Below are 121,928 nucleotides of genomic sequence, written 5' to 3'. Positions count from 1 at the left end.
TCCTCATCTTTCCCGTGGTTGTCCTCTGCAGCTCTCTGCCTGAACTTCCTGTTTCCCCAGCACAGAGGTACTGCCTTTCTCCCTCTCCTGTGTTTCTTCCCCAGAAATCCTAAAATCTGTCTCCCTGCCCACCCACTAGCAGCAGGAGACTTTATGTCCCAATCAGCACCAACAGGGGGCAGGGACCCTCAGTGCAGACATACAGGAACAGGTTCCTATGTGATTTCAGGAGCTGACACCAATAGCATTAGACCCAATCCACAACATAAGACGCCAGTTTGTGTTGAGGTTTGGGTTTTGGCTCTGTATTGTAATGCCCAATACTGCCCCCCTCCCCAAGGCTTGGTTGCCCCCAGGAATGGGAGAATCCCCACATAGACCAAAAGACCCTATATAACCTTGGCCCCTAAGTTATCCCTGAAATAAAGATGCCCACAGCCTAGCACTGGGCAGAAGAGAGATAGGAGGAGTTTTTGGTTCCCAGGTTTGGGATCAGAGGAGGACCACAAGGGAGAGAGAAGGTGGAGAGTGGAGAGACACCATGGGGCTGTGAGCTGTGGTGACGTGGTGACGTGGCCATGGGACTGGCCAACTGGAGTGAAGAGCAGTCCAGATGGAACATGGCAAGTTATAATTCGGGGTTATTGATGGGTAAGTAGATACCAATAACAGAGGGTAGATATCTGCCTAGCTCTAGTGCATAAAGCTTATTATTAAATACAAAGGTTGTGTGTCTTTTATCTGGGAAGTAAATGATCAAAGACAGGGTAGGAACCCCTCAACTGAGATTAAATATTTTTAACAAGTTTGTGTTAGTGATTTTGTTTTTTTGTTTTTAACACCAGCGTCCAGAAAACTAATACATCCTTGGCTTTATCAATGCAACATCATCTCCAGAACAGAAAACAAATAGAAAACAAAAAGCAGAGATAGCAATCGACCTTGGCCGCAGAGCTCTTGCCTAGAATACGCAGGGCCCTGGATCCAGTGCTCAGTACTGCAACATCAACAAAATTATGGAGGTTCTGTGAGGTACGTTACAGGAAAAACTGGAAATGAGAGGCTAGGATGGTTAAAATTGGAAAGTCAGATACCCTTGGGTAATTACCGGTTATGATCCATCCTTTTCCTTCGTTGAGTGATTTGTGACACCATCCTCACGGCTATCAATCAGCATTCAGTCCGGGCTAGCTACCAGATGATCGTTTCGCCTGAACCCATTCTGAGGCAGGCACAAGCACCAGCCTGTTCTACACATGGAACAGGAGGCTGTGCCTGCATCTGCACTCACATAAGTCAGCGACAGAACAGACCCTCTAGACCTCGGCCTGCTACCCCCCAGTCTTGGCCTACAATGCTCTGCCCACCCAGTTTTCTCTTTTACTGAGATTTCAGTAGTAAGATTGTTCATTGTGTTGAAGCACTCTACAAATCCCGCAAGACCAGGATGGGAATTGGGCCCGGTACCTCTAGGATACAGCATCCCTGTTCCTAGGCCAAAGCCAATCTGGCCTATGATGCTAGCTAGTTCTGGCCACCTCGGGGCCACTGGAGTGATTTGTCAGTCTCTGGGCTGTTACTGAGCCTTGTCCTGAGAGGAAGAGAAGCAGACACTGGCTCTCAGCCCCTGCCTTACCCACATAGGGAGGTGGGGCATGGGATGCAGATGAAAGTCCCAGAGGCGGGAGTGCGGCATTCATAATGAGACCTCTGGTGTGGTTCCCGGTGCTCTGGGCTAGTGGTCTGTCCCGCTCTCTTCCAATGATAGAGGGGACACAGGCTTCATTGTTATTTCTATTCCTTCCCCAGAAGCTGTCAATGGTCCAAACACGGGTCCAGGTAAAATTCTCAGGGCAGGAAGCAATGGAAAATGTCTGGCTGTAACTCTGACAGGAAAGCCTGGTTTTAGAATTTAGAAAGGTGCATGTAGCTCGCACCTTTTCTCCAAGGAGGACAGAGAGAAGCGCCAGGGAAGCCAAGAGGCAGAGCCTGCATCTCCACTAGCAACATGGAGGCTTCCAGCCCCGCCCCGCCCCGCCCCGCCCCGCCCCGCCCCGCCCCGCCCCGCGTTCACCCACCCTCCCAGACTTCTGTGCTTGGGTTTCCCAGAGGAAGAATGTTGATTTCTTTCACGTGTGTGTGGAATGGATGCCTTCTGTCCCTTTCAACGACTTCGTAACCAATTCTGCAGAACTCCCCGAAGTCTTTTCCTTTCTATAACTTCCCCCACTGTCAGCAGTAGCAGAATTCTCACTGAAGGTATTCTGAAAAGTCACAGAAGACGATGTGGTGGATGCTGGCACTTGCAGTGCTTGGAAGGTGGAAACAGAGGCATGGACAGCGAGATTTAGCCTCAAATAAAAGCCACCCAAGAGTTCTAAATGCCCTTGCCTGCAGGGGGTAACTGAGCTTCTCTTGATACATTTTGTAATACTCTTGCCAACATTCATAAACATATCTGGGATTGAAATTAACCTTACCAAACCAAATGTCACCATATTATCATTAGACATATGAGGAGGCAAATGTGTAATGAAATTTTCAAAAATGTCCTTTATGCAGTGAGCTCAGGAATTGTGTGTGTGTGTGTGTGTGTGTGTACTCGTGTGTGGGAGTATGTTTCATGCATGCATGTGTGTGTGTGTGGTTACGTGTGCATGTACATGCGTGTCCATGGACATGTGGAGCACAGAAGATGAAATCAACTCTCTTCCTCTGTCACTCAGTCTTTATTTACTGAGACTCTATCTGAAACTCAGCCTGTTACTCTATCCAGCCAACTTGCCCTGAAGTAATCCCCGCCTCCATCTCCTGAGGGCCGGGATTACAGTCGGCCACCATGCCTGGACCCAGTTCCCATCTTCACACTTATGTGACAAGCACTGTATCCCCTGAACCATCCACAGCACAACCTTCCCCATCTTAGGACTTGGTTTTTATTCATTCCTTCCTTCAACAAAGTTATCCTGTGCACCATCTAACAGCCAAATTCTAGCACCATGAAAATGGACAAGTCCTACACTCAGCTGCTCAGCTTCTTGAAGAAACCAGCAATAGCAAGTCACGCGCAATGCGATTTAACAGGTACTACAGCCTGCGCAGGTATATACAGAAACCTGAAATTGGAAAGAGATTCGGTTGGTGGCTGGTGGCTTCAGAGCATATAATTAAAATAAGGATACAATAGACACTCTTACTGTATTCAGGGTATTGAAAGGACCGTGGAATTCCACACCGTGGCTCAGTGCTTGGTTGGAGACTGAGCTAGAGCTGGTTTGTAGTATTGTGTGCGTGTTAAGTTGTTCATTGCTGTGACAGAATGCCTGACAGCAATCACAAGGAGGACAGACTTATTTTAGTCCATGGTTTCAGAGGTCCATCATGGTTGGATCTGTTTATTCTGGTGAGAAGAATCATCATGGAGGTAGGAGCAGGTAGTGAAGACTATTCTCTCTGTTGGGGACAGGGATGGGGAAGGGCAGGGAGAGAGTGGGCAAGAAAGCACAGGGATAACTTTCAGAGGCAGGGAGCTGCAACTTCTCCCAGCTACGCCTCACTTCCTGAAGTTTCCAGCACCTCCCCCCAAAAGTAAGCATTAACACACACACCCACAGGAGATGTTTCCCGTTCATAATACCACATACACCAGTCTCACCCAGGCAACAAAGATCCTGCATAGTATTTTATCGGCTTAGTTCCTCCTAACCCCACTTAACGGTGAAGTGTCTCTTGAAAATCATTTCAGTATTATATTATTTATTATTATTATTATTAATTATTTTAGGCTATTGGGTATGTAGTAACTGAACACAGGAAAGATGCAGACAGCACACTTCCTAATCACTAATGAGGGATTCCTGCCATCAAGCCCAGCAGAAAACTGTCCTCCAAGCAAAACAGCTGCCATTATCATCAGATCAGCCGGGCCTGCTTGAAGAGCCATCGCAGCTGGGACTACTGACATTCACCTTGCATTCACCTTGTGGAAGGAGGGAGTGGGAGAGGCTCATTGGACGTCACCTGTGTGTCTGGCTACTGCTCTCAGCCCTTGGAGTAGCTACAACGGTCATGAGGGGTGTGGACGGGTGGGAAGCTGGTGAGGTGCCAGGGGTTGGGAGAGACAGATAGGAGAAGCTCTATCTGTGCAGCTGAGGCGGTTGTCATCCCTGCTTGGCACAGACCTAATGTGGCTGCCTTAATGTCACCTGTGCTGTAAATCGGCCCAATGAACTCATTGATCCCCAGGGTGAACTTTGGCAGAATCTATCTTTGCTTTGTCATTGGGCCTGGGGTAGACACTGTTTATGTAAGACCCCAAAAACTGAGGGTTCCCCAGCACCCCACACCCCGGAAGGCGACACCCAAATCACTCACGAGAAACGGTCTCGATGCAATAGCATGAGGATTTCTTTATTCCAGAATTCTGGGTTCCATAGCCGTGCACCACGCAGGGTCAGAGGACTATGGACCCCGAGTGCCGAATGCGACAGCTTTTATAAGTTTAAGACAAAGCCCGAGAATCACAAACCAATCATTTCTCAGCATGGAGAGCCCGTGAAATGCAAGCCAACTGATTTGTACCACTCCATAGTTTTTAGGCCAATCAGTTTAAATTATCGGAGCCCGCGCTCAGTGGACCAATTAGTTTTCTATAATGTCTACAGCTGCGTGAACTCCTGCTTAGGGGTAATGGCGTAAGTTTACAGAAGCAAGATAAGCTTAGCCCATTTCCAGTTACCCTATGGGGCCAGGGTCACCTATTCAAGGCCTTTCTGCTAGGTTTAAACAAAGGGTGGGCTCTGGAATGTGACCTTTTACCTAGTTTCTAACAAAGAGAGATAGCATTTTAAACTCCTGATTTCTTGGGGTCATTAGAGTTAGGCTGTATTATTTTCTATCCTTTCATTTATACCTCTCAAAGGAAGGAATTCTCACCCAGATGGGGAACTGGAGGGCTCCCTCCCTGCATCCCAGCCTATGGAGGGCAGCAAGCTTCAGAGACAATTTCCTGCTCTATAAAATAGAATTTTGTGTCTGCCTCACTCACTTGAAAACAGCGGTGCACAACTCCTAGGCAGGGCCACTTGACAACAAACTTCTGTGGATGGACAACTTCATATCAAGCAGAGTAGTGAATGGATTGTGTATCTGAATTCACAATTTAGTAGCACGGAGAAGGTAGCCGGAGAAACCGGCACCTGGCACGCTAGTCCTGGGAACTAAAGTCAGTGGGGAAAAAGTCAGTGGAAGCACACAGTCCGGAACCAAAGGCCACGGGCACTGGCTGTGCCGATCAGCATGGCTGGCTGCAGTGGTGGGGGAACCAACGTCGACGTGTATACAAATCGCAAGTACACATTGCACAGATCGGAAAGACATTTTCCAAAGGGCAGCCACTGAGCCAGGTCTGAGCTAGGATTATAGGGCTCTGATTTCAGTATGTTTTCACACTTTCCTGAACATTCTAAAGCGAGTGGTAGGACTGTGGTAATTATGGAGAAGAGAGAGAGCTGCCAATGAAAAATGAGTGCCTGTGACTAGCCGCAGCCTGTGCTCCGCCGTCAGCTGACGCTCTGCCTCTGACAAGAGGCAGATTCCCTGAGCTTAGAGACCTTGCCAGAGAAAAAAAGCAATTAACCAGAAGGAATCCACCCCAGGCTTGGCCGGCCCTGCTGGAGCGGAGGTGGGGCTGGGAGGGTGGGGAGGGCTCAGGGGTAGGTCTATCGAAGCCACAGAGAGGACAGTGGTATTTTTCAGGTGCATTCCCAGACTGGGCTATCTGCAGCCACAGATCCCAGAGCCCCCTGCTGAAGATGAACTGCTTGCTGGGTCTGGCTTGAATGCCCAGCTAAATGCCACCTCATGTCCGAGGCTGTGTGCCAGCACTGCCATGAAGGGTGATGGGCAGGTCAAGTGCCGTGCCCCCCTGGTCCATCTCGGTGCAGTTTGGAACATCTAGAGAACATGACTCTTGGCTCCAACCCAGCAGCTAGGCCAGGAGCCCAGGTTTCTATGTGAATGCGTTTTGGCCTAGAGTTTCCTCCTGCTGTGCTGTCTAGCACTCCTCACTTGGACCAGTGACATCTGCCTGGTTGGGATGGAAGCATGTTGGGCCGCAGAAGCTCTGCCTCCCCAGCTCTAGTCAGAAGATGCATTCCAGGCAACCTGGCCAAGAACCAGTGGACACCATAGAACAAGGAGACGCACCCATACTAACACACTCAGCTCCAGTCAAAAGACACCGGATCCAACGTCGGACCCTCTGCTTAAGAGGTCAGGCTGGCCCATGGCAGGAGCCTGCAGGAAGCTTCCCTCCAGTGGGGTGGGAGAGCAGAAACGACATGCAAGGGCCCTCACGGCTGCTGGCAGAGAGCACTGATTGTGAATCACCTTTGCTATTTAGGGCTAAAGAGGCCTAGCAATAGATTAAACCAGGGCAGCCTCCTCTAGGGCTGTGGGGGCTTCGTGAGTAAATCCCAGGAACTCAGTAGCAAGCAGAGGTCTTATTTCCAGATGGTCGGGGATAGGGCAGGGACGTTGCCAGCTGGCTGAACAAACCCAGGACCCTCTCTCTGCTCTACTGGTGCCAGCTGGTTCTTGGGCCAGCTATGCAAGCTGTGCCCAGGCACACGTCATTCCAGGTCCCTGGAGACATGCCCAGGCTGCTGATCTTTCCCATCACAGCCAAGGCCCAGCCTTGGGTCTTTTCTCAGAGGCACAGATGACCCCAGCCTCTTTCTCTCTTCTCCAGTCTTAATGACTGATATCACTTCTCAGATCACACACTGCGCCTCACACAAGGCCCCAGATGGATGCTGGTTGCAGAATGGCTCAGACAGGGGAAGAGGCTGCCATGTCCAAGGGGCTGTACTTTAGGCCCAGAGAGCTGACGTACTGGGCGTCTCTGTGGGGGACCAGATACAATGTCTAATGAATGATGGGCACAGAGCTGCCGGATACAGATCCGGATGATAGGCAGTTGGGAATTGCCACTTTGAAGCGGACTGTGTGTCACCAGCAGGAGATAGTGCACCGGAGTTAGAGCCAGGGTCCTAGGCTGGGGTCCTCCACTGTGGCACTTCTCCAGGGTAAGGTTCATGACTGGCACTTCAGTGTGCTTATCACATGCCAGCCTTGGACTGCTCCCTTCATAGGCCTGCCCAGCTTATACATGGTACAATTGGTGAGCGTGTGTCTCTTGGGTTTCCAATAGGATCGTTATATTCACGGGTGTAATTATTGGCATTAATGATCAAATTGGATCTTGGCGAGCTGGCAGATGATGGTCTTCCCCTTGTATAGACAGGGCATGGAACCACTCATTCGCTTACATTCAAGGTATCCAGTCCAAAAGTGCGGCCGGATCAATCATAGCAGCCGTTCCTTTCATAGCTACAACCAGAGTGGTCAGAGAAGAAGGCGGTGCCCTTTTCCTGGGGAACTCAAGGGGCTCCTGTCCAGGCATGCTCAGACACATGACTTTGCCTGTCCCAGGTGAACTCTGTTCTGGACCCTGTTCTCCTTGTGGACCCTACCAGGATGATATTGAACCTTCTATATTTGTTACCTGGTGAAGGTGTTCCTTGACCCTTATCTTCTCAGAGGAAAGAATTCTGCCAAGAGACGGTATAAGCAGAAGTTTATTTAGCAAAGCAAAGGGTAGTATACTCCAGAGAGATTGGAGGAGGTGACCACGGGTATTTGGCAGAAATTTCTATGAATATTTATGAGATGGGTTGCAAGGTGACCCCCTTTTCCCTTTCCAAATGGATTGGAGCAGATCTATCTTTTAAGTCCACGATCCTCTTAAAAAGCCCCTGAGGTAGGAGCTAAAACCATAATACTAATCATAGTATAATTTGCTTGTAGTTTTGAGAATGCAGGCCCTTGGTTGGTATGCAAGCCATTATGAAAATGCCCTGGTGATTAGTTTCTGATACCACAGGAAGAACCTGACCGAAGCTTCTAGGATGTGTAACCACCAACAGAGCATGGGACCCCCAGAGACAGTCTTCCTGGTGTCTACCTCCCTGCCTAAGTGGAAGCAGATGGTGAAACTCAGCTGTAGCTTCTCTCTTGCCTGTCCCTGGAGGCCCTTCTCGCACTGAAGGTCTCTCCTAGTTTTTGATGTCTGTGGTTGCTTGTCATTTCTTGAATGTTTATGTCTTATCCTCTGCATTATATTTGGCTACCATCATTCTCCAAAACTGTTAGCTAGTTGTTCCTACTTACGCTCCTTGATGCTGCCTTCTGCTTTTGTGATATGAGTGTACACTTTACAATTTTCACAGTGCATTTCAGTACAGGTCTGTGTGTGTGTGTGTGTGTCCCTGTTTCTCCGTCCATCTCTTTGTCTCCTCTGAGTTGCTTTTACTCTGGTTGGTCTTTTAGGGAGATGAATGAAAAGGGACTAGCAAGTCCCTGGGGACTCCCAGTCTGTCACTTCACAATTGACTGAGCCACATGTGGTCTTTGTCCTATCTGTCCACCTCCCAAATTTATATTAACCATTTTGGTTAAGCTGATTGATGAATACATTTAATTATGCTTGCCCTAGTATTTTGCTGTACTTTTAGTATCTGTACTTTAGTACTTTTAGTCCCCTCCTCCTGGCTTTTTCTTTTCTTTCTTTTCTCTCAGAGATAAGTTTGCTATGCATTTTTTTTGTGGCTTTTATTTTCATTTTCATTAAATAATTTATTTTATTTCATTTTATTTAAACAATTTCTTAAAATAAATCCTAACACTGAATTATCAGGTCAAAAGTGGGTTGGCATGTTCAGTGCTGTACTGGGGCTGGCGATTCCTTAATGATGTCATCAGCGGGAACAAATGACCATGGCTGCTGGCTTTGGAGTCTTGTCTCCATAGTTGTTTTAATTCCTTGTTGCTGACTGCTGAGAGGCAGGTCATCCTTTCACATGGGATGTGAGAGACAGAGATGGGAGGAACACCGGGAAATCTCCCAGACATAGAAAAGACCCTTAAAAGCCCTTTGTGCAAAGGCAAAACCATCTGTGTTAGCTGGGGTCCTCAGCTGAGACGCTGACTTCCTGAGGTTATATGGAAAGCTTTATGTCCTTCTTAAGGACGTTAGCCAGGAGAGGGGCGGTGGCTTTCATACAGTCTTAGAAAGAGTAAGTGGTCTGTCTGATAGGCCATCCTGCCTCCGACTAGAGAAGAGGGGTAACAATAGTAAGACTGTGGTCGGAGACTGCCTCGATTTGAAATCTCACTCCACCCCCCACCCCCACCCCATTCCTTTTCTCAGTGTGAGTCCAGTCCAGGGAAAGTCATTAATCCTCTGAGCTGTCAATCTAGCAGGGATGGACGCAAGAGTTTCAGAGTTCTCTTCCTCACTAAAGGGGTCACACAGGCCAAGCACTTTAATAGCACCTGGCACATATCGTGTGTTTAGTGAAACGATGCCCACTGTTAGAAATGACTAAGGCATGCTGCTTCGAGTGGAGTCGAGCTACCTGCCACTTTAGGTGACCACAAAGCGGGTGACAACTGTTGGGAAGGCTCTTGGGCACACGCTCTCGGATCTTGGGTTGTGGGTGGTGAGGGGGAAGTGGATCCCTGAGCTGGGAAGAGATTGGGTTTGGCAAGCTGAGCGGCTGGGAATTGCATCGGCCCTCTGGGCAGGTGGCACGTGGTGAGCCTCGCAGACCTCAGTCAGCCAGCAGGAGTGACAGCTGTGCTCGCTGAGATGGAAATGCACTTCTGTGTAAGCAGGCTGCTTGCAGAGTGTTCCTGGCAGCTTTCCCGGGTGTGCAGAAAGATAGGGTGGGACACCCAAGTGTGGCCTCATTGGGGAGTGCAGGGGATGGCAGATCATCCTCTCCACCCATCCACTCGCAGAGTGACACTGGCCGCCTGCTGCTCCTTGCTTCACTGAAGTACAGGAGGAGGAAAAAGAAAAGCGTTGGCCACAGGCCAGGGCTGGTGTGTGGGGGAGGTGGGTTAAGTGAGGAAATGAATGATGGGGTATTGGTATTGATATCACTTCTTTACTCCAGTTTGCATTTACTTACATGCTTTACCATGCTGGTTACATTTTAAGTGTCAGTGTATGAGGGACTGCCTAGATCAAAGTGGCCTGTGAGCATGCCTATGGGGGCCCGATTTGATTGCCAATGTTAATTATTTAGACACAGCCCACTGTGGGCTGTACAGTTCCCTAGGCAGGGAGTCCTAGACTGTAGAGAAAAAGAGGCTGAGCACAACTGAGCAAACGTGTCTTTGTTCTTTCTCTGCTCTTACCTGTGGAAGGGACTGTTTGCTTCAAGTTCCTGCCTCGCTTTCCCCTCAGTGACAGACTGGACCCTAGAACTAGGAGCTAGAACAAGTCCACTCTTCACTAAGCTGCTTTTGGTTAGGAAGCTTTAGCACAGCACCAGAAACAAAACTAGAACAGCTGTTCTAACTGATTTCTTTGCCCCCTTTGAAGATTGTTTCCTCTGGTTTTTGTTTGGTTTGGTTTTTTGTTTTGTTTTGAAAGAGGCCATCGCCTGGAACTCAGTCTTTCAGCCTCAAGCTCTTGTGTCCTGGAGTTGTGGGCATACTTCAGTATACTTGGTTTATGGGCTGTTTTTGTTAGGACAATAAGGCCTGTGTTAAAGATAAGGATGTCTTTGTTTCAGAGAGATGCTGAAAATTGTGTTTGTGTTTGTTTGTGTGCTTGTGTATGTATGTGTTGTGTATGTATGCATGTATGTGTGTGTGTGTGTGTGTGTGTGTGTGTGTGAGAGAGAGAGAGAGAGAGAGAGAGAGAGAGAGAGAGAGAGAAGAGAGATTTACTCAAATCTGAGATTCTACAAGTCAGGATTAAGCACAGTCTGGGAGAGTAATTTGTGGCTAGCTTCTCCAGAAGTAGACCTTGAAATAGGGATTTAACTCCTGAAGGCTCCCAGTGCTGCATAAATCAGACAGAGTTGCTTAGTGCTTACCATCTTTAGTTCCTGATGAGTTCAAGGCCGGCATGGGACTCACGGACTCCAGTCTCAAAATACCATGTAAGTAACTCCATTACTCAGGATATGTCAGAGCCTTACACAGGGGATGAGGAGGAAGGAATTCTCCTGAGGGCGACTGGAGGTTAACCATGCTGAAGGCACAGAGCTCGCCTCTGCAGACCAGCTCTCTTTAGTCCTGAAGAAAACATCCAAGGGCTTGTGATTCTCCTGCTGTACTCCAGCTTACTACCTGTACTGGCTAGTTTTATGTGAACTTGATACAAGTTAGAGTCATCAGAATTTAGGGAGCCTGAATTAAGGAAACACCTCCATAAGATATCAGGTATCTCCTTAATCTATGGGGAAGGGCCCAGCCCATTGTGGATGGTGCCACCCCTGGGCTGGTGGTTCTGGGTTCTATAAGAAAGCAGGCTGAGCAAGCCTTGTAAAGCAAGTCAGTAAGCCGCGCTCCTCCATGGCCTCTGCATCAGCTCCTGCCTCCAGGTGCCTGCCCTGTGTGAGTTCCTGTCCTGGCTTCCCTCAGTAATGAACTATGATGTGGAAGTGTAAGGCAAATAAGCCCTTTCCTTCCCAAGCTGCTTTGGTCATGGTGTTTCATTTAGCAACAGAAGCCTTAACTAGGTTGCTACCTGCGCAGACAGTGGCTTCTGCTCCAGGAGAGCGTAGAGAGACAGCCGCAGGTGATGGTGGCAGGGCGTCAGTGAGCCATGGCAGGATAGTCACATGCCACCAAAGCATCTGGGCTTTTGGAGGGTTGGGTGTGGCATGGGCCCCAGTGAGGCCTTCTGCAGCCTGATGGCTGTCAGGTGCCAGCTGTGGTGGTTCTTGTTAGGAAAAGTATGTGAAGGGAAGTATTTGCAAGAGGAAGAGAGTGTCTTTTGGCTGGGACTGTGGGCCATCTGCTGTCCCTGAGGGGGTTGGGGGAGCGGGGAGTGGGGAGGTGGGGGTGAGCTGCTCCCCTCACTGCAGCTGGGAAGCAGAGGAAAGCCGGAGCTAGTGGGCCTCCCACCCACCTTTTTCCCAGGCTAGGTCCCAGTCAGTTTGCTGCTGCCCAGGATTCAGGAGTAAGGAGAATTCCTCTAGTGGTCCTCAGGAGAATTCCTCCTCCTCCTCATCTCTAGAAAAACCCTCACAGACACCCCTAGAGCTATGCTTCTTTAATCCAGGTGATTCTTAATCAAGTTGATAATGCAGATTAATCATTACTCTAGCCAAGTGTTTGCAGGACAAGCTAGGCTCCTCAGGCCGTCTATGTCAACTCTTGTTTGCATACCTAGTAGATGTCTTTCGAACTCGAGCGTAACTATAGATTTTGAAGGTATGGGTGTGATACTTGAATCTGCCTCAACCATCCCAGGTAGGTTCTCCACAAAAGGCCTTAATCCTCTCTGCAAACCAGGGGCCAGGAAGAGCTGGACCTCTGAGTGAGTCCCCAGCTGACTTTGAATTTTCTTAAGAGATACCATAAGATTTCCCAAAGTTTAGATGTGTGCAAAAGTTAACCGTAGGCTCCCCCATCCCACCCTGGGAATCGAGTTTTTGTTTGTTTGATTGATTTTTTTTCTCTCTCTCAACTAGTGGCAAATCATCTGGACTGTTTACCTTGGTTCCAGCTCTTTGGAGACACATTGTTTAGGAGCTTTAGGCTGAGGCCCAATTTGGACCCAGTTAAAAACTTATGGCTAAGTAAATATAGGTTCTCTCAATGCATAAATGCGCCGGGTGGTGGTGGTACTCGTCTGTAATCCCAGTGCTCTGGGAGGCAGAGGCAGGCGGATTTCTGAGTTGGAGGCCAGCTTGGTCTAAAGAAGGAGTTCCAGGACAGCCAGGACTATAAAGAGAAACCCTGTCTCAAAAAAACCAAATCAAAAAAAAAAAAAAAAAACCCAAAACAACAACAACAACAACAACAAAAACCCCACCAAAAAACCCAAACAATGCATAAATGCATGTCTAACTTAAACTTTTTTTTTAAGGTTTATTTTATTTTATGTGCATGGGTATTTTAACTGCTTGTATGTCTATACTCTACGGACATACAGTGCCCTTGGAGGCCAGAAGAAGGCGTTGGATCCCCTGGAACTGGAGTTATAGATGGTTGTGAATCACCGCGTAGATGCTAGAAACTGAACCTGGGACCTTTGCAAGATCAACAAGTGCTTTAGCGGCTGACCCACCTGCCATCTTGGAGACATGTCACAACATCAAAAAGCTGAGGGTCACTCTTGAGAACCTCACAAGCAAGTCACACATAAACACACACACACACACACACACACACACACACACACACACACACACAGACGCATGCACGCACGCAAACTGCCCCCACCAAGCCCCCAAACTCCCAAAACACAGGACCACCAAAAAAACGAAATCCTAACACACACACAGGAAGAAAAAATCCAAAATATATCAAAACAAAGAACCCTCAATGTTTTAAATCTGTAATTTCTGGTTGGCTGGCTCCAGATGATGACAGCTTTCCTCTCACAGACAACTGGCCTGAAGGTCCCGCAGCACTGCTCTGGCCGCCGCGGTTCCAGGAATACAGCACAGCAGATTGCTCAGTAGGGCTTGAAAGTGACAAGTGGACAGAGTGACAAGTGACAAGTGCAGCTCTGTGCCCTGGCCCGAGTCATCTGTGACTCTTGGCTGAGGGTGGAGAAATCCTGGCCCTGCAGTTCCCAAAGGAAATGGGACCCAGTGTTTCCCCAGACACTGATTTGTAGCCTTTCACATTCAGAGGGATGTTTGCTCTGTGATAGTCACTGTTGTTTGTCTCTAAGGAAAGAGTTGTTAAGCACTAAACCACTAGCGCTGATCACAGGACTCTGAGCAGAGGAATAATGTAATAGACCACACCCTTCCGATTCTCCCTGCAAGGATTCTCCCTGCAAGGACCTTTCAGAGGATGCCGTGGTGTTCACAGGAGAGAGGAAAGGGCCAAAGAAGGGCTCACACCAAAATAAACACGTGTGAAAACAACCAAAAGATAGCCTGTTCATTTGCATGCAAATTAAAATAATAATTCACCTTGAAGAGCAGCAGGTTGAGAACAAGGCTATTTTTAGAGGATTGCTGCCCTCTAGTGGAACATGTGCAAAGAGGCATGCACTGGCAGCCTCTTGGCGCGCCAGACACTGTGGACAATAAAAACAAGTCCACGGATACATGTATCAGTCTACTGTCTGTCTGTCCGTCCGTCTGTCTGTCTGTCTGTCTGCCACCTATCTGTCCTCTGTCTATCTACCTATCTGTCTACATATCTATTATCTATCTGTCTGTCTATCATCTACATATCTATCTTTTCTATTGTGTGTATGTGTGTGTAAGATACACGGCAGGGTGTGCGCGCAGGGAAATGCAGGCATGTCCCACGTGCCCGGTAACTCTCTGTTTTCACCATGGCTTCATGGCTTGTGCAAAAGCACTTTGGAGTGTTTGGTCATTTCACCAGGTTGTTCACAATTGAGACAGGTGGGGGCAGGGAGCATTTGGAGCTGGGCTTGTTCCAGCCCTTATCCTCCCGGGGGCTTTCGGAAGAGTCAGGGACTGAGGGACTTTGGGAAGCTCTGTCCCTGTGCCGCGGCCCACTGACTCTGTTGGAGAGGGTGAGAGCGGATGGGAATGTTGACAGTAACATAATAGAAAATGAGCTGCTCCACCGCAGAGCCGGAGCTACCCATGGAGTCACATACTGGCAGTCCCAGTGCTGAGACGTTGAGGAGGAGGGATTGTGAGTTCAGGGCTAGCCTGGGCAAGTTACACATGGTGATACACACCTGCAGTCCCAGCACTGAGATGTAGAGGAGGAGGGATTGTGAGTCCAGGGCTAGCCTGGGCAAGTTACACATGGTGATACACACCTGCAGTCCCAGCACTGAGATGTAGAGGAGGAGGGGTTGTGTGAGTCCAGGGCTAGCCTGGGCAAGTTACACATGGTGTTATGAAAGAATAGAAAATACAACCTAACTCCAGCCTTCTAAGGAGCCCCAAACACTTCATATTCCAGAGCCCGCTCTTTGTGCTCTTTGTTAGAAACTAGGTAAAAGGTCACATTCCAGAGCCCACCCTTTGTTCAGAGCTAGACAAAAAGGCCTTGAATAGGTGATCCTGGCCCCACAAGGTAACTGGAAAAGAGCTAAGCTTATCTTGCTTCTGTAAACTGCTTATGCCATTACCTCTATCCAGGAGTTCACGCAGCTATGGACTCCAATAGGAAACTAATTGGTCCACTAAGCGCGGGCTCTGATAATTTAAACTGATTGGCCTAAAAACTATGGAGTGGTACAAATCGATTGGCTCGCACCTCGTGGGCTCTCGATGCTAAAGAATGATTGGTTTGTGATTCTCGGGCTTTGTTGTAAACTTATAAAAGCTGTCGCAATTCAGCACTCGGGGTCCACAGTCCTCTACCCCTGCGTGGTGTACAGCTGTGGAACCCAGAATTCTGGAATAAAGAAATCCTCATGCTATTGCATCCAGACTGTTTCTCGCGAGTGATTTGGGTGTCGCTTTCCAAGGCGTGGGGTGCTGGGGTGCCCTTGGTTTTTGGGGGTTTTACAGTTACACACCTGAAGTCCCAGCACTGAGTCATAGAGGAGGAGGGAGTGTGAGTCCAGGGCTAGCCTGAGCAAGTTACACATGGTGATACACACCTGCAGTCCCAGCACTGAGAAGTAGTGGAGGAGGGATTGTGAGTTCAAGGCTAGCCTGGGCAAGTCTTTGATTACAAACAAACAATAAAAACAATCGCATTGAGAACTTTTTCAGTTAGAGTGCTCCTTTAGTGCGCTTCTCCAAGATACCAGATGTCTGCTGCTTCCCTCTCTGGTGAGCACTACAAACAAACAATGAGTGACTCTCCGAGTGCGGTGACAAAACCCTCATATTCACTCTCAGCAGTAGCTTCCTGTGGTGGTCTATGGTTTAATGTGAAGCGTCCGACTAGGGCTGGGTCTTTGAAGGCTAGGCTGGCCTGTGGCTCCTGCCCAGCTCCCTCTTTCCTGGTCTGGTAGCCACGACAGACTGGAACTACAACCCAATATGGGAATGCTGTTCTCCAGAAAGTCGCCCCCATTCATCTTGTCCCGTGCTAAGAGAAGCTGCGGACACAACGGCATATACATTCAACACCACATGTCCAAGTTAAGATTTACTGGTGGGAGACTTGAAATAAATCCTACATCAGAGGTCACTAGATCAAAGCCGTGACTTCCTAAGGCCTGGGGCCTTAGCTTCTCATCTGCCAAAGCACTCAGGACAGGGGCTGCTTGTGGGATCTCAAACAAGCAAACAAACAACCCAACAAAACAAAACAAGGACAGAACAAACAGCAGAAGCCAGGAAGCCCAGGTTTAATTTGTCTTTAGGAAACCAAGCTTAGAGTGAGTTGGCGCAGAGCTTTATGAGTGTGTCCTGGGAAGCGAAAGCAAGGCTATTCCTCATGTTTATGTCTCAATTGTGACTACAGACACCACGAAACTGTTCGTGCTTGTCTTTTAGTTCTCTTTTTACTATCGGTTACACGAATACACGTGTGTCTGCGTGGACGTGTTGTATGTGAGTGCAGGTACCTGTGGGCCAGCACAGAGTGTGGGAACACTTGAGGTTGGAGTTATAATTGGTTGTGGCCCAGCAGCTCTGGTAGCTTAGGTTGACCTCAGGTTCTGTATAGAGCAGTGTGTGCTCCTAACTATGGAGGGGTCTCTCCAGCCCCTCCCGTAGATAGGCTTTCCTTAGCCAGCATTCTGCTACTCATTGGTTTTTCTGACTGATTGATTAGTTAATCAATCAATCAATCAATCGATTGATTAATTTAGGGTCTCTTGTATTGCAGTGTGGCTTCCATTTTGCTATGTAGAAGATGACCTTGGACCTCTGAGCCACTCCCTCTGGAGTAGCACAGTGACAGATGTGTGCCCCCATTCCCAGTGTATGTGATGTTTGAGATCAAACCCAGAGCCCAGTGCATGTTGGGTAAGTGCTCTCCAACCTGATCTAAAGCCCAGCCTCTCACATTTCCAGTCTTTTTTTGTAACAATAACACAAGTACCTGGGGGTGGGTGGGTGTCCGTCTGGAATGGTGGGTGTGCTTTGTAGGCTCCCCGCTCTGTACCTGGATCTGAGACTGTCTGCTTTTGCTCATAATCACTGGAGGTTGGGTAGGAAGGGCCTACCAACCCTTGGAGATAGGGGTGGCTGTGCAGGCATCCCTGTCAGTCCCTGAGGCCCACTGAGCTGACTTAGGCGCAGGCCGCTTTGATGTTACCCTTCTGCCTGTTCCCCTCTGTGAGGACTGAGGAGAGCCCAGCTGTCAGCATGTCATCTGTCCTGTCCCAGAGGGCCTCGGGTGCCAGTCCTTACTGTGGCTTCCTCCTCAGCTCCATCGTCCCCTCAGGAAGTTGGGTGGTTTCAGAGGATGAAGGCTTATCTTCTGTGACCGGCTGTGGCCAGCGTTCTGTAGTTACAAGGAGTTCTTGTGGACACCTGCTTTTTCTCAGGATGCTCAGTGGAGCCATTGGGTGGATTTGCAGGCATGGCTGTGGGGAGCCCTCACCTCTGCTCTCAGAGAACAGTGTAAGTACCCATCCCACAGTCACACGGCTCCGTTATAGGCCTCTGTCGCCTCACACTGCATAGGCATGGGATTGACAGGGCCACTTCAGACTCTCACCAGACCTTTCTCTCCTTCCTCTGCCTTCCCTCTGCCTCTTGAGCAACGGGACCACCTTACATGTCACTTTTAAAGTTACCTAGTTCTCATGTTGTCCCATCTCTCCTTTCTCTCATCCACCTATATCTTGAGCAATCCCAGTTTCTTTCCTTGGTGAGCCTGACTTTTTCACATAGTATCTCTGGGGTAGCTATTTTATCCTTTTAGGAGGCCCAAGATGGCCAAAGATAAGTTTATTCTTTAGATCATTAATGTGTTTTGAATGAGAATGTTCCCCCACCCATCAGTGCATATAGTGAATGCTTGATTCTCATTTTGTGGAAATGTTTGGGAAGGATTGGGAGAGGCAGCCATGTCAGTGGTGCTGGGCTTTTAGGTTTGGAAAGCACATGACATTAACAGTTAGCCTTCTCTGCCTTGTGTTTGTCGTTCGTTCGAGGTGTAAGCTCTCAGCAACTGCTCCAGGCTTTGCCTACCTCCCTGATGCCAAGCTCCCGGCTGTGATGGTCATGGACTCTAATCTTAGGGAGCTGTGTGAGTCCCCAAATTAAATGCTTTCTTCTATAAGTTACCCTGGTCATGACTTTTTGTCACAGCAATGAAAAGCAACAGCAAGACAATCGACCTCTGAGGTGGTTGAGATGTGGAGATGGTGAAATCCCCATTCCTTCTCATGTTTCCCTAAGTTCAACCATCCATTTGGGCGGGGACTGGACACATTCCAGTGAGGCTGTGGTGGATGAGTCAGCAACCTAGAATCTCTTCTTTTGTGCACTAAAGAATAGTCCCACAGGGGAAGTTTAGGGTTTGAGGAAATAAATACAAGATGATTACATAGGTTCAAACAGACTTGAGGCCCCTGGGTGATCTGTTAGCTTCAAAGTATAGGATTAGGCATGACCATGGTCACATCCTGAGGGATCTGTGGTCTCCTGTCCCTGCCTACTCCTGTGTTATCCAACATATCTTTATTGTAATGGCATTTATGAGGATCTGTTTGCAAAGAGGAAAGGGTTATTTTGGTCATGGTTTCAGATGACCTTAGGATAAGCATTCTACGGCCACCAGAGGAAGAACTTAGGCTCAAGAGAAAAGCTTGAAGCTTCCATCATTACAGGGGGTACACCAGGCAGGCAGAGGAGACACGGTAACCACGTGGCTGAGGCTGATGCAACTGTGGGCTGTGTTCCTTGGGGCATCGGGTGATTAGGATGACCACTGATTGACCTTTGTTTCATTATAATGGCATCTCCATATCATTAGCCTGACAGGATTGTCTGTCCACTCATTGGATGACACACATAAGGGAAGGTAAAAGGAATAAAATCTATTCCAGAAAAAGCCAGTGTTGCTAGGACCGTGCGTGTGGCTTCAAACGAAACCTCTCCTCCTCTCGATTCATGGTACCAGCCACTTAATTCCCAAGATGCCTTACTTCTGGGTCAGATATTTTTTGTTTATTTATTTAAATTAATTAGCTGCTTCCTTCCCTGTTAGCTTTCTAATTTGGACAATAAAATAATGCTTGGTGGAATTTAAGTAATAGTGACTACCTTCTGTGCCTCTCCCGTCGTCCTTGACTCTAGAGAACACCAGAACAGTGAGAAACAGCCACTCACTTCTCCTGTCCTCATCAGGCAGAGGCAGAATGTCTATGAATCCTGTTCTTTGCATCCTCCTATGCCCTGATACCCCGGGTGATACCCCGGGTGATACCCTGGGTGATACCCTGGGTGATACCCCGGGTGATACCCCAAGGGCTCTCTTCTATATCCCGTGTGATTTCACCCAGGCATGGGCTTACCTCACAGTCATGTCTCCTATACCCTAAGCATCAGAAGCAATCAGCTGAGGATAAATATTGGAATGACTTCATATGATTGTATCCGCCTCAACTGCAGGGCCCTTCATATTCAAGTTGGATTTTCAGGAGGACTCTTAAGAGAAAGAGAGCTAGAACTGACCTGAAAACTTCCTCCCTGTCCATTAGCCTTCACTGTGTTATGTAGGCTTCTCAAGGGAGAAAAGATGTTTGTGGTCTTCCCTAGTAGTATCCCCGACATGCGAAATGTTCCCACTGGTGCAACAGGGAGTGAAGGTTATGGGGTAAGCAACGGCCTTCTAATTGGATATGGGGCCCACTGCACGGGAGGGAATTCACACCCGGTACTGTAAACCTGGTCAGAAGTCCATGGCTTGGGGGATGACAGGCTCTAGAGGAGACCTATTGTTGTTGTACTGCATTGACACGTTGACAAACTGCCTTCTAAGTATTTACAGACTAACGCTGTTGTCAACCCTGACCAGGGAAGCTTTGGCTGAAGTGGGCAGCAGTTAGAGCAGAGGAGCCTCAACCCTTCAAAGTGCTGCGATTGGCTGTCCAAGCTCAGTCAGCTCTGAGTGAGGCACCTATATCAATCCCACCAGGGAGGAGGGAACATCACACAGGAGGGCATGGGAAGAAGGGAAGATCTGGAGGAGGCTGCAAAGATTAAACCTAGACTGCCTGATCAGTGAACACACCTGCCTAGTAGACGACTGTCTTTTGTGTCCATGAAGCCTATCAAAATAGGCTTCAGTGATAAGAAATATTTCTCCAGAAGAAGACCTGGAACCTTCCTCACAGTGCCTGGTAAGACACCAGGAGGACTGGAGCATGAGCATCCGAACAGCTCTACAGGTGTAACATACCTATACCACAGGACCAGAGACCCGAGGGCTCAGAAACTACCTTTGTGTTAGCTGTAAAAGAGGGATGCTTGAAAGGTAACCATTTGCAGCCACTGAGTTCCCCTCCTTGCCCCAGAATTATGAAAGGGCTGTAGATGTGTTTTACCCAGAGATTGTGAAGAGTCGTCGGCAGCTATATGGCTGCTCCCCCAGCAGGCTCCCCCAGGAGACTGGGTAGTCAGCCGCACTGAGGTTGAGCTGGCTTAAGTTCCCCATTCATTGAGATCTTAGCATCCTGACTTAGAAGCTACCACCTCCTTCTAGGCTCCACAGATAAGGAAGATGGTCCCCAGTACAGCATAGCTCACATCTGTCACCATTAGACACTCTGAATAGTGAAGCTATGGTAAAGCTGGGGTGAATGTTTATGATTTATGATTTATGATACTCTAGGGAACTATGGGAATAAAAAATACCTTGCTGAACTGGGATGAGGCTCCGCTGGTTAGCATGCTGTACTGGCTGGTTTTGTGTGTCAACTTGACACAAGCTGGAGTTATCACAGAGAAAGGAGCTTCAATTGGGGAAGTGCCTCCATGAGATCCAACTGTGGGGCATTTTCTCAATTAGTGATCAAGGGGAAGGGCCCCTTGTGGGTGGTGCCATCTCTGGGCTGGTATTCTTGGGTTCTATAAGAGAGCAGGCTGAGCAAGCTAGGGGGGGGTTGGGGGGCAGGGAGGGGGAAGAAAACCAGTAAGGAACATCTCTCCATGGCCTCTGCATCAGCTCCTGTTTCCTGACCTGCTTGAGTTCCAGTCCTGACTTCCTTTGGTGATCAACAGCAATGTGGAAAGTGTAAACTGAATAAATCCTTTCCTCCCCAACTTGCTTTGTGGTCATGATGTTTGTGCAGGAATAGAAACCCTGACTAAGACACATGCCTCGAATTCAATACCTAGCAGGACATGAACCCAGATATGATGTATGCCTTTAAGTATGAAGAAGTGGGGGCAGGCTGGCCAGAAGCTCATGGTGATCTTTGGTCACACAGAGAGCTTGGGGCGGGTCTGGTTTATAGGAGAACCCTTCTAAAACCATAAAATAATAAGAAGAAAATAAGTTGCCAAACTTCTTTGGAATTAAATCTTAAGGGGATTTATAAAATTTCTGGGCATCTTGACTGACTGCTGGAATAGTACACACCTGAGGGAAGCTTCTGCTCCGGACACACAGTGACTGGCACTACTGTCATTGTCACCAGGCCCATCTACATCCCACTGTTCTTGTTACCTAAGGGACCCAGCTCTTCCTTTACTGCCCAGTAAGTGCTTACTGGCTGTTTACTAGGTTCCTGGGACCATGGGATCTGAACACAAAGACAAGATCATTTTCTTCCATTTGACTCACAGGGCGCTAGAGGGAGCCAAATATGTAAGTGTCTGTGGAAGGGGGTGACAGAAAGGCGGGGGGGGGGGGGGAAGGGCCGGGGAGAGTGTCAGAAGGAACAGGCAAATCTCAGGGTGTCACTTCTTCCTGAACCCCGGGGGGCGGGGGAGTGGTGGTGGGGCTGCCTTGGGGACCCCATTCCAAGGATGAGGAAGGTCCTGTGTGAACAGAAAGCAGGTTTTAGTGCAGCACTAAATAGGGTCACCCCAGAAATGACCTTTTGTCTGGTTGTCTGGTTCACATCCATGCTCAGTGGCACACAACACACACTCACGAGAAAAAGATAACAAAAACAACCCTGTAAGTTTATCAACGATTCCTCAGCAAACAACACACGTCACCAAAGCCTGAGCTCCCCCCATGCCCCCCATTAGAAACGATTGAGCCTTGTGGTTATTAGAAATAGTCTCTTCTTTATTTCCACATTTGTATAAAAAGTTTTGATGTATTTGGGTTGGTAAAAAGAAAGGCCATGGTAATATAAAGAGAATTATAGGAAGTTTTTTAAAAAGATGTTTTTGGTGTCAGTTGCGGTATTATTGCTTCTTGGCTTATTTATCCAGGCGGTCGAAACTCTGGGTCTGGAACTCCTGGAAGTCCTCTGGTATGGTGTCTGCAACAAGAATGGTGGTGGTAGTTAGTGAGGATCCTTCCACAGTGGAATCATGGCCGCCGCATGCCACACAGGCCTCCTGTAGGGGGCGCTGTCAGCTCGCCCAAGACTCCCACAGGCTTGCAGCCATTTTCTACTTGAGATTGCTTTGTTGTAAATTGTTGGCTCAAAGCCCAGCAGGGCTTATTCCTAGGCCTAGGGAAAATTAGCAGGCAGAGTGCCTTTTCAGTCTGTGATTATGTTCGAGCCTGATGAAACAGAAAGGCTGCCTGTAGATTAAACTGACGGAATTTCTCCCGAACCCCTAACTCTAAGCCATGCAGTTAAATCCTATGGCTTTCAATTTTCAGATTTGGGAAACAGGAAAGCCTGGCTCTGCCTTTCTCTTATGTTTTTCGGGGGAACATCAGGTTTTAATAAGCACATGGTGTGAGCTTCAGGCTTTGGGGGTGGGGTGGGGGGAATGTGTGTTACAGAAATAAGACACTGTCCTCTCTTGGCCACTCCCTGCCCTGTTGAGAGGCACTGATCATGAAGGTTACCATTGCAGCGGTACTTGAGGTTGGACCAGATGATGTTTTCTTGAGAGAAGCAGAACACACCGAGTCGGCCTCCACGCATGGTAGTGTCTATGGTGACCCCAGAGTCAGCCACCAACTCGGAGCCTTCATAAAACCGTACCCTGCAGAGAACACAGGTGTCTATGGTGAGGACGTGGACTGACGTACCCACCGCTGACTTACGCACTTACCTCTTTCTTTGGACATGTTTTCCACTGACTCTAGCTGGTCCCTCCCCGGGGAGATTAGAAGTTCCCCAGGACAGGAACCGAGTGTCCACAGCTCCCTAACTTGATTTTTAACAGCCCCAGCATGGTGTCAGGTGCATAGATCCTGGATAGGTACTTGCCGGTGAATTAAAACAAAACAGCCTGCCATCACGGACACACAGTTTTGTGGCTTCACTGTCTTGTGAGTTATCTTCCCTGCATACTGTTCCCAGAGCCTCTGCCCACTCTTCCTTAGGGCGAGCTGATTCCATGGTGGACTCTCTGAGCCTGGATATGCAGCTTTAGGCAGCCGTGGGGCAATTTCAGCTGTCACAGTAGCACTGAGGGACAGAAGCCCCTGGAGGCCTCACAGTATCCTGGAGTGAATTAGCAAAGCCTTGTCCCGCACCCTGCGCCTTGGGGACTGTCCTCTAGACACGGGGAAGGTGAGCTGCACAACCCTGTTTTCACCTGAGCATCATTTTCTTCTGCATTGATTTTAACTTAAACTCAGTTCCCCAGGGTAAACCAGGAAGTGCCTGAGCTCGCTGTTCTGTTAGAAAATTAAGAATCGGTTCATGGATCGTCAACACCATGGTGATACTTAATTCTCAGACACACTACTCTGTATTTAAATGCCACCTTCATGTGAGTCTAGGAATGGTTCCAAGGGGCTGTTTCCCTTGTCTTCTGGTGTAGCTGTGCCCAGGAATTTCCTATTTGGGTGTATAGTAATTAGTTCTCTATCTCTCTGCAGTTTTAGGGTTCAGATGGACTTTTCTAAAATTATATACATAGACAGGTCATATTTTCTGTGATTTCATTTTGGGACAGAAAAGGCACAATGAGCTCAGTCAGGTAAGAACATGGCCACACCTGGTCTCCCTGTGGGGTGAACAGAGGCAGATGACACAAGACCACGGTGAAGAGAACATGAATTAGCTCTCACCACCTTATTTTCACCAATCGGTCTACCTGGTACCTTCCTGCCCTGGCTAGAAAACAGCAACCCACATACTCCGGAACACACCACATGCATGCTGGAAGTCTGGGGCTCACACTGTGCACACAGGATGGACAATTCTCGCTGTGCACACAGGATGGACAGCTCATACTGTACATACAGGATGGACAATTCTCACTGTGTACACAGGATGGATAGCTTACACTGTACACACAGGATGGACAGTTCTCGCTGTGCACACAGGATGGACAGCTCACACTGTGCACACAGGATGGACAGCTCACACTGTACACACAGGATGGACAGTTCTTGCTGTGCACACAGGATGGACAGCCCACACTGTGCACACAGGATGGACAGCCCACACTGTGCACACAGGATGGACAGCTCACACTGTGCACACAGGATGGACAGCTCACACTGTGACACAGGATGGACAATTCTTGCTTTGCACACAGGATGGACAGTTCTTGCTGTGCACACAGAATGGACAGTTCTCGCTGTGCACACAGGATGGACAGTTCATACTGTGCACACAGGATGGACAGTTCATACTGTGCACACAGAATGGACAGTTCTCACTGTGCACACAGGATGGACAGCTCACACTGTGCATACAGGATGGACAGCTCACACTGTGCACACAGGATGGACAGTTCATACTGTGCACACAGGATGGACAGTTCTTGCTGTGCACACAGGATGGACAGTTCACACTGTGCACACAGGATGGACAGTTCTCGCTGTGCACACAGGATGGACAGCTCACAGTGTGCACACAGGATGGACAGCTCACAGTGTGCACACAGGATAGACAGTTCTTACTGTGCACAGTGCGTGCCAGGCACTATGGTGAACACCAGTGAGACCCAAACCACAGAGGCTGCCCTTTTGGAACTTATGACCCAGTAGCAAGGTCAGACTGCAAGAGGCTCTGTGCTCAGTGTGGACTGTGCATGAGGCAGAGGGTTCCATGGGGCCTGGGGGAGTCTCGGGAATGTCTGGGTACCACCTCAGGGGCATCTCTTCTCTGCTGTCCCCTCATCAGCTCCTCTCTCACACTCCCCTAAGAGCACACCCAAGACCTGGCTTCCCCGTGAAGAACCTCAGCCCTGCAGCTTGGCCCTACTGTCTAGGGACCAGTTAAGCCCAATGTCTGTGCCCCACCTTCCTGGGAGTCCCGCCCTGAGGATCATCAGAGGTTGGGACTGCTCAGGGAAGTGGAGATTCTGGTTTGTAGAGTGTACTGAGTGCTTCCCTCAGCAGGGAGCCCTTGGCAGAAGGGCCTCGGCTTACCTGATGTAGCCCACCTGGGGCCTATGCTGCAGGAACCAGCGGTAGGAGACCTTGTCCTTCCAGCCCACATTCCTGGAGTCCTTCCACAGCAGTCGGACCTGGTCGCTGGTGTCCCCTGTGTGCCACAGGGAGTTTCGGAGATGCTCCCCTGGGCCAGTTTTAGACTTCACAGCCTGGACAAAGATGTGGGCAAAATGTAAGGCCAGGACATGAAGATCCTTTCTGCTTCAGGTGTCTGAGGTAAACATGGAGGTCATGCGTACTGCAATGCTACGTAGTGTTATGCTGGAAAAAGCATAAACCTTCAGTGTCATTTCTACAGAGCTGGGTTCAGCCCTGTGGAATTTAGCAGTGGATGGGACTATGCTAACTACACTACCTTTTTACTGTTACAAGTCTGTCGCTCTGCCTATTTAACCAGAGGGCTCCCAACAGATGTCTGGCTGCGGAAGTGTGCTTTCTGTCCTAGCAGGAGTGACAGAAGTAGCCTGTTGTTCCTGTATAGTCCACCCCTTTGATTGAACACATTGGCTAGCTTTTAACACGGTCTGCCTCAGGTATGCCTTAAACCTTCTCTGCCTCTTTGACTCTACTCAGCCCGACATTTACAGCATGAGTCACACAGGTTGAAAGGTACGGGATCAACAGAAGGCAGGCAAGGTTGTCGCTCTAGGCTCCCCTAGCCAAGCATCACCGTGATTGTATTCATTTATCAGATTAACATAGTGACTTTTAGGAAAACTCTAAACTTAAAGGAAGGCGAAGGGTCCAGAGGAAAAGGAGGCGTGGGATTCAAACCACCATTACCTTGAGCTGAATACCAGGTTCTGCTACTGCGCGGAATGGTGTAGCCTGCCAGTATGTCTGCTCTGTCTGCTTCCACATGACCACATAGAAGCTGGAGCTGTCTTGGTAACCAAAAATAAAGCCGGCATAGTCATCATCTGTCTGGGTATTTACGTGGAAGGTCCCTTCAAAGTCAACTCCGTTAAATGCCGTGTACCCTGTGGAGACGAGATGCAATTAGGAAAAGCTACACTAACAGCTGGCGGGGTTCTACACACACGATCAGAGACCCAGGACGTACCAACTGCCAGGCCAGGGTCACTGTTCATGGTCTGTACAATCTCCATGCCCTGTGGAGAGAGGGGAGAGAGGTCAGGACTTGAGGGGGCTGAGAGAACCTGGGGTAGTCCATTACCTCAGGCACCGAGGTGACTGTACACAGTCCAGTCCAGAACAAGCATTGTTCTGTTTGATATTGACTTAAAGGAGGTACGTGTATGGCAAGAAGTTTCCAAGAAAGCTCAGTGTTGTGAGGAAATACTTTTGCCAGTGCTGTCACGTAAGCTGACTTAATAAACCCCAAACCAAGCAAGAGAGGACATACGTTCTGATGGACACTGGGATGGCTAGTTTGTTTTGTCAGCTTAATGCAATGTACACCACCTGGGAAGAGACACCTGATGACGGACTGTCTGGATTAGGTTGTCCCGTGGGCACACCCGTGGGGCAATTGCCTTGATTAGTTGGTGTGGGAGGACTCTGCCCACGGTGGGTGGCACCATTCCCTGGGTTTGGTCTAGGACTCTATGAGAGGAGAAAGTGTGCAGAGTCCTAGGCATGCGCAGACGCCTTTCTCTCAGCTCGTGGCTGTGATGCAGTGTGACCAGCTACTTCAAGTTTCTGCCTTGACGTCTCCCAAACAGTGGAACTGTGAGCATGAATGAACCCTTCCTCCTCTAAGTCTCTCTGGTCAGAACATTTTGTCACCGCAACAGCAGTGAAAGAAATGAGGGTTGCTGTGATGTGCTTGTGACTCCAGAAATTTTACTAGCCGCAGTGTCTTCCTCAGTGGCACACTTCGGGGCAGCTACGGGGGCAGTCTATTGGAACGATGAGGAGCGTGACTCATGGGTCACATTGTCAGGGCTCTCATTCCAGCCATCTCAGCCACCTTCCTGAAGTGTCACCATGAGCAACCACAGAGGTTTTGGGGAAAGTCAATTTCAACATCCATGAAAAGTATAGTCAAGACCATGGGGTGGAGCATTTGCCAAGAGAGTAGAGCCATGTGGGAGCCGATGTCCTCCACCTGGGGCCCACCATGCCCAGGATGTCCGAGGCAGAGGGGCTGAGCTGAATTGCTGCCAACAGGTAATGCGTACCTGGTTCAGGACCACCCAGTTGGGGTCGATCTGGGCATCCCCTTCAGGGTCCAGGACCACAGTCTGGTAGGCCCTGAAGTCAGTCAGGGTGATCTCCGCGTTCTCAGGGCACACATCAATGCGATCGATGACCTGGTCCTGGTCGAAGTCAGCTTCACAGATATCTCCTACTCCATCATCTAAGGGTAAAGGGAGGAGGTTGGGATGCAGGGATGTAGGGATGCAGGGATGCTGAGACTCACTCCTCAGTAGAGAAGGGGACTGGGCAGGAGCAGAAAAGGCCAGGCTCCTGCCTTCAGGCTTGGATTTTCACAGGAGTTAGGAGAGGAACACTGGGTTTGTTGAGTTATCTGGGTCACATTCTGGAGCCCTTGTGACAGCCAATCAGGCCACCCAGAAACCACCTGGGTTTTCTTGCAACACCAGTCTACAAGGTTGCTCCTTGTAGTGGTTCAGCCTAACGCTGCTTATATTCTAATGCTAATTTGGGTCCCCTGAGACGGGTTACACCGGAGAGAGTCCATGGGACACTGAGTGACCTTCCCCTCGCTTAGTTGTGATTGGTAAATAAAGATGCCAATAGCCAATAGTTGGGCAGAAGAGACACAGGTGGGGATGAGGTTTCGAGGGCTTGGGAAGAGAGGACCATGAGGGGAGGAGGAGGAGGAAGAGGAAGAAGAAGAGAAGGAAGAAGAGGAGGAAGAGGAAGGAGCTGCAATCAACTAAAAGAACACGCAGGAGGAGAAAGGACAGCGGCCATGGGATAAGAGAGGGAAGAACATGGTCTTGATGCTGCCCAATCAGAGCTAAGAGCAGCCCAGATGAAACAGTGAGTGATAACTCGGGGTTATCGAGAGGAAAGTGGATTTGGGTTATCATTAGGAAAGTCGATTCTAACAGCATGGACAGTAGGCAGCTGCCCAGCTCTTGTGCTGCTTACGGCGTATTGTAATTATCAAGTCTGTGGTGTGTCTTTCTTCCGGGAACTCAATAACCCAAGGTGGGGGAGAAGCCCTGGGCTGGGATTTTAAATAATTTTTTATGCTACAGTCCCCCACTCTTGCCTAGAAAGTTCTTACACACAGTTAGGTTCACCACCGGGTAGATCTTAAGCCTGAGACAAATGTCTAATGTGCCTAAAACCAGAATTATGGTCACCAGAATATTGCTAAGATTATTGTCCCCTACAGGTAGCTACAGGTAGATTCTGCCGGGCCAAGATGACACCTGACACACTGCATTTGCTTTGCTGTGATGAGCCCTCTCTACCCACCCACGTCAGTTTGTATCTGACTGGGTGTGCACAGCGCTTTACCAGCCCTGTTCCCATGGGCGTGTGAGTTTTTGTGTTTCTCCAAGGCTCCCTTCCCCATTCCCAGTGGCAGGGGCAAGGGAGACCAGAGCTGTGCTGAGGGCCTTTGGGGACCCAGCTCTAGGATGTGACTGGGTCATATTCTATGTGATCTCATCCCAGGCCAGTTCAGGAAGCAGCCCAGTTGTGGGCTGTTGTCTACAGACATTTACTGTCTATGCAAACTGGATTTGAAGTAGAAGCTGGTGGGGAGCAGGGAAACCGAGGATCTCCTAGGGATGTATGCGTCCCTTCACATGGCTACGGGAAGTGGACGGCTGCGTGTGTCCCAGGCAGCCCTGGGCCGAGCATGCTCACTGTTGCTGTCTTCCTGGGCTGGATTGGGGACGAGTCTGCAGTTGTCCGGGCCAGGGGGCACCAGGTCTGGGATGCCATCATTATCATCATCGTCGTCACATTCGTCACCAATCCCGTCCTTGTCAGTGTCCAGCTGGGCACTGTTAATGACGGTGGGGCAGTTGTCTGTGCTGTCCTGGTGGCCATCCCCGTCACTGCAGAGCAAAGATTAGTTTAGTAGGAGACTGAAGCCTCTGCTCCCCGGGGGGAGTCTGGGTGGACTGTTGGCAGGCTGGGCGTCAGCAGACCGTATCAGACCTTTCTCTGATAAAGCAGCTTCAGAAACAGCCCCCTCACTTCCTCTGTGTCCTGAAAGGAGCCAGTCACCCCCAGTTTGGGAGATAAGAGTCTATTTCTATAATCTCTGACCCCGGGTGGCTGTCATCTCTAAGGACTGCTAGATGATACCTCGCTCCAGGGAGGTGTGAATGTGTAAGGCAAGAGGTGTGGAGACATGGGTGGGTCCTGGCTCAGGCACGATGCTGGACCAGAGAGGTGCACATTCCTTGTCTATAAGACAGTGATACAGACAAGGCCCACCTCAAAGGGCAGCCTGGAGGCTGATTCAACTTTAATGCCTGTAAAAAGCATCTTCTTCTAAGCACCTGCTTCTAGTAGTTAGATCCCTGGATGTTCCTGTTACAGCATTTTTCACGATTCCCATCTCATGACCCCGTGAGCACTCGGACCTGAAGACGGCCACTCCAGAAGTGAGTATGGTGGTTGTACCCCAGAGCTGACCCGAGGCCTCTCAGGAAACTTACTCTTTGTCTACTGACTTTCTCCTTTGCAGCATGAAGGGCCAACCTTGGGGTACAACCGCTCTGTCTCTCAGAGGACCATCTGAGTCTTCTGGGATATTCCATGGCTACTAGGGATCGAGTGGATTATCCTCTCAGTCTGCCTCACTCAAGACCTTTCCTGGCCTAGAAGCTGTGTATACCCTCTGGGGGGACACAGAAGGAAGCCCTCCTTTTCATACAGAGAGAGTGAGTGCAACACGGACACTGGAATACCGTGGAAGCCTATTTTCTGCGCTTCTCCTAGCACAGGAGTGAGCTTGTTAGATCAGCACCATTGCAGAGAGAGCCCTGCCCCCTCTATGGAGAAACAAGCAGTTCTTAGCCCACTCCTGGTGAGCTCAAGTTCATGGGAATTAAAACGTGGCAGAATGAGTCATTTGTTTTAGGCAAATATCTAGAGGCTGGCAGAATAGGCTATTTTAGACATTTCTATAGATGGTAATCGGAGTACACGCTGACCGGCCACTGGGACCAATTCATGATGCACACCACACGTCACTAGGGTTGTCAGAGCGCCAGTCCCACCTTACGCTCTGGGAGATAGACGAGCAATGTCAGACTGCATCACTGACCGTCTCTGCTGTCCTGTGGTACCACAGCCACCATCTCCCACCCAAGGGAAGGCCCTGTGCTGGGGCTTGCTCTATGTTATTGTGAGTTTCTGCCTAACCTATGAGGTGTGGTGACCGTCTCTACTGTCCTGATGAAGCAATGAGCTTCGAAGAGATGGAGGAAGTGTTTGGTTCCCTTGCCTGGGATGCACATGGCAGTAAGGACAGAGCACAGAGAAGGAGGGACCCGGCAGGAACCTCCCTGAGCCTCGCAGGGTGAACTGACTCGGCTGCGGTTACCGGAAGAAGAACTGTGCGCTGTCCTGCTCTGCTGCTGGGGATCCGTACCCTTTCAGACCTGCCCTCACCACCTTCTCCATGGAGCACCCAAGGAGGGATGGGGAAGATTGGAGCTAGGAAGCACGAGAGTGCAGACGCCTGGAGCTGAGGGCGCTGGTGCCGAGTGTGCACACCACACCGGCCGGCCAGCGCCACTCTCCATCCTGTTCTGTTTCCTTCCTGATGGTGCTGGCGGTTGCACTCCTGACCTAGCATGTCCTTGGTATAGGCTTTATTGTCGAGCTGGGTCCCCAGCCCTCCCTGGGCGTCATGGAGAACTCCATGATGGGCTAGGAAGATCATTGGAATGCCCTCACATAGAATAATTCCTCTCGAGACAGAAAAAGTACCAAGGACAATGAAAGACCAGTGATCCCCCAGTAGGGATCTGTTAGGGTGTGATGCTCTCCTGATATGATAGTAAAAGGGCTGACATCTAATGAGTGCATAAACCACAAAAGGCAAAAGGCACATTTCCTGGGCTAACTCGATTTCATAACAACCCATTATCTATCTATCTATCTATCTATCTATCTATCTATCTATCTATCTATCTATCATCTATCTATCTATTTATCATCTATCTATCTATCTATCTATCTATCTATCTATCTATCTATGGCCACTCCCATTTTACAGGTAAGGAAATTGAGGTACATAGAGATTAGGCTATGAATGACATCTGGCTGTCTCATTCCAAAGCCCTCCTGAAAGGCTCCATGATCTGACTTCTCTTCTGGAAAATGGAGTACGTGCTGGGTGGAGCTGACAATACGCCTCCTTATGTAGCACTTTCAGGAAGGTACAGCGGCCTGGAGCAAAGGTGGACTGACTGTCTCCCTGGAACCTGACCCATTCACAGATCCTGGAGCACACTGCCTGCAAAAAGCTCTGCCAATTCCCACTGTCCCCAGACTCCCACCTGTTTCTATGTGGCCAGGAGGCATGCCATACCTGTCTTGGTTGGTGTCACAGGAGTCCCCAACCAGGTCATTATCCACATCCGACTGCAAAGAGAGCAGAGCGTGTTATTTGCTACTGGGCCTGCATGTCTGCACTGTTCCCAAGAAGGCAAGCCCGGCATAGTGTCCCTGGGTTTGAGGAACTGTTTCTTTGAAACCAGGCTGGCATAAAACTGCAAAAGGACAACACCATATTGGTGTAGGCACAGTGCTGAATTTTCAAAAAAATCCCTTTAAAATATCAAGCGCCGTGGAGGGGCTGCCCACACACCAGCTGGGCTGATTAGGAAGGGTTCTGGGTGGCACACTGGTGGGCAGAGACTGGGTGGCCTGGCGGGGTCGGAAGGGAGCCAGCCATAGGCATGGGTCACAGCACATTGAAGCTATGTTGTTTCTGTACTCTGGAGTTCAGACTGGACGGGGAGTGAGGCAGAGCAGACCATGGGGACTCTCATCTGTTTCAGGGCTTCAGAAACAGACTGTTCACCACGCCCAGGGATCTAAGCAGCAGGTGTATGGGAAGGGAGACGACATACCATTGACTGAACTCAATCTGCAAGGTCCATACATAGACCGAGGAACTAAGGTGTCATGTGACCAGGCTCATGCAGCAGTAACTTGTTTGGACATCATAAGCTCATACTCCAGATGCATACCGTCAATGTTGTGTGCACGAGGGTATTTCCCAAGGGTCTCGGGAGCCCCCATCTTGACTCATCCTTGGTGTGGTTGTCAATAACTATCTCGACTGGATCAGTTTATTCCCATCATCCTAAGGCCTAATGCATGTTATTTCTCCATGTGAGCCTTGATACAGTAGCGAGGAACTGGCCAGTAGCAGGGCTGGGTTTCTCTAGATGTGACCCTTCGTGAATCTTTATGTCAGGGGGTTGAGTCTGCAGTGTGACACCTGTCTTACTAACCTGGTTAGGATTACTGACATCAGGACAGCTGTCACAAGCATCTCCAACACCATCACCATCCCGATCCTGCTGGTCACGGTTGGGAACTCTGGGACAGTTGTCCAACATGTTTTTTATTCCTGCAAGAAAAGAATGCTACCTTGGGTCAGGAGAATGCCATAGGACAAGGTGGAGAACAGAGATTTGTAGCTGCTGAGAGGTCAGGTTGTGGTGTCTTATTCCAACTGCCCCATTGCTACATCACCATCTCTAGTAGTACCTGGAGGTGACCTCAAAATAGGGATTTTGGGAGACTCATACATAAACAAGTCTCTAAAGCAGCTATCCAATGAACTCGGTTGTCTAAGATGTTCAGGGTTGTGACGGCATCCAAAGAAGGCCATGATAATTGGGTGGGCTGACCCACAGGACCTTGTGGGTGTCTGAATTTTAATGGAGACACAAGACCTTTGGGCATTGGGGTTCAGGAGTTGGGCTTGGGGCTATTGAATTCCTGTTTTCCAATGTCATGTTCAATGACATTTGAAGTTAATAACAGTGAAAAGAGTAATATTGTGGAAACAGACAAATGCTACAAGTTACGATATTTAATTGAACTGGTTTATCAGCATACAACTGGAATGGGGTTGTTATTTTAGCTCACCCAAGGTAAGTCAGTGCTTTAGGGGAGGTGTGTATAATATGGAGGCATGAACGTGTGTGTTTGAGGGGATAGCATTTTTAAAATGGGGGTTCTGGCAGTGTGGTATGTTTTCAGAAACTCAGATTCTCAGCTGTCGTTTTAGGATAGTTGCCATACGCTATGGACACCATCTTGAATAAAATGTCCTTCCCCAAGCTCCACAAGACTTTCAGAGCTGCTCCTAGCAGGGACCTCCCAGAAAGTCCCTGTGGTAGAGACCCAGGGATGGGCAGTACAGCCACCGTGACATCCCCACCCTTCCCACAGCAGGCAGGGGCTGGCCACATCTTCTTGTTCTGCTTTTAGTAGTATACTGGCTAGTTTTGTGTGTCAACTTGACACAGGCTGGAGTTATCACAGAGAAAGGAGCTTCAGTTGGGGAAGTGCCTCCATGAGATCCAGCTGTGGGGCATTTTCTCAATTAGTGATCAAGGGGGGAGGGCCCCTTGTGGGTGGTACTACCTTTGGGCTGGTGCTCTTGGGTTCTATAAGAGAGCAGGCTGAGCAAGCCAGGGGAAGCAAGCCAGTAAGAAACATCCCTCCATGGCCTCTGCATCAGCGCCTGCTTCCAACCCTGCTTGAGTTCCAGTCCTGACTTCCTTTAGTGATGAACTGCAACGTGGAAGTGTAAGCTCAATAAACCTTTCCCTCCCCAACTTGCTTCTTGGTCATGATGTTTGTGCAGGAATAGAAACCCTGACTAAGACAAGTAGGAACCAGGGTATAGTGTTTGACCCTACTGGAAACTCAGTTCTCTATTCCCATGTGGAGGGGTGTGGGGTGTGGGAGGAGCCAGGAAGGTGGATGCCCTACAGACACAGCTCTGACGAGACACTAGTAGAGAGCACTCTCACAGAGTTCCTGCTAGTGCTAGAAAGTACAAGAAACACCTAGGGTTACTGGACCCCCAGACATAGGTCAGAGTGGAGGGAGGTCCTGAACCAGCGTGTCTATTCCTACTCAGGGGGAGGTCAGAAGACAAAGGGATTCCAAATAAAAGACCGAGCAAAACAAGCCTACCGTCTCCATCCATGTCGTCATCGCAGGCATCTCCTCTCCCATCCCCGTCAGTATCCTTCTGGTCATTGTTCAGGACGATCCGGCAGTTGTCACAGGCGTCCCCAAAGATATCTTTATCACTGTTCCTTTGGTCTACATTGGGAGTCAGGACACAGTTGTCCTAATGGCGAGAAGGTGGGAGACTTCCTCAGACTTACTGATACCTGTCTCACTGCTGCGGTCGGCCAAGTCTGCCTGTTTTATATTTTAAACACCCATGACAGGCCTGTTTAGGACAGGACATGACATAGGACATAGGACATAGGACATAGCTGCAGTAGGCATGGAGACTGAGGTTTGGAATGATTAGCGTCAGTAAATGGCTTCGAAGGCTTCGCTTCCACCATCCCGGTGTGTTTCAGTGTGCATGCTGCCCCGACAAAGCTGGTACCTGCTCATTCAGGATCCCATCTCCATCTGCATCCTCATCACACGCATCTCCAATGCCATCTCTATCCGCATCTTCCTGGCCAGAGTTTGGCACATACTTGCAGTTATCCTGATGGGGAAACAGCTCAGAGTCACACTCAATCCATCTGTCACCTGTCAACAAGTATTTCTGACCTCAAGGCGGAGTTAGGCTGCCTGGCTTGGTTAGTGGCTATTTGGTTTGCTCCATTTGAGAGGCAGCCACTTTAAATTTTTTACCTAAAACAAGAACGACCTTCCCAAAGCCGTTCAGGACATGGCTTTGCAGGCCCACGGGGCATTTCTTCCCGCAGCGTCCCTTCCTTACCTTCTTGCAGTTCCTGGAAGAGCATGGCAGTTCTTCGTCGGGGTAACTGTCAATGTCCACATCCTTTCCACAGACATAGCCATCACCAGCCCAGCCAACACCACACTGTGAAGGGAGAGCCCGTTACAGCTCTGACGAAGACACTACCCAAGGAGGCAGAGACAGACTCTGTCTCTGGTCCCCTGTGAGAGTCCCCAGGGGAAGTCCAGGAGCCTCACATCCTGCGTAGATGGGATTTAACAATTCAGTTGTGCTAAGCATGGAGGACCATGTCTGCAATGTCAGGAGACCTAGGAGGTACAGGCGGGAGGATTAAAATCTGTTCAAGGTCACCCTTAGCTACATAGTGAGTTAAAAGCAAGCCTGGGCAATATGAGGCTCTGTTCTGCCTCAGAACAAAACAAGGGCTGGAAAGATGCCCCAGTCTTTATAAGGCACTTGCTGCACAAACATGAGGACCTGATTGGAGTCCCCAGCACCACGGAAAAGACAAGCAGTTCACGTCCATAATTCCAGTGCTGTAGAGGTGGCGACCAGAGCCTCCAGAGAGAGCCTGGACCAGAGAGCCAGAGAGCCAGAGAGCTCCATGTTCAGTAACTACTCTGCAAACCCTCCACACCCCAAAACAAACTAACAAACAAAGCAAGACAAACCGGACACAATACATCGTTACATGGGAATGGATTAATGATTCTAAAGTCCAAAGGCTCAAAGGGAGAAGGGGAGATAACATCCCCTCTGGGTCCTTTCCCAGGGCTCAGACCAGCACTGGATGTACCTTGACAGCTCGATGGGTCTTCTACTGGCATGTCAGGCTTCTAACAGCATTGTTATGGCTGACAATGTTGCCTCAAATCATTTCAGTGTGTTGGCCCTGAGTGAGCACTAGTAGTACTAGCTAGTAATAGCTCATGGGATATTGGGTTCATAGGTTTATTTATCAGTTTAATGTGTATAGATGTGTGCCCAAGAGTACGTGCACCATGTATGTACATGAGTCCTTAGAGGATGAAGAAGGCATTGGGTCTCATGGAACTGTAGCTAAAGGGACCTGGGATCCACACAAGGGTGTTGAAATTTTAACTCATGTCTTCTGCAAGAGCAGCAAGTACCCTTAACTGCTGAGCCTTCTTTCAGGCTCCAAAGATATTATGGGGGTCATTTTCCACCGAAAGAGGGGAACTTTAAGGTGCGTTATCTCTATTCAAACCCTTTTCATTGAACAGAGGTGGCTCCCACTGGTGGTGTCGGTACCGACCTGTGTACCTTCTCCCACTTTGATATGTCCCCTTGAGCATCCGTTGCTCAGAAGACCAACAGTAGGCATCACTGACAGCAGGTCAGGCGGGAAGTAACAATTCTATTTCAGTTTTACAAAAACGTTTATAGCATTGCATGAAAGGACAGAAGGTTGAAAGTGTGTGTGTGTGTGTGTGTGTGTGTGTGTGTGTGTGTGAGGTTGGTGGCTGGTACCTTTACCTGAGTCATTTCTCTGGTCTATCTGCCAATGGTTTTTCTAAAGTGGATTTTCCCAGCCCTTTTCTTCAGTCCTTAAAAAGACACTGCAAGGTCATCGTTGTCCCTTTTATGCAAGAGTCACTTGAGCTCAGCCTGGGTCAGCACCTTGCCCATGCTCTCAGAACTGGGAGCATTAGCCTCCTCTGTCCTCTTCAGACTTTTACCCCTTGCATTTGGCTAATGTGCTCTTCTGTTCTCCCTTGCATAAAGCCCATATCCAAAGGTGCCCGTCAGCCAGGATATATGATTCACCAAGGAAAGAGGAAACCCTTCCTAAAAGCTGTTGGGTGTGAGGTGGGGCTTGAGCGCCACCTCAGGTGCAAGGAGTGAGAGTTGGGGACTAGGGGTGGGGAGGTGGGAACATGGTTGTGGAGGTTGGGAGGGAAGGATAGAACAAGGAAGAGAGGGGATGGAGACCACGCAGAAAGCCAGGGAGGCGCCAACTGCAGGGGAGGAAAATCAGACTTGATTTTCCACTAGAGCTGAAAGGAGAGAAGAGGGAGGAAGATGAGGAGACTCAGAACCAGCAGCACAGTACAAAACTCTGAGAACATCCTGGTGCTCCCTACCTGCCCCCTCCTCTGCTCTCCCTGTTCAGCCTGAGACATCCCTACTACTCCTCTACCCCAGGCCACAGGCTCCTCCCCAAAGCCCTGTCCCACTCAGGGGCTGCTACAGCTCTCCCTCCCCTCGCAAGGCCTGGAAGGTTCAGCTGCGGGTCCGATTTGCTACTCATTTTAATGAGGAAAAAAAATTCCTTTAGGAACAAGTACATTTTTAATGAGCCATTTTCTGGCAGATTAAATTATTTTAGTAGTCACACCGAGTTTATTAATCCTTTACCATCTGTCGTTGTGCCTTATTACAAATTCAAAAACATATTAAGAGCCCCATCACCCACCGTCCCGGAGGAGCCATGGATTTGTTCACAGAAAATGAGAATTTAAGCACAGATATACACTTGCTTTTCAATGACTTAAAAAAAGTATATCTATGTAATAACATGCCCAGTCATCAGGATTGGGGTGGGGGGGAAGCCTGGTTCTTTTTCTTCCTCTGACATACCACATTCCTTCCTCTGAGCCTTGGAGGACTGCGTGGAGGACTGCCTTTATTACACTATTTGTTTATTTATTTATTTGTTTGTTTATTTAAGTTTTCAGTCTCATTTTCCCATTTGATAAAGATGACGGGGGGGGGGGGGGGAGGGGAAGTTTCCAGGCAGAAAGATAAAGAAGTGTAAGTTTGAGGTGGAATGTGAAAGAAATTATTTTTGAAACTTGAAATTATTTCAATTATTAATTTGAAATTATTATTGAAAGAAAGCAGGGTCTCCCTGTGTAGCTCCGGCCAGCCTGGAGCTAACTCTTTAAATGGAACAGGCTGACCTTAAACTCACAGGATGGGATTACAGGTGCTGACCACCACACCTTGCCCAGAAGAGGGGAGATTGTTTTACACTGCTCAGAGGGACTCCCCGGGTCATGGGGGCATAGGCTGAGGCTCTGCTCCTGTGCACCTGGAGCCCATAACAAAAGGAAGCAAGCACCTGCAGCCAGCTGAGATGTAAGTCCTAAGACCCCCAGGACCGGGATTCTGGGGTTCGGGAATGGGTTGTGCGTGCGTGGGGAGATGGGCTCAGCTAGGAGCCCAGGCACCGGGTATGGGAATGGGTCGGAAGGCTGACCACTCGCTGAGCTGTGCCTACGTCAGGGTCAAACTTAAAAGTTGCAACCAAGTCAGGCACAGAACACACTATAATCGGCTCAGCTGGGTTTCTGAGCTCCGATCTGAGGCCCAGCAGACCTGTCCTCCCCTTTCTCATCTCTTGGCTGAGGAGTAATTAGCCACTTTGGCACCTGAATGGTGGATCCCTTATGGGGCACCGGCTCTCTAAAAATAGCAGCAGCAGAGAGGTGGGAGAGCTTCCGGATCTCTCCTCTGGTCCTGTGCCCTGCTTCTATACATCGATCGTTATTCATAACTGTCCTCACCTTTCAGATGCCCAGTGTTAATCGGACCTGAGTGTCGAGGTGGTCTACACTCTGGAGCTAGAAGAAACTGGGGAGGGGTGTGCTTCGAAAGCAGGAGGGAAAGGCATCAAGCAAACCAGGCTTACCACACATGTCACATCCCCTTGCCGCTCCTCAATGCACTGCGCATGCACACTGCACGGGTTCTGCTCCGGGTTCCGGCAGCTCCTTTCAGCCTTGCATCCCCTCGTCTGGTCACCCGTGTAGCCCGGTTTGCAAGGCCCACAGCGGTAAGATCCCTACCGAGACAACGATGAGATTGATTATAAGGCGGAATCGAGCAAAGATCATTGGCCTTCGCTCGGTGGTACCGGAACTGAGCATAATGACCTTTGCTCGCCGAGTCTCGGCCTCCTGGGCATGCTGGCGAACCTACCACCAGTCTGCCGGAAGGAAGGTGCAATTGCCTACACAGCCATCAGAGAACCAGGACTGAAGGCGGAGAAGGCTAGATCGTAAGCCGGCAGTGCTCTGACTCACCGGCTCTACCCTGGAGGGAAGGGGGAAAGACCGAAGGTTCCAGGGAGGTCCTGGGAGGCGGAATGCCAGTTTACACTGGGGATAGGGAAATGGCTTGATTAAAAAGTTAATTTAAAAATGACAGTTCCTTCCGTTTTTATACACACAGAGACGTGTTGATGGCTTGCACTGACACGTCCTGATGAGGTTTGTTACCTGGGAAAAGGCAAAGAGGCTGTTGGCTCCACAGAGTACTTCACGGGCCGGGGTGGGGAGGGGAGTGGGGGGGGAGGGGGAAGGGGTAGAGGGTGCGGGAGTGGGGAGTGGGGAGCAGAGACCTCTAATTTTTTTCAGTTAAAATATATCACTGCAGATAGTTTTTAGATTTGTTTTAAATAGTCATTTATTTCTTTCACGTGTATGAATATTCTGCCTGCATCTTTGTATGTGCGCCATATGCATGCCTGGTGCCTCCAGAGACCAGAAGAGGGTGTCAGATTCTCTGAAGCTGGAGTCAGGAGCCCCATGTGGATGTGGGAAACAGAACCCTGGTCCTCTGCAGGAGCAGCAAGGGCTCTTAACCTCGGAGCCATTATCAGCATCTCAAAGTGTTTGTACTCGTTAATTCAGCTTTATGGAGATTCAATTAGCAAATAAGATGATCTATATTATAAATTATATATAATCATACAAATATATATTTAATATATTTAATAATATATATCATATATTATTGGTGGGCATATATATATGGCGGGCATGGGTGCCACGAAGTGTGTGTGTGGAGGTCAGAGGACAGCTTGTGCGAGTCAGTTCTCTCTTTTCACCAGGACGGTCCCAGGAATTGAACACACTTAAGCTATTCAGTGTGATGGTATGATATGTGTCCGCATTGTGAAGGAATTACCACAGCTAATTTACACAGCACGGCTATCACCTCACTGTAATGGCATTCTTTTGTTTGTTTTTCGATCAACTGTCACTTTATAGTCCAGACTCTACCACTGCGTGCCTAGGTAACTCAAACTAGTCTTGAGCTTACGGTGCCTTGCTGCCTCAGCCCCCTGGGTGCTGGTGACATGGGTGTGAGCTTCATGCTTTTTGGCTCATATTTAACACAGCACTATAAAATGCGTCACACGCTCATGCCCGTACCTCAGAATGTATTCATCCACAAAGCTTCACTGACGGAATCATTTCCACTGAATGTCATAACTCACAATAGGATGATTTTAGTAACTTTGGATCTGTCCACTGGCAAGGCCAAGTATTGTTCACAGATACGTTTAAAATAATCTCTCAGCTTCAAGTCATTCTTTTTCACAGTTTCTGCGTTTTCTCTTGCCTACTCCTGCAGCCTGGGGTTCTCTGGAGTTCTAGCTACTGTCCACTTCTCTGGGCGTGGCTTCTGCTATAACTGCTGTGCTTCCCAAGTCCATTTGGGCAGATGAGCTCTGACCTGGGAAAAGGCTAAAAGTGTAAGTACCATCATGTTCCAATGCAGTAATAGCATCACGGCGGTGTCTCCGGCGCTGCAGCAAGACTGGAAACCTAAGGAGCTGCGTGGCCTCCGTGTAATTATACTGCATCCCCGTGCAGCTTTTTAATCCATAGACTGTCACCACATACTACTGCCTGCTCAGAGGGTTCCTCTGGGAATGAAAGGTATGCTGATAGCTATAAAGGACGTTCACTTGCAGGGAGATGAATTAGGAATTAAACCACTTTCCCAGAGAATTGCGGTGAGTTAGAAACAAGTCTTTTTGTAAAAGTTACAATGATTGAGATGGATCAGAACTTCTTTTGTTGATATTCAGCTCCATTCCATCTCTCATGGAAGTCAACAGACATGTCCAGAAATAAAGCCTACACTAGAATATTTACGTTACAGAATTCCCTAAGCGCTAAGCATTCAAATTTAATGCAAATGAGTTTGACAAATTCTCTTTTTTTTTAAAAAAAATTAAAAACTACTGTTTGAATGACTTGAAGCTGAGAGTTGATTCCTACTGTTGTCAGCAGGAAACTACAGAGTCTGATTATAACCTGATAGGCTCTTCCTGTTGAGGACAATGTTGATCTCCACTGTCAATTTGACTGGATTTGGAATCCCCTAAGAGAGCCAGCTCTTGGTGCACCACACTGTGAGGTATTTCCAGAAAGGTTTAACTAAGGAAGGAACACCCAGTGTGAGCCTCAGTGGCCCCACCTAAGAGGCAGCAAGAGGAGAGAGCTGCAGGAGGACCGGCATCTGTCTGCCTCCTGCCTGTGGGTGCATAGCGACCAGCCGCACCATACTCACGGCCCCTCCTTCCCGGCCTCGTGGCCTGTGAGCCAAAGGGAGCTTCTCCTTCCTTCAATTGGTTTTGACCAGTAACTTTTTCACAATGATGGGATGGCTACATAATTATTAAAAGAACCTGGCTTTCTAATATAAAAATTAATTATAAAATGACTCTAACAGTAATCACGCTTTCAGCATAGACTTCTGCCCTCATTCTGCCAATCCAAAGTTACATGTGCATATAGTCTGTGTGTTTGGAGTTACCATCTGCACACACCCACCTGCTTCTGAGCCTGGCCCTGCTTTGACAGAAAAGCTATGAGAAGTACTTACCAGAGTGTTAATGCAGATGGAATTCAGAACACACGCTCCATTCCGACACTCGTCCACATCAGTGCATACCTAGGCATAAAGTCCAGAGTCATTTCAGATCTCTGCCGCTTAAATAGGGAGGCAAATGAACTGTCCTGTCTTGACACATTTGGGGAAAGACGCACAAAGTTTCAGGTGGGACGGTGGGTGAGTGACAGTTGTTCCAGCTCTCTGGGCATTGGTGCACTTAATGTAACTGCAGACACTAATTGTCTTCACCAAGGTTAAAGGCACTCAGGGAAGATGACAGGTATAACTTACCTGTTCTGTAACCTTTAGTCAGGAGAACCTTTTCCTTACCTTCCCGCTTGGCACCTAATGTACCTCTGAGGATTCCCCTCTCACCTCTGTGGATTCCCTCTCATCTCTGAGGATTCCCTTCTCATCTCTGAGGATTCCTCCCTCACCTCTGAGGATTCTTCCCTCACCTCTGAGGATTCCTCTCACCTCTGAGGATTTCCTCTCACCTCTGAGGATTCCCTCTCACCTTTGAGGATTCCTCCCTCACCTCTGAGGATTCCCTTCTCACCTCTGAGGATTTCTCCCTAACTTCTGAGGATTCCCTCTCACCTCTGAGGATTCCTCTCACCTCTGAGGATTCCCTCTCATCTCTGAGGATTCTTCTCACCTCTGAGGATTCCCCTCTCACCTCTGAGGATTCCCTCTCACCTCTGAGGATTCCTCTCACCTCTGAGGATTCCCTCTCACCGCTGAGGATTCCCTCTCATCTCTGAGGATTCCTCTCTCACCTCTGAGGATTCCCTCTCATCTCTGAGGATTCCTCTCACCTCTGAGGATTCCCTCTAACCTCTGAGGATTCCCTCTCACCTCTGAGGATTCCCTCTCACCTTTGAGGATTCCCCTCTCACCTCTGAGGATTCCCTCTCATCTCTGAGGATTCCTCTCACCTCTGAGGATTCCCTCTCACCTCTGAGGATTCCCTCTCACCTCTGAGGATTCCCTCTCACCTCTGAGGATTCCTCCCTCACCTCTGAGGATTCCCTTCTCACCTCTGAGGATTTATCCCTAACCTCTGAGGATTCCTCTCACCTCTGAGGATTCCCCTCTCACCTCTGAGGATTCTTCCCTCACTTCTGAGGATTCCCTCTCACCTCTGAGGATTCCCTCTCACCTCTGAGGATTCCCCTCTCACCTCTGAGGATTCCCTCTCATCTCTGAGGATTCCTCTCACCTCTGAGGATTCCCTCTCACCTCTGAGGATTCCCTCTCACCTCTGAGGATTCCTCCCTCACCTCTGAGGATTCCCTTCTCACCTCTGAGGATTTCTCCCTAACCTCTGAGGATTCCTCTCACCTCTGAGGATTCCTCCCTCACCTCTGAGGATTCCTCTCACCTCTGAGGATTCCTCCCTCACCTCTGAGGATTCCTCCCTCACCTCTGAGGATTCTCCTCTCACCTCTGAGGATTCCCTCTCACCTCTGAGGATTCCCCTGTCACCTCTGAGAATTCCCTCTCACCTCTGAGGATTCCCTCTCACCTCTGAGGATTCCCTCTCACCTCTGAGGATTCCTCCCTCACCTCTGAGGATTCCCTTCTCACCTCTGAGGATTTCTCCCTAACCTCTGAGGATTCCTCTCACCTCTGAGGATTCCTCTCACCTCTGAGGATTCCTCCCTCACCTCTGAGGATTCTTCCCTCACCTCTGAGGATTCCCTCTCACCTCTGAGGATTCCCTCTCACCTCTGAGGATTCCCTCTCACCTCTGAGGATTCTTCTCTCACCTCTGAGGATTCCCCTGTCACCTCTGAGAATTCCCTCTCACCTCTGAGGATTCCCTCTCACCTCTGAGGATTCCCTCTCACCTCTGAGGATTCCCTCTCACCTCTGAGGATTCCTCCCTCACCTCTGAGGATTCCCTTCTCACCTGAGGATTTCTCCCTAACCTCTGAGGATTCCTCTCACCTCTGAGGATTCCTCTCACCTCTGAGGATTCCCCTCTCACTTCTGAGGATTCTTCCCTCACCTCTGAGGATTCCCTCTCACCTCTGAGGATTCCCTCTCACCTCTGAGGATTCCCTTCTCACCTCTGAGGATTCCTCTCTCACCTCTGAGGATTTCTATCTTTCTTTAGTTCTAGAAATTTCTCAGCTTCTCCCAGTTTTGTTATTTCTAGTCCTTCTTTGGATCCACCATCAGATAAATCATGAATGTTCTCACAATAGTTTCTTTTGGTCCGTTCCCTCCTGCTTGTTTGTGTATCTTTGCTAACTTCTAAGAGGTGCTCACCAAATCTCAGCTGGTGAATCTCCAGCTATCTGTGTCTAGTCTTTCACCCACTGACCATTTTTAAAACAGTTTTTATTATCATATATTAATTATATATAATGATGATTCCTTGCGACATTCTCATACTGAGCTATTAAATTCAGTGCTTGAAGTTTTAATTGATAATGCCCTTTCCCCTTTCTTTAAAATAAGGGTTTTATTGAGCTTTTGGTTTATTTTTAAATGTTTTTAATTTAAATAGAATTACATCACTTCTCCCTTTCCCACCCTTTAGCCCCTCTGGCACGCTCCTTGGACCCTTTCCATGCTGCTCCACTGCTCTCAAGTTAATAGCCTCTTTTTCTTTGACGATGTTTGTTGCACGCACATATATGTATGTATGTGCACAAATATACACAAGTGACTGCAGCATGTGGCTCAGAGAACGTGTGAGAGGAGGGGATGGAGATGTTACAAGAGCCAGAATCCTAGGAAGTCTTCTGTGGAAACAGTCTCCTAGAAATAGCTGCATAAACAAGACCAGGACAACAGCAATATCGATGGACATATTAGCGTGGGAGGGGGAGATTTCATGGTGACACACCCCTAGACAAGTGCTAAGAGGAGGGGACTAGCTTCTCCCAGGTGTGAGCCTCTTGTTGGTTGTGCTAAGTGGTCACCCTGAAACCATATGCACACACCCATCCTAGTTTTATTGAGATACTTTTCACATTGCCTGTTTTCCCAACAGTACCCTTTTCTTTAACCACAGCACTGACCCTTTCATAGGCTCTTGATGTTTATCAAGTCTTCTTATCACAGTTTCTTCACAGTAGCCCTGGTCTTGCCTGTGGGCATTGAGGGGCCTGGTTGTGGGTATCTGCCCACACTGATGTATCTGATTGGCTATGGCTCTGCAATGTAACTCTTTCTGAAAGGTTTTATGTAGATAGGTATGTTTTATTGATAACACAGACTCGTAGTTTATAACTAAATGCCGTAAACTTAGCGCTGTGCTGCGTTGTAGATGATTTTCAGTGTTGTTAATCATGTCCCAAAGCCAAAGTCAAACTCTCCTGTTCCTTTGAGCTACTGATGTTTTTTCCATCTCTGTGTTGTGGAGAGGGAAGGATCCTGGCTCTACACAGGATACACACACACACACTAGGTCTCCTAACTCTCATGGCCGCCGCCCTCTTGTACACATTGAAAACCCTCGCTCCCAATGTCCATGAGCTGGAGTGGCACTGACACCCCTTAGAGCCCTAGAAATAATACTTTCTTTGGTTTCTACTCAACTTAGCAATTCATTAAAATTTATCATAAAGTTTTAGCGAAGTGACTCCTTCATACACACATACATAACACACAAGTAGGGTTTGGAATTCATGTATGTGTGTATATGTAACATATATGGATTCATATTCACCAGGAAGTGCCCCTTACTCACTTATATCAAGCATTTTATGTGGCATTTTGCCTTTTTTCTTGGTTTAGTCTGAGAGATTTTGTCCTTACAAGAGAAGAAAAACTTCGCTCGTTATCCTAGTGACTCCTCGAATTCTGCATTCGGTTTGCTTTCTTCTTCTACTCTGAAAAATGATGCCCTCCAGAATCCTTTGATAAGCAGCAAGGAAGTAATGACCTCTTGCCCTTCTTCAAAGCTAATCATTTCCCGGAGGTAGTAATATATATTTATAGACCAACCATTTTTAAGGGCCGAAAACATCAAAAGGCATTTCACAGTCAGTCAGTTAAATAATGACCAGATATTGTAGAGTATTGGAGATAAATGGAGACTGTCATGCTGTACTGGGATGCTTTCTGGCAATTTATAGCTTATATAAGAGAAAGGGAGGCCTCCTTGGGGGGGACTATCTCGCCCTTTCAAACCCTCTTGTCTTAAAGAGGCTTCTGATTGGCAACAACGGCTCTATAAAGTGATCTAATTTCCCCGGCTTTTCTTTGCCTCTCAGATTCTCAATTTATTCTGCAGGACAAGATGTCCAAAGGCTATCAACCGAGCAGGTCTGAAATCACTCTGTGCACCCTCTAGTCTGCATTTACTGCTTTCCCAGAAATTCTCTGTTACCCAGACTTTAACAACTTCTTCTTTCTAGACTTTACGGGCATCTGCCCTCAGAGAAGTAAAACAAAACAAAACAACAAAACAACCCTTCCCTGTTAGTTCACCGTATACCACAACTTTCCACAAGGCACCGACTGCTCACGGTGGTGGAAGGTTCTGCTGAGAATCTGGGGAATTGTCTGAAAATAAAAAATGAATGAAAAATAATGGCAAGGCCCCTAACTCTGGCCATTTCTGCTCACCTGCTTATTTGTTTTAGCAAAGTTGATCCCAACGCCCTGTACCATGGGCCCCGTGAAGCCGACTGGACAGGCGTCACACCTGAAACCCGGAGCCAAGTTTACGCAGCGCACACCTGGATAGCAGGGATGGTATTTGCACTGGGAGAGAAAATATTCAGTCTTTAGCTCTTTGGGGAAAATAACTTGGAACCTTCCAAAATCTATTTGCACACACGTATTCCTTTATATTCTGTGAATAAAAGTGACGAAAGGAAATTAAAATGTCCAATTTCATAGTTACCTGTTGAGCTTCTGATTCACCTGGTTTGGGTTGCCCCATAGTTGTTCACTATGTTACAGATGATGCTGTGTCAACATTAAATTGATCTTTAACATAAACCAGTCTCCATCCAGGGATGGCAAGCTCCCCAATGTGCTAACATTCCCTGGGATAGGTCTGTGTCACCGCAGCAGGCATCAGAGGGCTTTTAAATGACACGCAGAGCATCTGTGAACTTGCATGGAAACTGAGGCAGGGCAGGAGCGTCTGCAGTTGGACAGGCTCCTTCAGGGAGAGCCTGCCTCTCTGCCCTGCCCACTCTGATTCTTCCACATAAAAGAGCCCACAAGCTGGTTCTGTTATCTATTTAAAAAAAAAAAACTTTAACTAATGTAAAAAACATGAGCATTTCCTGCCCTTTCAGAAAGGAGGAACATTCCAGCTCACAGATAAAAACCAGATACGGTTCTGTGGAACGTGAATAGGGTCTGTTCTTCAACTGAAAACTTCCTAGAGACCAGCCTGACTTTACATCGGCAGGAGCAGAGGGCTCAGCTGAGCAGCCCATTAGCCTTCAGGGCCCCGTGAGGGGCGCCATCTCTCCTCTCTCCTCTCAGCTGCCTTCTTGTTGGTACAGGGAAAGGCGCATTTTGGGGGCAGCTTTGCTACCAGCTATGGGCACTGTTGCGTGACCAGACTCGGAACAGATGATGGTCCTGCGGGTTTCCGTCTGAAGCTCTGCCTGCTGGCTGGACAGCCGGCATGCTCTCCCAACCTTCATCCTTGGGTGCTTTGGCTACTCTTAGGCCTCCCTTACAGACCTGCTTGGTGTGAGATTCCCTCTGCTCCTCTGTTTTATGAAGTCCAAAGAAAGCTAACACAACTTCTGGAACAAGGACCCTAACCCTTGCTTTCCATATGTGCAGGTTTCTAGAATATGTTGCGTCAGAGAAATAACCAACACAGATTTTGCAGTGGAAAGTAGAATGTACAGAAACGTAGTGATAGAGTCACGTAAAAAAGCCGGGAACACAGGAAAGTGGCAATCGTGGCCGCAGCTGTGTGTTAAGCCTGCCTGCTGCTACTCAGCGTATCTCAGGGACTCTACACATCATGAAGGAAGCAGTTCTCTGGAGCCTGGAGAACAACTCAAGGAGCCCCTAACACACAGTAGGGCTTCTTGGTCCACAGTGACAAGGAAGAGACCTGGAGGGCCCTCACTCTGTCCAGCTGAGCATTACCTCATCGACGTCAGAACACGTGATCCCGTTTCCAGTGTAACCATCTGGGCAGGGTCCGCATTGGAAGCCATCCCTGGTGTCCGTGCATCGGACACCTCGGAAACAAGGGCTGGAGTCACAGCGTCGCGTCGGGCGAGTTGGGGGTGCTGGAGGAGCGATGGGCACCAGTGTGTTTGGGGTTGGGGACTGAAAGCTGAGAGGACCTAGGAAACAAGACCAGTTCAATTCACAGGTTACCAACTCATGTGGAATAAGTGGGGTACAAAGTGAAATGTAGCCTCCCCGTGATTTTTTCCCCCTTCCCATCAACTCTTGTGCCGAACTACCAGAGTCTGCGGTCCCGTGACCTCCCTTCAGCTGGTCAGTTAGCCTCCACTGGGCCACTCAGGATGAGCCAGTCACCAGAGAAGCACTTACCACAAGCCTGGCATTCAGCAATAGTGTTTCGCAAAAACGATGTTTCCTTGACCTTTAGAAATGGAAGGAAGACATTGCAAAGGAATACTCGCTACAACCCAGAAAGACAGTATCGCTGTAAGGCTGCCCAAGAAAGGTTTCTACAGTACTCAAGGAGCTGTGATGACTTTCCCACCACCTCAGCCATGGAGGCTCCCTAAAGGGTGATCCCTTTCTCTTCTGCTGGAACCCTGGGGCAGGTGGGCTGTGTGGAATAAGGTGGAGTGCGGTTCAGGGCTAAGTCCTTCCCTGCCTGTGTGGGCTGGCCGCTCCACCCACCAGGACAGAAAGCTGCTATCATAATGCTCAGGCTTGACCCAGAATAGCTTCTGTTCCTCACCTGCTGCCTCAGAAGATCTTTCACCTCTCCGAGGAGCTGGTTTAATTGTGTCATTTGACCTAGGAACTGTCGATTAAAGTCTCCTGTAGGAATAGCCAAAGGTAATTAATGTTCAAGCAGTGTCACTTGCCTGTGTGGCCCCAGGGATCAAGGGCCCTGTGCACACTCTGCAAAGTATTCTACCATTAAGTTACATCTCTAGCCTGTGAGCTTTATATAGCCTACCTGGTATCAAACTGGCAATCCTCCTGCCTCAGCCTCCCGAGTCCTAGGAATAGAGGCATGCACCTCTGTGTCTGGCTGATGACAGTGAATTCTAAGTGATTTAAAAGCAAATGACTCCCCAGATAATCACTATGACGAGATTCTTTGAAACCTAGGGTATCTGAATTCAATTTGGGTAATTTATTGAATTCATCTAACAAAATAATGCTACTAATGCTGTTGGTTAGTTGGTCCATATCTGTGAGTTATAAAAATAAAAGGGCAGCGAACAGATTCCTTGGCCTGGACCTTGTCCGAGAGCCTGATTTGCACAGGTACATTGTCAGGGGCTGCTGTGCTGCTAAGATGTGTCTGGGTTTGGGGGTGAGCCTGGAGGAGCCTTGGCGTGCGTCCATGGTGTTGAGTGCTCACGACCCCCAGGAGCTCACACCTGGGCTTGTGGTGGCCAGCGGCTCACTCTGCTGCAGGAAGCAGTCCTGTAGGCTGGCCACTTGAAACAGCGAGCCTCGCGCCACCAGCTTCAGCTCTTCCAAGAAGTCCTGAGAGGAAAAAAAAAAAAAAACATTGCATGCATACGTCTGCTGATAGGACAATTAAAAATCTCACCAACGTGGCATGAAACAGAAGACAAGAGTTGATGGGATTTCCTCCCCCTGCCCCGCCCTCTTGAGGCTGCACTGGACAAAGCTATTATTAAGCTCATCTTTGTTAGTGAGTGGTTTGCCAATATCTGTGAAGAAAGATACTGTTTCTTTTGCTTCTCAACCAATGGCAGTTCCCTGTTCTTTGACATTCTTTCTTATTTGCATGAAAATAATAACTAGTAACATTATAAAAAGAGAGAACGGGCATGATCCTGTCAGACAAAGATAATTTGCTTAATCTTAACTACGCCTTTTAAACTGAGCAAGTGTTTGAAAAGTCACCTCCACAGAGTCTACGTAGTTCACCTGAAACATTAGTCCTCCATTTTGACTTCACGTTAAATGTGAATTTAAAAATAAATTGACGCCTGTGTACCAGATCCTGAGATTCCGATTTAATTTGTCTTGAGGGGAGCTATATAACACGTTTTGCAGTTTTCCAAATGACTCTAATACACAGCACAGGACCAATGGGGATGAGCTGACAGACTTTCCTCAGCACAGACCTTAGAACTTCGGACCACAGAAGCCCGTTTTCCACCTTGCAGAATTGTTGATGGGTTCCTACCTGGGGCTTCCTCTGGAATGTCCTCAATTCAATGGACTCTGGGTTCTGGGTGAGGCCAGAAAAGGCTCTGGGCAGGTTGTGCACCGAATCCACCTGAGCACAGTCCAGGTAGAGCTCTATGGAGCCAGCCCCTCTCTGCAAATTGCTCAGTCTCAGGAGAATCCTGTGGCGCCGCCCATCAGCCAGCTGCAAGTTGTTGAAGACCACCAGATGGATCTTCCCATCATTCTTCAGGTAACGGAGGATGGCTGCAGCCAAATACAAAGCCAAGATGCAGTGAGAGGAGGGACATGGCCCTTGGCGAGGTGACTGCGACTCATAGGGCTGGGCCACTGGAAAGAATGTAGTTTGTGACCACAAATACTGATTTACCACTTTTTGTGTTCCAGGTCCTTGGCATGGTGCAGCACTATCAGGTGACCTATCTTTGCCGTGAGGACATTTTTTGAGAATGGAAAAACACAGAAAGCAAGCAAATCCAAAAATGAATGGTACACTTTAATGACTAAAGAGAGTCTTTCCCCCATCAGAAAGTCAGATAAAGTTCATGTACATTGCTGAAGGCAGAGATTCACTAACTCACCAAGCACAAGTACCTCTGAGGACTTCAGGACGATGAGTGCTGTTCTCAGTTGCTTTAATTGTCTAGGCCAACCCTATGACACTGGAACAAGCATTGGAGCAGCAAGTGAAACGCAGACAAGGAGCTTGCTCAGGTCATCATGGGCAGGACTGAAATCACAGCCTCAGTGTGTGTGTTCCAGGGCAGGGCTAGGTCTTTGTGAGCACATTTCACACTGTGTTTCAGATGTAGCCTTGTCCTTCAGCAACCCATCCCCAACAGCCTAGCAAACAGACAATGAGCAGGACCTAATTGTCTGTTCCCAAATGCAAAGCCCTCTCTTTCTTATTCTATGCACCAACTAAAGGCTCATGGGACTCAGCCTTGCCTTTTCACCCCGTCACTGTCCTGAGTGTATCAGGACCTGAGTTACAACCTGCTCCTGAAAGGTGACATTTTGTGGGTGGAACCCTATGGGTGAGTTTTGCTAGAAAGACTAAAATGATTTGTTTCCAAAGTTTTGATGAACCTGCCAAGACACACACACACACACACACACACACACACACACAGAGAGAGAGAGAGAGAGAGAGAGAGAGAGAGAGAGAGAGAGAGAGAGAGAGAGGTGGGGGGGGGAGAGGGAGAGGGAGAGGGAGAGGGAGAGGGAGAGGGAGAGGGAGAGGGAGAGACAGAGAGAGAGATTTGTATATGCTTGGCCCGAGGATTTGCACTATTAAAAGGAGTGGCCTTGTTGGAGTGGGTTTGTCACTGTGGGAGTGTGGACTTTAAGACCCTCTGTCCTAGCTCCTTGGAAACCAGTCTTCTCCTAGCTGTCCTCAGAACAAGAGGTGTAACTCTCAGCCCCTCCAGCCCTATGTCTGCCTGGATGCTGCCATGCTCCCACCTTGATGATAACGGACTGAACCTCTGAACCTGTAAGCCAGACCTGATTGAATATTGTCCTTTGTAAGAATTGCCTTGGTCATGGTGTCTGTTCCCAGCAGTAAAACTCTAAGACAGAGACATACACACACACATACACACACAGAGAGAGAGAGAGAGAGAGAGAGAGAGAGAGAGAGAGAGAGAGAGAGAGAGAGAGAGAGAGGGAGAGAGAGACAGAGAGAGAGACAGAGAGACAGAGACAGAGAGACAGAAACAGAGACAGAGAGAGACAGAGAGAGATAGAGACAGAGACAGGGAGACAGAGAGAGAGATACAGAAAGACAAAGACATAGAGACAGAGACAGAGTGACACACACAGAGACACACACAGAGCTAAAGTTAAAGTAAAACTTTTTTTTTTTTTAAAAAGAATGTGCATTTCAGGGCAGAGTGGCTCAGCAGATATACATTCTTTTTCATTATTAATTTATTCTCTCATATATTACATCCTGACTGCAATTTCCCCTCCATCCTTTCCTCCCAATCCTTTCCCCTTACCTCCCTAACCCCCATCCACTCCTCATCTATTTCCTGTGAGAAAAGGGCAGGCCTCCCGTGGATGCCAACCAAGCATGACGTATCACGGTTCATTGAGACTAGGCACATCGCTTCATATTAAGGCTGCACGAGGCAACTCAGTAGGAGAAAAGGGGGTCTCCAAAGCAGACAAATGCATCAGAAAGAGCTCCTGCTCCCATTGTTGGGATTCCCACAAAACCACAGAGCTACACAACCACAGCATTGGTTGTACACTCCTGTTGCCAAAGCTAATGATCCACGTGGTCAGAGACGAGAACCAGCTGTTGAAATTATTTTCTAGTTTTGATAAGCACAGCTGATCTGCATGAATGACACATGACAAATGATGAAGTGTAGTAAAAGTGACAGAATGCTCGTTTAGAGATGTCTTTGTCAGTGAACACTCTGCACAGCATGCATGTCTAGAAAAAGTCGGGCTCCTTAAATACAAGTAAATCACAAGATGAGTCCTCGTGAAATCGACCCGGGGAGAGACAGGTGGCCTAGCGGTTGCGAGCATTCAGTTTTAGCTCCCAGCACCCACATGACAATTCACAACTCTCTGTAACACTAGTTTAGGGAGTCAATGCTTTTTTTTTTTGGACTTTGTGGTCACTAGGCATGCAAATAATACTCACATGCAGTTAAACACACACACAAAATAAAAATAAATCTTTTTTAAAAAAATAAAATGGTTTCATTTACAAAGAATAGAAAAATTCTTGGTACTCTATTCAATGAAAACCAAAAAGAAGTCATAAGAGTATCTTCATTCAGAAAAATCTATATACGTATGTATGCATAAATGCAAGTGTGAGTGTGTATATACATATACATACACATAAATATATACACACATATATATACACACATACACACATGCTATATGTGCATTGTAGAGGAAATTGTCAAGCCTAGTTGAAGAATTTCTGAGTGTTTAACGAGCATTTTTACCTTTTTGCTCATCTCCAGTGCCTAAGCTTTCTACATGAAATGTCTGTTACTTGTATATAAAAAATAAAATGGCGCCAGCAGGACGGTTCAGCTGGTGAAGGCTCATACTCCCAAGCTGACAACCTGAGTTCAATCCTCAAGACTTATGCTGTGGTGTGTGCACGTGTACATAGACACGGGAACATGCATAAGCACACACACACACACACACACACACTCACACACACACATACTCTCACACCACACACACACACTCACACACACACTCACACTCACATACACACACACTCTCTCTCTCTCTCTCTCTCTCTCTCACACACACACACACACACACACACACACACACACACACACACTTATATGAAAAACCAGACAGTGGAAGCTCGTGCACATATTTAAGTCTCTGATGCTGTTGATCTGTGTGATTTGTGGCAAGTAACCTGAAGTGTCTCCTTAGGTGACTCTTCAGCTGACTGGAAGCGCCAAGCCTGAGCTGCCACAGGCGCCAGCTAGCCAACAAACTAGTACGCTGTAGTGTGGCCAAAGAAAACGATATATTTTAAGGCTTTGCCCAAATGACACTTTCTAGGTTCATTTCCTCCCCCCTCCCCAAGTCTTCTAGCTTTGCTTTTCTATTTGGAAACCGTGAGAGGACAGGGACAGAACTGGCCTCGTGTTCTGTGACATACACACACCAGGAGGGGGTGTGACAGAACTTAACTTATGTCTGTGTGGCCACCACTATGTGCCTCCTGCCAGAAGAGAACTTGTAAGATGTGAACCTTCTACAGTAGCTCAGTGCTAGCTTCCTGAAGCTCTGGTAAGACTTGATATGAATAATAAACATGCGGGAAAAGACGGGACTGTGGCTGCAGAGCGCGCGTGAGGAGAGACTCTCCCTCTGTTCTCGTCACCTTCTCTCTTTCCTGCTGAGTTGGGGGAAATTATAGATGTTGAGTCACTTCCTCTGAGGAGAGAATGAAGATTTATTTCTCATCTTGGATGAAATAGGATCCTTGCCCTTTTATTTACTACTAACTGAATGGAGAATTAATTTAAAATAACGGCCCCAGGGCCTGGAAGCGGAGACATACAGTAACTAAGAGAAGGAGAAATTAAAAGCAAACCTAAGTGCCACTTGACTGTTTGAAACATCAATTACTTCACTACTCAGAGCAGCTTGTGAATACCTGGCCCTTTATGAGCCAATAAAAATACCACTTGTCTATTAAACTCGAATTAGGTCATGCACACTTTTAGCCAATACGCCATCTTCTAGTGAGGGCCGCAATTTCCCCTTCCTGGATTAACAGTTTAAGATAGATAGACATGCACTTGAGACACGTAATTAAAACAAACTCTAGCGTTTCTTCCCTCACACTAAGTTTTCTGTGGATTTCCAAGGAATCATCTTTTAGACACAGATCTTTCCAGAGCACATGGGTCAGGGTTTATTTTCATAACTGGAGAGCTGAGGTGAGTTTTATAGACGGTACCCTGTGAAATAGACGCTGTGAACATGAACTTTCAAAGAACAAATGACTGCATTGAAAACTTTCCACATGAATAAAAGCTGACAGAGCCACAAGTCTCTGTCCTCGGCCTCGCGACAAACCTGCCCGTGTGCCCGGACTCTCCAGAAGGAGAGCTGTGTTTCTGCCTCGTGTTTCTTGTGCATACACAGCAAAGTCTCCCAGATGACACAGTCCCTCAAGGGCTTAGGACTTTGACAAGGGGGCAGCAGGGAAGTTCACGGAAACTTTCACCGCGTCTGTTAGAAAAATTACCAAGTGCTCTGACATTTACTGTTCTTCGTTCTTGATCCAACGATTTTTGTTTCTCTTACGGCTTCCATTTTTCATTTTTTCTCTTTTATACCACATTCACACTTCACTGCCTCCATCCCTCTATGCTATGTCCTCTGAGCCCTCAGCCGACCCCAGAAGGCAGCCTGGGAAGTCAACTTTTCCTCATCAGTCAGAGACCCTTGGGCAGCCACCATGAGTTTTGTCTGTAGAGTCCTTGTAGCCTGCTGGGTGGGTGTCTCCTGACCTCGCCAGAAGCAGAGAGCACACAGACTTCCTCTTCTCAGAGTTCTGGGGATCCGGAAGCTAGCCCCTGATCCTGGAACACCACACCTCTGCCAGGTCAGCACTCTGGGGAAAGTTCCCCGGGCACAGTTCTGTTTCTCCAGCTGCAGCACAGTCAGCTCCCAAGTCAGCTAGGCGGTCCACCAATCCAGCCTGCTCATGCCTACAGATGCTTCTGTTGCAGCTGCCTCTGCCTCTATCTGCTGCCTCTCTGGTTCCTCTGCCTGACCCCTGGCTCACTCTCCCATCCTCGATCCTTTTTTGTACAGTTTGAGACTGGAGGACTGAGTGTCCTATAGGATTGTTCTGATTCAGTTCCTGACTGCTGATTTATTTACTAGTGTGGGTTTACTTATGGTTGTATAATTGTTTTGCACGGATGTATGCTATACACATGGCGCAGGCAGAGGTCTGAAGAGGAAATCCTCCAACTTAAGCTATAGGCAGTTGTGAGTGGCCAGTTGGGAATCAGATCCAGGACCTCTGCAAAGCCAAGTGCTCTTAACCTCTGAGCCATCTCTCCAGCCCAGTTCTTGCCTTTTTAAAGCAAGCAGATGAATTCGTCCAATAGCTCCCTAGTGGCTTCTGACTGATTCTAAACTCCTTATCCCAGGACAGGCCCCAACCTGATCATCACCTCAATTTCTTTCCACTCTGCCAACTCTATTTCCTCAGAATTCCTTGGTGTCTGAAGAGAACTGTACAGCCCTTTGATGGTGTCACTCACAATCACACCATTTTTTTTTTTTTAAATTGCGGAGGATTTTCCTCTCTAAGCTTAGCCTGTTTGTGTCCTTGACAGCCTGGGGCCTGATCTGATGGGTCAGAGCTACATTTGCCCATCTGTGTACCAGGTGATACAGGACCCAAACTGCTGAACCCAATTGGATGTCATCTTCGTGGCTGATAGGAAAACAAAGCCACCGAACCAAACCCTAGCGAGGAGGATTGAAGTTCCGCTATACTAGGAAGGCATTTTCAAAAAAGTGCTTTTGAAGAAATGGACCTTGGAGTAAGAATGTTATAGCATGCTGACTTTTAAAGTAATGAGGCAGGGTGCGAGCTTTAAAAACCTAGAAATGATAGTATTTTGTCTGCTCAGGAAGCAGAGTCGAGCGTGACTAGCCTGCAGCACTCAGGAGGGGGCAGACTAGCAACTGACTTTCCTCTCAGTTCTTTCAAGTCTCAGAGGAAAACCATCACTGTGAACTTGGGTCATCTTTTTAAGGTCATTATACATTTTTAAAATGCCTTCTTGCTATCAATGTCCTCTGTGGCGGAACTCTGGTTTGTCTTCGCTGATTCATTTTATGGGCTATGTACTGGGTCATGGTAACTTCTGTACTTCGGAGCGCCGTATGTAAGTAAATCACCAAATAGCTTTTCACTAATAACTCTCTGGGTGACTGTGGTAAACGTAGCCTGTTTCAAAATGTTCTTCTAACGGTTTTCACATAAGCAAGGTTTTCAGAGGCTGGGTAGAGGGAGAATGGGAGGCTTGCCAGCTGTGCACAAGGGAGTTATTTTAAACGGTTATCGTCATGGTGCACAACATGCTTTCACTGGTGAAGCTGTGAGGAGCACAAAATCCAAGGGTCGTGTTCTAAGGACAAAGTCATGTCCTCAGCACCCCGGGGGCTTTCCTAGCTTTTACACAATCTCAGAATATTAGCAGGACAAGTCGTCATCTTAATAGCGCTCTTCACAAATCCCTTCGATGCCAGTGCAGCTGCCATCAGCGTGGTCTGGCCACAGGGAACTCATTAACTCTCGGAAAGATGTGTGTAGCTTTGAGATATCTCGCCACGGTTTTCCTAGTACAGGGCGAGCATCTGTCTCCTCCGAGTCCCACCGATGGGTTCCAATCTTGCTTTGCAGAGCTGGAACAGATCTAGCCTGATCCGCATGTCAAACAATTTCCTTTAAACATTCTCACATCTCTCCTGTCTTTTGGCTGGCCTTTTTATTTTTCTAGTTCCTTTAACTTTTCAACTTGGATGTGATTTAATAAAAAGTGTGTGTGTGTGTGTGATGCTTCTCTTCTTGAGGTAGGCTCTGGTTCACAGCATCCAAGATGAGAAGCAGTGGTGTGGATGCGGCTTGGACAGTGGAGGGTACAGTGGGACTACGAACCAAGCAGCCCTACACCAAATATACATTCAAAGTACTAAAGACTTAGAGCCTTTTAAAAATAGTTAGAGGACTAGATGTCTCAGAGCGCTGGCTTCTCGTTCATAGCCTAGCTCGATTCCCAGCACCCACAAGGCAGGTCACAAGCATCTGAAACTCTAGTTCCAGAGAACCCATCTTCTTCTGGCCTCCATGGGTACCAGACACACATATTGTGCACAGACACATACATGGTGCATAGATATGCATGCAAGCAAAATTCCCACATGCATAAAATAAGAAAGAAAAACATTAAAAGCAGACCTTTCATTCAGCAAGTAGTTTTGCACCTCTACTCTGCATCCAGCAAGGTGTTCAACACTGGTTCTCAGTGCTGTTAACGAGACTCTTGGCCATCTCTCTTACATCTTGCACTAGCAATTCCCTTTCTTTCCTAGAGAACAGATACACACTTGTACTTATCCAGTTTCATCTGATTGACTGTGGCCCGCTGTGCCACCTTGCAAACGTCGATGGCATTCCGCGTGCTCAATTCTGCTCCCTTGCTTTGTGATAATTGTAAACACAACACTACCGTCACTTCAGGCGCTATGTTGGTTCTTGGTTTATCTAATCCTGGTTGTCTTCTGGCATTTCGTTTTTACATCATTTGGAAAGGCAAAAGAGATACTTCAAGAAATTTTGCTGAAGTCAAGATATGTTAAAACCTACTTGAGCCTTCACCTTGGAAATTATTGTAAATAGAGAAAGCTCGTTGTGTCTTATTCTTAGTAGTCCTGTTTTATGTTTAGAAATCCTAGATTTCTTTTCCAGGTGATCCTAAAATACATGAATGATGATGATGATAACAATAATGATAATAATATAAACTTTGTGGATTTGATCTAAAGTTCATCTTTCTAAGGCTTTCAGAATCTACTGAATCTCAGAATCTCTAGAGAGATTACGTGCCAATCTGTTTTCTGTGACTTTCAAATGTTGCCAACAGTGGCTATGCTATTGTTTTCTTTTTTCTCTTTTGAAATTTTTTTTTATTAAATATTTTCTTTATTTACATTTCAAATGTTATTATCCCCTTTCCTGGTTCCCCTCCACAACCCTCTAGCCCATCCCCCTCCTCCTGCTTCTGTGAGGGTGTTTCCCCCACCTACCCACCCACTCCTGCTTCCCTGTCCTGGCATTTCCAACACTGGGGCAATGAGCCTTCATAGGACCAAGGGCCTCCCCTCCCATTGCTGTCCAACAAGGCCATCCTCTGCTACATATGTAGCTGGAGCCATGGGTCCCTCCATGTGTACTCTTTGGTTGGTGGTTTAGACCCTGGGAGCTCTGAGGGGTCTGGTTGGTTGATATTGTTGTTCCTCCTGTGGTGCTGCAAACCCCTTCGACCCCTTCAGCCCCTTCTCTAGCTTCTCCGTTGGGGACTCTGTGCTCAGTGCATTGGTTGGCTGTGAGCATCTGCCTCTGTCTTTGTCAGGCTCTGGCAGAGTCTCTCAGGAGACAGCTGTATCAGGCTCGCTATTACTTCCTTTACCGAATCCCCCAGTCTATAATCCACCCGGGCATGGACAGCTATGTCCACTCACAGAAGTGTTAGTCTGGTTTGGACTAAGCACACACACATATTCTGAGTCCCCACTGTCTTCTCAACTCTATCAGCACCCTTAATACTTAGCATTTTCCAGATTCATGAATTTTGGTTCTGTTTTTCAACTCATTTAGTTTAAACAGGGCTAATCTGTGTGACCATCAGAACAGAACTCTGTATTGGATACCGGTGGGGCCATCCGTGGTGCATAACTAAGGCAGTGGTCCCCCATTTCCTTGAACCTTTTGTTGGTTGGTTGGTGGTGCTGGGGATGAGCCCAGACTAAGAAAGTACCCACCACTGAACTTCACCGCCAACCCTCTCTTTCACTTTTTTTTTTTTTTTGAGACACAGTTTCACTAAATTGCCCAGGCTAGCCTTGGGCTCACTCTGTAGACCACGCTGGCTTCAAACATTTGATCCTCCTGTCTCAGCTTAGAGAACATCTGATATTGTTGATATGCACCAGCTTGTCCAGTTTGATGTTACTGTTGTGTAGTTTTTGTTTGCCTTTAACCTGTCTTGACTGTTTGAAGAACTTTTCTTTTGCTGGGTAAGACAGAAGCAAAAGAGTCAACTTCAGCTAGCCTCAGACATCTGTTAGAACTGCATCACGTGTTCCTGACAGTGGGCTTACTTATTCCTTCTCTCTCTTCATTCAAACACAGCACAAATATTCCCTTTATTCTCCATCATGCAAATTAAGAACATCAACTCAATTAGATGTTAGCCTTTTTCATTCTATTTTTATAGTTTTGGAAAGGTTTTAAAAAATCTTTCACCTTTTGCATGTGACCATGCTAAAACTGAGCTTGGGCATGTTTTGAAATGTAAAAGGCAAGTGTTAGGCCTTTCTGATATGGTGATGAGTCTGGGGTATTTATTCTGAGTTTGAGACCTCCCACTTACCCCTATTCATTTCTAAAGCTCCTCTACCTCACCCAAGCTATCGTGGTTTTTAGCCTGTAGGGTTCAGAACTGTTACCCTGAGCCACTGGTTACTTCCTTTGGCTAAAGAGTATGGCTCACTCTAGACATGGTAGCAACTTCCTGGGGTGCCCTTCATTTCAATGTCACCAAGTTGGTCTTGGTGGCAACCAAATGAAGACCAAGGGAACAATTCTTTCCATTGTTTTACTCTCAAAGGCAAAGTTACCAGCAAAACAGACATGGCTAAATAACAGATATCCATCCATCCATTTAAGATCCTGAGGTTTTTGGTTGAACCCCATAAGCTAATGTGATCTCACTCTGACTATCATCACCCTCACTGTAGAGATGATAACTGTGATGACAGACTCACAGATGTACTCATGGTGACCAGCTGACAGGACTTTCAACTGGGACTCAAATCTGGGAGGGTAACAAGAAAGTTGTCTCCATGCCAGAGACTAGAAAGGCTCCAAACATGCCCAACCACATGGTTTCTGCAAATAAGCATTTATATGAAGATTGTACTACCTGAGTTACTAAGAATTTGACAGGTATTTGTACCAGAAACACAACCTATATCCTCTTGTCTGCAAAAGTTCTCCAACATGGATTCATTAAAAGATTTCTTTCAAACAATTTACATGTACCAGACACTATAATTCCATAATTCACACAAAATGGTATGTCACTGTCAATGTTATTCAATTCGCACATACGGAATCTGTTTCCTGTGGGGTCCTGCTGTAGTCCCTACAAAGTGTTGTGGTGGTACAAAAACACAGTGAGGGGTATCTTGCCCCTGCTGAGAAAGAGCTCATAACCTCCTGGAGGGACTTGTAAGCAATTCAAGTACTAAGCAAAGTACAATTAGTACCCCGTTGGTTAGAAAGCATAAAGCCGTATAAAGAAAACCGAGATGGAGATTAGAGGGCTCTTCAGGGTGCGGGGCTTTGGTATTTGGAGATGGCACTGGACATGTAATGGGGGAGAACAGCAGGCGAGTAGGAAGGGAAAGAGAAAGACAGACAGCATGAGTGGGCCCGGAGAGGACTGCTCTGAGGCAAGGCTGCGGAGAAGGCCACAGTGAGGCACGACTGGGGAAGCACGGTGAGGGCTATGCTGTAGAACCTGAAAAGGTGAGGCAATTGCACTTTATACATATGGGACTGGGGGACACTGCAGGTCTCTGCATGGGTGTACCTTGACTGAGACTGTTTTGTGAGTAGTAATGAAACGGCAGTGGATGGGGTGACGTAGAGATGGGGAGACGGAAGCAGAGAGCTCACTGGTCATCATGGCTCACACTTGAGTTTATTCCTGGAGCTCCCCGAGGGTCGGAGGGCCGGAGTCTGTTCTCCAACACCATCTTTGCTGTTCTCTTCCAGACCCCATCTGAAGCTTGCTCGGGTCAGTTAACAGGGGAGGTGGGCTTTGATTCCTACTCAGGTTTGTTTAGTCGGTAGAAGTGCATTTGGATTGCTTCTGACTGTGGGATTTTTTTTTTTTTCTGCAGACTAGCTGAAGGGAAACCAGCTGAGCCTTGGTCAGGTGAGGGATGCCTGGGAACTGCTGTGCAGGGAGTCAATTCTCTCAGGGCTCTGTAAACTAAGTCAGTGAGACTACCATTAAACGCTTCAATAAGAAGTCACAACCTCACACCACCTCTTCTCCATGGACCTGGAAACTCACTGACTCTCCCCCACTGTGCAGTTCAACATGGCTGCCACGCCTTCCTGCAGTGTTGGATCTGGTAGAGACAGCAAACACGTGTGCTTTCCCTGTTTTCCTAGAGAGACTGCTCGGCGTGAAGTGTTCAACTCTCCAAGCATTAATAGTCGTATGACTTCTCTTTACTCTCTGAGAACTCTCATTTCTGGGTTCTTCCAGAACTCTTTTTGACGCTCATACTTTTTTTTCTAAGAATCACATATTTCCCTAACAAGCTGAAGGGCGAGGAAGTGGGTTGGTTAGCTCTCCATTGCTATGACAAAATGCCTGGGACCGATAACTTAAAAGAAGGAAGTTTATTTTGGCTCACATCTGCAGAGGTGCACGGGTGGAGGACCATGATGTGGAACATGAGGAGGAGTGAAAATTGATCACCTTATGGCAGGAGAGAGGAAGAGAAAGAGAGGGAGAGGGAGAGGGAGAGGGAGAGGGAGAGGGAGGGGGAGAGGGAGAGGGAGAGGGAGAGGGAGGGGGAGAGGGAGAGGGAGAGGTCCAGGGTCCCCAGTCCCTCCAAGGGTACACTCTCAGTAACCCAACTTCCTTAGCCGCATGCAGTATTCTTCCAGTGGCACAAGGCCTTAGCGCATGGACTTTAAAGGACCATTTAAACCATAAGAGGAGGTTGGTGTGGAGCTTCTTGGTACAATGCTTGCCTTTGGTACACAAAACCTTAGGGTCTATCTCCAGCAGTGGAAAACAACTAAGTGAACAAAAAAGGTTTTAATCAACTATCTCTTCTCTCCCCTGAAAGGTTGATCGTCTGGAACTTACAGCTGCATGGCCTTGCTAACTTCTCTTTGGAGCTTTGAACAGTCGCAAGCCCCTCACTCATTTCTCTACACGCCATGGCTCTAGTGTCACTTTGGCTTTGAGAGTAAAGGGGATGAGTCAGTGCAGTAGAGATTGCTTCCTGTGTTCACGACGGTCCACACAGACTGACCACCTCAGAAACAGACGGCGAGACACAGTGAGTGAGAATCACTAGGAGCAGCTTTTCATTCTGCTGAATGAAATTCATTTATGCTGAATTGGGCAGGAACAAAAGTCTTTCCAATGCATCTGACATAGCTGAAATCTCAGCAACTAATTCAAGAGATGTGAAGAAAATGGGGCTGCTGTCTCATGGAGGTGGGGTGTGGGTAAGTTACCCCTCAGCATGGAAGGGAACAGAAAAGGAGCGGGAAGTGTTGACCTATCTGCTCAGTATGGCCCAGACTCTGCTACCCGAGACTCACCCAGGGACAGACCAAGAAAGCCATAGGAGATGAGTAAGAGGCGAGAAGAGGGGATAAGAAAGGTTTCAGCCACTCCTCTCTGGTTTTAAACTCTACCATTCTGTGCAAACAAAGGCTTTCCTCTCTCAGCCTGCAGACCTCAGGTTTGAGTATGAGGTCATCTAAGAGCCTTGCAGAAACTAGGAAGCGTGTACTTTATAAAGCAGTTGAGATATAAAGCCCAGGATCTCTTGTTTCAGAAAGGCATGAAGAAGAAAAATATGTATCTGTCACATTCCTTAGTAAACAGGAACTGGTGTTGTCCCCAGGGCATGGATGGGGGTGACGAGGGTGAACCCGTGACCTTTTTCATTGGGAGCCTCTTCTCAGAGCAGATAGTTATTCCCTTTGACAGTAAAACAGAGGACAGATAACAGTAGGAGTCTATGTGCTCAAGGTGAATCAGGCTGAGGCCTGTTCATTCTGCCCTGCTGCGTGGGGTGTGTGGTCTCCTGGAAGGGCTACGCTGTGAGTCACGTCATCTCGCCATGGCTTCCAAGGGAACAGAAGAAGAGGGAAGTGGTCTCACACTCATCCATCCAAGTCTTCATCCTCGGTGTGATAGCATTTGGAGGAGAGACTTTGGGAGTTAGTGAGCTGAGCCTGAGTCCAGAGGGTGGAACCCTCTCTATAGGATTTGTGCAATTATACAGGGAGACAGAGCACACGCCGCCTCCACATTGTGGGGATACAATGAGAAGATGACTGTGTAAGGCAAGCACCGCGCCTACTAGGAACCTGGTATAGACCTGGGCATAGTCTACAGTCTTGCCAGTCTCTAGAACTATGAGAAATCAATGTCTGTTGTTAAGATTACATAATGTACACACTGATATAGCCGAGGACGATAAAGGCAATGTGTAATCATCCTGGTTCATCCTTTTTGAACTGGTTCCAGAATTCAGAATAACACCAGGGAGGAGCCTTGTCAGAAGGCATCTTGTAGTGAAAGAGAGAACAGAAACAATGCAAGAGTCAAAGGAAGGGGTGGAGCGTAATGGAATGTTATCATGCGGCATGGTAGGGTCGCTGTATTTTTACATTCTCAAGTAGCTGTGATGGTGATTACTTGACTAAGATCTTCACAAGACTGGGCCTGTCAATATTCTGTCATAAGTTTGCAAGGATCCAATGTTTCCTACAGATCTATGCATGGTCAGATCTAATAGTGGCTGGCGGGAACAGGGAGATGGCTTCTTCAGTGGTGTAGCCACCAGCAGTTACGTGGTGTTTCTCTAAATAATCCCATCACCTGTGCTGCTGTAACTAATTTAACTAATGTAATTTAATTCCAATTAAATGGGTTGGCTTACAATAAACAAACAAACCAACCCCTCAAAATATGGAAGCAGAGGATTGGTTCAAGAGCTGGAACTAATGGGACAAGGGAGGGCATTGCTGCAATGGTGAATTCAATGAAAACACATTCCATGCATGTATGTTAACGCCATAGTGAATCCTACTGTTCGTGTAATATGGTAATGAAAGACATATTGGCTACAGGCAATTCTTCGTTTCTCTGTCTCAACTTCCTTCATACAGGCAAGCGTCCAGTAAGAAGAACATGGCATCCGAAGGGAAACAAGCAATGGAAAGAAAACCCCTGCATCCGGACCAGCGTGGAAACCCCACGGCCCACTTACCTTTGTTCAGCCGACCCATCACAGTGAATTCAAAGTATTTGCTGTTGTCACTCGAGGAATAGAGGCCGAAGATGGTGGCGGAGCTTTTACTCTGCAGTTTGAAGGTAGAGATGATGTAGAGGTCCTGCAGGGCGGGGTCTGTCAGGACTGGCTGCAGGGCACTGGGGTTCAGCCTCTGGCTGGAGGACGGCAGAAGATCAAAGACTAGAGAGACAGAAGGAAGTGCATGGTCACTGGAGGCTAACCTGGGGCAGACACGTTTTGCTGTTGTTGTTAATTGGTGGGGGAGCATTTGACAATAAGCCACAAAACAGTGTGGGCTGATCTCCACCCCCCCACACACACACTTTGACAAATTCACCAGTTCTTCCTGTCTTTAATAGTGGCTGGACATTTGAAGCAGAAGAAATACAGTACAGTATTTGTGACTTGCTATAGCCCTGAAGAGAACTCTTATATCTGCAAACACAAAACTGGATTTGGCTGAACAAGTGGCTCTGAAAATGTCCACTAGAAAAAGTCTGAGAGCTTGTAGTGTTTTTCGGTATTTCTGTTAAAAGAAAAATCCCATCAAGAAAACGAAACAGAGTGATGTGTGTGGCTTATTTGACTCAAATGTATCCAGAGGGACAGGGATGGTTGCAAGGGTCAAATTCGGCTTTTGTATAGCCATGGATTGTTTCCCATCGTGAGGCAGCACTTTCTGAGAAACGCTTCCTGAGACGCACTGACCTGGGAAGTGTGTCCAGGACCACTGAATGCCCACCATCGAAGCTGACAGGGATGGCACTGACACAGTGATGACACAGCAGGTGCTTACTGAGGTACACAGATAGTGCTTGAACACTTCCCTGGCTGGCCAGGAACTTCAGCACCTACGGTTATCTCTTGTCTACAATAGTCTGATTGCTAAAGGGGTGACACTGATGACCGAACAGAGAGCTCTTACAAACCGGAAAGATGATAAGCATCCTAACAGAAAAATAGGCCATTTACAGAAAAAGAACCACAAATGGCTAACAGGTATATAAATAAGTGTTCATATGCCCATTTAGTTAGTAATGACAGAATTGCTAACTTAAATAACACTATTTTTGCTATCAAATGGGGAAAAGTAAAAATACAGTAATACCTAACACTGCGGGTGAGAGTTCAAGGTATTTTTTTACATGTCCTGCTCAGTAAGATTTAAATTAGCAAAAATTCTCTTTTTTCAGTAGTGGGGATTGAACCAGAGCCTATGCTGTCTAGCCTCCCGACCACTGTGCCAAGTCTTTAGGTCAAATCAGTATAAACATTCCGAAGGTCATTTAAATAACAGTATCAAAGACTCTGAAACACATGTCTCTTGACCTGGCAAGTCTACTTTAAAAATGTATTGGAAGGAAATGATAGATAAGAGACTTTGGTACAATATTTACCATCACTTGTGATCCTACAGATTCTCTTCAGTTATGGTGAAACTAGAAACTGGGAATATGGAAGCACTGTAGCCTGAATACTTTACAATTAAAGCAACAACTCGTGCCAGGCCAAGTCATCCATCACTTCAATTGTCTAATTTGATGTCTAATCTATGATATCAGAATACCAGTGACAAACTGAGTGTGCTACACTACAAAACAGACTAAATTAATTTTGGTCCATGTTTTTGAAATGTAGTGAAATGCATACAGATATAGAAAAATGTTCATGATAAAGATTTATATATATATATATATATATATACATATATATATATATATAACATGCTTTGTTTAGTGATTTATTTGTTTAGACAAAGATTGAAACAAAAGTTGATTCAATAACATCTTTACATTAACAGTAGATATTTCTAGGTTGTATAAGGCTTTTTTGTTTATTTTCTGGCAATTGTGGTTAATTTTTGTTTTTATAATGAACAAGTATTGATTTCTACTAAAAAATGAATAAAAGTTTTAAGGCAAACAGGAAAAACGGTAGTTACTCGAGAATGTCTACTTTTTTAAACAGATAATTTATTTCCAAACTGCATCTCTGCTGTTTCTTCCCCCAGAAACCTTCACATAATAGTGATTTTAATACTAGACGAGTTGAAAAGCAAAATATCTCACGCATCCTTCCAGTACCCCACATTCTCAAGCTACAAAAACAGGTTTTTAACTTCTAAAGAATTGAAAATGTATCATTCCTACCAGTGGGGGATAAGGTCGGATAAAGTGGTGTGTTTCAAAACTCTGTTCTAGATGAAGCACCTTTAAGAAACAGACGTAAATTCAGAGTTTGAGAACTGTCTTCCAAACTGCACTCGGGATGCTTCTTCGCACAGGCTCCAACTTTGCTCAGGCCTGTGGTCTAGCTGGCTCTACATGAGAATTTCAGCCGGCCTGGCTCCTCATCTGAGTCATTCGCTGCTCTCCAGAGGCTGAGCTTGGTTAGCAAGCGATGACTTTAGAGAGTGTCTTGAGGAAATAAGATGCTACCATCCCCATCACTGCCATTACAGTTCCGTGACAGGACCAGGGTCCGAGCAATGAGCCTCCAGTGTTAGAGGTGAAATTACTGCTGCGGAGGAGCATGGGAACCGAACGCCTGCTAATTTAGGTCTAGCAGCTTGGCTCAGAGGGAGGAGGAGATAAGAGAATCAAATCGGCTGGGCTGCTGATTGCCGACTTGATAACTCTATAAAAGAATCTACCAGACACCTAACTTAATCAGATTGTCTACAGAAACTAAGTTAACAGGATAAGTTAGGTTATGTCACTTGAACGCAGGTCTCCACAGAACTGTCAGGTCTAAGAAGCAGAATCCATACCTAACCTATATCACCACGCTGTGTGCTCTAATGTCAAGATTTTATATAACAGAAAATATTATATAACAGAAAATAACCCCTGGACTGTTGTGTGCAATCGGTGGCCACTGTGGTGGCAGGAGGGGACATAGGCTGCCTGCCCCAGAATGCTCTGCTCAGCTTTGGGAAGGAAACATTTCACTCCTGTGCTTCTTCTAGTTTTCCTCATTCTCTGTCCATAGTAAAACAACCCCGGCACCCAGTGTCAAGAGGAAGGCCAATGTGCACAGCCCGTCAGAGCCCCGAGATCCTTCCTGGCTGCAGTAATTGCTTCCTTGTGGTCTTTATACGATTTTTTTTCTCTTAACTTTAAGTGCTTTCTACCTGAAAATAATTTCAACTCCCTGTCAAATATTGAATTTTTTTTAACCACTTCACAGAAGAAGATCAATTTCTGAAGAGACTCAAGTAATCAAACTAAGTCTAGGGGAGGGGGGAGTTAGTCTTTGAGTATAAGGAGAGGCCCAGGAAGCCCGGGGTGAAGGGGTGAACTAAAGCAGTTTTGCTCAGGGCTGCCACTTGGTGCCAGGGTGTCCCTGAGACAAGGGACTGGAGGGGGCAGACACTGGTCTGCAGACGACTAGGGTTTCATTCCCTGACAGAGGATCAAGGACCCTGTGGCAACATTCTGCAATGAATGATGAAAATAAGTTTGCACTCCTTCCACACTATAGTTGAAGGAATTGGTCCCGTGTTTGGGTAATGGGATTGAAGAAAATTCTAGACTTTCATCATCACTTTCTATAAAGATGTACTTCCATCCAGCTCCCAGAGGAACAGAGGTGCATGGCGAGGCAGCTGGAGCCCAGGCAGAGCAGTGAGCACAAAACTGGCCCCTCTAGGTGATCTCAGGACAGCGGCAGTGGGCTGAGTGCAGAGGGGACCAGGGGACCAGGGGAGGCCACTTACCCTGGGGTGTGGCCTGGCTGCCGGTTCGCTGCCACGGCTGCAGGACCAGGTGCAGCAGGAGGAAGGTGGCCGCGCGTGGGGCCGGCATGGTGACTCTTCTGCTCCCGAAGGAAGGGTTGTGCAGGCGACAGCGTCCGCGTGGCTCTGCCTGGGTAGGGCGCTGTCCGCTGGCCTCGGGCGGTGAGCGTGCAGGTGGCCGGCAGGGCTGTGCGCAGCCGTCGGAGGGGCGCTGGCTGCTGGGTTCCGCGGCCGCAGCCCCGCGCTTTATGGTCCAGCCGCCCGGGGGGGGGGTGCGGGGGAGGACGGAGTCAGGGCGGCCCCCTTGGCCAGGATCCCCCATTTGCCAGGAAGAGCGGGGGCGGCGGGAACCGGGAGCGGGGGCCACCGAGGGAAACGCTGGTGTGGAGACCAGACGGAATGGAATGAGGTGGACAGTGGGAAAGGGTGGGTGGACACAGGAGTGTGCTGAGGAAGGGAGGGATTTGAGAGAGGACAGGGCGCAGAGGATGGGCAGAGAGGGCCACAGTGGAGGAGGCCAGCGTTCTGGTCCCCCAGCTTTGAGATCCTCTATTCTTTCCCATCTTATTTTTCCTGTTTTCTAGAGAGACATCACTTGGACGTGTCTCTAAAGTCTCCGATTGCTTTCCCAACTGGTCTTGACTGCTGACTCCCCCACCGTACTGCTTCCTGTAGTCCAGCGAGCAAGGGTTTGTGTATTTCTACAAGCCTTTCTTGAAAAACTGAAATGATGAATTTTTTTCCCCACCAAGTTTTAAGACACAAACAGTGATAAGTGGAAAGTTTTTTGTTTTTTTTTTTTGTTGGGGGCTGGGGTTGGAAATACAAACATTTCAAGGTATCCATGCAGACAGTGAGGCAGAAATGGAGACGTGGAGTCTCACGGATGATTTACTCCAGTCTGCAAAGGGGCCGTGTACCCACCTCAGCTCTCTAAAGGTTCCGTTTGAAGGTATGGGGGTAGGAAGACAAATCAGGGGCACCGGAGTGGCCCCTCTTCCTCCCAGGCAGAGCTCTCAGGGATGGCATGGATTAGCTAAAGGGAAAAACAGTTGAAAAGCCGTAGTAAAAATATTCCCCGTGTGACAATCTCCACCAATGCAGAGGGCTCTTCAGAGGATTTCTAGACCTATCTCATTTGTCTCAAAGAATTCCATTTGTAGAAGCTATCTACCACCAGCTGGGTAGTTCACCCTCCATTCTAGCTCCAAATTTGCCAGAGCAATCCCTCTCCACTTCTGATTGTGTTTACAGCTAATAAGCTGGAGATCTGAGCTGTCCTCTTGGCAGTCTTCTCTTTGGGGTCTAATAAAGGCCTCTCTGGGCTTTCTGTAATGTTGTTTATCTAGTGCATTAGATGGAAGGAGTCACCATGTGCCTACCAATTAAAACTGAAAACTCACGAAAGAGGCAGGTATGTGTACCTATGCAATACAACTGCAAATAATGAGATGGGTCAGACTTTGGAATATTTTCTTCAGGTTTCCAATCTGTGTCTTAGCGTTAGAGGGGTCGAGGGCTCCAGGCCCCCTTTTCTTTTTATTCGATATATTCTTTATTTACATTTCAAATGATTTCCCCTTTTCTGGCTCCCCACTCCCAGAAAGTCCCATAAGCCCTTTCCCCCCCTTTAAGCAAAATGGCTCTGCTTCAAATGCTCTATATGACTCACTCAGAGTGAGTTTTCCTTGAAGCGAGTATATGAAAAATTTATGAGTTTGAAAGCCAACATTTAGCTGGATGAGTGCATTAGAATCTTCTTCAGGAGGTTTACACACACACACACACACACACACACACATGCAATGCACACAAAAACACACACACAAAATTAGGTGATTAGGTGACTACAGGACACTCAAAGTCTAAAACCACGTGTTCTTATAATGATACATGGATGCAATCCCAAGGACTCAGAGAGCTTTGCAGAGGCAGGAGAATTAGGAGTTTGAAGTCAGCCTGGGCTACAGAGTGAATTCAAGGCTAGCATGTGTTATATAGTGATACTCTGCCACTGTCCCCCCAAAAAGCAAAGGGAGCAATTGTTATACTGCCTCACACCACAGCTTTCTCTGACCACTCCCTAAGTGAGCCAATGAGCAAGGATTCCACTGTCCTGGGGGGGGTTGTTCAGTGTGTCACACGTTGCTGTCTCCTCACACGTCAAATGCCACGCCTCCACAGGCTGCCAGGAGTCTGGATAACGTGGGGAACAAGGGAACCCTGAGAAGGTAGGCGATAGAGACGAGAGTACTTCCATCTCTCTGACCCACGACTGCACCTTCAGTGTGATCCTGTAGCTCTGATCCACCATAGACCTAGCTTGTATCCTGGGGCTGTTTCCTCTCCAGCCATTGCCCCAGGGTTCCCTGTTTGACGTCTCCATTCTTCATTGATGAAGCATTTTTCTATACTAACTTTTTCCTACTTGAAATATCTTGGGCACTTTCTGCTTTTTTCTCATGTGAGTAAGACAAAACTGTACGTTATTAGGAGGTTGGTACTGTTTGGCTTGGCTTGTTTTATAACGTCACTGTTTAGCTGTCTTAGAAATCTCTTATTCCTAGCAGGCTCCTAGGAGAAGCGCTTGCCCATGAGAGCATCAGTCCATCCTGACTGACCTTGACCAGGAGGATAATGGAGACATGAAAGAATCAAAGGACTTCCTCCTAGCCTGTCTAAGTTATCTAGGGTTGCGTTTAGAGAGCATGCACTTTCAGAAAGCTAAGCACTGAGGAGTCTTGAGAAGTTTCTCTTCAAGTCGTCATACTCAAAAGGAAGCACGATTATAATAAAATGTATTAAGGAAACCGTCTATGGCAGAGGCACGCCTGCTGCTACATCGTGGCTGGTAGGCAGGTGGGCACCATGGTGGCGAGCAAGTGTGTGCTGAAGAAGTGGGGGAGAAAGGGAAGCAGAATGGCACGGCCTGATGTGAGTAGCCTGCTCAGTCACCAGAGGCCATGGTGACCCGAGGCCATGGCGACATCCTGGGGCTGGGCTGCCGTCCGGGGCCTTGTTAATGTCCAAGGGCAGCATAGAGCTGGCCATACCCCTCCCCTGGGTATCATGAGAGATCTGGCCCTGGTGACATGGGTGCAGGAGAGCCGGTCCTGCCCTTTGGCGCCTGCTGTAGGCAGAGGGATGGAACCGCTCCTCGCCTGGGCAAAGCAGGAGAACTGGCCCTGGTTGTGTGGACACAGGAAGGCTGGTGGACCCAACGACTCAGCTACCACCTAGGCCCAGGGTTTTGAATTGGCCCAGCCCAACATGGACCCCATATGTGAACTACTGGAGTGGGTGAGGGGGCCAGTCCTATAGATCCAAAGCTGCAGGATCGCCATGACACAGGGCAACAACGGGATATCCTAGAGGAGTCCCTGTGAGGATCCAGCATTGATAGTGTAGTGGAGGAGAGCGGCCTTGGACCAGACCAGTGACTCATTGTAATGTACATGTGCAAGTAAAGCGACACACCAAAAGGATGTGCTGTAGGACACACGGTGACTCTCAGTGTCCACGGCGAGATAGTTTATTTATTTTATATTTATCTTTTATTTTCTTTTGGAAGAAAGGTTGCAAGGACAGAAGGTAGATATGGAGGGACAAGGAGATGAGTGGGATTGGGGTGCATGCTGTGAGATTCCCAAAGAATCAACAAAAAGATTTTTTAAAAGTGGCAAAGAAGGCAAAAGAGACAATCAGTTTCTTGCCTAGGTTTCTTTGTTAAGATAGTCATGGTTCCAAAGTGGATCCAAGACCTCAGTGTAACACTGGAAACTGCCAGTAAACATCAGTAAAAGCTCTTCAAGATACAGGCAGGGATTTGTCCCCACGGACAAAGGCGATGGCTTGGCATTCAAAAGCTACTGCAAAGCAAAGCAAGCAACCACTGGAGTGAGGAAGGATTCAAAAGAGGGGAAATGGTTGCCAACCGCACATCAACAGGGGGTTAATAGCTAGGATATAAAGAGAAAGCCAATAACTAAACAAACTCTCTCTCTCTCTCTCTCTCTCTCTCTCTCTCTCTCTCTCTCTCTCTCTCTCTCTCTCTCTCTCACACACACACACACACACACACACACACACATCATCATCATCATCATCATCATCCAGTCAATAAATGGGCCAATGAATTGATCAGACAACTTGAAAAAAGAAACATAATTGACCAATAGATAATGAAAAAAGTATTTGATATTCTTCCTCATCATAGAAACAGAAATTAAAATGTCATTAGAGTCCACCTCACCTTAGTCAAAATGGGTATCATCATGAAAACTTTATAACAAATGCTTCCAAGGATGTGGGAAGGAGGAACCCTATGATCTGTTTGCTGCCACATGTTCATAATAGTCAGAATGGAACCAGAACAGACATCCGCCAACAGCTGAATAAATAAACGGGCTACATGTATACAATGGAATCTTACTCATCTATAAAGAAAAGTGAAGTAATGAAATTCAGGAAAATGAATTTAACTGGAAATCATTATGTTGAAAAAAGAAGCCAGGCTCAGAAAGAAAAAATAGTATGCTTTGTCTTACATGTGGTACCTGGATTTAAAATTTCTGCATGTGTGTGTGTGTGTGTGTGTGTGTGTGTGTGTGTAAATCTGTGGTTGTACTTCCACTGAGTTTTATCCTGTTATTTTAATAGCATTTGAATTTATTTGTTTAATTTTCCTAGCATCAGGCTCTGAGCTCCTGAGAATCATCTTATTTATTTTGAAAGCCCACACTTAATGATGATAGGTCCTTGCTCTGACTTCCTTTTCTGAACACAGCAACCTTGGATAAGAGCTGTGGTGTTGCTAGCAATCCACGAGAATATGCAGTTGTTTGGAGAAATGGCTGCCTGCTCACTAGGCGGTTGGCCAAGTACTGCAATGGTGTCTAAAGGACGCTGCTGTGGTTGGGTTTGCTTGCACCAACACCTGCCTGTGCTAGCCTTGAAGAAGGGGAGTGTAGGCAGTGACCTGACCTTAGGCTAAGCTAGTGGAGATCTGATGAGCGCTGACTCAGTCAGGAGAATAGGGTCAGGCAAGCTTGGCGCAGCTGTCTAGTGAGCCCAACATGTGAGTGACGGACGCTCACCTTTATCAGCCATTGATGGTGGGTAGTTTGTTATGCAGAGTTGTCATGGCAACGGATCATGGGTGTACACTTTTTCCTTTCCCACAGTGTGCTATAATGCACAGCCTGACTCAGTTTTTGATGTTTGCTGTCAACTTTCAAATCTATAACTTCTTTCTCATTTAGCCCAATATCTAAGCAAATATGAAAAACAGTGGCCCACCCTTCATCGTATGCACAGGCCCAGGTATGGGACCCAATCCTAAAGATCACTCCCTACATAACCAATAACCCCACAGCCATTCTCCTTCCCACACTTTCTCGGGTCACTTCTACACCAACCAGGGAGCGCACGTCACTCTTCCTGAAAGCCCCATCAGGCACTCAATAAACATTTCCATTGCAACAGCGCATGTGCTTGGGAGCAGGGGACAGGTACTGGGATTGTGGGGACTGTGCTCAATGTGCTGTAGGGCACCTACTATGTGACAATGGGGAGCCTAGGCAGATTTATTGTGCACACACAGGAGGAGGAATTATCTGATCTCAATAGGAGTTCTTGCTAGGAGCACAGTCTCAGGCTGTAAGCTTCCGGGAGGAAGAAGTGTGGTTTCCATACAAGCTGTCAGCATTTGCATGTGGACTAGAGGAAGGCTTTGTCAATTCCCTTGGGTCTGCTGAGGCATTGGGTCCTCGTCAATAACGTACATTTGCTGAGGACTTCCTCTGCCCCTCACACATATCAGCCCAAGCTGTGGGGCATCAGCATTGACCTCACATCCACACAGGGGATCAGAGCATCCAGGCTCCTCCTGTCGGGAAGCTGCAGCATCTCTTCAGAAGTGGGAAAATACCATGCACCACTATTGACACAGCTAAGTAGATGCTTTATGCATTTAATTTGTTCATTGATATATATTACTGCTACTTGTGCTGGATTCCTGCTTGAATTAATGAATGGATTATAAATGGGATATAAATGGATTTTATTAACATAAAATGGGATAGCTAATGTGGTTTATATTCTTCTATGTGATGACATTTATACCAGAGTACTGGGGGTATATGGATGCCGAACTCTTATCTAGTTGAATGTTAATAATAAAGGGGGCTGACTTGATGAGGTGACAGGAAAATAGCTTTTCCTGAAACTATTTAGCACAAATAATGGTCCAGGAAATGAAGAAGGGCTTTTGATTAGTACACAATTAAACATAGATTTTTTTTTTTACCCCAAAATGTAGCAAATGCTTTGTTATAGCAATTAAGCACGGAAGATTAGGGAAACATGGAAAGAGAGTGTAAAAATCACTCATTTTCATCTTCGCTGGGGGTCTCAGTGGACTCCGCACAAAAGAGTGTCATTAAGCTTCGTTAATGTGCTTTACTAAATTGTGTGTAAAATGCCTTAGAGCCGGAGCCTGAGATGCCGCTGTGAGCGCATCTACTCAGCAAATAAATATGCTCGCTGAACTCTCGAAGCCCAGAGAGTTTTGACAACCGGCATTTCTTAAATTAGTTCTCTCTTTCATTAGGGCCACCATGAGTCTGTCCACACGTGAGCTCTGCAGTGTGGATGAGAACAGAACGGTGCTGTGGGGAAAGCCCAGGGCCGGGGCCAGGTTCCCGAAGGCTTCGGTTAAGAAGCGTGGCAGGGAGCTCCAGCAGGGGACAATGAGAGAAGCCTCAAAATGGTGAGACTTGGTAGCAGCTCAGGATGGTCTCGGGGCTGCGAGGTAGCCAAGAACGAACGATCCTAAACTCCAGACCCTCTTGCCCTGTCTCTCATGTTGGGATGACAAGTGTGCATGGCCACACTCAGCTCAAATACACATCAATTGAAGTAAAGGAGTCCAGAATTTGGGATGATTTCTTTTGATCTGTGTTGAGGTTCAACAGCAGAAGTTGTAAGCAAACAAAATATCGTGTGGGTTTTAAAGGGTGTGTATTTAACCTAACTAAAGGGACTAGCACCCAAGAGGACTCAACAGAAAGACTGCTGCTGCTAACTACAAAGGCCCTCGCTGCAGCTCTAAAGGACTTAACTATTTTCTGACTGTACATTCTAAAGTCACATGAGCTTTGCTACCCAATAATTGATTAAAGTATTGTATTCAAACAAATGTTTGCCAATTGAGCATAGAATTTAGTTTATTTTCATTAATATTAATGTAATAGATTACCCAGGAAATTACTATACTGTGCGTCTAACCACTCGATGTCCGTTGTTATTCTTTGAGAATGTGCTGAATGCTGTTAGGTGACAGACACACACTAATGACCGGTGCAAAATTTCTATTCTCCAGCTCACGGCCCAGTCAGGCTAACAGGCGATGCAGGGAACACACGGGCTACAGAGAAGGCATGCTGTAGGAAATGAGGAGGAGGCCCACGAGACGGCAAATAAAGGCTGGAGAGAGTTGGGAAGATATTCCGGAAAGAGGGGACTTTTTTTTTCTTTGAAAAATATTTCCTCCAGGTGACAAAGTAGGGGGAACCCTTGTAAGCCAAGGAATGTCTGTCACATAAGGACCGTGGAGGGAGATATATAAAACCTGTCTAGGTTCCAGACCTGGGTGCCTTTCCCTGAGTCAGGGGGTAGATTTGGCTTTGCCATGTTTTTTTGTTTTGTTTTGTTTTTTGTTTTGTTTTGTTTTTTGTTTTGTTTTTGTTTTTCGAGACAGGGTTTCTCTGTGTAACCCCGGCTGTCCTGGAACTCACTCTGGAGACCAGGCTGGCCTCGAACTCAGAAATCCACCTACCTCTGCCTCCCAAGTGCTGGGATTAAAGGCGGGCGCCACCACTGCCTGGCTGACTTTGCCATGTCGAGTTTAGGGGGCTCTTATGATCCTCATGAGGAGTAGTCTGTGGGGGTGTCCAGTGGTATGAGGCTGTGTCTAAGGAGGGAGATTATAAGTTTGGGCATCCATAATTTACCGGTAGCAATTAAAGCTGTAAGTATAGATGAGGCAACTTAAAATTAGTGCGTAAAACAAGAAGCGAGTAATGGATACTGAGGATTCCCCAACATTGTAAGAGCAAGAAAAGAAACACTGAATGTCACAAAAACTGCACGGAAAAAAAAATCTGGAAAGTGGTGTCAGGGAGGTGCTGTAAAGTAGTCAAGCAAGACATGCAGTGAACATATTTCTGGATGTGCCCAGCATTAAGCTAGGCTGCAGCATGCATGCGCAGCATGTGTGAGGCCCTGGCCTCCATCCCTGGCACCAAACAAACAAAAATTAAAATCCAGGTCACTGATGACCTGCTGAAGGAAGTGGTTTTTACGGAACACTGGGGTGGGGGCAGAGATCCGCTGTGAGCAGTGAGGGTGAAGACGGGAGTGGGGACAGCGAGGGCCACTGGCTGTCAAGAGGCTGGCCTTTGTGGTGGAGGAGGCTATAGGGCAGTGGCTGTGGCAGATGGATGCTGCTGCTTGAGATGGAGCAGGCCTTCTGGACAGGGGTAGTTCACACGGGATGCCTATTGATCAACAGTGCTAAAAGAACAACCGGCAGCATTTGGTGGTAGTCTATGAAATTTGATATTTTCTTTAATTTTTTTGTGTAGTTAAAAATTTTCATGGTGCCCATCATCTCTCTGGCAACATAAACTTCCCGTGGACGAGGGTGGACTGTAACAGACTGTAGAAATCCCCACCTGGTAGTTCATTATCTCCCTTCTCATGAAGTCCAGAGGCAGACTCAGACCAGCTTCAGCCAGTTAACAGGGCTATAGGTCAGGGTCAGTGACTGAACTTTCCTCATGGCTGCAGGACGAGAGGCTGAGGCTCTCTCTCTCTCTCTCTCTCTCTCTCTCTCTCTCTCTCTCTCTCTCTCTCTCTCTCTCTCTCTCTCTCTCTCACCTCCCCACCCCCTCTCATTTCTCAGAACTATTCCAACAGACTCCGAAGGCCTTATTTATTGTCTAGCAGCGATTCACTGTCATATCCATGCCTTTTCTGCCTCAAAGGAGGAAGTGACAGTTCCCGCGTTTATGTTCTCTGTTATACAAGGTGGATTCCATGAGGAAGGGAGGCGGCGGGAAGGGAACAGACTGTCAGCCCCAGTTTCCGTGTCCCCCGTGGCCACAGTGCTCACTGGGTAATTCCAGGTGGATCTCTGGTGAATGCTTTTTATTTTCCTGGGAGGTTTATAGCGCCATAAATCACAGATGTGAGGCTTGATAGGAAAAACATGTTCTGGTCAGTCAGGTACAACTGAGAGCACGGTGTGTGTGTGTGTGTGTGTGTGTGTGAAGACGGAAAACAGAGGTCAGAAAGAGAGAAAATGGCTTCCCTTTCTGTCATTTAATTAAAGAGGATTTAATGTGACCCGTAGGCCAAATAGTCATCACCTCGCTCTCTAGGGCCAGGAACTTTGGTTCTGTAGCTTTAAATGCTTGGTGGAAGAATAATGTTTCTGACACGTGAAAATTATGTGAATCCCAATAAAGTTTGATTGGACCCAGTTATGCCTCTCTGTACATAGCTGTTTGTGCGACCCGGTGACAAAGAGGAGCAATTGTAGGGGAGTCTGTAGGCCTGCAAGAAGCTAACAGAGTTCCTCTGTTCTCCTCTGCGGAACAGTCACCGGCCACAGAAATCCTTGTGTATCAACGCGAGAATGCCCAGGGGGGAAGGGGAACCGGAAGCTAGTGGGCCCCTGTTAGCATTCTGCTAGCTCCCCTCCTAAGTTCTCCTCAGGTCACAGGCATGGGGCTGGCGTCACCATCTGACGTCACCATCTGACTTCCTGGTTCCACAGATGAATCATTAATTCTGCAGTTCTTCACTCTTTCTAACTACAGTATCAAATATTAAAATGAGACAGCTTCACATCAACAGAGGAGTGGGAGGAGCTAGCCATGCTCTGGTCTATCTGATGGGCGACGGCTTCTCTGCTTAGTCTTGGGGTATGTGAACTGCAAACGGACTTCATTGCTTCACTATGATTTTTTTGAGATTCATTTCATCATACATACTAGTTAAAAAGAAGTTTCTGATTTGAGAGGAGAGGAGAGAAGAGGAGGGAGAGAAGGAGAGGGAGAGGGAGAGGGAGAGGGAGAGGGAGAGGGAGAGGGAGAGGGAGAGGGAGAGAGAGAGAGAGAGAGAGAGAGAGAGAGAGAGAGAGAGAGAGAGAGAGAGAGAGATCTTTGTGGAATTCTGATGTGTTCCTTCCCCAGATAGTTTTGAATGTGGGTATCATGAGTCATGGTGATTATTTTAGGTGATACCTTTAAAAGTCGACTGGCAGGGAAGAAAACACATGTGGCAAATCTAATGAGTTTTAGCAGAAAAAAGCAGGGTCTAGGGTATTCATTCATTCATTCATTTGTTGTTTATATATTCATTCATTCATTCATTCATTCATTCATTCATTCATTCATTCCTTTCTCTTACAATACATTCTGACCATAGCATTTCCCCCCCTCCTCTTCTTTTAGTTCCCACCTTCCCTTCCCCCAGATCTACTGCTCCTCCACTACCCTTCAGAAAAGTGCAGGCCTCCAGGGATATAATTGAACTTGAATTGCATAACAAGACGCAATGCAACTAGCCACAAACTCTCACATCAAGGCTGGATGAGGCAACCCAGTAGGAGGAAAAGGGTCTCAAGAGCAGGCAAAAGAGTCAGAGCCACCCCCACCCCCACTGTTAGGAGTCACACAAATCCCCCAAGCTAAACACCCACAACAAACATGCAAAGGGTCCCAGGTAGGTGCTGACCTAGGAGTATAGCAGAGTATCTTTAGGAATCATTTTACTGACTTTAAAACCAGTCATGTCTGGTTCTACCCTAGTTCTCTGGAAGGACAGATTTTTTTAAAACTGTCTTTCTGAAAGTGCTCCCCATGTCCACTTATACCTCCCACCCAGAGGTGGTCAGACTCATTTCCTGGGTCCCTAGGATGGACGGGGTGTTCCTCCTAGCAGTTTCCTGAGTTCATTCTCAGGCCACAGCTTTGAACTGGCTTCCTTGAGGGCTAAGACTCATTCCTGGGCCATAGCAGAACATTTCAGCAGTGTGGTCCTCTGAGGCATACACAGCCTGCAGACATGCTCTATGCTCTCTGGCATGACAAAACTGCTGCCATATTGAAACCACTGTAACTCCATACAAGTTTGGACTTGTAACATTCCCTGTGGAAGGAGATCCTTGGAGTGTGTGTATGATGTTGGACCTCCATCTATGACTTCGGTCACTCCCTCCTGACCTCACCCCACTCTCAGGTGCATGTAATCCTGCCCCAGATAGTTTCTGAGATGCTGGTGTTTCTAGGATGTTAAGGAAAGGGTTTTGTCTAAGCCACTTTGGGGAGGTTGTCATGCAGGCTGGGGTGGAGTCACCTCTGCCTGTAAGTGACCTGGAAGTTCATTGGTTCACCAGGCTGGGCCTGAGTGAAGCTGCTTCTTTACCTGTAGTTGGTGCCTGATCCAGGGTGAGTAGAGATTTGTTTATTTCTCCCCAGGAGGAGTCAAGCAGGGGTCTGAGATTGCAAATGCGGATTTTCAAGTTTCTATGTACTCGTGCTCACACTTAGTTAGGTATGCATTGTGCAAGAATACACACATCTCTGTCTCTCTTCTGTAGAAAAAATGCTATGAGGTTTTACCTCTGAGTAGACCACATCGTGATCACAGCCAACCTTATCCCCTTCAGATCTGGAGCCCCATCTTGGAAAAGGGCAAAATCTACTTTGGAGTTATGTCACTGTGGTGGCTTGAATAAGAATGGCCCCCAAAGGCTCAGATATTTGAATGCTTAATCATCACCAGAGAGAGTGACACAATTTGAAACAATTAGGATTAAGAGGTGTGTGTGTGTGTGTGTGTGTGTGTGTGTTTTGTTTTGGAGGAAGTGTGTCACTGGGGTTGGGCTTTGAGGTTTCAAAAGCCCAAGTCAGCCTCCCTCCCCCATCCCTCGGGCTCCCTGACAGCACACACTGGAAAGTAGCTCTCAGGGATTTTTCCAGCGCCATGTCTGCCAGCTTCTGTGTTCTCAGCCATCTCATACTCCCGCCATGATGATAATGGACTAAGCCTCTGAAACTGTAAGTAATCTCCCGTTTAAGCACTTCCTTTATAAAAGTTGCTTTAGCCATGGTATCTATCCTCACACGAATAGAACAGTGACTGGGACATGTGATAACCATGTGTCTAGGATAGTTCTGACATATTATGCTTCCAATTAAATGATGATTTGTTCTGAGATTGGCTTCCTCTGACATCAGGGACCTGTGGCCAATTCCTGACATGTAGAGTTTTGAAACATTTTTGAGGACACCCAGTTAAGCAAGTAGAACTGACTGCCTATGGCTCTTTACTTTGTGGCCTTGGGAAACCTTTAAAGGCTTTACTTCCTAGCCTGGTGCATCCTTCAGAGGATGGTGCTGCTACTACCATAAATGTTGTGAGTAGAGATGTTGGTCAAAGATTGAATAAAAATATGTAAGCCTATTATAAAAAAAATCACCATTGTTGGTAAACTTGGTAGAGTTCAGATGTTTTGCTTGTGATCAAATTTACTAATCTAGCATATATCATATTTATCTAGCATTATTTCTCTAAAGTGAGAGGAAATGGAGAAGTTATGAGTTTCTTGTCAACCTTCAAACTCATGAAGGTATTCACTGAGGGAAGGGACACCCAACCCTCTTGTAAAACACAGGGACTTGGGCAATCTTTGACCTCATAGAATATGTTCTCTTAGGGAAGGGACACCCAACCCTCTTGTAAAAAGCAGGGAAGGAAGTGGTCTTCAAGTGACTGTTACTGCTCTGGTCACATGTATACAATACCTTCAGCTACCGTGGTAGAATAGAACCCGAAAAACTGAGCCCCACGCTCAGCAGAGGCTGTGACTACAGATAGGAACACGACAGTCTCACTGCAGGGTTACTACGCATGTGTACATGCACAGCCAGCTGTATTATCTGACACTAAGAGGATCAGCACAGAGATGAGGCGTTGGTTTAGGTCATGGTCATTTCCAGTTTGTGATTGACATTATAGGTAATTAGTCTGCTATGATCAGAAGCTATGGGACTTCACGGACAGTTATAAATCTGATGTTGGATTGTTTTGAATGGATAGTTTCTACTTATTTATTTATTTTTCTTTGAGGTACTGAAGATGAGTTCCAGAGCCTTGCCCATGTTAGGTAAGTACTCCACTGCTGAGTTACACTACAGCTCTATTTTTATTTACCACATATTCCTGCTTGTCAATAGGGTGTAATAATATAGGTAAGGAAGGGAAGTGTGCCGTCCTTCTGGATAGACAAAGCATCCAAGCTTATGACAATTAGCTTGACAATTATGACAAAAAACATCATAAAAGTTATGGACTTCAGTAATCTGTCCTGGCAAATGTAAACCCTAAAGAGAAGGAGTGTGCTTTGCCATGCCTCTCAGCACTGCTGTCCACAGCTCTTGGGAAAGGTGTTTACAATGCTTACAGAGATTGTATTCTGTGATCCTGACTATATTTATAGATTTCTGCCAGAGAATATTGAATTATAAGTACATAATTATTTGAATAACTTTTCAAATAAGATTGGCATGCTGGAGCATTTTTTTTGTTTGTTTTTTTGAGACAGGGTTTCTCTGTGTAGCCCTGGCTGTCCTGGAACTCACTCTGTAGACCAGGCTGGCCTCGAACCCAGAAATCCACCTGCCTCTGCCTCCCAAGTGCTGGGATTAAAGGCGTGCGCCACCACCGCCCGGCTGGAGCATTTTTTTTTAATGTGGAGACAATTGTATTTTGAACAGGGCATTTAAAAAGTAAATATGTACCATCCAGTGGCAAAAAAGACAGCATTTTCAACAAATGGTGATGGTTCAACTGGTGGTCAATATGTAGAAGAATGCAAATTGATCCATTCTTATCTCCCTGTACAAAGTTCAAATCCAAGCGGATCAAGGACCTCCACATAAAACCAGACACACTGAATCCAATAGAAGAGAAAGTGGGGAAGAGCCTCAAACACATGGGCACAGGGGAAAATTTCTTCAACAGAACACCAATGGCTTATGCTCTAAGATCAACAATCTACAAATGGGACATCATAAAATTGCAAAGCTTCTGAAAGCCAAAGGACACAGTTAATAGGACAAAATTGCAACCAACAGATTTGGAAAAGATCTTTATGAATCCTACATCCAATAGAGGGCTAATATCCAAATATACAAAAAACTCAAGACGTTAGACTCCAGAGAACCAAATAACCTATTAAAATGGGGAACAGAGCTAAACATAGAATTCTCAACTGAGGAAATTCAAATGACTGAAAAGCACCTAAAGAAATGTGCGACATCCTCAGTCATCAGGGAGATGCAAGTCAATACGACCCTGAGATTCCACCTTACACCAGTCAGAGTGGCTAAGATCAAAAACACAGGGGACAACAGGTACTGGCTAGGATATGGAGAAAGAGGAACACTCCTCTACTGTTGGTGGGATTGCAAGCCAGTACAACTACTGTGGAAATCAGTCTGGTGGTTCCTCAGAAAATTGAACACTTGAGGACCCAGCTATACCACTCTTGGATATACTCAGAAGATGCTCCAACATGTAATAAGGACACATGCTCCACTATGTTCAGAGCTGCCTTATTTATAATAGGCAGAAGCTGGAAACACCCACATATCCTTCAACAGGGAAAAGGATACAGAAAATGTGGTATATTTACACAATGGAGTACTACTCACCTATTAAAAACAATGACTTTTTGAAATTCCCAGGCAAATGGATGAATCTAGAAAATATCATCCTGAGTGAGGTAACTCAGTCACAAAAAAACCACACATGGTATGTACTCACTGATAAGTGGATATTAAGCAAAGAATGTGGAATACTCACAATACAACTCACAGACCACATGAAGCTCAAGAGGAAGGAAAACTAAGTAGGGATACTTAGAAGAGGGAACAGTATAATCTAGGGAAGTAAAGGTTGGGAGGGACTTGGGATGAAGAGAGGAAGGGGAGCGGACAAAGAAAGGCAGAATCAGGTGTGGGAGGAGATAGAGGAGATGTACAGAGGGTCAGGAAATTGAGCAGACGTGTGTAGCAGTAGGGGATGGGAAAACGGGGGTAGCAACCAAAAAGTCCCAGATTTGAGGAAAGCAAGAGCTTCCCAGGACCCCATGGGGATGACACTAGCTGAAATACCTCACAAATGGAGGGAGAACCTGTCGAAACCATATCCAGAGGTTAGGCATTCCCCACCCCCCACCCCTAGTTGAGGGATGGGACCACCTACCCCTCTCAAAATTTTTAACCCAGAATTGCTCCTGTCTAAAAGAAATACAGGGACAAAGAGTGGAGCAGAGACTGAAGGAAAGGCCATCCAGAGACTGCCCCACCTGGGAATCCATCCCACATGCAGACACCAGACCCAGACACTATGGCTGATGCCAGGAAGTGCTTGCTGACAGGAGCCTGATACAGCTCTCTCCTGAGAGGAGACAAATCCTGACAAATACAGATGTGGATGCTCACAGCCAACCATTAGATTGAGCACAGGGACCCCAAAGGGGGAGTTAGGGGAAGAACTGAAGGATCTGAAGGGGCCTTATCTGGCATCAGTGGGAGGGGAGGCCCTTGGTCCTGTGAAGGCTTGATGCCCCAGTGTAGAGGAATGCTAGGGTGGTGAGGCGGGAGTGGGTGGGGGAGCACCCTCATAGCAGGGTAAGGCGGATGAAATAGGGGGTTTGCAGAGGGGAAACTGGGAAAGGGGATAACATCTGAAATGTAAACAAATAAAATATCCAATTGAAAAAAAGAAAAAATTAAAAAGAGCCTGTACCGTTAGAAGTCTGCTTGCCTGTGCAGGGCAGGGAGCACTGGGAAGGGGCAGGCAGAGTGGCGAGGAGCCCGCCAAGGGTGCTAGCCATGCTCTCATTCTCCGCTTGAGCATTGATTATGTGGAGTGCTGCATCATTCATAGCAACGTGTCAAATTTGGTGTCTGTAACTTTTCAATCTTCTGAATATATGCTACTTATTTTTAAAAAATAAAAACGTATTACAACCTAAAACCAAAGCCCTGCCTTGAATAGCAGCCTCTTATTAACTGTAGGCTACTATGTCTTTTAATAGGTAAACTATTAGAGATTTATGAATTTAATTATTAAGCTATTAAAAACTGGAAAAAAAAGATAAATATGTGGAATTTCTGCTGTAAGACCAATGGCTTCTTTGTTTTTTCTTTTTATTGGATATTTTCTTTATTTAAATTTCAAACGTTATCCCCTTTCCTGGTCCCTCCCATCCCCTGCTGTGAAATCCCCTAGCTCCTTCCCCCTCCCCCACTTCTGTGAGTGCATTCCCCCATCCACACACCCATTCCTGCCTCCCTGCCCTGGCATTCCCATATACTGGGACATTGCTTCTTTAAAGTCAGGTGGTAATCAATATTTTCCCTATCGTTGCTTCTTGTAACTACCTAGTTAAATCTCTGCAAGAACTGGAAGAAAAATAATTGTTGCTATCACTTCTCGGCCTTTTGGCTAAGATCAAGTGTAAAATGCTGCTGTTTGGGCTTCTGAGATGGCTCTGCAGGTAAGTATGTCTGCTGCCTAGCCCAAGGACCCGAGTGTGATCTCCAGGACCAACCGGGTAGAAGATGAGAAACAAGTGGCACAAGTGGTCCTCTGACCTCCACTTGCACACCATAGCACGCACACACACACACACACACACACACACACACACACACTCTAAAATGTAATAACCAAAATGCTACTACTTAAGATCATAGAGATACCATGAGTGGTCTTTAAAAAACAATGAAATGCCTAGGGTAGAAAATACTCTTGAAATTAAATCAACGATTGAGCCAGTGAATTAAATCAACAATTGAGCCAGTGAGAAAGCGGGGGATTTATAGAGGCCAAGGGAAAGTTGGAAGCGTGAACCTGAGGCAAGTGAGCACCCCAGCTGAGTGGCCAGGAAAACTCTGGGCCTTCTGCTTCTCCAGTAGCAGCCCAAGGAGGACAGGGATCATAGGAAAGCCCGAGGCTTCCTTCAGGCGAAGAGTCTAGTAGGAGAGACCGTGGAAAGCTAGCACCTCAGGGAGCCTCACTTTGGATGTAGGTGGACAACAGAGAAGCTCTCTCCTCAGAAGGGCAGCGGGTGACAACTCTGCTTGTTGTCATCTTGGCTGTGGTGTGGAGGAGGGAATTCCTCTGGGATTTGAAACTAGAATTCTCCTTGCTGTTGGCTTTGTGTATCTACTTTTATAATCCCCCCCCACACACAAAACTTTGTAATTTGAACATTTTCAAACCTATAAAATGGTTGGAGGGAAAGTACAAGGCCCAGTTGTCTCAGAGTCTTCAACTTTCCACCTCTCTCCTCAGCCCCATCTCAGTACATTTCTAGGACTTTCGTTGTTGTTGTTGTTTCTTGCTCAGAAGAAGATTCTAAACACAGGCTGTTTAACTCTTAAGTACTCCAGTAGGTATCTCCTAGAGTAAAGCTGTCTATATAATGCAATATCATTATCTCACTTGCAATAAATAATTCTGTAATGATGTTTAATGCAGCCCATATTCTAAATTCCCAATTGTCCCCCAGAACAACCATAACCCAATAAAGTATTTTATCTGCAGTTGATTGGTTGTTCTGTCTTTTTATTTCTTAGCTTCTTTTAATTTAAATTTAAAAGACAATTTTAATTTATCTTACACTGTGTGTGTATGTATGTACATGTGTGTATGTGTGTGTATATGTGCATGTGTATATATATATGTTTATGTATGTATGTGTATGGGTGTATATGTGTGTATGTGTGTATATGAATGTATGTATGTATGTGTGTGTGTGTGTACTTGCTTCTGTTTGGGCACATCTGTATTCAGGTGCTTAAGCATATGTGTGTCCCCATGTGTCTGGGCCAGAGGTTGTCATTTTGCTACCTTCTCCTTCACCTTATTCTTTTGACACACGGTCTCTTTGCACCTGAGCTCATTGACCTGGGTAGGCTGGCTGGTCACAGAATCTCAGGGATTTTCCTGTCTCCACTCCTTCCCAGCCCCGGGGGTTGGGGGAGGGGGGTGCCTGACTTCTCTGGAGTCCTGGGGACCCAAGCTCAGGTCCTCATGCTTGCACAGCAGTTACTGACTGAGCCGTCTCCCTCCAGCCCCCAACAATGGTGCTTAATCTGTGAAAATACAAAGCAAACAGAACCAATACTCTCAACCAAAACAGCGAGCGCATCATGTGGAGAGGGAAGCGATACGCACAGTCTTAAGATCATGCATTTTTCAGGAAAAAGTAAAACAATTGACAAATCTCAGTTATATTAAAGTGTTTGAATTAATCTCAGAAGAGCCACTTGAGGCTATGTTTTTCAGAAAGCAGAAGAAAGATGGACAAAGGGAGTAATACCTTGTGGTCTAGCTGAACTGATGGTCTCCAGGTTCAGAGAGACACTGTTTCAGAAAAGAGGTGACCAAGGACGCCATCGGAGGTCAGCCTCTGGCCTCCACACACACAGGCACACTCACAAAAAAGCATAACTACAACCATTGCCAAGTTCTAGAGATAGTGGCTTTCATATCTCTGAATTTTTCTCAAGTAAAGAAGTAAAAGATTTATGCCAAATTTAAGTATAAATTTTCTAAAAAACCCACTGTTTATTGAAGGACATTTTCTTCATGGGTAATCTAGAATTTTGGTCTTACTAAAATTTGGTTTTTGCTTTTGCCACCAAGATGTCAAGCCTACACACCAATCTTTGCTTTAACATCCTGGTTCTTGGGGTCAGTCCATTGGCTTGGATTTGGAGAGATATTCTACCAATTTCTGGAATAGCTATAACTACTCTTCTGCCATGTATAATGTTCTTGTGTTGATCAGGGTTCTCAGCACTGAGGATCATAAAATAAAAATAGTGATTGAATCTGAAGAATACTGAAGATGCTTCACATCCGGTACTATCAAACACTCATCTGGCCAGGTGTTGGTGGCACACGCCTTTAATCCCAGCGCTTGGAAGGCAGAGCAGGCATATTTCTGAGTTCAAGGCCAGCCTGGTCTACAGAGTGAGTTCCAGGGCAGCCAGGGCTACACAGAGAAACCCTGTCTCAGAAAAAAAAAACCAAAAAACCAAAAAACCAAAAAACAAAAAAACAAAAAAACAAAAAAACAAAAACAAAACAAAAAAACCCCCACTCATCTGAGATTTAATTTTTATGTGAAAATCAGCACATTCATCTCATTACTTTTTATAAAGTTATATGTAGATCAAAGACCTATTTTTAAATCATTGTGTGGTTTTAAAAATCAATAAATGCTTTCTTTATATACCAATTTAAAAACATGTAAATACATAGGATTTTCTTGGGTGAAATTGGGTTCCAAGTAGGAAAGTTTGTTCCGTACCAATCTGCCCTTTCTAAAGCCCATCCAGGTTGAAATAACACCAAGCTTGTCTGAGCTTGGGGATTTTAGTGGCTATGAACTGAAAACCTTTAACAAGAAGGTATTAATATCTTACCAGACCACCTTTCTGCACCAGCAGTAATTCAAACACAATAATATACACATACCCTTCATCTTTTATGATGAACATAGTTTTATCTCTCAAATAGGAATTGTAGCTGATAAAGAACCTTCCCTTCTTTGATATAATGAATTTGTTAAAAGATTTCATCTCACTTGATTCAATTTATTCTAAAAATAATACCCCTTCTCAGAGCAATCCCACTCAAAAAACCAGCTGAGACATTCAAAAGAACATAGAAAATAAATGTGAAGAGAAAGAACCCAGAATGAGCACTTTTAGGCTGCCGGGTAGGTGTTGCTGTAGGAGGGGACACTAGAGTCACCCCAAGCACCAGGCTATGCATGGGAAAGGCCTTCGGGCAGAGGAGCACACATTATGAATTAAAACAGTTTGGAGCCCTTCCTTCCCCAGCATGGCATTTCTACTTAACATGCATGGATTTTAAAAATCAACACATTTTAGGAAAGACCATTAGAACCAGAGAGGGAATTTGTCAGCCTAAAATTTGGAAATGTGTGACTAAGGTCTGTGAGGCAAAGCTCAGCGATGACTTTGTGAGGTCTGTCTGGGGAAGGGGTGCTTCCTGACCCCAAACACAGGTCTTTGGGGTTGAGAGGCAGACAGTCAGGATTACGTTGTAAGGTTGGGTGTACCAGTAAATTACAGGCCCACCCGAGGAAACATCCTCACTTGGTTTTTGCTGGGCAGGTTTCTGTTAGATTGATGTCCTTGTCATTTGTCTGAGAATGAACTTGCAGCTTGGGGCTGATGTTCGCTTTGCGATAGATACTTTACATTTCAGTGACAGAATGGCATACTATTCTCCTGCCTCCATCAGACACTGATAGGAAAGTCTGCTTTCTATTTCTCCAAGATAGATGCTCTGTCCTTAGTCTCTAGTACTTTCACATTGGAACAAACACTGTCCACTAGAAGCCATCCTGCCAGTCTTCCTGTGACAACTGACCTCCCCTCGGAACCTTCTCCATGAGAGCTGACGGCCAGAAATCATTTTACTAGTGACGAAGGTGCTTTTTCAGAGAAACCCATTATCAAGAGGTCCTTTATTGAGGGATGAGAGGTATTCCAGAAGGTATGAAATGGACCCCAAACCATGACTTCTGCTCTCTGACATTTCACATTTTCTCTTCACTGTAACAGGTCAAGCAGCCTTCAGAACCTGAGATTGGGGCTTCCTGTCTCTCTAGCCTTTAGAGCTGGTTTCCTGTGACCAACTGTACAGATCTCAAGTCAGCAGGGCATGCCTGCCTCGCTAATCCCGATTCCGGGATCCCTTAGCTGAGAAGTCCCTTTCTGAGATGACAAACTCCTACTTAGTTCCTGCTTCCATAGCCTCTGTACCCAAGGAACCAAAAGTTTCCTCTTCCTCTTACTGGGTCTTTATTTTAATGCCCAAAAGAGAAGTGCAACTGGGTAATACCTTCTCCTTACAATGTCTCTTGTCTAAATTTGGAAAATGTTCTAGGTTGAGAACTGAATGTTAATTATTTTAGAAGACATAGACTTCACATTAAAAGATTGCTTACGGGAATGGTAAACTTCAAATTTGGAGAATTGTCATGTTTCAGTGGGGAAGGAATGTTAAGGAGACCTAGCCTTTCTGAACGTGGAGATGATGAAATGCATGCACCACAGAAGAAACACTTCTTCAGCCTGCACACTCCTTCTGTGCACGAGGAGGCTGAAGCCCAGAGAAGTTGTTACCCAAGTAGCTTTAACCCAGTTCTTTAGGTTCCAGGTCTGTGTTCTTACTTCCTCATTGAGGCACAGGCTAAAGAGGAGGTTCCTAGTGTCACTCTATGATCCTTGGTAATAGACCTGAACTCCAGCAGTGATGGTTAGATGCTAGGACCACTGCATAGTACCAGACATTTTCCTCGTTTCCCCCAGTGATGGGGTAGTCCTACTCCCTTGGCTTGAGAACCACGCCTGTTGGAACTCAGAGATCCTTGAACTCCATAAAAAGTCTGTGAGCCTGGGACTGTGGATGCTTCCAAGGGTCCTGCTGTATCCACAGAACATCACATGGCTTCTGGAGATGATGCCGTGTCTATGATGGTCCACTATATCCCTGCCATAAATTCTCATTCCTTTTGCTAGAAGTCATGTTTGTGCATAGATGTCACAGTCATATTAGCTAGAGGTCCCAGCCATGTCTGCTGGAGACACGTCTGATACCTTGGCTCCTGTAAATTCCAAAGTTGTGCTGCTTTTTGCCATGAGGTTGGTGGGAGGCTATGGTGGTATTGGAGTACCTTTCCCTTGTACCTCCCAGCCATCAGAAGTTCTTAGTGAAACATTTCTTTTTATAATTTATTAATATTCCCATCATTCTATGGGGCTGAGTAGTGAGTTAGTGGAAAATTGGGCTCTGAGCTGTGTCTGGAATCTTTCCTGAGGTTTTACTTCTGGATCAAGTTGACTTCTTTCTCCTTACATGAGCCTAAAATTTCCTCCTAGGAGGCTTATTTATGGGCCAGCTACTGTAACATCTGTCATTTGTCAGTGCATATTACATTCCAGAGCCTGTGCCAAGAGCTAATTTTACATTGGCTAATTCTCATGACAGCCCTGTGGAGCAGATACTATTGTTATGTCCCTATTTTACAAATGAGGAGGTAAAGGCTTGGTGAGGATAAAGGACTCTTCCATGGCCACAAAGCTAATAATAAAGGGCACAGGGATTTGACCCCAGACCTGTGGGAATTTGTACCCATGCCATGCTGCTTAGTGTGAATGAATCTACCTGGGACAGGCTGGCACTGCCAGCTCTCACCTATGCTGGTTACTGCTAAATTCCAGAAGTGGGTTCACTTAGGGCTCAAAGGAGAGAGAGCCCTTCATGGCGATACTACTTTCTTCTTAAAATATGAAAATACAGAGCTCTCAAGACTCTTCTGAGGTTTAAGAAATGAAACGGAAGGACAAAACTTGCCCCATTTTGAGCACCTGTAGGGCTCTGTCTGTGTACACTGAGAAGTCTCTGTATTCTATTATCTGTGTGTAGGAGAAGACAAAGACAGAGTGAGAGTGAAGGGCAGAGGGAGAGAAGAGAGGTGCTCTGTGGCAGAAAAATGTGAAACATGAGAGACCCTGTGTTAATACGTCTGCCCCACGGGGGTGGAGATTTTCTAAAGATGCTTTAATCTGAGGAGAGTATACCCAACACCCAAGGAGGAGAATGAGGTGCCTGTGCCATGAATCTGGAAAACAAAGCTCGATTATACTTTGTTGGAGGAAACAGAAACTGACTGGGTTACTTTTCTACAGCAGCGATAGGACAGCATAACTGAAGTAGTTCACTGAAGAGTTTACTGTAAGGCTTCTGATTTCAGAGGGTCATTCATGACTGCCGTGGTGGAGAGTACGTCAGCACTGGAACACTAGCTGAGAGCTCACATCTGGAGACACAACCATGGGTTAGAGAGAGTTGACTTTGAGTATCATGGGCCTTTTGAAACCTTAATGCTGGTGACACATCTCCAACAAAGCCACCTCCTATCCTTCCCAAACACTTCCACCAAATAGGACCAAATGATCAAATATACGAGCCTATTATAGGGGCCATTATCATGCAAACCACCAGGGAGGCTCTCTCCGTAAGCTTGTTTAACACTAGTTATGAGACAATGAGTTTTCCTCAAGTGGTGGATCCTGGGGCCAAGGTGAGATCAGACAGTCAATACCTTGAGGGAACCTCCTGTATGGCATGAAGATCTGGGATTTGATCGCTTTTTCAACTTCAACTTCTGGTTATAATTTACCTCTGGAGAAGAGACCAAAATGTGTCTGTTGGCACTCCAGAGGCCAGGCCTTCCATGGTCCCAGAATTCTGTTTGGATTTCTATAGCTTCACTCTTTCTCCCATTGCTTATTGACTTTTTTATTCTCTTATTCAACCTATATAAATTACTAAATCTTTCCTTACTGAGACAAAAATACCCTGCATGAGTGACTTACAAAGAAGAAAAATTTGTCTGGGCTCATCGATTCAGAGATTTCCCTCCATAAGTGGCTGTCTCCATCACTATGGACTTGTGGTACAAAGAGAATTATGGTAGCAGGAGGCAGAGGGGATTGCTTTCCTCACAGCAACCAAGATTCAGAGATGAACAGAAGCTGGTGACAATATATACCTCCTGAAGCCATGCTTAGAGTGACTTACTTCCTACAAACGGGCCCCATATACTGATAGTTCATTCATCAATGAACAAATGAATCCACTTAAGAAGTCCAATCAATTCTTAGTTGCATCTCTAGCTTTGGATCATGCCTTCAATACATGAACCTTTTGTGGGGACCACTTCAAAGTCACCATACTGAATAGAGACCAGGGTCACATGGTTGGTCAGTGCCACACGGCCTATGAGTACCACTATCTAGTCAGAACTTGACTATCAAGCCTTCTATAGGCTGCTGATCTCTTACCCCAGAAGTGGGGCCTTTTCCAATGCCTGTGCAGATCAGTGCGGGAACTGGCCTTGCTCCTTTGTTTAGAAGGAGGTATGCAGGCCCTTGAGCATTTCTCACTCTTCTTTTCCTCTCACCACCATTATGTTGAAACTCCAAGTAACGTTAACAGAAAATGGTACCTTTGTACTTTTGCTAGTTTGGGTCAATATAATAAACGTTTTCTTTGTAGAATCAGAATGTTATTCCAGTTCACTTACTTCCCCTTCAGTTAAAATTTTGTTTTAAAATAAGGTCTTATTACAGAGCCAGGCTAGCCACATACTCTCTGTGTAGCCCAGTGTAATCCCAGACTTAAAACCCTCCTCCCTCAGTTTCCCATCACCATACCTGACCTGTATTTTAATAGATATCACCCTTTATACAAAGCCACTTGTCCTAGTATGCATCAGGTCTTAGAGAACTATCTAAATGCCTACTCTTTATATGGCTTGGGGTTTAGAAGAACAGCTTGGAAGTGCACCCTTAGGAATCTATTTCTACAGAGCTCTGGAAACTCAGCCCTGGTCCATCATGAAATCTAGCTGAACTTGAGACAGGCATCTACTCAAAAGCACATCACTGGATGTGAGCCACCTCTCTTTTGTTCTTGACCAGTTTTTAGCTCTTTCTGATTCTGAGAGTTGTAGGTAGCCTACCTCAATGAAACGTTTTGGCTGTGGTCCATTTGTTAAACAAACTCAAGCAATGCTTTTCCATTCCCTCACCATTTATTCCTATGTTGAGTTGGTTTTGCTTACCCCACCTAAGCTCCAGGAAGGGGCTGTGCTACCAGACCCACCCAGCTTCCCTTGAATCCACGGATAACACACACATACACACACACACACACACACGCGCGCGCGCGCACACACACTAGTTGCTTATTTTCAACTTGCCTTCTGACACAATTGCTGGGTGCTACTATCTCCCACCAGGAAAATTGTTCCCTTGTCAATATTCTTATCTCTGTACCTCCCACCTGCTCTAAATTCAGTTATATCCCCACCCGCCCTCCTGTAGGAGTGGCCACTGGCTGCCTCTCTGCCTAAGACCTCACATGACTGGTCACCTTTTCTCTCTCAGAAGTGTGGTAAACTTTCCTCTCCGCCCTTCCATCTTTTTCTCCAGGGACCTGGAAGTCCCGCCTATTCCTTCTGCCTAACAATTGGCCCATGGCTTCTTTACTGACTTATCAAGAACCAATTTGGGGAACAGGACAGCATCAGAACCACTCCTATATTCCTCTATTGCTAAGAAAAGGCCAAGCTTCTTAGCTAGAGAGAACACACCCCAAACTCCCTTGCAGCCATGGTGGCCATTCTAGATATTCCCATAAGAAGATATAGAGAGGCTTAATCAACTTCCTGTTCTCTTCCCCTCCCTTGCTGTGATTAGCTTCCATCTTTTCATCTGGAAGGCTAATACATGATGGCCCTCTTTGAAAATTGTCTTAATAAAAAAAAGAGCTGTGTCATCTAAAGTTATGTCCCTCTCCTGGGGCAGCTCAGCACCAATTTCTGGTCAAGGAACACAAGGGTCAGCATGTAAATCTAGCTCTGTGCAGAATCATCTGAACTCCACAGCAGTCTGTGCTAGTTGAGAGGAGACTCATCTGTGCTGTCCACCAACCTACTTTTCCCTACCTCCTCTCTGCTTCTTCCTTTTCTTTCCCACAAGCATTGGTCCAAGGGGTACCCTTTAATGAATTTACCACATACTTCTCCATCACAGAATATCTCCTGGGAACACCACTCTGTAACCTTTCCTTAAGAGAAAGCTATCTTTTGCTTCTGGCCATCTCTCGACTACCTTTCCTGCAATTTGAGACAAAGATAGGCTAACAGAGTGAGCTTTGACCAGTGCGTAGATAAGGAGAATGGTTTCCGGGACATAGCAATCGAGGAAGTACTGGGCTGCTGCATGCTGCTTAAATCAAGCTCCCCATAAACCTGGCACGACTGTGCACCTGTGCCCTGTCATCCTGCTATGTAAGAAAATAACCAGTTCTGATTTTGTTAGAGGCAGCATATTGAAGGGTCCCACACTGGAGCAACTTACTCTCTTTTCCAGGAGGAATGTGTTTCCGCCTCATCAGATCAGCTGGCATCTAAGACACTGTGTTAAGAACTTTGGACTTGACCATAAAAACAATAGACCTTTCCTTGCCAGCACACTTTGTAGAGGTGCCTTGACGTACAAGAGGAGGAGGAAGAAAAGAAGGAGGAAGAGAGGAGGGGAGAGAGGAGGAAGAGGAAGAGGGGAAGGAAGAGGAAAGGGAGGAGGAAGAGCAAGAGGAGGCAGAGGAGGAGGACAAGAAAGAGGAGGAGCAGGAGGAGGAGGAGGAGACATACTGTTGAGAGATTTGTCCTCTAAATTTACTTAGAACAACTTAGTTAAAAGAATTTTGTTGAACTAGCTTCACAAAACAGAGAACTATAAATTATAAATGAACAGAGGTAGAATAAGATGTTCACATATTGTCTTTGGAACCTGTGTGAACATTTGCCCTTTTGAGCTTTTCCCTTTTGGAAGCAGATTTGAATTTTCATTCCAACCTGGCAACCATGTAGGATTTCAGTGGAGAGCAGGATTATGCTGGACATTCCTGGGACGACAGGATGATTAGTGGCTCTCAACACAGGACCAAGGAGCAACTTAGAGGCACACCGTCTTGAAAGGTTAATTCTTTAAAGATTTTTCTTAATATGTGCAACAGTGCTACATTTTTTTGTTAAATAGCAAACTAAATCCACGTGCTTTCTTGGAAAAAATGCAAATAATACATTTGCAAAATTTCCTGTCAAATTAGTGTCTGAGAAATCAAATAGTAAACAGCTTCCTTACGTGGGTTCTGACTGCATCTCTTGGCCATGTGCTTTTGGACACACACACACACACACATACACACACACAGCTGGGAATCTAGGTGGTCTAAGGTAGAATTTCAGTTATTACTATCCAAATACAACCAGCCTTTTCCCAGAAATCTGTACTAACTGTTCTTTCAGAGCCCTGGATGCAATGCTGGGACATTGAATTAGTCACGAGTTCTCTCTGCTGCCTGCTTCTCTCCGGACTTGATCAAGTAAAAGTTTTGTATGGAGCCTCTGACTGCAAAACCCTTCCACATGCACCAGCTAGCTCATCCATTTCTTAGCTACCCTCCATTGATGTCTCTCCAAAATACTGTAAAATGAGTGCTGCACAACAAAACAAAACAAAGCAAAGCAAAACAAAACAAAACCCGGCTTTCCCTTCTTTTTTTCCATATCAGGGCAAGCAAGGTTTCTACTAAAGTATCGCACACTGAGCTTATAGACATGTTGCTTCCCTCAGAGCAGCAGTCCTTAGCCAGGAGAGAGTCTACCACCCATAACCTCTCTGCAGCATATTTAGGAACACACAGCACCCATAACCTCTCTGCAGCATATTTAGGAACATCTGGAGCTGTGTGTATGTGTGCATGTGAATTGTGTGTATATATGTGTATGTATATGTATGTGTATATATGTATGTGTGTGTGCATATGTTTATGTATGTGTATGTCTGTGTGTATGTGTGTTTGTGTATATGTGTGTTCATGTGTGTATATATGTACATGTATATATGTGTATGCATATATGTATATATAAATATGTGTGTGTATCTGAAAGTAAGTGCATGCACGTATATATGTATGGATGTGCATTGGAGGCCAGAGGTCAATCTTAGTATTTATCTTATTTATTATTTTCTGAGACCGGGTCTTTCATTGGCCTAGAGATCACCATTTGACTAAGCTGGCCAGGAAGTTGCAGGGACCCGACTGTCTCTACCTCTCCAGTGCTAGAGTTCCCAGTGTGTATCACCAGGTTCTACATTAAAGACAAAGAGTGGGTTCTAGGGATTGAACTCAGATCCCCTGCTTTCTAGCCAAGCCCTTTATCTACAGAGGTATTAACCCTCATCTTTAGACATGTTTTTTGTTGTTGTAACAAGGGGTTGCTCCTGGCATTTAGTTGGGGAGAGTCCAGGGGAACACTGAAACATCTGACAGAACACAGCCTCAAGAAAGAACTATCCAGTCCAATGTCAGCAGTGCTAATATTGAGAAGCACAAAAAAACTCTGTAAGATTTGAAACTATATTGACCTATTTTCCAAAAGAATTGAACATCATTCAGTTTGGATTTTATTCAGCAACAGAGTTTGGAAACAAATTACTAATCCTTTACATTATGATAGCCATATTCAATGAATACAAATATAGGGAGCCCAGATAACTGTGAAGGTTTTATGTATATGAAACACTATCAATTATTCATATAAAGTTAAAATTTAACTGAGAATCTTGGTGTTTTATCTAGTAACTCTGCTGAAGATGAAGAAATTTTCTTTATCTTCTCACCTTGACATCTTACAATTTTTTCATCTTAAATTTTATGGAAATGATTAGTTTTGAATTGTAAGTGAGAACCACTTTATACAGTGATGTAAACCAATGATTGTAGATGAAAGATGCCCTAATTGTCTTCCAATATTAATATGGTATATCAACCTAATTGTCCCTCATACATACAACTACATACACAGAGACTAAAATTAGTTTCTTTCATAAAATTATACTAATTTTATTTTTTTGTGCACCATTAATGCAACATGGTAATAAAGTCTATAATGTTCTCCTGTTGTGCCATGGATTGTTTGCCTTTATCCTGGGTGCAGACTCGGATTTTCCTCAGATCTCATCCCAAGTAGAAGAGGCAGAGTCTCTCATTTGTGTTTCTTGCAAGAATTTCTACTCTTTTTGACTTTCAAAATACAAAAGTCATTACTATTCCAGAAGAGTATAAGTAATTGTCTTAGACAAAATCCAACATGCCAGGACTGGAGAGATGGTTCAGTAGCTAAAGCACTTGTCTCACAAGTGTGAGGTCCAGAGTAAACTCGGGAGCAGGGGCACACAGCCTGGTGCTCCTCTGAGAAGGGGAGAAGTGAGGACAGCAGAATCCTGAAGATTGCATGCCAGTTAGCTTCACAGACACAAGAGCAAACAAGAGACCCTGACTCAAACCAGGTAGAAGGTTAGGGTTGGAATCCAAGATGTTCTCTTACGTCTATATTCATCACATACGTGGGCGTGTGTGCATGCGCACACAAGCACAGACACACAGACACACAGACCCACACAGATACACACACACACACACACACACACACACACACACACACACACACACACGTTGCTACCAAATCCGTCCAGCCAAATAAGGGAGACAACAGGGGAGACTCTTCTCGATGCAGTTTATTCAGGAACGTCACTTCAGGAAGCCCCCTATCCCAGCCCGTTGCCCCAGTTATATATCCCAGCCTGCACCAATCAGCGACTGCTACGTGGAGGCTCGTGATAGGATCGCGACGATGGCCTGGGAGTGGCCTGATATGATGTCAAAGGGCGCATGCGCACTTCTCCAGTGCGTAAGTGACTCTCAAAGGGGAACGTGGGGGAGCGTTGCTGAGTCATGTGACTTGGCAACCAGCCCAGGCCCCATTTTAGACTGGCCGCTCCCCCCCCCCCAAACACACACACATGCACCATACCACCCAAATTACCAAAAGAAAAGAAAAACAACATTAAAGGCCCAAACAGTAATACATCCTAACAGTGTCTCTACTGCAGTTCAGTACTGGCTTATGTTGGGCTGCTCACTGGTTTGCAAGTTTCAGTTTCATTCACAATTTGGGTTGTTGAGCTCAGTGGACCCTAAGAGCTGCTTCAATTGACAGTGACACAAGCCTTGAGTTAGAGTCCGAGGGAGAAGCAGGAGCTGAGCAGTAGCAGGTCTTGTAGATAGGACACACAGAGTGGACAGGAGAAGGTATGCTCCAAGGCCTGGCCAGAGAGCCATCACCTGGCTTCATGGGATGCTCTAATTCCAGACAGCACAGAGATGCCTCTGCACTCAACTCCATTTATGGTAACTCCAGACAGCACAAGCATTTCCCTTTAAGACCTGCAGGTCATACTAGCTGTGGCTTATATATAGAAATTACTGGTAAATATCAGAAAGGTGTGTGTGTGGGGGGGGGATTAGTTAGTCCGTTTCCCCTATGCTGTTGTGCATGTCTGTGTAATTAAAAAAAAGTAATTGCTCCAGTCTTTCACATTGCCAAGTCTGGACCTGTACATGTGTGTGGATGGGGAGTTAGAGACATAAAATGAGATTTCTTGGGTTTTCAATGGGTCATCTGCTATGCTTTCTTTCGATAGTATCTATTTGGGGCTTTCCAGACATAGATTCTCAAGTTTAGATTGCACAGGGAAAGGAATTCTTGTACAATTTTCTTATTTATGTATCCGAGACAGTCAGAGGGTTGCCTGGCTCACAGCTGGTGCTCAGTAATATTTACTGAATGGGTGAGAAAGTGCCGTGCCTGTTTGCCTCAAGGAAAGTTCTTCCAATAGAGGCGTGTCACATTGCCATCCTCACACTTTCAGCTCTGAAGGATGGAGTCAGAGCAACAGTGAAGCCTCCTGGCCGGACACGCCCTTCCTGGCCAGACACGCCCTTCCTGGCCGAGGGGCAGAGTCCAAAGGAAGAGATGGGATCTGAAGACAGCACAGGAGAATTGAGTGTCCTAGGGAAATGAAGTCTCCATTATGGCTCTGAGAAATTTTCTCAATCCTTTGTTTCTGTGGAATCTATTGCTTTTCAGGGGGGGAAAACCCTAAAAATGATGTTTCACGTTACCATGAATAAAACTGTACTTGTGTACAGTGTGCCAACCTGCAGACGTTTCCTACGCATCATGTTTTTCTGAAGACATACAAGGCTACCAGTTTCCTCTTTTGTCCTCGTTAGGGTTTTATTGCTTTGTAGAGACACCATGACCGTGATGACTCTTATAAAGGAAAACATTTACTTAATTGGAGCTGGCTTATATTTTCGGAGATTTAGTTCATTATCATCACGGCAGGAAGCATGGCAGCAATGCAGGCAGGCAGACATGGTGCTGGAGAAGGAGCCGAGAGTTCCACATCTTATCCACAGGCAGCAGGAGAGACTGTGCCACACTGGGCATAGCTTGAGCATATATCACTTTAAATCCCACCCCCACCGTGACACACTTCCTTCAACAAGGTCACACCCATTTCAAGAAGGCTGCACCTCCTAATATGACACTCCTTATGGATCAAGCATTCACACACATGAGTTGTTGAGCCATTCCCAAATATATTACATATTCACCATTGCTTTCTTCAGACACACCAGAAGAGGGCATCAGACCCCATTGCAGATGGTTGTGAGCCACCATGTGGTTGCTGGGAATTGAACTCAGGACCTCTGGAAGAGCAGTCAGTGCTCTTAACCACTGAGCCACCTCTCCAGCCCTGACTTCATTCTCTAGTGCTCACATTAAGGTCCTTTGTGCCTCAGCTTCTCTTTGCAAAGTTTAAGGTAATTTTCAGCTTAAGTTTATTCAACTGTAGTAGAATGAGTTAATTCATTCACAAGATTGTCAAATCCAGTAAATTAAAGGACAGTTGATTGCGATCACTGCAAATGTATTAATTAAGTTAACCTTTAGCTACTTATTTTGCTACATGAGGAACTAGAAGCATCTAAATTTTAAGAAATCTAGAATCTATGACTTTTTGCCAGTATGGAAACCTGGGGATTGTTACTACAAAAATGAAAATATTTCGGGCTTCTTTTCTAGTCTATTTAGTTGCATGGAAGCAAATAAACATTCACCAAAAAGAGCCAGGAAGTAGGCCAGAAAACCACACCCCAACCTCAAATCCATGCAGCATGACTTTTCTACATGAAGTTTATGCAGTGACCACCATTTTTCTTTTATTGAAAATAGATTTGTTTCTCACACAATATACTGTGATTACAGTTTCCCCTCCCTCTACTCCCCCAAGTTCCTCCCCTCCTCCCTCCCATCCAGATCCACTTTCTTCCTGTCTGCCACTAGAAAAGAATGGGCTTCTGTGAGATAACAATAAAGCATAAAAAAGAAAATAGACTGAGAGAAAACAAAGACCCTGCCATCAAAGTTGGGCAAACCAACAGAAGGAAAAGAACCCAAGAGAAGGCACAAGACTCAGAGACCTGCTCATCCGCACACTCGGTAGTTCTAGAGACCAAGGGTAAAGCCAAACTCCTCAGGTCTTAAAAAAAGCAGTGATAAAATGCCCCCTAATGACCAGTGCCTTGTTCAGCCATCATCAGAGAAGATTCCTCCTGCGGCAGATCCAGAGACCCACAGCCAGACATCACTCAGAGAGTCTCTGGGATGCACAGCTCTGAATGGGCTAGGACTCTCCACCAAATCCCTCCCCTCAGAGCTCAGGGAAGAGGAGGCACCAGGCTATCTGTGTATATATAATGGTTTCCAGTTTAGTGTTTTTATAATTATCTATTTTAATTAATTGATTAATTAAGACAGAGGCTCACTACACAACCCTGGCTAGCTTGAAACTCACACAGAACTCTGCTTGCCTCTGCCTCCCAACAGCTTGGATTAAAAGCATGTATGTACCACCATGCCCAGCTCTCTATAATTCTAGTTGATCATTCATTCTTTATTGGCCATAGCTACAGAATGTTAAAGGTCGCGGCTTTGTCTTAACTGACAACCAGTTCATCTAACTCTTTATTTCTACCCTTTTCTAGACTCTTTCTAGACCATAGCAAAGAGATGACTGACTATAGCGGATGAGGAACTACACAGCTACAACCCGATATTCTGCAGAATGAACATGGGGAGAGCATTTAGCTTGGGCTGAAGGCTCTCAGTGGCAAATGGTAGTGTCCTGAGAGGCTCTGCGTGTTGTGTCACAGGTAAAGGAGACAAACTATGAGGGGTAGATTTGATGTCTTGCCTCCGAATCTCTAGATTAAAAACCCACCCATGAGAAATGACGTCATCCCACTTATGAGACCTCCACTCCCCAGGGCCCAAACTCCTTTCCACCAACCCTGATACATTGTGAATCAAGTTTCCAATGCATAAGTTTGGGGACAAACACCCAGATTACAACAAATTTCTGTGAAATGAATAAATGTTATTTTCCATCTGGGGGGAAAATTAAATGTCAAGCCAATCCTGAATGATGTCATAGAACAGTCAGTTTCAACTTAGTCACCAAGGTTCAGGGTCCCTATGAAAGCTGCCTGCCACATGTAGAAACCGAGGCAGCCAACCAGATATAAGAACCCGGTTAGCTGTAAAAGTTAGCTTCCTTTATTTTCCCCTGTCTGGCCCTAACTCATTCGGATGACATCAGGATCCCCACACCTGCTGTCCCAGAATTCCCTGAACTCATCTTCACTTTCAACGTTTAAAGACACAGACCTGGAATGTCCTAAATCTACAATATATGAAGAGCCTCTCTGGAAGGTCTCACCAGACCATTTCTGAAGACAAATACCAGATGCGAAAGAGGAAGATTAACTATGCAGACAACGAGCTTGTAATTACAGTAAATTATACAGTGACAGCAGAAGAGGGGTCCGGAGGGGAAGGCAGTTTCATTTTGAACTTGGCTAAGGCATCTGTTTCGGTCCCCAAAGGTAAGGCGGCTCATTCCGGCTCGCATGCTTGCTGCTTTTCCTGCTCATCGGGGGCAGCTAGGTTGCTGGCCTCTTGTCTCCACGTTCCTGTCTGCTGTGGGGGTTACTTTAAACTGGATGAAGTTATTTTGCGTGTGGGTTTTAGAAGCCCATATGCTACTGGCAGTTGAGTGAGGCTTTCTGTCGGTGGAAGATGATTACAGAGTTGTCTATCAGAAAGCTGATAGATAGGACTGTTGGGATTCTGTCTAAGCTCCACCCCACACTTACCTGGCAACAGCCAGGTATGCCCCGCCCCATAGGCCTGGCCCACTATAAAAGGGGCTGCTTGCCCCTCCTCTCTCTCATTGCACTCTCACCTTTCTGCCCCTTGGGCTCTCCTCCCTTCCCCCCTCTCTCCACGTAGTGGTCATGGCCGGCCTCCTCTATTCATTCTCTCTCTCTCTCTCTCTCTCTCTCTCTCTCTCTCTCTCTCTCTGCCTTTCTCTACCACTAACTCCGAACCTCTACCCTGAATAAACTCTATTCTATACCATGTCTGTGTGTGTGGTCCCTCAGGGGGAAGAGGTGCTTGGACATGAGCCCGCCTGGGCACCCCCTTCCCACACCACTGTGCCACACTCCCTTAACCCCCATTGTCTCTTCTTAAGCCCCTTTCATCGATGCATTGGCCTTTCAAGGACCCTTAGCCTAGCAAAGTGCATGGTGGCTCTAGCTCTGCTTAGAACCATCGTTTCTCCTCTTCTTTTCTCCCTTCCTACTTATTTCTTCTCCTTAGCCTCTGCCCCTCTGGCCTCCTTCTTATTCCCTTTCCCTCACCCCTCCCCTAAATATGACTTGAGCCTCCGCTTCTCCTTTGAAAAGCAATGGAAGGCTTGTAACATTTGGGCAATTAAAAAAACATATGTGGAATAATAAACATTTGCTCAGCCTAGACTACGCAGCTAACAGGCCGATCATAGGAACCCCCAAGGCTGCTTCCACACCCCTCCACTGATGGCGTTCATCGCCATCTCTCCCACCCCAGGAGACAACCACAGTGCTTCACAGTGGGCAACTAGACAAAAGCTCAAGGTGACCTTACTGCCCATGCCGTTAACCAAGTGAGAAGGCGTGTAAGCTGTGCTGAGTCACACAACAGTCTTACCCACACCTATAACAGAGCCAGAGGGAGGGCAGCCGGTAACCCCAGAAGGCAGTGCTTCAGATCGGGAGCCCACTGAAATGGGAGTCCTGCTCCTCAAGCCAGGGCAGGGTTATAGCAGGAAAAAGACAGGGCGAAAAAGAGAAACCAGACATCAGACAGAGCTGCTGGAGATAGGGCTGGGCAAAGAGTGCTTTGAGGCATTGGCTATTGAATAAGCCATAGCATTTAGTGTGCACTTACTGGATGTTGTAGGTCATATAAGAAGCTGGCATAGAAGATCTGTGTGAAAATTTCACAGGCAGGCAACCATCTATAATTTGAACAAATAGATGATTAATGGCTCACAAGTGTTTACATTCAGAACTGTTTTGTAAAGAAGCTGAAACATTTGCCACTGTCTCTGATGGCACCCTTCTTCTGTACACCCCTTTATTTTTCAGTGTCATTACTTTGGGACCCAGGTAAACATGGACATCAAGGTATTCAGAACTGTGAACCATCTTACAGGTAAAAACCATGACACAGCTTATGAACTCAATTCTTCCTGAGATTTTTCTCTTACTCAAAATGCACGCTGATTTCTTTCAGGGTATAGATGGTATTTAAAGTATTAATGCAAGTAATATGCAGATCACAAGACGTCAAATTTCATAAGGCAAGATTTTTGTTGTTGTTGTTACTGATAAACAGCCTCAGAGAGTATGTTAGCTCCCTAAAAACCAAGTTCTGGAAATAACTAAGACTGTTTTGTGTCTTCAATTTTACATAAACCAGAAAGTGAAATCATAACTTTAACTTTTCAGTCATCACCATAAAAATTCAAGGCATGTGAATTTATTGTCTCCTCCTAATATACTGGGTTAACTCAGTGGAGGAAATAGAAGGCAATACATGTAGTATAATTTATATTTTTGTACATTATTTTCCTTAAAGTAAACTTTTGAAATGTGTCTTCAGTCAAAACAGAGAATGCTGAGGGATTTGTGGGTTGTAATGAGGAGTCCAGTGACTTCCAAGGATGATTGAGTCCCAGTGGCATACGGAGGCGTACCTGTGCCAAGACTGTGCCCCGGGAGCAGCCTCTCTCCAGAGGCCTGTCTTTAATCATTGTTATTGATTTTGGAGAGCCATGTGGTCAGCAGAACATTCAGGGCATCACTCTGGGGAGACATTTAAATGTCACGGTCTTGCTGATGAAAAGTTATAAGTCTGCAAATCAGTTGGGTAAATACCCAGGGGCGCAACTGCTATACTGTGCAGTGCATTAGTTTTCTGGGGCTGTTGTAATAAATTATCATGAACTAGGTGGCTTAAAAGAATAGAAATTTACTCTCACAGTTCTGAAGGCTAGATAACAAAGTGTCAGCAGGTCTGTGCTTCCTGTCAAGTCTGTAGGAAAGAATCCTTTCTCGATCTTTCCAGCTTCCTGGAGTTCCCAGCAATCCCAGGTTCTCTTTGGTTCCTGGTTGCATTATCCCGGCATTGCCTCCATATTTATGTGGTCTTCATTAATTTTCTCTTTGTGTTCTAATTTGCTTTCTGTTGCTGTGATGAAAACACTGAACAAAAACAACATGGGAAGGAAAAGGTTTATTTGGCTTATAAGTTAAGAGCTTATGGTCAAGGGATGTAGGGATGTGGGAACTCAAGGTAGGCGCTGAGGCAGACACCACGGAGGGACACTGCTCACCAACTCGCTTCCTCTGCTTTGCTGAGCTCTGTCTTATAAACCACAGAACCACCCGTTGAGGAATATCACTGCCCATGGTGGGCTCACACATCAATTAGCAAGCAAGAGAATGTCCCATAGACATGCCTACTGAAGGAGACAACTGTTCAGTAGAGACTCCCTCTTCCCAGATCTGTCTGGGTTTGTGTGAAGTTGACAAAAGCCAGCATGTATGTGTCTATTTCAGTGTCTCTTTTCTTCTTTCCTATAATTAGTCATTAGACTTCAGATTCATCCTAATCCAGCATGTTCTCCCCTCAATTTGACTGTAGCCTTAAAAACCCTATTTCCAGATAAGGTCATACTGACAGGTATCGGGATTTGAGGTTCAACATATCTTTTTGTTATGTTTTGTTTTGTCTTGTCTTGTTTTGTTTGTTTGTCTTGTTTGGGAGACAGATTCTCATGTGTCCAGGCTGGCTTTCAACTCTCTATGTCGTACAAAAGTCCTTAAAACTATGATCATCTTTCTTCTGGAATTATGGGTACGATAGTATATGCTTTATGTGGTACTGGGTATTAAGCATAGGACTTTGTGTGCACTAGGCAAGCGTTTGACTGAATTACATCCCTAGCCCCTCTGTATACCTTTTTAATGGGAACACTTGCCAGGCAGTGGTGGCATACACCTTTAATCACAGCACTTGGGAGACAGAAGCAGGCAGATCTCTGAGTTCGAGGCCAGCCTGGTCTACAGAGTGAGTTCCAGGACAGCCAGGGCTACACAGAAAAACCCTGTCTTGAAAAACCAAAAACCAAAAAAAAAAAAAAAAAAAAAAAAAAAAAAAGGAACACTTAAACTCACAACATTCAGTAAGATAATGTTTATTTAATGTTCTCTTTCAAAGTTTTGCATTCCCAGCAACAATGACTGACAGTTCCTTCATGCTCTGTGGGCTTGAAAACTATTTGGTGATGTCAAGTTTGGATTTTAGCCATTCTACTCTAAGAGATGTGTAGTGATTTACCACGGTTGTTTTAATGTTCACTTCTCAAATGGCGGTAAAGTTTACCAGTTCCATATGCTCATTTCCTTTCATATAGCATCTTTGGGAAGGTGACTGTCTATAACTTTTCCCCATTTTTAAGTTGGGTTGTTTGCTTTCTTGTTGCTATGATTTGGCTAAATGCACCCAAAGGCCCATGTCTAAACTCTTCATCCCAGTTTTAACACTGTTGGGGGAGGGGTTCTCGAATGCCTTTAAGAGGTGGGGCCTTGATGGGAGTTCTGTGGACATAGGCCCTGGAAGGGGAGTTTGCCATCCTGGCTCTCCTTTCACTGTTTGCTTCCCAGCAGCCATGAGGCATGAGGTGACATCAGCGCACACTCTCTAGCATTACATTTAGCTTTGCCGTGGCCCAAAGCAATGGATTTAATTGATCACAAGCTGGCACATCCAAAACTATCAGCCCAAGCAAACTTCACCCTTTTTAAGTTGAGTATCTCAGGTTTCTGACACAATAACTGGAAGCTGACCAATGCCTGTTCTAGTTTTTAGGATTTGGGGTTGGCGTAGAAGTCTTTTAACAGATGTGCATTTTGCACATTTTCCTCTTACTATGTGATTTGCCTTTTCATTCCCCCCAGCTTGCTTTGCTGTATTTATAATCATTTAGGTGTAGGATTTTCTTTTCCTTTGTGACTTCCTGTTTGACTATGTGATTATTTGGGCTTATATTATTTTCCACGTTTGGAAATTTTATTTGTATCTTTCTGTTTTTCATTTCTAGTATGTTTAAGGCATGTGCTACAGATGTTTCATTAGCTCATTTAGGTGGTGTCTGCTTTATGACTCAGGATAGCCTGCCTTGAAGAATGGTCCATTCTTTTCTGGAAAGAATGAGTTGGTTCTGCTATGACCAAGGAGAGATTACTATTGGTCTTGACTAGGTCCAGTTGTTTAGTTCGTGAACAGCTTTATTTGCATTCTGTCTGGGAGTGTGCCAGCTGTGGGGGGGCGGGGGCGGGCAGGAGGTAACTGGATTATAACTTTGCCCATTTATTCCTTAACACTTATCAGTTACTTCATATACTTGAAAAGCTTATGTTTGGCATTTATGGTGGTTAATCTTAGTTGTCGACTTGGCTGGATTTAGAATCACCATGGTAACACAACTCTGTGGGTCTATGAGGTTGTTTCCAGGAAAGTTTCAGGAAAGAAGGCCCATCCTTAATGTGGGCAGCACCATCCCATGGCCCAAAGTCACGGAATGAGTAAGGAGGAGGGTGTGCGCTGAGCTTACACCTCTCTCTCTGCCTCCTGACCACACCCAGTGGTCACTCACACCTGGCACAGTGCTTTTCTCACTGTGATGGACTCTGTCATCCCATGCCCCAAAACTGTAAGCTAAAATAGACCTTCCCTCCCTAAGTTATTTTTTAAGATTTCATTTATTTTTATTTATGATACGTATCTACAGATTCTTCAGTCTTGAAATGAATAATGGATTTCTTGAAATTGCAGTCACAGGATTTGTGAGCCTCCCACTGTGGATGCTGGGAACAGAACTCAAGTCCTCTGAAAGAGCAGCACACATTCTTAAGCCTCTAACTACTGAGCAACCTCTCTAATCACTAAGCTGTTTTAACATTACGAGTTTGATCTCAACAACAGGAAACCTGTCTAAAACAATGCTCAAATTTAAAATTGTCAGGAGGTTTCAGTGGGTTGGTTCATTTATCATCCCACAAGGCATTTTCTTTCTGATATTAACTTTATCTGTAGTCTACCTGACCCACTATGAACACATTCGCTTCTGGTCTTACTCCTGATCAGTGTTTGTGTCCTCTAACTTTCCTACCTTTTTAAGTATGTCAAAGCATGCCTACCTATATCACCATGTTTTTATTATTATTAATTAATTTGTTTATTTTTTATACTCCATATTTTATTTCCTCCAACCCCCCCCATCTACCCTCTTACTGTTCCATATCCCATACCTTCTCCCCACCCCCCGGTCTCCATGGATGCCCTCACCCCTCACACCACCTGACCTCTAAACTCCCTGGGGCCTCCAGTCTCTTGAGGGTTAAGTGCATCATCTCTGAATGAACACAGGTCGAGCAGTCCCCTACTGTATGTGTGTTGGGGGCCTCATATCAGCACCAGCTGTATGTTGCTTGTTTGGTAAGTCCTGTGTTTGAGGGATCTCGGGGGTCCTGATTAAATGAGACTGCTGGTCCTCTTACAGGATTGCCCTTCTCCTCAGCTTCTTTCAGCCTTCCCTAATTCAACCACAGGGGTCAGCTGCTTCTGTCCTTTGGTTGGATGCACATATCTGCATCTGACTCTTTGAGCTGCCTGTTGGGCCTTCTGGACTGTGGTCATGATAGGTCCCTTTTTGTGAGTGCCCCATAGCCTCAGCAATATATTATCATGTTTTAAATAAATTTGTCGTAAGGCAGAATACATTTGACTTACGATTTCTAACCATCTGACAGTTACCTCATAACTGGTGTGTTTAGACCACTTATATTTAGAGAAGTCACTAATAGTTTAAGGTTTAAGTCTATTTTGCCTTTTGTGTCCTGATTCTTCCCACTTGCCCATACACACTCACACTTGTATCACTTCGTGGGTTCTTGGACTTTTAAAAATTCCACTTTGATTCTTCTGACACAACCACATGCCTTCTACCATTTTCTTCACAGTCATCGTCAGTGTTATAATGGTGTGTGTTAATCTCATCACAGTTACCAGTATTTGCTTCACTACTTTCATTGAGACGTAGAAACCTTATTTTCATTAGGGCCTATTATGCTCATCACTTAAAAAATATAATTATAATTTAAGACACAATTATCATTTTATTCTTTCAGCATACATTGAATACCACATTAGATAATTTTTAGATAATTTCAAAATTATAATTTAAATATATATCTATTTATGTTATTTTGAATAAATATAAATTATAATAGAACATTTTAAAAAATCATTCTTGTTGCATTTAATTTGTTTTAATACAAAGCATAGATCTCAAGTTCACTGTGCTGGAAGGACACAATGAAGTCCTTACAGGATGTATCACCTCCTGAGAACATCCAGGTAGCTACCAAATGATTGCTTCTAGGTAACAAGGTATCTTTGGAGGAAGCCATTGGCCTGTACAGATGAACCCAGACTTAGTGATGTCTGAGCTTCCCCCACACTGAAGCTGCTGATGCTACCTTCTGTCAATTCCTAAATGTCCTTTTCCTTTGCTCAAAATCGTTTTAAAGCATAATTCCTTAAGACTTACTAAACTTCAGGTATCAGTTACCTTATGTAACTGGTAAAATATAAATTGATCTGGATACATTTTGAAGCCAATATCATTGTCACTAAAAGGATTGCAAATTTAAATAATACTTGTTTGAGGTTGCCTTGTGATTAGCCTGTCTTTGGTGTTATACATCTTCATGCTGAACTATAGTTGATTTTTAGCATTGTCAGTAATGTTTCTAGGCACTATTAACCAACTCCCTGTTGATCTCTGTCTTTCTGTCTGTCTGTCTGTCTGTCTGTCTGTCTGTATCTCTCCCCCTTCCCTTCCTTCCTCTCCATCCCCCATCTCTTTGTCCCATTGCTTTCTATCATAATAGAAATGTTTGAAGCTTTCTCAGCACTTGTATTCCTGCTTCAAGCTTCCCCAGTGTCAAGGAGAAAGCATGCCTACCTATCATCCAGCGTTAGCCTCATAGCTCAAGTTCCTAATGTCTGCCTCTCAACTCTCGGCATTTCAGGCTTTTGCTTGCAGTGGCCATCCCTGTCTTCATTTGGGCATGAATCCATCTTGACATCTCTTTCAAAAGCTTTATCTTCTATGCCGATAACTCTCCTGACTTTTCTATTTCTTTTATGTCTCCGAGATCTTCGCCATCCTTATTCCTAACACGGCTTCTTCCAGTGCGTTCCTGAAGTTTGAGCACTAAGGTAGCTGTGGAAAGCACTCGGTCCAGCTGTGCCAAGCGGATATTCATGATATCTTTCATGATATTCTGCAATGCTTCCTTGTTTTATTTTCCAGGACATTTTTGCTTCATTTGAGGCTATTCTTGGATTCCTAAAACTTTTTCTGTTATATTCATGAAATAACTATTATTCCTGTTGCCCTGGACTGAGGAAACTTGGTTCTGTTCAAGTGACTCATTGTTCTTTCACACCCTTCACTATACATTCCCACAATATCCAGTCCTGGTAACCGTTAGTTAATCATCCCCCCTCTGACCAATATCCGGCTTATAATTTCTTGCCACAGACACCCCATGTCCATGTCACAGCTTCCCCCTTCTTGTTTACCTCATATGACCTTTCCTTCTTTGTGCTAAACTAAACCCAGTGGACCTACGATTCAAGGTCAGCAATGCTCTGCTTCTTCCGTTATGCTTTGCCAAGCGTGGAATGATATTTAAAGCATTTGTCTAAAAACCACACTAGGGTGTGGTCTTCTTGACAAAATGGTACATCGTGCTAGTATCTAGTTATCTCAAATATAGAGTTCTTACTTCACCAACTGTTCATCTGAAAGCATGACAATCAGGTTCTATTTCCTTTCTCTCACAATTTATTAGGCACATAAAAGTTGGTCAACTGATTTGATCAATGGCTTAATGTTAAACATTACTTAAAGTAGTAATATATGCTTTGTGTCACAAAGCGGACTTTTAAAAAATCTTAGTAAATTCTCTTCAAACAAATGAGTGAAAAGTAGAGTTTTAGACAGATTTCTCATAGGAATGCATTATGGTATTGGTTTTAAAGCACATTGCCTGGGTTTAAATCTTTGTTCTCTCACCTAACTCAAGGTTTGGGGAGTTAACTAACATCTTTGCATGTTTAATATCTCCATGAAAACTGGAGGAGATAACAAGAGATCAAATGAGTTATGTCACATACTAAAAACAATTCTGGTAATTCTTGTTCCACAAATGTCAGTTATTAGTAAATGTTCATTACACATATAATGATAATGCCTCAGAGCTAAAAGAACCTTCACTTTATATTTGAAAAATCAAGGAATCAAAGTACACTTGATCTTAGCCAAAAGGCCGAGAAGCGATGAAGGAATCAAAGTAAATAACTGACTCACAACTACATTGCAAACTTAGAAACTAAAACAAACAAACAAACAACATCAAAAAACAGTTCTCTTGGCCTATTTTCAATGAGATTTTTCTTCTTAAGAATTTTTAAATCTGAACATGAACTAAGGGACATTCAAAGCTCTTCAGTTTAACTCCCTCATAAAGGATCACACTGCATGATAATTTATCACTAACATTGCATCTTTGCCGGGAACTCCATTTCATAGATTCTTAGTCACAGAAATGGAGCATGTGAGGATTCTAACAGAACTTGTATCATGGCCCCAAGTAAAACTAAGAAACACATGAGTGGCAGGACTGGATGCCAAGGTCAGGTCCTCTGAGTTCAGATGAAGCCACTGAATGAGCATCTTCTGAAAAACAAAAATGTTCAGGGAAAAACGTGGTCTGGAAGAGTCATTATAAAGCTGTGCTCCAGGCCATCCTGCCCATACACAAATGCTTTGCAGACAGTGAGAATGCTTTGCCTGGGAAGAATCTGAAATGACGATTTTGATGAACTCTGAACAACCTCTTGAACAGCCAGAAAAGATACAGGAGCCAGTACCTCCAACCAAGCATAATTTCTGATGGTTTCAGATTTTTTCCTCATTGTCTGGAACAGTATTCATCCTGATTGTGCAACCAGGTACACCAGTATTTTAAAATTCAAGCTAGCAAATATAGAATCTCAGAGGGAATTACAGCAACACAAAGATTGCTATTAACTAGGCACACATAAACCTGAAAGAAAGAATTCTCTTATCCTAGTGGGGGAAATGGTGTTCCCTGCCTTAACTTAATAAGGGAACAGATTAATTTCTCCCAAATGCAAATACAATCAGTATAAGTAACAGGAGTGATGGAGAGAAGGTCACACTAAGTAATCACCAATGTGTCTACAAAGAATGATCACTCACCACCTCAACAGCCAACAAGACACAGAGAAACCACATTCTCACTGTAGGATTATTTAGAATGTCTCATTGTAGGGCACAGACTCTGAGCTTTAATTTTATTGCTTAGAATTTTATTCCCCAAAGCATGAAGTTTCCACTACATTGAGTCAGAGAGTTAAATTTCCTTCTTTCTATTGAAGATGGCTCAGACACCCTCCAACAATCCTACAGTGATACATGGCTCCTCCTCTGTGATTATAATATTTTATATAAATCTCTAAATTTACCCTTGACAATGGGTTTTTGGTTGTATCCTAGCCTTTAACAGCTGAACCATGTCATTGGCCCAACGATGGCTTTTTATCTGATTCTGTAGACTATACATTTTTAAGCAGAGACTTCACATCCCATCTATCTCTGTATTCTTCCAGAGCCTCCCAGTACCTCAGATGTACTATCTGTTCAGTAAATGTGTTGTTTAGTTTCAACTATACATTTGCTAAGCATTTTCTACTTAAAAAGTGTGACTAATGGATTTTTAGGGTTGGAATGTCTTTTCTTTCCATTTTTTGAGATATCCTATTTTTGAAGCAAAAATATTTGTAAAAAGTCATTTGCAAATCAGCACTGCAATTTTGGAGTGTTGCTTCCTTACTATGCAAAAAAGTGCCTAGAAAATATTGCTATTTGGATTATAGAACAATTTAGAATATTAGAATTTAGGATATTATTGTTGTGACAATAGGTTTCAGTTGAAGGCACCCTAGCATCTCCTTGTGATAGAGAAAAACAGAACCCAGAGGTATCAAGAGGGCTGTTCCCAAAAGACCGTTGTGCTGCTAATAAAACCCGCACAGCACCCAGGTCCGGATTCTGAGATCCAGTGAGTATGCCCAAATCTCCACATTGCCAAATTTTCTCTTAATGGTTTTTCTGAGAAATTTATATTTAGTGCATGCGTATTAGACACGTAGACAAGACTGGGTGAATGATTTACAATGTTTAGCCTAAAAAATGCAGAGCTCTTTGCGTCAAGATCATGACATCAAGAGAGTGACAGCAGAACATGAAGAGAGTAAGCAGCCTTTCTAAGCACAAGACCTTTTGTGTTCCACACCTCGGAAGCCAGACTCATCCTTCCTTAAAGAGCTCTGCAAAGCGGATGGCAAAAAGCCTGTGACTACGGACAGAAGCAAAATTCACACAAGGAGCTTCAGGAAGCTGGAAGAAGTTCATAATTTTGAAAAAGGTTAAGTTTAACTTCAAAAACATCTTTTTATGTGTGTGCTCTGCCTGCATGTATGCACCCCGTGAAGGGCTAGTGCCTGTTCAGGCCAGAAGAGGGCCTCAGATCTCCTAGAACTGGAGTTAGAATGTGAGTGTCTAGTAGGTTCTGGGACCCAAGCCAAGACTTCAAGAGCTGTTCTTAGCTGAGCCACCTCTCCAGCCCCACTCAACTTAGTTTGGGGAGAGCTGCTAGAGAAGAAAGCCATTCCGGATTAAAGGTGTGAGCAAGCAAGAGTCCTGTGCTACAAACTTTAGAACAGGGTTAATTTTTAATGAGGTCGAATCACATCAACATAAGAATGATGAGTGAAATTGAGACTGGAAAGGAAGACAAAGGACCATCGTAAAGACTAAACATCACAAAGGCCTACCTTGTACTGACTACTTCCATGTCTTTTTAAACTACGGTTGTGGGACTAGTCATTTTACAGATTAGTGTATGCCACAGTGATGCTTGCAGGTTTTGTTATTCATTAATACTGAATGCAATAAATACTTTGAGGACGCCTAGGAGGTCTGTTTCCCTTATGGCACAGCTCCTAGTCTGGTTGCTAAAGGCCTGCTGCTGTCCTTTCTGACTCTGTCCAGAGCTCCAAGGAGTCAGCCCTTGCTCCTCGTCCCGCCCCCCTCCATTTCACGTGCTGGAGAGTGGGCGGTAGGAGTACTTCCGGGTGACAGAGGTCAGCCCCGGCAAGATGGCGGCCCCCATGGAGCTCAGCTGCTGGGGAGGAGGCTGGGGGCTCCCTTCGGTCCACAGCGAGTCCCTGGTGGTGCTGGTGAGGCTGCCTCGCGGGCCGGGGCGCGGGAGGACTGGGCAGGCTAGCCGCGGGCTCCGCTGGGGACCGGCGGCCGCCTGCAAGCGTCAGGTCCTGTCGGCCTGGCAGCGCTGTCCCTCCCCGCAGTGGGAGAAGGCACGCGGGCCCCGCGTCCTCAGGCCCTCCTCCTGCAGACCCAGGTCCCCCAAGCGGGAAGCCTGCGCGTCCCCGACGGCGGACGGGGGAGGGGCGCGGGCAGCCGCCGTCTGCCTTAGCGGGTGCAGCTGTCAGAGCCGCGCAGCAGACCTGCTCGACTGCTCTAAATGTCTAAAATCTCTTATTGCAAACTCTGTTTCAGGCTTATGCCAAATTTTCTGGCGCACCCTTGAAAGTCACTATTATAGATAGCACCTGGAGAGGTTCAAGAGGTACAGTATAAGCTCTCACACGCCCCTCCCTCCCCCTTTTAACAGTTGCATCCCTTCTTGCATAAAAGCCAGATAGCCCAAGAGTACTTTGGGCGTCTTGTCTTAGCTTCTTAGAATGACCTTGGCTGTGCGTTGGCTGTATTTGGTCATTCCGAGGAAGTAAATAACTCAAAGTACAAGCCAAATCTGGAATATAGGAGAAACGAAAATGTTTTCTAGAGTTGCCCTTTGTAAAACCCACAGACATTTGTACCCACACTCTCCAATGTGCCAACTGGTGTAGTTTTTAAGGCATTGTAATCTTCAGAATAAATCACAGTGTTTGCTTGTGTGTAAACTGGTTTTTTATTATAGGTGATGTACCAATTTTGACAACAGAAGACAGCATTGTTTCTAAGCCTGCAAACATTCTAAACTTTTTAAGAAAACAGGTGGGTGGCTCCTTTAGAAGTAGATAGTTTTCTGCGTGTTTATTATTATTATTATTATTATTATTTCAGACTGAGTTATATGCAAACCTATGATGGCCGGCCACTATGCAGCACAGACTGGCTTCAGATTCTAGAATCGTGGGTGGGACCCATCACACCTGACCTCCTGTATGACTTGTTTCTAATTCATTATAAGGTGGTTTTAATTATTTGGGCAACTGGGAATGCCTGGGTCTTGACAGCAGAGGAACAAAGACTTGCTTGCTGGTGCCGAAAGGCATGCATTTTACTTTAATTGGAAGTATAGTGAAATATATGTAATGTATTTATTGTGAATTTAATGAAAAAAGGATATAAGATTCAATTTAGCTATCCAGACTTATTCTTGTTGATAACGTTATCACTTTAGTCCTATTGTTACTATACATTTCATGCTAAGTGTGAAACCTGAGTTCCCACCGCATGGCAACTATTTTATCTGATCATTTTTGTTGTTGTTTTGTTTGGCTTGGTTTTATGCTGGGAATTGAGTACAGGGCCTTGTGACTGGTAGACAAACATTCTACCACTGAGTTGTATCCTGAGCTTTGTATTTCTACTTTTTTTAAAAGTTTTTTTCAATATATTTTTATTTACATTTCAAATGATTTCCCCTTTTCTGGCTCCCCACTCCCTGAAAGTCCCATAAGCCCTCTTCCCTCCCCCTAAACCCCAACCACCCCTTCCCACTTCCCTGTTCTGGTTCTGCTTCACTGAGTCTTTCCAGAACCAGGGGCCACTCCTCCGTTCTTCTTGGACATCATTTAATATGTGGATTATGTCTTGGGTATTCCAAGTTTCTAGGCTAATATCCACTTATTAGTGAGTACATATCATGATTGATCTTTTGAGACTGGCTTACCTCAGTATGATGTTCTCCAGCTCCATCCATTTGTCTAATAATTTCATGAATTCATTGTTTCTAATGGCTGAATAGTACTCCATTGTGTATATATAACACATTTTTTGCATCCATTCTTCTGTTGAGGAACACCTGGGTTCTTTCCAGCTTCTGGCTATTACAATTAGGGTTGCTATGAACATAGTGGAGCATGTGTCCTTATTGCATGCTGGGGAATCCTCTGGGTATATGCCCAGGAGTGGTATAGACCCTTGAGGACATCAGTACAGGGGAAAAGTTTCTGAACAGAACACCAATAGCTTACGCTCTAAGATCAAGAATTGACAAATGGGACCTCATAAAACTACAAAGTTTCTGTAAGGCAAAGGACACTGTCAAAAGGACAAAACTTCAACCAACAGATTGGGAAAGGATCTTCACCAACCCTAAATCCGACAGAGGGCTAATATCTAATATATACAAAGAACTCAAGAAGTTAGACCCCAGAGAACCAAATAACCCTATTAAAAAGTGGGGTACAGAGCTAAACAAAGAATTTTCACATGAACTTCGGATGGCTGAGAAGCACCTTAAGAAATGTTCAACATCATTAATCATTAGGGAGATGCAAATCAAAACAACCCTGAGATTTCACCTCACACCAGTCAGAATGGCTAAGGTTAAAAAACTCAGGAGACAGCAGGTGTTGGCGAGGATGTGGAGAAAGAGGAACACTCCTCCACTGCTGGTGGGATTGCAAGATGTATTTCTACTTTTAAAAAGCACTTATCTGATAGTTGCAGGCTTTATGACCTCATGTATCTAAAATGTGAAAATGTAAATATTTATGTAGTAAGTAATGATGTTTAAATATATAAAGAATCATATAAACTTGAAGGTTATAATTGGTTTGTCAGTACTTTAAGAAAAAAATCTTGTACCATTAAAATTTGAAACTTTTCTAAATTTAGAAGTGTCCTTTTTTTGTGGAAAAAAATTATAATGAACTGTATGGTTTTCCTTTCTTGTGAAAAATAATTGCTTTTACTCATTAGCTTTGTACCACGCACTGTGCTCGGAACAAAGGTCATTAATAAGTGTGGAGACAATAGGAATGAGCCGCAAGCCGCTAGCGGCGTTTGGGGTTTTTGGGTATGGTGCATTAAGGAACAGTTTTCATTAGTTGTAATCCTCCCTCTTAATGTCAGTTTTGACATTTGTGAGGGAGAATAGGAATCTTAATTTGTTTATATCTGTTGTCCTAGGAATGTCCTTTGACCTCTGAGAGACTTTTTCTTTTTTTTAATAGAACTATGATGCTGATTGTGAGCTCTCAGCAAAACAAGGGGCGGACACGCTGGCTTACACTGCTCTCCTGGAAGAGAAGCTCCTCCCTGCTGTGGTGAGCAGTTCTGGGTATGCCAGGGTTTTAGTGGCTTGGCTGAAAATTTAGTAGTCTGTTGAGAAAGAACAAAAAGGGTTGGGTGGGTCTTAAAGAGGACATTTCTTGTATTGGTCTTGATCTTTTATATTATAGCAAAACTGGATTCCCCTAGACATTTGACTTCCCATTGAAGTGGATATTCTGCTTTGTTTGTTTGCCTGTTTGGCTAAGGAAACATTCTACCACTGGGTTACAGTCCAGTACAGTAATATTGTTTTGGAAATAAACACTACTGGTAGAAGATGAAACTTTGCCCCATGTGTAGAATTGGTTATATTATAGTTCATTCGTTCTGTGAATATTTCCCAGGTACTGAGATATAGCAGTGAACAAAATTCATGTTTAAAATAATCTTTTATCATGAATCATTTCATCTGGAAAATGTGAATGAAGTTACTTATTCAGAGACAATTATGAAAACACCGTCACATTCATTCAGCCGTGTTTGTTTTGGCAGAACATTCCTATAATCATTTACCTTCCGTTGGCAGCTTCACACCTTCTGGGTTGAGAATGATAATTACTTCACCGTGACAAAGCCGTGGTTTGCCTCTCGCATCCCTTTTCCTCTGAGTTTGATCCTGCCCGGAAGGATGTCTAGAGAAGCCCTGAATAGGATTCTCTTGACAAGGGGAAAACCTCCCCTCTACCATGTCCAAGAAGTGGAAGCACAGGTACAGCCTGGGTTCTCCCAGCAGGCACTCTGTCAGAAGGGGAGAGGTGGCCTTGCCTAGAGATTCTACCTGCAAAGCATTTCTCATCCTTTTTAGATATACAGAGATGCCAAGGAGTGCCTAAATCTCCTATCAAACAGATTGGGAACATCTCAGTTTTTCTTTGGTGACACGTGAGTAAATTCTCTTAAAAGTCATTTTGCCATAAGCCACTGTTTTGACATTTCTACCAGTGTATTTTAAAAAGCACTTGACTTACAGCTTTCTTTGTACTGTTACTATGAAAACATCAGGAACCGCTGCCGCATTGAAAACCCTACCCAAGTATGTGTTCCTGGGCTATAGCCACTCATATTTAACTCAAGAATAAGCTATTTCTTATCCCTTAATAACAACAAAAAGTTGGGCCAGTGATTCTGTTGTGAAAGACAAGATCCCTTCTGAATGAGGCTCCATCCCAGTAGCCACAGAGCTCCTCCTCCCACAGGCCGTCCAGAGCACATGCCTGTTACCCGCTGTATTGATCGTGAAACCCCTGAACACACACGTGTCACCATGCCCTTCCTGGTGAATACCCCGGAGAAAGTCACCCAGCTGTGTCTTAGTCCCAGGGCTTGTGGGTGGTTCTGGATTTGTATTGATAGTTACTGTATAAATATACTCTGTCATTTGTATCATGGGAAAAAAATGTAATTTTGACACATTCCTTTGTATTCAGTGATACGTGAGCTAAAGACAGTTCTTCTATAGCCCCCAAAAGATCAGTTTTCCACTTCAAAGGAAGTTCTGGGGCTTTAGCTGAGTGGCAGAGATCTCAAATAGCTTGCACAAGGCCCTGAGTTCTATTCTTAGCTCAGGATTTACTGGGTTTTTATAGGGTTTTGTTGTTGTTGTTGGCATTAATCTAACATTATCTTAAGGTACTGCATAATGTAGCTATGAAAGTATCTAACATTATTCTCACCCTGCTTCTAGTCCATAACATTTGTAGTTCACAACCTCAGCTTCTTCTGAATAAAATAAATGGTTAGAGTATTTTTAAAACGACTTAGAAGGTAAACCTTGGACTGCCTCACTTTTGGAAACAAAAATGGTAGTAAACCATTTAGAATGTGATTTTTCTGTTAGACTTGACAGATAGTTTGAATCCTAAAAGCGCCTTTAAGTGCCTCTGAAGTGCCCTGAAGAAGACTCCTTTGTCTCCAGGCCTTCCACCTTGGACGCCTATGTGTTCGGTTTCCTCGCGCCTCTTTATAAAGTGCATTTCCCCAGAGTTCACTTGCAAAAGCATCTGAAACAGCTCTCCAACCTGTGCCGCCTCTGTGATGACATCCTGGACAGTTACTTTAGGCACGGTCCTGGAGGTAAGTCAGCATTGCTTCTGTCAATGTTTATTTAAGTTAGGTATTTCAGTAGTGACAGTGCAGAAGTAGAACAAGTTTGTGGATGGTCTTAGATTCTGGTTCATAGCTTCAGGACCTGGTGGTTTTCCCGTCTCAGCTGCTCCCATGTTCTTGTTTACATGGAGACCGAGGCATTTGACTCCCACCACCCTCTGGACTTACTCTTTATGTGTATCTGTAAGTATTGCCCCCGTGAAGTGAGTCATTTTCTCCTAAAAGGTTAAACCGCATGTGTTGAGTCCCTGCTGAAAAGTAGTGTTTATCCTCATTCGAATGGGCGGTCACGTTAAATGATTCTTACCTGCTGCTTGCAGCACTTTCCTTCATGAACAGAGATCAGTAGCAGATTGACTTTGGTGAGGTACATTCCCATGATTCTACTACTTGAAAACTGATTGCACCAAACTGGAGATATAGTAAGTAGGGGCTCTTGGCACTTAGGATGGAACTCTCTGTGACTGGGGCCTTGCGCTTAAGGGACTGGGGCACTAAGTTTGCATTTGTGGAGGTGGCTGGAATTGTCTCTTTAAGGAACAGAAGCTGTGAAGTAGCTGGCTTAGGTAGACGGGCTAGGTTTGTCGTGGGTTGTGCGCTCTATAGATAGGGAGGTCTAGGAAATGGGACGTTGGGATACCAAGTCACATCCAACCTTGTCACGCTGGAGCAGTGGCTGGCAAGCCTGAATGACTACACAGCTCACTTAGACTTCCCAAATTAGAATGTCCTGGGATCAGGCTCAGAAAGTTCTACTTTTAAAAATCTATTTTAAAAATCTACCTTTTAAAATCCTTTTAAGTGTCCTGTGTGCCTGGTGAGTAGATGGTAGGAAGTCGCTGCCTTAGCGAGCTGCCTATGGTCTTATGACCAGTGACTGATGTGTAATGACTAGAGAGAGGCAGCGTGCACTTGAGACCACCATGCCTTTACTAACCACGATGGCTGGCTGCCTGTCATGTCGCTCAGGGTCCTCCATAGATACCGTTTGTGTTTTCCTTTTTGATTTCTTCTGGAGCACTGTTGTCCCTCCTAACTTCCCCCTTGAACCTAAAAGGCTTTTTTTTCCCCTCTCCATTTCTCTTGTTTTCTTTGGGGGGAAGGGGTAGAACAATTGGGAGGGAGGGTAAACTGAAAAGCATTGTTTTCAATATTAAACAGTGTGAAAGTCTTTCAAAGTTCCCTCTCTTTCTCTGATTTCTCTCCTGGCTTCTCAGGCATCTCTCCAGCTGGACAAGAAATGGTAGACGCAAACCTGCAGAAACTCACACAGCTTGTAAATAAGGAGTCCAACTTAATTGAGAAGGTCGGGTTACTTCAATCGTTTTCCTCTTTGTGGGAATGTTGTAATTTGGCTTGTGTGTTCACGTCCTCCTCTTGGTTTCTAGGTGTTTACTTTTCAAAAGGCTGTTTAAATATACTTTTAGCAAAGATTTATTTAATACAGTGTTTTGAAGCCAGCAGTGACCTGATTGCATGGAAGAAAATTGAATAATTGTATTGGTTTGCTTTTTACTGTGTAGTTTGCATTTATCAAGTTGGGTGACACAAACATTGCCTTTAAAGACAGCATGTCAGAAGCAAGGCTTGCTTGCTGTCCTGGCTCTGTCCTCAGATTATCTCTGCAGGTCTAAGCACCCGTGCTCCATCTCCCTTATCAGTAGTGTCTCTCCTCTTTCCCAGTGCCTCCTTCCTTCCAGTCTTCTGGCCGTGGTGTGGTCTGCAGTGTTTTTTAACCAGTTCAGTTATTTTCTTACTTTGGAGAGACTCGATTTGTGAGAGACTCTGAAGGACCCAGGCAGTGGGGAGAGAGCCAACCATGGAAGATTCGAGAAGGATTCTAATTGGGAGTGTGTGAAAGGCTGTGCAGATTCTTGCCAGGTGCCTGATAATCTCACTCTCTTTCACAGGCACTGAACTATAAGAGCCTCGTGGGGTTAGCTCATGCACACCTCCTGGTAGTTGTATGTGCAGATTTTACTACTGTCCCATTTCACACATGTGAAGGTGTGAGCAGCTCCATCACCTGCCAAGGTCTTTAGGCTGAAGAAAGTTGAGAGCACACTTGACCGTAGACACGGCTGAGGCTCCAGCATGAGTGAACTCATTGTTCTCTCCTGTAGGCTGGTGTGCAGACTAAATGAGGCTGTCTGTTTGCAGGGCTGAGGAGGCTTGCCGCTGGCACTCTCGGGATGGCCTTTGTTCCCAGTGTCCATGTGGTGGTATATTTTGGTAGTCTGAGTTTTCATTTTCTGTATGTGGGGAGTTTGTGACCTATGGGGATCTATGAAGTACCCACACAGGCAGAAGACAAGGCTAGGAGCCCCATTACTATCTTGTAAGTATCTACCTTGAGTCTTCATCAGATTATGAAGGTTGTAAGCCGGTCACCAGTATCTGCCCTTGGGTAGGAGGTTTGTGATGGTTGGTGTAACCGTGTAAGGCAGTAGTAGGTCTTAGACACACTGTTATAATTTATAGCAAGAGTCTAGCGCTTAAAAGAAAGACTAATGCCTGAGAAACTTTTCAAGCCACTTGCCACAGTTGTTCTCTGGTCACACCCTTTTCTCATTTAAAAGTGAAAATTAATCTTTTTTTCTGCCTTTTGCAATCCTTGCACATACACACTTTGCTAAAATGTTTTCTCCTTGTGTTGAAAGAGCATCCTGAGAAACAAGGGAAGCTTTAAATATTCTACATTTATGCAGTGCTCTGAAACAGCCTGCCTATTGGGTGA

General features: G+C 45.9%; 2 protein-coding genes across 5 annotated transcripts in view; one reads left to right on the top strand and one right to left on the bottom strand.

The window, feature by feature from the left end:
* Nucleotides 1-22,167: 22,167 nt before the first annotated feature.
* Thbs4 (thrombospondin 4) lies at nt 22,168-68,782 on the bottom strand. The gene is made up of 22 exons (XM_052159879.1): nt 68,412-68,782; nt 64,670-64,873; nt 50,304-50,551; nt 49,522-49,630; nt 48,867-48,949; nt 48,488-48,539; nt 48,071-48,273; nt 46,571-46,708; nt 41,975-42,043; nt 38,985-39,137; nt 35,348-35,452; nt 35,003-35,110; nt 34,573-34,732; nt 32,871-32,989; nt 31,940-31,992; nt 29,254-29,447; nt 27,585-27,763; nt 26,504-26,552; nt 26,224-26,420; nt 25,417-25,589; nt 22,930-23,069; nt 22,168-22,387 (listed from the first exon to the last, which is right to left on the bottom strand). Exons 1-22 carry the CDS (start codon nt 68,749-68,751, stop codon nt 22,326-22,328), a joined length of 3,138 nt encoding a protein of 1,045 aa, XP_052015839.1. The 5' UTR covers nt 68,752-68,782; the 3' UTR covers nt 22,168-22,325.
* Nucleotides 68,783-113,863: 45,081 nt separating this feature from the next.
* Mtx3 (metaxin 3) overlaps nt 113,864-121,928 on the top strand; it is a 15,111-nt gene continuing 7,046 nt past the window's right edge. The window contains exons 1-9 of one of the 4 annotated variants that reach the window (XR_007973708.1): nt 113,864-113,958; nt 114,296-114,365; nt 114,720-114,796; nt 116,986-117,078; nt 117,612-117,794; nt 117,891-117,967; nt 119,001-119,158; nt 119,512-119,613; nt 120,409-120,497. Coding sequence is in view for 3 of the 4 variants with exons in the window: in XM_052159732.1 (XP_052015692.1) it covers nt 113,878-113,958; nt 114,296-114,365; nt 114,720-114,796; nt 116,986-117,078; nt 117,612-117,794; nt 117,891-117,967; nt 119,001-119,158; nt 120,409-120,497 (828 nt within the window). In the remaining variant the exon portion in view is untranslated. The other 3 variants (XM_052159732.1, XM_052159733.1, XM_052159734.1) reach the window with 3 other exon arrangements.

Source organism: Apodemus sylvaticus, chromosome 16 (assembly GCF_947179515.1).
Source record: "Apodemus sylvaticus chromosome 16, mApoSyl1.1, whole genome shotgun sequence".
NCBI lineage: Eukaryota > Metazoa > Chordata > Mammalia > Rodentia > Muridae > Apodemus > Apodemus sylvaticus.
Note: the sequence above shows the minus strand (reverse complement) of the source record. Positions and strands in the feature narration are given on the sequence as shown.

Bases quoted from the DNA above. Each gene is read 5' to 3' on its own strand.
- Thbs4 (XM_052159879.1), bottom strand. From the start codon at position 68,751: ATGGGGGATCCTGGCCAAGGGGGCCGCCCTGACTCCGTCCTCCCCCGC. The intron at 35,111-35,347 runs GTAAGGAAGGGA...TTTCCCCATCAG, and splicing joins CTTCCAGGAACTGCAAGAAG to GATAACTGCAAGTATGTGCC. The intron at 32,990-34,572 runs GTAGGCTTGTTT...CTTTTCTTGCAG, and splicing joins TGACGACATGGATGGAGACG to GAATAAAAAACATGTTGGAC.